Here is a 112,705-nt window from a genome sequence, read left to right on the forward strand (position 1 = left end):
TGGACGCCCAGAACAGGTAGACGGCCCACAGAGGACAGTCGGTGGGCTTATCGAGGACAGCCGGGCACTCCAGCGGGAGGTCGGGCCTCTCCAGGCGCCTGTGCACCTGCCTTCCACCTGCACGGGGCAGGTCTGGGCCACCGCCACTTGCGGGCTTCACCACCCAGAGAAGTGCTCAGACAGGGCGAGCAGCTGTGCTGCGGGGGAAGGGGCAGGTGGGAACGGGGAGAAGTAACGCTCCCGCCTCCTTCTCAAACGTTCTGGGCTGGGCTCGGCTTCCTTGGGGACAGGGGCCCAGGAGGGCTAGTGCTCGGGGTCGGCGTCCATGCAGGACTCCCAGGGGTTCTGGGGCATCCGCGGCAGGGAGAAGAGCAGGAGAGCCAGGCCGCCGAGGAAGAGGAGGCCGAAGGCCGCGCAGGCGCAGGCGAAGGACCAGGAGTAATAGTACTTGATCCAGACGGTGTCCTCGCTGTCGACCATGCGCTTCACCGACTGCCGTGTGACCTCCACCGAGACGAAGATGCAGAGACCTGGGGGCAGAGCTGGACTCAGGGCCCTGGGCGCCCCCCGCCCCGCGTCAGCTGGGGCTTCCACGTGGGCTTCAAGGTGGAGACCCCGCCGGGGGAGAGGCGGGGGCATGAAACGGCCCCGAGACCGAGGTCCCGATCGGGAAGCTGCAGAAGTGCGCCCTTTCGTTCCTTCTTTCCTTAGCACTATTTTAAAGTTAATTTAAATTTTTGTTAGTAATTAGCATCCTCCCCGCCTTGAGGATTGTCTTGGTAAGAAATGGACAGATTGCCGAGATCTGCCCCCTCCTGGCCCACCGGCCCTGGCGGAAGCCCTGGGCAAGCTTGCCCCTGGGTGGAGCCTGGGAATCTGTCCACACCCAGGCCCCAGGTAGGCATGAGAACGGGGTCGAAGCATCCCCCCAGACCCGGCACCCGGACAGGAGCCCCCGTCCTACCCGCAAAGGCGAAGAACATGGACGCTGGCCTCAGCAGGTAGTCGCGCTTCTTCCCGAAGGACAGGAGCACGCAGATGGTTCCCGCGATGGTGAAGCCCAGGCTGAAGACGGCGATGGCCGCGGCCGAGATGCTATACTCTGTGGCACACAAGGGGGCAGGGATGCTGGGACCTCAGAGGGGCCTCATCCCCTGCACCTTTCGTCACCACTGGCTGTGCCTGCAGCCAGGTAAGTGAGTACCACATTCTACTATTCCCTTTTCCCAGGTGAGGAAACTGAGATCCGAGAGATTAAATCACTCCTTCAGAGGCGCACAGTGGCTAAGGGGTGGGACCAGGATGTGCACACGACCTAATTCCTTCTCGCAGGTCAGACACCAAACTGAAGTTCCTCCCTCCAGGGGCAGAGGCCTCGGAAGGAAGCGTGAGATCTGCGGCTGGAGACCTTTCTGGAGCAGAAACCTTCCTCTGAGTGTCAGGGCAGAAGGTGGCACCCAGGCTGGCGTGGTCTGTCCTGGGACTGGCAAGCAGCCTCTGGACGGATGACGGAGTGTGGCTTGTTACAGAGCTCGGTGCCCAAGAGGATCTGCGTGTGTGTGTCAGAGTGTGTGCACCTGTGCATATGTGTGCATGCGTGTGCATGCGTGTGCATGCGTGTGTGTGCATGTGTGCGTGTGTGTGCATACCCATGCCATGTGCAGTCTTCTGTACACAAGCACATGCGGGTCTCTGCTCAGTCCAGGGGGTGCCTCCGAGCTCGGTGGTTCCCACCAGGGCACGTGTGCCTCAGGGGCTCTCACGCATCTGCCCCAGTCCCCACCCTCTGCTTCTCGGGGAGTGACTTATAGGCGAGGGAGGGACTCAGACAGACTCCCCGCACACTCTGAGCTGCCAGCCCTGCAGACCATCACAGGGATCTGGCATCCTTGTTCCATTGTCAGAGCTCCTGTGACAGTGGCGTCCCTCGGGCTCTGTGGGGAAATGGACTCCTGCCCTCTGGGAGCTACCAGGCAAGTCTCTTTTACAAACTCGCCCGAGCCCTGATGCAGGGATGCTCAGGGCGCCTGGAGGTGGGTGACGCTGTCTCGGGGGCGCAGAGGGTGGCCAGGCTGCCGCTCAGATGCATCGGGAGGGGCTGCTCGCCATCAAGATCCGAAGTCGGGGCCTTTGCACCCGTGACTTTCCGGTTCAGCAGCGCGACGGGAGCCACGTTTCCTCCCCTCCTTGCTCTCCACACGGGCTCACCTTTCTGAGTGGTAACTTCGAAGATCTCCGAGCTCTCGCCTGGGTTAAAATGCCTGAAGTAGGAACAGTTTTTCTCTGCAAAGGAGGGAGACGGCCTATGAGTTGAGAGAAAGGGCTGCAGCCGGGGCAGGAGCTCAGCCCAGAGAGGGCGGGTGCAGCCCCCAGGGGGATTCTGCCCCCCAAACCCTGACTCTGGGCTGAAACACACATCTTTCACTAACCCTTAGACCAAAACGTTGGTAGGAAAGAGGGTTGCATAAGAGGCTGGGAGATCATCAGGGAGCTGAGGCTAACTGAGTCCGGGGGCAGAGAGCACTGGGGTACTGAGCCCATTAGGCAGACAGGGAAACTGAGGCCCAGAGATCAAGTCATCTGTTAGGGGGTACAGGACCCATGGCCAAGCAAGGGCCAAACAGTGGTTCTCAGCCAGGGCTGATTCTGCCCCCAGAGGACACTGGGCAGTGTCTGGAGACACTTTTATGTCACAACTGGGCAGGGCTGCTACCGGCATCCAGTGGGTAGAGGCCCGGGATGTGCTGAGCGTCCTACCATGTACAGGACAGCCCCCTACAGCACAGAATTACAGGCCCCCAAATGTCAGTAGTGGTGAGTCAGCAGTGGTTCACATCCAGTCTAGGGCTGGGTTTCTTATCTGCATCCAGGCCCACCCTGAGGCACTGGGTGTGACCTGGGAAGCAAAGTGTTTTTCAAGAACTTTCCAGGAGATTCTGGTGTTCAGCCAGGTTTAGAAGCCTGGCTCCCGGCCCCTTGAAATGCCCTTCAAAGGGCTTTTCTGAGTGGGCCCTCTATATGGACTTGGGTGAAGGGCAGAGAACCTCTAACCGAGGGCCAAACGTGATCAAAAGCTCATTTCACTGGGCCCTCAATGCCTGTGGCCATAGAAACAGCCCAGATGAGACCTCCCCAGGTGAGCTGCTTCCCCACCCGATTAGTGTCAGAAAAGCCACAGACGATCTGTGCTGGCAGTAGGACCAAAAATATGGATTGGATAGGGGGCAGAGGAAGAACTCAGAACAAAGAAATTCACACCGATTTTCAATATAATTTCTCTTCCATTCTTCTCCTTTAATCTCTCTTACAACTAGATATACTGTAAAATCAAAGGATAGTCTTATTGCTTATTGAATACAGTTTAATATTCTATACTCTTGATTTAGGAAGTAGATGAATGGATTATTTTATACTATTTTGTTTCTTAAAAAAAAAAACTAAATTAGGTTGCTTTTTATTTCTGTGAGGCCCTTCACTGAATTCTTTTTCCTGCGGATCCTTGAACCTCAATAGAAAAACATCTCTGCTCCTAGTTTATATGGCATCTAGTTTGTGCATCCATTTCTTTACCTACATTCAAATGATCACCAGGTGTTTGATGCCTAGTTTCTTTTGGAAACAAACTTGAGGTTTGCGAAGTCATAGCTTTCATTGGGGTCCAGGCTTCCGTCTGCCTGACCTGTATAACCTTGTTCCACTGAAGCCTGTGGCCTCCATTTCCCCTCCCCCAATGTCAGGGTTACTTCTGCTCCCCTAAGTCCAGGAAGTGACCCCGGGAGATGGAGCCTGGTTTAGCAGCAGTAAATGTTCCATGAGGTAAACAGCCTTTTCTCTGAGCGTCTATATTTAAATCCCTTTCCTTTTGAGCCGAGTTGCCTGGGGTGTGTGACTGCCGCTGGTGACTCAGGAGATGCTGTGCTTTTCTCTCTCGCAGCTTCTGCTGTTACTTTAGAGCATGATGGAACCCTCTCATATGTGTTAGATTAGTAGCTATAGATTCTCTTGAATCCCTGCTTCAAAATGGCTCATGTCTCCCTCTGGACGGAGGAAAACTTCTGTTTCCTTCTTTAAGAGCCAATCTCGGTCGTCACTGAAAACCCTCTGAAAAGAACTGACTGAATTCAAGTGTGTTTCACGGTCAGTTCCCTCCCTGACGACGCACAAGCCGAGTTAAAAGCGTCCATTCAGCGCGCAAGGCCCGGAGATAGAGGCCCATCGGAAGCCCGGCCAAGGCCCAGCTGTCCGGCAGGTCCGCGTGGCCGAGGCTTCTCTTGCACAGGTAGTGCTCGGGGTGTCGGCCCCCTGCCAGACAAACGCCGGGCTCCTGGGGAAGCCACCCTGCAGACTCGGGGGTGGGGACGTGGGCCCAGGTTCAGTCTTCCCTCCCTCCCCTCCTCTCTCCAATGCTCTCTGGGGGCGCTGGGGGGCACCCATGCGGGGCACCTGGAAGCCTCAGCTTCTCTTTCATGTGGCTGGTCCTCGGGCTTGAGGATGGGCGAGCCAACCCCGTCTGCTCTCTTGGACTTAGCACACGAGGAAGGCCAGCGGCCTCTGAACCAGGAGAAGCGTCCGCTGCACGGCCCCGTGGCTGCCCGTTGGAGACCACAGCCCCTTTGCGGTCCCGTTCGGGATAAATCAGCTCGGGCACCTGCCAGTGTCACTCAAGAACTGCCCAGGGTCCTGTTGGGATGGGCAGTCCCTGCCCCCGCCCCTTAGCCTGGGTGCTGTCTGGGTGAACCGCATCAAGGGCAACTTGAAAAGGAAGGACGTTTGAGATGGGCCTGCATGGGTAGCGGGCGGGAGGGAGGGACCGCGTGCAGACTGTGAGCCTTCTCGCCTCTGCCTCTCTGACGTCCCTCTGCCCCCTGCGCCCGGTCTACATCCCACCTGCTCAGCCCCTGAAGCTGTGCCTCGTGGGCTCCAGCCCCTTCACTGGGCAGAAGGAGCAAGTGCTTTGGACCAGGTTGGCGGAGATACCAACACTGGGGTGGTGACCTGGGACCAGAATTGAGCACCGAGGCTCCTCCAGCCTCCTTGCGTCTGCAAATGGCTCACAGTGATTTTAATATTTGTATTTCTTCTTTTCTGTGTTTCAGTAATGTCTACCATGGACAGTCATAAGACTCAGTGATCTAAAATCTTTAAGTGGATTATTCCTTAAAAAAATGTCATAAATCAGTTATTGGGGTTGGACTATTCTGCTCACCAAAGATTCTGATTAAGGGAGGGACTGACTATGCAGAACCGTATCTGCCAATCTCAGAGAACTAGAACAGAAGGCACATTTAGCTCCAAGCCGAACCGGAGTTAATATAGATCTTTCTCTGATAGTTGGCACAGCTTGTATGATTAGGGGATGCCTCTGGGTATCACTGAGAATGTATCAACCCAATGCTGGTTGATGCAGATTTTGATACATTAAAAAAACCACCTCGCTGATTTGCACAAAACCAAGGGAATGAGGGCTCTGGGGGTCGGAAGAAACGTTTCACCCACTTGTTACTTGCATCAGTGCCAGGGTTGTCTTCACCCTTTTTGTAAAAGAAGTTCTTGATGCTCCCGATAGTGGTTTCTCTGTGCTCTGTGTTCCCCCGTCCCTCTGATTGAAAGGGGTTGGAGAAATCCTCAAGACCTGACCCCAGGGCCTCAGAGCATTGCTGTTGTATGGGGGAGAAGTCTAGTTATGGCCAGTCTCCAGCATGGGCTCCTGCGGATGGGAAAGGGAGCCTCCGAGATTCTTGGGGTCACAGGAGTGTCGTGTTCTTTCATTTGGGCTCCAGTCCGGCCCCACGTACTAGGAGAGAAGATGGGCCACTAGAGAAACTGGGCACTGCTGCTGCCTTGTGCTCAAGAGGCAGAGTCGGAAAAGAAAGAACATTCCACCCAGACCAAGGGCGAGGGATGACCCTTCTGAGGACTCACTGGGCTTGCAGACAGGCAGCTCTTCTGACAACTGGGAAGCCCCTGCTCTCACTCTGGAGACGCTGGAACTGACCTCAGATACGGATGCTGTGCGTGGCAGTCCTTCGAAGACTCGCGGTCGGTGGAAAACCCAAATTGGACCGTTTGTGTCCTCAGAGCCTCCAGCTCTCTGCGCTGAGCGCGACCTTGAAAAGCTTCCTCTGCTTCACCAGCGCTCGATGCCGCTTCCGCTAAATCACGTCGTGTCAAAGCTGGTCCTGATGTGTCTGCTCGGGTCAGCAGCTCCTGGGAAGGGTGTTTGTGCCTGCGGTGGAGGGTGTGGGGAGGGCCCGCAGAGCAAAGAAACTCTGGATTGGAGACCTGAGCCTCGGAGAGACGCCTCTGAGCCTCAGTTTTCTCACACGTGGAATGAGGACCGTCTGCAGAATCCAAGTCTCCTCACCGGGTGGTTGTAATAAGTAGTGTCATGTAGCAACTAAGGTGAATGTTAGGCGTGTGGGTCCTGGCTGCTCCGCCATGGTAACTGTGTGACCTCGGCCAAGTTACTCAACTTCCTCGTCCCTTGTTTTCTTTATCTGTAAGATTGGCTGATGATAATAGTATGGACCTTGTCAAGGATTTTGTGAGGATCTGATGATTCTGATTACTGTCTAACTGTCTATCTGTCTATCTGTCATCATCTGTCATCCCACTGCCCTCTGGCCTCCATGGTTTCTAGGAAAATTAAGCTGTTTAATCTTACTAAGAATGTCTTGTCTGTGATGAGTTGCTTCCTCTTGTTGCTTACAGAATTCTGTGACTTTATCTTTCAGTGGTTTGATCATGACGTGCCTAGGTATGAATTTATCCTGCTTGGAGTTCATTAAGCTTCATGAATTTGTAGGTTAATGTTTTTCATCAGATTTGGAAAACTTTCCGCCATTATTTTCCACGTAACCTTCCTGCTCCTCCCCCGCCCCATCTCTCTCCCTCTCTCTCTTCCTGAGATGCTATTATGCATATGTTAATACATTTGATACTGTTCCACAGGTCTCTTCATTTTTCTTTCCTGTCTGTTCCTTAGACTAGCTAATCTCAATGGACCTACCTTAAGGTTCACTGGGTTTTTTCTTCTATCTGCTATATAACCCCTCTAGTGAATTTTTCATTTCAGCTGTTGTACTTCAAAACTCCGGAATTTCTCTTGGGTCTTTTAAAAATCGTTTATATCTCTTTATTGATATTCTCTATTTCATGAGATATCATTCTCATCTTCATTTTAGTTCTTTAAACATGGTTTCTTTCAGTTCTTTGTATCTAAAATAGCTGATTTAAAATCTTTATCTAGTAAGTCCAATATCTGGGCCTCCTTAAGGATCTATTGGCTGCATCCCCCATCCCGACCCCCACCCCATGTGAGTGCCATGCTGTTTTAGTTCTTTGCATGCCTTGTAACTTTTTTAATTTAAAATTTAAAACTCAACATTTTAAACAATATAATGTAGCAACGCTGGAAATTAGATGTCCACCCTTCCCCAGGGTTTGCTCCTGTGGCTGTTGGTTACTGTTGCTTGTTAAATGATATTTCTGAATTAATTTTGTGAAGTCTGTATGCACCTACGGCCACTGAAATCTCTGCTCAATTAGTTTGGTGGTCAGCTCACAGAGATTTCCTAAAATGCTTGTACCCGACACATCTCCCAGTCTTTACTGAGGGGTTTTGTGCTAAGCAGAGGACCAAGCACTCAGCTAAATAGCCTACATTTCTGCCTTAGTCTTTTTTTTCTTTCCCCCCCTCCCTCCCTCCCTTCCCTTCCTTCCTTCCTTCCTTTCCTCCTTCCTTTCTCTCTCTCTCTCTTTCTCTCTTTCTTTCTTTCTTTTCTCACACAGCTGTTGGTTTTCAAGGCTGTGACAGAGTCGGGAGGGGAGAACGGGAAGAGTGCACATTAAGACACCACAAAGCTCATTGTTCCCACTGAGATTCACCAGTTTTTCTTGAATGAGCACTTGCTGGATTGCTGCAAGACTGGTTAATTTCTAGAGTTCTGAAAAAGTTGATTCTGACCATCTTGGCAAATGTTCTCATTGTTTTTATGGAGAAGAGGATTTTTGGAGGTACTTACCCTGTCATTTTTTCTGATGTCATCCAAAGTTAATATATGTAAGGCACTTAAAAAAACAATGTTTGGGGGACTTCCCTGGTGGTCCAGTGGTTGAGAATCTGCCTTCCAATGCAGACGACACAGGTTGGATCCCTGGTCAAGGAACTAAGATCCCACATGCCGTGGGGCAACTAAGCCCACGTGCTGCAATTACTGAGCCCTCACGCCTCAAGTGGAGAGCCCATGTGCCACAAACTACAGAGCCCACACGCTCTGGAGCCTGCACGCCACTAGAGAGCCTGCTTGCCACAACGAAGATCCCATGTGCTGCAACTAAGACCCAACGCTGATGAAAATAAATAAATAAAATAAGTATTTAGGGAAAAAACCAAACAATGTTTGGTAGATAGTGCTATGTTTGTGTTTGCAGTTGTTGATGTTGTTGTTAATAAATGAGAGAACACAAATGAACTCTGTTTCTCCCTCTGGAAAAGAGTGATCCAACAGAACACAGAAGGATGGGTGGGGAAGGAAAAAGATGTCCACTTGCAGAGAAAGGAGGAAAGAAGGCAGGAATACACTTCGGAAGCTTGTTGGGGGTAAGGCAGTGCTCACAAGTATGGAAGGTATGATTCTGTCCGGACCAGGATAAGACAGCCTGGAGACAGACCCTGCTCAGGCTCAAGGCCAAACCATGCTGGCTCGTCCCCTGTGGCTGGTCCACTCGCCTCCCTCCTGCCTGTCTCTCCTTGTATAGACTCGCCTCACCTCTGTCTTCTTCTGCTCTGTAAACTCACCAGGCTTTAAAAGGCTGGCGCCGAGGACCTTGCCAGTGCGTTCCCATGCACGGTCCCTGGGGACTCAGTGCGTTCCCATGCACGGTCCCTGGAGACTCTGCCCTGCCCTGCCCTGCACAGCGGGTCCCATGCACGGTCCCTGGGGACTCTGCCCTGCCCTGCCCTGCACAGCGGGCTTGGCTGGATGAGTGAGGCACCTGTTTATGGGTGTGCTCCGCAGCGGCTGAGGGGCGTGGGCATCTGGGCTATGTGATACCCTTCAAGCACATGTCCGTGCCTGTTAAAGCCCTCAGGCCTGGGACTTGGTGCTTCCAAGAGGGCTGGGTGTACGTGAGTCTTCTGGGTAGAAGCAAGCAGGGCAGGGCTTTCCTGGGGCCGGCAGGAGGGGAATGAAGAGCAAGGAGCCAAGTGGCGGAAAGGGGTTTGGGCGCCTTCCTCCCCACAGGGACCGCAAGATCTTCGGGGGCTTAGCAGTGACTTTCTTGAAGGTAAGGGCTCCAGGAACAGCCCGTCTGATAACAGGGGAATAATTCTGAAAACCAGGTGGGATGCTGCACTCACCCTGGTCCACTGTCACCTTGGAGTGACAGCTGCAAGCATCGGAAGGGACTTTATGTTGCTGAGCCCAAGATTCGTATTTTATGGGAAGAAGCAGAGGCTGTGATGGGCTTTGTCAAGCCCCCAGTCCTTTGGGGTCGTGGCCTCTGATTCCCTGCGCAAGCCTCTTTCCTCAGCACCCGCTCTATTTGCTATGACGGGGAGGGCTCCACGTCTGCAGAACAGACTAGTCGCCCTCACGCCAGGTGTTCTGGCAAAAGAGCTCCCCTTCAACGTGTGCGTCACTCACGTGGTAGGAAACCGAGGACGGCATTTAAATCACAGTGGAAGGAAACACTTTCTAATTCCGAAGGGGTCCTAGGCCAGGGAGGTGCGCAGAAGGACCCGCAGTTCTGGCAAAAAGGCAGGTGGCTGGTCCACAGCCGGGTCCTGCCTCACAAACATGCGAGCTGTGCCGTTGCTCACGGCCCGTGCCCAGGAGGGACTCCCACTTGGTTTCATGCTCTGCTCTTGCCGTCTTGAAATTCTTAATAATCATGACAAGGAGTCATGCACTTTCATTTTGCACAGGGCCCTGTAAGCTCTGTGGCCGATCCTGTCTACACTGCAGCCTGGAGGCTGGAGAATGAACTGCCCTGCCCCCCACCCCACCCCACCCCCCGCGCCGGGGGTCCCTTTCACCTGAGGACAGAGGCCTGTGTTTGCAGGGAGAGGGTGGGGCCGGGCGCAACCGGGGCCCTAGTCTGGCTTCTTTCCTGAGCCTCTGTCCGCCCATCCAGACCTCCGCCCTGGGCGCCGAGCCCCGAGCCCCAGCCGGACGCAACTACCTGCAGCTGGACGCCCTCAATGCCAGGCCGGCGCGGGCCACCGGCTGAACCGCATACCGCCCAGCTCGCGCCCCCGGGCCCACGGGCGGGCGGCCTTCCCCGGAGGGACCGGGACGGGCGGGAGGGGGGCTGGGGAGGGTACGTTACCCCCAGGCAGGGTGATGGGTCCGCAGCTCCTGTCCCTGCCGTCGCCCGGGACGATGCGCTTGGTGCAAATCCGCCAGAGGCCGAAGTGTGCCGCCTGGCAGCTGGCGTTGCGGTGCTCCACGTGGGGGCTCAGCACGGCCCAGTGGTCGGTCACCACGGCCACCAGCGCCAGCACGACCCCCGCCAGGACGCAGAGGAGGGTCAGGCGGACCTTCAGGGCCTTGGTCTGGGACATGGCGGCCACGGAGCGGCGGGCGCTGGGGCAGGCGCGGCGGCCGCGTCCTCCCGGGCAGGTGGCGGTCGCGCCGGGGCGGCGGCAGCTGTTCAGTGTGCCCGGCGGGGCCGGAGGGGGCCGGCCGTGGGCGGAGGGGCGCTGGCCGGGCTGAGCAGCTGGCCAGACGTGTCAGCGGCCTGCGGAAGCTTCTATTAATGCCCATCCCGGCGCCTCGCCGAGGACGGCTGCTCCTCGGGTTTCAGGGCCGTCTTCGCTCCTGGAGCCAGAAGCGCGCTGTGGGGGTGGGGTGGGGGGGGTTGGGGGGGCGAGGACAGCCGGCGCTGATGTGACTGCAGACGCTCTCCTCGGGGGACCTGAGCTGGGAGGGGCGAGGGGCAGGCAGCCGGGGCCGGCTGTTGCCACGGTACCCTTTACTTTTTACCTTCTATTAATGGCAGGTAATAAAGATTTTCCAGTTACATTGTCCTTTACAAAATAAGTATACTTAAGTAGGAAGAGCAGAAGTAGGTCGATTGACAGGTGACTATTAAGAGGCTAAGGGGCGTGTGGCCCAGAGGACACGTGGGGTTTGGGGACCGCCTACCCATGCCCGCTTCACCTCAGGGCCGGCACTCCAGGCTGGAGCCCCTACGTGCCTCCCGGGCTTCTGCATCTCCTTTCTCAAGTCCCCAGGGGCCTCTTTTGGGATGTGTCCAAGAAGCTGATGCATGGCCAGGAAGAAACCCCTGAGCTGGGCAGGGGTTTGGCCTCTAAAATCTGGCCTCTGGTTGACACAGCTTACAGAAAGGCTGCCTGTGTGAGGAGAAACATCCAGGGGTCCAGCCACGAGGTCGCAGACTGTTGATAACAATGGTGATCATAGTGAGAGCTCAGCCTCGGTGAGTGCTTACTACCTACCAGGCACTCCGCTAAGGCTTTCCACACACCACTGCAGTTCATCTTCACACCAGTCCAGGAGGTGAACGCAACTATCACTCCCATTTTACAGATAAGGACCCAGACGCTCAGTGACGTGAAGTAACTTGTCCAAGGTCACACAGCAGGTAAATGGTGAAGCCAGGTTTCAGAACCCAGAGTCCAAACTCTTAACCAGTGGTTGGAGCTGGGAGGAACTTTCGAGATCTATTCTGACTGCAGGGGAGGAAAAACATCCTTGTCCTCTACCCTAACGAAAGACAAATTGACAAGAGAAAAGCATGCAAATTAATGGGTTTTTAAAAATTAATTAATTTATTTTTGGCTGTGTTGGGTCTTCGTTGCTGTGCACGGGCTTTCTCTAGTTGCGGCGAGCGGGGGCTACTCTTTGTTGCGGTGCGCGGGCTTCTCATTGCGGTGGCTTCTCTTGTTGCGGAGCACGGGCTCTAGGCGCGCGGGCTTCAGTTGTTTTGGCTCGTGGGCTCAGTAGTTGTGGCTCATGGGCTCTAGAGCGCAGGCTCAGTAGTTGTGGCGCATGGGCCCAGCCGCTCTGCGGCGTGTGGGATCTTCCTGGACCAGGGCTCGAACCCCTGCATTGGCAGGCGGGTTCTTAACCCCTGCGCCCCCGGGGACGCCCTAATGTAAGTTTTATGTGGCACAGGAGTCTTCGTAAAACACGACGACCTAAAGAAACTGTTAAACTTGAACCTTTTTTTTTTTTGAGTAGTGTATTTATTGTAATAATTTAATTTTTTTTCCCTGAATGAAAACATGTTCATTATAAAAATGCAACCACATACATGTATATGGAGAAGAAAAGTGATACTTGTTGTTTTTGTATTCCTTGTCTGTAATACCCCTTTCCTCATCCAGAGAGAAACGCTGTTCACAATTTAAACCTGAGCGTTTTAATGTGTGCTGTGTGTGATGAAGAGTGGGTGCAGGGACTTCCCTGGTGGTCCAGCGGTAAAGAATCCGCCTTCCAATGGGGGTTTGATCCCTGCTTGGGGAATTAAGATCCCACATGCCGCGGGGCAGCTAAGCCCGCACCATAACTAGAGCCCACACGCCCTGGAGCCCGTGCACCACACTAGAGAGAAGCCCGCACACCGCAACTAAGACCCAACACAGCCATAAATAAATAAGTAAATAAATAAATGTTTTTTAAAAAAAGAGTGGGACATACAACAGGACAAAAGGATTGAGCGAAGGGCAGGAAACTCGTGGGGGGGAAAAGCAAGGTCTGTTCGTTCAGATGCTCCTCTGCATTTGTGGGACGTTTGTTCCTTTCTTCTGGGTGTAAGGAGAGAACCTCTCACGTGAGTGTCTCAAGACCTGCTTCAGAGGAGGGTCACAGAGGCCTTCCTGTACCTGCCGTTTCTCAACTTCCTTCAGTTTAAATGTGCAGTATGCCCAGGTACCATATCTTGGGGCGGCGTGTCCTGAACCCCGTGTGACCGATTAAGGAACCTGTGGCCTAGAGACAGGACGTCACAAACCAGGACCCCCGTGAACAAGCACAGGCCGGAGACCTCGGGGCTCCAGCCACAGACTGGCCTGAACCTCCACATCACACGCCAGCCCCTCATCCAAGTTATAATCTCCCGACAGCGTCTCTCTGAACCTTCCTCACCACTGCCCCCCCTCCCTGTCTGCATCCCCCCACTGCCCCCCCCCCCCGCTGTCTACATCCCCCCAGCCCATCACAGCCCGGTGACTTGCCGACATCTGTCATGGCTTGCTTCAGCTCAGAGGGTGCCTGTGTGTCTTCAGGCAGCTGGCCCCCCCGAGAGCACTCCTGGAAGCTGGGATGTGACACGCGGCCTCAGGCCCCTCGCACTGCCCCTGCGGGCCCGGCTTCAGGGCCTAGGCGGCCGGGGTCTCAGGGGGCGCTGGGTGGCCTGATGCGGACCCACGGTGTGTCAGGCACCCCAGCCAAGCAGCAGGTGTAGATGCCGGTGTTTCAGGACTGACCATCTGGGAAGAAGCACATTTCCTGGTGTGGTGGGGGTGGCACCCTAAGCTCACCAGCGCCGGGAGCCCCCCGAGGTCTCCGAGAGCGCCCTCAGGGGGCCTGGCCCGCGGGCGCACTCAGCCTTGGCCACAGCAGCACCGCAGGCCCCTCCGAGAAGCCGGGCTGCTCCGGGCCTCGGTGCGGGGCAGGTTTGTGCCACATGCAGGGGTCCTGACCCTCAGCCCAGCAGCACAAGCATGAAAGGTGGATGCCCTCTTCCTTTTGGAGTAGGCTGTGTGTCAGTCTAGCTCAAGGTTGGCAGCCCAAGGGTTGCAGGCACTGCCAGGCTGTCTGCCCTGCTCCCCAGGCCTCGCCGGGCCCAGGTGGGGGGAGAGCTCCGTGGAGGCCCGAGCTGGGCCACGCCAGCATCCTCCACTAAGGCCCTACCCTTTCCCGGGGACTGGCCTGTCGGTGCGGGAGCCAGCCAGCTGCACGGTCGGAGCCCTGCTCTGCCAGCCTCCAGCTGCGTGGCTTTCAGCCAGTTAACCTCTAAACGCCTTTTCCTCTAGATCTGAGATAATGCACTTCACCAGCTCAGCCCGCGGTAGATGCTGTGCACTGAATTAGGTCCCCCTTAAATGCATACGTTGAAGCCCAAACCCCAACCTGATGGTATTGGGAGGTGGGACCTTTGGGAGGTATTTAGGTTTTGATGAGGTCACGAGGGTGGGGCGCTCGTGACGGATTATAAGGACAGACGCCAAAGAACTTGCTCTTTCTTCTCCTCTGCCACAGGAGGACTTAGCGAGAAGGCAAAAAATGCCCAGAAGAGGGCGCTTACCAGAGCCCAGCCGAGCTGGCACCATGATCTAGGGCTTCCATCCTCCAGAGCTGTGAGAAAACACATTTTGTTCCTTAAGTCACCCCGTCTGTGGCGTTCTGTCACGGCAGCCTGAGCTGACTGATGTCGTAGCAATTTGTCCAGCTTGGTTATTGCTACGATCGTTGCTTGTAGACTACAGATGGACCAGCTTTGTCTGATGGGCTGTAAGCTTCTGGGGACTCTATTATGTACTCATTCTGCGTTCCCTCAGAGAACCCCCTGGATTTGAGCCCAGGGTTGGACCTTCATAAAGGTTTGTTGAATGACGGATGGATGGATGGACAGATGGGCTGAAGGAAGGGGACAGAAGCTCAGATAACTGACTCCACTAGATGAACCAAAGGACATTACATGGCCACAGCTCGGGCTAAGCCAGTACAGCTTGGACCAGAGGCTAATGTGCTTCCAGGGGCTGAGGGGCAGCCCAGGAGGGCCCCATTGCCACCTCTGTGGCCAAGCGCATGAGGAAGACCCGATATTTTCTACAGGAATCCTTCAGAGTAGAGATGCCACGCTCAGCTCATCGGGAGTTGTCTGCACTTCACTCGTCCAGATGAACCAGCTTCCGTTCGTCCCAAGAGACTGCTCTTTTCCCAAGAAGGAGCCGACATAATCGAGGGAAGGAAAACACCTCTCAGAAGTGGGCCTCATCTGGAGCCGGGACCGGGGCACGCCCGGGTCGGGGACCCTCTTCAGAAACATGTTGATCTGATTCTGAGCTCAGGCTTCGTTAGGCTGAGAAATGGCCTTGGGTGTATGTCTTAAAAGACTATGAAACAAGGCGCCACCCTGTTGTCTCAACCTCTTTTCGCAGCTTCATCTCCCTCCCTGCAAGGTTCAGCGTGGACCTTCTATTGCCTCAGGCCTGCCGTCCCCAGTTCTAACCTGTGAGCCAAGGACGGTCTCTGCCTCTGTCCAGGGGCCCAGACTTCTCCCATCTGCAAACTCAGAGATCCCATCGCTCAGCCTCTGCTTCCATCATCATATCCCCTTCTCTGACTCTCCTGCCTCCCTCTTTCCCTTAAATGGACCCTTGTCATCATGTGGGATCCACCCAGATAATCCAGGACTATCTACCTGTCTCAAGAGCTGTAATTCAGTCACATCTGCAGAGTCCCTTTTGCCACGTAAGGTGACGTCGTCGCGGGTTCCGGGGACGTGGACTCGGACATCTCTGGGGCCACTATTCTGTGCGCCACACGCACTGACGTATGATTTTCTTGATTTTTTCTGGCATCGCCCTGCAGCTCAGGTGCAGAGATGGAGAAAGTGGGAGGTGACACTGAAGGAGGGCTGGGGCTCTTCCAGCGGGGAAAAACTAGAAGGAAGAGGCCGAGGGAACTGAGGGCGAGGGTGGGTTTAAAGGATGATTTGTCAGGTCTGGTTAGGATTGGTTAGGTCATGGCTAGGGTCGCCCTGCGACCTGGAAATGTCACCGTGCTGGGAGAAAATGGAGAGGTCAAGACCCTGAAGGGCTTGATGAGGTTGCAAAGCAGGTATAGTGGGGGGATGGGAAAAGGAACTGGGTGCATTGGAAGCTGTGGTCAGAGGAGGACGGGGGCCCTGATGATCTGGCAGGGGGGACAGTCAGGGGAGATGGTGAGATCCAGGCTGGGGATGAAGGTGAGTGGACACGAGAAGGTCAGGTGGTCCCTGGAGGTGAGCAGGCCAGAGAGCTGAGAGGCCGGGGTCAGAGTGTTGGCCCCGTGGACGTTGATGTGGCGGGACTTGGGGTGTAGAGGAGGGCTTCGCGGCAGAGGTGAAGGCAGATGACGTGAGGAGGCAGCCAGGAGGGTGTTCAGGATGACAGTGGGGAGAAAGGATTCGCGGTGGTCTACCCAGGCCCTCCGATAAGGCTTTTCCCCAGGAGGGCGGAGGAGCGATGGTTTGGGGGTGTCAGCATCCCTCCACTCTCCTCTCCTGCAATTAGAAGTCCAGGGACGTGAGCTCATAACCTCCTCTGATCCTGAGGTGGCATCGGCAGTCTTGTTGGGAGCTGCAAGCTCTGAATCAGGTGTCTGAATCAGGTGTATCTGCCCCCCAGCTGCCTCTGGATCCTAAGGTCCCTTAGATCTCCCTTCTCCCTTTCCAGTTCCACACCTCTTGGGACTGAGGATGGGGCTGGGCAGCCTGAGTGTTACACTGGGACCCTGGCAGGGAAGCCCAGCAGGAGGACAGGGGAAAGGAGAGTCCTTGGGGGAGAAGAAGGGCTCATCTGTCCCGGGAGGATAGTTCCAGAGGACACAGTGGAGACGGAGGGTGGAAGGGAGGGTCGGCCGGTGGAGGAGCCGGGAGAGACTAGGGGGCCAGAGTGCAACTTCCCAAATGGCTGCAGCTGCATTCCTGCTCTCGTATGTTCCTCCAGAACCTGCCACTCCCCGTCAACAAGTGGAATCCACTTCCTCTCCCCTTGGCCTCAAGCAGGCTTCTGACTGGACGCTTCAAGTGCAGTGGGAGTGATGCTCTGTGACCTCTGACACTCCCACCTTTCCCTCTTGCTCTGGGGACACCCGCCCTTGGGCCTGGCCACTGTGCTGTGAGAAGCCTCGTGTGTAGACATTCAGGCTGAAAACTGAAGCCAAGGTCTTTGTCAGCAGCCAGCATCACCCGCCAGGCCTGTGAGCTGAGCGGCCTGAGATGATCCCAGCTCCCACCATGGGGCACCGGGTCTTCCAGCCGAGGCCCCAGGCACAGGAGCAGAGCTAAGCCAGCCTGACCCTGCCTCTGTCAAGCAGAGATAAGATTCTGTGACGGTATTTAATGGCTGCTTAAGAGCACTGAGTGTTGGTGTCATTTGTTACGTAGCCGTACTAGCTAATACACTCAGTGACTGGAAGGTTTCGTAATTGAAGGAAGCAGCCCCAGCTTTCCAGGAAGCACTCAGTGTGAAGACAGCCTCCTGGCAGGGAGTGGAGGAGGAAGGCCATGATCGCCACAGCCCAGACCCCCTGTGTGTACGCAGACAAGATCTTGACTGTGTCTGGTGGTGGACAAGGAACCCGGTCTCTTCACCAGCCGCCAGGACACAGCTGGGCCAGAAGTTCATCGTGTGAAGTCACCAGATCATTTTGCTTTGTTCTGTTTTGTTTTGGCTGCGCGACTTGCAGGATCTGAGTTCCCCCGCCAGGGGTTGAACCCTGGCCCTCGGCAGTAAAGCACGGAGTCCTGACCACTGGACTGGCAGGGAATTCCGGAGAAGCCACCCGACCTTAACCAAAGGCAGCCTGAATATGCCCGAACTTTGGTCTCATCCAGACACCGTTTAAGATCTAGAGACCCGGATCCGGCAATAGTTACATAAATGGTGGGATCTCTGTGTCATGCAGTCATTAAAGATTATGTTTTCGGGCTTCCCTGGTGGCTTAGTGGTTGAGAGTCCGCCTGCCGATGTAGGGGACACGGGTTTGTGCCCCGGTCTGGGAAGATCCCACATGCCGCGGAGCGGCTGGGCCCGTGAGCCATGGCCGCTGAGCCTGCGCGTCCGGAGCCTGTGCTCCGTAACGGGAGAGGCCACGACAGTGAGAGGCCCGCGTACCGCAAAAAAAAAAAAAAAAAGATTATGTTTTCGAGGAATAATCTAAATTAAAGACACAGGAAGATTCTCCTAATGAAAAGCAGTGAACGGGGCAGGGAATTAACCCCACGTACATCTGGGTGCTGTGAAGCCCTAACTGTGCTCACGCCTTAGGTGGTGGGATTTGGGCTGGTACTATTTTTTTCTTCTTTAACTTTTCTGTATGTTGCAGATTTTTTTAAAGGTGGAATGTAATACTCTTAGAATGAGAAAAACATGAGTATTATTTGTTTTAAAAAGCACCTCGTTATTTGCTATTTAATTTGTGGAGTCTGGAGATCTCACAGGGGTTAACGTATCTCCAAGAACGCTTATCAAGACACAAAGGTCAGGACGTAGGTCCCTCCAAGCCCCCTTTCCTGAAGCTGTGGGCACGAGGAGGAGGCTTTGTCACCCTCTTTGATCGCAGACTTCTGTTCCTGAGGTTGCACCAGCAGTTTCATTGGAAGCTGCAAGTTTAAAAATATCGGTATCAGGTGTATCTGCCCCGTCTCCCGCTCTGGATCCTAAGGTCCCCTCGGTCCCTCCCCTCGGTTCCTCCCCTCCCCCACCCAGCTCTAGGGCTGGGCGGCCAGGGGTGCTATATTAGGAGCCAGTGCAGGGAGCAGAAATCACGTGGCTGGCCCTGAGCTCCCTGCAGGGAGGCCTGGCCCCCATCTTCTTCTCCTCGCTGCCAGGCCTCTCCTCTTGCCAACTGCATGCTAGGGACCTAAACAGGACCTCTCCCCACACAGCCCGGGGACCCCTGAGGGCAGAAATGAATGGGCACCAGCCAGGGAAGCCACTGGGACAGGAGGCTCACCCGGCGGGGGTGGGGGGGCACACAGTGCCTGGATCGGCTGAATGACGGGTTTCTCCCCAAAGTGCTGCGGGCACAGACACCCTGCGGGCCCGGCTCTCAGAGCACCTCCTCCCTGGGCTGTTCTAGAATAATTCTTCTGGGGAAATTCCTTGAGTGTTGTTAGTCGACAGACGCTCCTGGAAGTTCACTCTAAGGCCAGTCCCCAAGCTGGCGTATTTATGAATGTTTGCTTAAGTTAAAGTCTAATTCATTCTCCCAGCGGCCCTGGGAGGGAGGCGCTGTCCTCCTCCTTTGACCCGGGAGGGAACTGGGGCTCTGAGGGAGCTTCGCTTAGTGGCCGGTGCTGCGCAAGTGTGGCTGGAGGGTTTGACCTGTGTCTTTCTGGCTCTTGGCGACGTCGCTGCAGCTGCCGGCAGTGGGTGGTGGGGCCCGGTGTCCAGCTGGGCCAGGATTCTGGGCTTGTTCTACCATTGCCCTTTGGTTCAATTCCATCAGCATTTTGTCCCCAAACCCTGGGACAAGGCACACCTACCCTCACCCAGGGAAAGGTGGCCGTTTTCCCATTTCCTTCTTCAATCCCCCAACTCCTGTTTTCAAAACTGTTGGCTCAGAAGCGAAGAGGAGAAAGGCAGAAATTGAAGTGTGTTGAAGGGAAAGGAAATACTGGGAATAAATACGTGAGTTTTCCCAATGTGTCCGCAGCCTAGATGCAAGTACTGAAAACTCGCTGAGTGATCGTCACCCTTTCTGTGCCTCGGTTCCCCTCACTGTAAAACCAGCCTGGGAATTATTGACAGTTTGGACCAGATTATCCTTGGGGATGGGGGAGGGCTGCCTTGTGCACTGCAGGGTGTTGGGCAGCAGCCCTGGCCTCCAGCCACGAGACGCCAGTAGCATCCCCTCCCCTGCTGTGACAACCAGAAATGTCTCCAGACATTGGCAAATGTCCCCTGGGAGTAAAATCACCCACTTGAGAACCGCTGGGCTAGTGGTGTCTCCCTTTTGAGTTTGTTATGAAGATCCTCAAAAAGTTTCCCTTCCTTCCCTTTATTTTCCCTTCCATCCCCCTCACCTCCTTCTTTGGACTTGATTCCTTTTCTATGATGAGCACACTGAATGAGATGATTCCTGAGACACCTGCCACTCCTGCTGGTCTTGATGTCCAGGGATCCTGAGATTCTTGTTCACGTCAAGGCTTGAGCGCAAGCCTGCTCCTGCAACCTAGGAAGCAGGTAGCATGGACCCATTTTACAGATGGGGCAGCCAGAGCAGAGGAGAGGCCCGACTTCAACTCTGGAGCTGGAGGAGGGGCTCTGGACACACAGAGGCTGATGCAGTCCCAGGCAAAGGGATCAGTTTCGAGTAGGCACTCCCAAAAATGATCGGGGAGGGGAGGCAAAAGAGGCAGATGCCCAAAGACCCAGACCAGGAGCTGAGACTGACCAGCTGTGCCCCAAACTGTATTCCTTCCGTCCCTGGCTAGACTGCACAGCCCGTCTCCCGGCTCTCAGGTGGGACCACGTCACTGAGCTCTGGCCAGTGGCATGTGCGCAGAAGGGGATGTCACAACTTCCTGGTCCATTAAAACCTCTCACAACACCCTCTACCCACAAGACCACCTGCCGTCCCCCTTCTCCATCTGCCCGCTGGATGTCAACGCCAAGGACAAGCTTAGACACCCATGTTGTGGATGGCAGAGGCTCCACGGCTGGTCTCTGAACCCTGAATGACAGTGTGTATTCTGTACACAATGTACCCACCCCATGGAGCGGACTCTCTGAGTGAAAAATAGACTTCCATCGCACTAAGCCATTCTGCACTCGGGGTGGTTGGCGACGTCATTAGGCTACGCGGAGTGATACAGGTAAAGGGTAAAGTGAGTGCCGGAGGGGGCTCTGCGCCCTAGACCACCCACTTCCGAGTCGGTTCCCGCGGCCCTAACTCTGCCGGTTATGGAGACAGAGTTTTCCGTTGAACTGAAATGCGTGACCGCGTGAGCCCCGCGTCGGACGGAGGCCGGAGCGTGGCGCTGAACGCAGGCTGCACGGGAGTCCGCCCAGGACCGCTGCAGAGCGTGTGCTGAGCCAGTCTCCTCAGGGCTAAAAATAACCAGTTCTGGCCCCTGGTGCCAACGCCGAGTGTCGTGGCTCTGGGCTGGCAGAGCCGTGAGCCCGGAGCTTGGCAGGGGTCCCCTGCCCCAGCACCGGGTGGCTCGGCGCCCCTGGGAACGTCAGTTTCCCCGGGTGCCTGTCTCAGGAAGGAAGAAAGGGGGTTAAAAAGCCAGGGCTGAAAGTTCAGACAAGCCGGTTCCTGCAGCCACAAGGGCCGTGATGTGGGGACACTGGGCCCTCAGCCTCGCTCCCAAAGCCCTGGAAAGGCCTCCGTGACACCAGCGTTCTCCTGAAGGAAGCTCGAGAGTCCAGTGCATCTTGGCTCCAAGAAGACCAGAGAAGGCCACGGCTCTCAGGAAGAAAACTCACCGTCTCGGTCCTGAAAGAGAGCGGAACACGTCACTCACTGCATGTGAAGGTGCCCTGGGCTGCGGCTCCCGTGGGACCAGGGAAGGATGTTGATTATCCAGCCTCAAGGGCTGTCCAAGGGGTGGGTGGACGTACGGCCAGTGCCCACCTGCCAGCGTGAGCCTGGAGGGTTGCACCATGACTGGCGGGGGTCTGTGCAGTATCTTGATCGGAGGGGTCTCTCTGGTCCCCCTCCCCATCCCTGATTTCTCTCCTCCCGGTGGCTGGGAGCGGGGGCAGCCAGCTGCCGTGCCTGGGATTGGGTGACTCCGTGCCATTTGACCTCTGGTTGGAGCCGCATTCTCCCGTCCAGTTCCTCCAGGCACAGAAGCTCACACTCTGGGACAGGAATCCTCTATCTGCTTCTCATTCATTTTGGAATTGGGAGGGGAAGGAGGCTGCTTATGGGAATTTTTAGGAACCCACCAGGCAGCTTGGCGCCCCTGAGGCTGCAGCTCTGTCCAGCCAGCGCCTGCCCTGCAAACTCTAAAGACAGGCCTGGCTTGCTCAGCTGCCCAGATGCTTCCCCCACACCGGGGGTGGCCTGTCCCTCTTCTGGCTCCTCTGTGAAAAGCCACCTCCATGGCATCACCCAGGAGCGTAAAGCCAGCTGGCGGTGCCGGGGAGGCGGCCAGTGACCCGGACAAAACCCAGAGAAGCTGGACTTGACCAGCACCGGGTCCGCTCTCCCCTCCCCTTCTCCTGGAGGGTCCCCAGCATCTCCTAGACCTGAGGACACTAAGTGCCCACGAAGACTTGCAGGGACCTCCCCCCTCCCCCTTCCCACATCGAGAAGAGAACGTTTTAAAAATGTTTTTATTTAATTAAAAAAAAGACAGAACTAACAACCCAAAACCAGTAGTTGGTATGGGATTCACAGGGGCTTAACTGGCGAGACACACAGGGGCGGGATGGAGAGGGCGTGGGGTTGGGGGAGTGTGAGGGCCACAGGCCACCCGGGGCCCCCGTGGGCGCAGGTCTCAGAGCGAGGGCAGGCGGGGAGGGGGTGACCAGAACCTGGGGCAACGGTGGGAGAAAGGCTGTGAAGACCACGGCGCTGAGGGAGCTCGCTCCCTGCTCTTCTGTCCCTCCTGTCGCTTCTTTCTACTTTCTTGGTCCCGAAAGTGGGCCCTGCGCTCTCTTCCTGGGACTGGGCAAGAGGTAGGATTCATCGGAACGCAGCTTTCTCCATGAAATGACGGAAACTTCCAGGGCAGCAGGTGGGAAGGTGGCTTACGTGGAAGAAAGGACAAGGCTGCCTGTTTTTGGAAGTGACCTTGCTGGGGGATGAGTCCCCGGATTCCGCCCCCATCCTTCTAGCCTGGTGCAATGGTGTCATGGCCTGGGGAGGGGGAGGGCGGGCAGGGGCAGGCCACGAGCCCGGACACTCCAGCACTCACTGCTGTACATGCTTGGACAAGCCACACAAAGCCAACCTCGACGGGAGGGAAGGATTTCGAGCAGCGCGGAGGGGCCCCGGCACGCGGTCACTGGGGGCGGGACGTGTGGAGGTCCCCTCTGCGGGCGGCGGAGGATGGCGACGACCATGACCCGGATCTGAACTCCTGGGGCCGAGTCCGCCCAGGGGGTCCACGAGCAGGTGGCTGAGGTAAGAATTTTCTTGTCACTTCTAAGTACGACAGCTACCGGGATCGCAGACAACTGCTTCAGAGGGGTTACCAGGTCTCAAAAAGTAAGAAAGGATCTGTCTTCAGAAAGCACGTGTTTATATAAAAGAGGCTCAGCTCCGTGTTCCAGAAAGCTGTCCCCCTGAGCCCGGACACGCTTCCACATTCTCTGCTTGCCTCCGGAGGCGAGAAACGGTTGGAAAAACGTCAAGCTTGGAACCTGCCGCCTCCGTTCCCAGGTGCTCGGCCCTTTCATCCAAACTTCCTCGCTGAGTGCTTTCGGGGGCAGGGCGAGAGCAGAAGAAGTGACAGTAACGGGGCTTGGGGCAGGGGCTGCTGCCACTTTTTAAGAGAGAATGAATGTAACTGCTCTCCTGGCGTTTCTGCAAGAAATCAGGATGAGTGACCACCCCGGAAGCGGGGGTTTGTTCTGATCTTTTGGTCTCTGCTCACCCTCGGGTCTCCCTTTCTTGCACAAGGTTCGGGCTCTTGTTGCCAAACACCTGGGGGGAAGGTCTGTCCCTATGACCCCCGAGGAGGGGCAGAGCTGCTCCTCAGGCCAGTGGGCAGAGGTGGGGGGACAAAGTAAGAGGCCACCCTTCCTCTGACCCGTGGGATCTTCCTGACTCTCAAGTACAGTCAGTGAGTTCTGCCCTTTCCATGTGAGGCAGAACATTCCAGAAGCAGAGAGGAGGAGCCTTTACCTCACGCCCAGGCCAGCAAAGACGCCCCCAAACCCCACGGATTCCTCCGCAGGCCTCGATGTCCCCAGGCTGAGGGAAGCGGCCCCGGACAGCACGAAGGCCAGAGCACCAGGTGGTCACAGGCTCTCTCCTCAGCATTGGTGTTACCTCAACAAGCAGCCACTGCCGGAGCCAGACAGACAGAGGGAAAAGGGGCAAACTTCGGCTTCCTCGCCTGCGGCTCACAGACCAGAACCTTGGGTTCAAAGCAGCTGACCAGCATCCGAAGGCCCCTGCGGGCCCGGTGAGCCGGGCAGGGATGGGAGGCCCCGAAAGCCTGTTCTTCTGGCGGAAGATGTGTTTCCAAGAGGAGATGATGGCTCGATTTTGTTTTCCCGGGTGGGGCAAGGCTGTGCAGCCTCAGGAGAGCTCTGGGGCCTCCTGGGAGATTTCGGAACCCCGGGGCATCCAAACACCCTCCTGGGGGATAAAATCAGCCTTCTTGCTTCTGATTCCCGTCTCCGGGGCTTCGCTCCAAGCCAGCCCGCGACCCATTCTGGAGACCCGGGAGGGTGGGGGTTGGCCTCAGTCTGTTGTTGGTCTGTCTTAAGGGTCAGATGCCCCCTGTGGGGTCCAAGCCGCCCATCTGGGGAGAGGCCGGTGCCGAGAGGACGGGGCAGCTCACACAGGGGTGGTCCGCCGGTTGAGCACGCTGATGTGCACGCCTCCCTTCAGGTCCTGCTGGAAGAAGTCGTGCACCTGCAGGAAGCCGGCCTCCTGGTCGGGGCTGTAGCTGGCAGCCGTGGTCACCTTGAGGGGCTCCCTGGACAGCGTGTACATGGACAGCTCGCCCATGGGAATGGCCCCGGCGATCTTCAGCCCCACTGGAGATGTGTCCCTGGACGGAGAGGCCTCGGTGGACCTGGAGCTGGACCGTGAGCGCCGCCGCCGGTACCGGTAGCTCGGCATCCTGGCGTAGGGTGATGAGGAGGGAGCCTTAAGGAACTCCCGTTTGGTCTTAAATCTCAACTCTTTGTTTTTCTCAATGTAAATGTTTACGGCCAGGACGCCCACGGTCTCAGCCACAATGAAAGACAGGGCTCCGAAGTAAAAAGACCAGCCGTAGTTGTAATGGTTTTTTTTGTCTTCGTCGCGCTTGTCGCTGGGGTCTCCCGTGTTGCTGGAAATGTAGACGATGATGCCGATGATGTTACTGAGGCCTGAAAGGGAAGCGGGGGTGGGGGGGGGTGGGGGGCGGGGCGAACAAAGGCAGAGAGAGGTTAGACCCACAGCTGGGCAAGGGCAGGTGGGCGGGGCAGGGGCAGGTGGGCGGGGAAGGAGCTGGTGGGCGGGGCAGGGGCTGCTGGGCGGGGCAGGGGCTACTGGGTCGGGCAGAGGACAGGTGGGTGGAGCAGGGGCTGCTGGGCGGGGGGGGGGGGGCAGATGGGTGGAGTAGAAGGCAGTTGGTGGAGTAGGGGGCAGATGGGTGGGGCAGGGGATGGTGGCCACTCCCCTTTTTGGTGGGTATGTCTTTGTTCCGGTTGCTAATTTTAAGTAAAAGTAGTTGATTTTGAATGGGTAATGAAGTACAGGGTTTGGGTGAGTATATCATAAGACACAGGCTCTTACTACCCAGTTCCCCTCCTCAGGCAGCTACTGTTATCTTCTCTCGTATATCCTTCTCAGATCCATATCCAGTCTCTCTCCCTCCCTCCATCTCTCTCTCTCTCTTCCATTTTTTTCTTTGCACAATACTCTTTGGCCCCTTGCCTTTTCACTCAGCTGTCTCCACCCGAGAGACAGTTCCCTATCAGGACGGGAGGAGCTGTCTCTGTCTCTCTAACTGCTCATGGGACCAACGCCGCCGCAGGGGCATCTACCCAGGCCTCTGCTCTGGACACGCAGGTGGCTTCCAGCCCTCGGCTATGAGACAGCCTTATGTCTACATCATTCCACACACACGTGAGTAAAAATGTGATGAATTCCTTGAAGTGAAACTTCTGCCTCACTGGGTGTGTGCATTTAAAAACAAACTTTTATTTGGGGGTAATTTTAGATTTATTGAAAAGGTGTGAAGTCAGTACAGAGAGAGCCCCTTTCCAACTCCCCGTTCCGTTTTCCCCCATTAACGTCCTATGTTACCATGTACATGTGTTACAACCAGGAAGCCCACCTGGTGTGCTACTATCCATTTACCTTCCAGACTTTCCTCGGATCTCACTGGGGTCTCCACTAATGTCCTTTTTCTGTCCCACGATCTCGAGTTGTGTGTAGTTGTGTTGAATCCAGAGTCCCAGCTCAAGCACCCTCCATGGAGGCACAAAATGCCTCATCAGCCTATAATGCACTTGCCAGTCTGGGAGGTGAAACCCACTCGTGTGTTTATGTGATTTTCTCTCGCTATAAGTGAGGCTGAGCAGAGCCGAGCTGCCTGGGTTTGAATCCTGGTTCTACCAACTCTCATCTCTGGAACTTTATGCAAATTACTTACCTCTCGGGGTCCTCACGTGCAAAGTGGGAATGCCAGTGGCACGCACTACACTGGGTGGGTGTGTGGATTCAACGAGCTAATGCATACAAAGCACTGCGCCCAGCACACCGAGAGCATGCTTTGAGTTCTAGTACAGTCTATTGTGTTTTATCGTAATGTGTTGTATCATCTGTGCCCTGCCCGGGTCCTCTGTCCATCTTCCTACTGCACCAGTCCCAGCGTGGATGGGTTAGCGTATTTCCTGCTAAGGGCTCAGCGATCCAGCTGTAGGTCTGGACTCCTCACCCCTTCCGCTGTGCTCCAGAAGAGCCCCCACTGACACGGGTTTTCACAATCACGGTTTGCTTCCTTCCGCCCCTCCTCCCCTGCCTGCTGGCTTTGTCTCTCCTTCCCCTATTCTGCACAAGCCATAAGAATGTATATCACATCCCAGCTGATTCCACGTGCCCAAAGAAGTTACCGGCGTCCTCTTCTGACTCTCCCAGCTTTTAGACCATACTTCTGAGGCTCCAATCATTTTGCACCTAGAATTATTCACGGCCTGTCTCACCTCACTGCCGGGCCCTGCGCGTGACTCTGGGTCTGTGCTGCCTTGGCCCACGATCAGGGCTCCTTGATCCAGGGAATAAACGGGGACCAGCGAACAGCCCCTTGCTTGCCTGCATGGCCATTGTGTTTCCTCGCTGCCACATCCTCTCCTCTGTGGCTAGACCTGTGCTTTCAGCTGAGTGTCTCTGCGCCCCGGGCTCCACAGCCCCTCTGGAGACCCAGGGCATCTGGAGATGCCTTTGAGAAGGTTCCTCCGGGGGGAGCAGGCAGTGCAGGGGGCAGCGTGCTTTAGAGGCTGACAGCCCTGGGCTCAGCCTGTCGTTGCCGCTGGGTGACTTCAGGGAAACCGCCTGGGCCACGTGACCACCTCCTCAGGAGCTGGGGTGATGGGGGTGCACTCGTGCGGCATTGGCACTGGTGTTAGTGGAAGTCTTCTTTCCTTCCTCGGGAAAGGAAAGGGGACAGGATTCAAACGCCACAGCAGGATTCAAGTCCACACCCTGAGCAATTTGCCTGCTTGGAGGAGGAGAGAGAATGGCGTGTGTCCCTGTCTTCCTGCCTTGCCCCCGTTCTGGGCTAAGGTGAGGACAAGGGACAGGACAGGGACCTGGCCAGGAAGGAGCGTCCTGCTTCTTCCTAAGGAGATCCTCCTTTCCAGCACACGCTCACACGCTCACACACACACGCTCACACACACACACACACTCACACTCGCACGCACACACACTCACATGCTCACACTCACACACACACTCCTCACTCACTACATCCCCCGCAGATGCACACACACATATATTTACTGCACTGGAAGGAGACAAAGACTGAAGTGGGGCGGGAGAACAGGCGCAAGAATGGCGGCCAGGGGCCCTGAGGTTCTGAGCCCGTCCCTGGGTAGCTGTGGCCCGCAGTTCCGCGATGCACACGGCAGTCACCTTCCTTCTCCAAGAGGAGCCGTGAGAAGAGATGGGGATGAGATGGCCTCTGGGGACTTACGTGGGCCGCGCACCTCGCAGGCCCCTTCCTGGGCCAGTGAAGGAAGCCCGGCCCGGTGACTGGGAGCCTCACTGTCACCCTCACGGTGCCACTGGGCTGATTCAGGGTTCAGAGCCCAGGCGCAGGGACCCTCGCTCCGCTCAGCCTCACAGGTCCGGTGTGAGAAAAGGGCTCTTTGAAAGCGAGAACGCCGTTAGGACGGTGCAAGGAGCTCTGATGACAATTCAGGAAAGGGCTGCGGGCGGAGCTCTGTGACATTTCTCACGCGGATTTACTGGAACGAGGCCTGGGAAGTCAGCTGCTCCGGCCCTGCTGCACCGTCATCTCCATCCCGCCGGGCTGCCCGGAGTCTTGAGGACGCCACTGGCCGAGCTTTGCCCCTCAGATGCCCCGCCAAGCCCCCAGCCCCAGCGACTCAGGCCACTGGATTCTCCCCTGGACCAGGCGTGAGCACTGACCCCCCCTCCAGCCTGCAGCGCGCCGTCTGCGGCTAGGCTCAGAGGAGCGACCACGTTAGGCCATTTCGGACCCACTGGGCAGGGAGTGGGTTGCTCTCACCCACAGCTCTGGGGGCGCAGAGGTGCTGTTGCCCGTCTCGGAGCCGGGAGACTCGGACAGTCAGGGTGGGCGGGTGGGGCTCCGCCCCGCGCCCCCCTCGCTCACCCCGCCCCCGGCACGCTGGGCTCCTGCCCCCTTGCCAGCCCTGTGCGCCTCCCCTTGTCTTCCCGGCTCAACCCCTTCAGGCCTTGGCTTCTGAGCGCCTCTGAGGCCCGCCCCGCCCCCCAACTCCGCCAGGCTCCCCAGGAGGGGCTTGTAGGGCACCAGCGCTGCCCCTGTGGCCTTCTGCATACCTGGACTAGTTATTCTTATTTTTAATTGAGGTGAAATTCCCGTAACGTAAAATTAACCCTTTAAAGTGCACAGTTTAGTGGCGTTCAGTTCATTCAGTGTTGTGCAACCACCCCCTCTGCTCGTTCCAGAACATTCTCATCGCCCAGAAGGAGACCCCACACCTGTTAAGCAGCTGCTCCCCACTCCCTGCCGGGCGCCCCACACTTTGGACCTGCGTCACCCACGGCGATGTTATGACCTGCCCCCCGTCCTCCCCACCGCACGCCGCAGACGAGCGCTCTGTGCAGCGGGGACCAGAGCGGACGGCTCACCTGCAGCCACAAAGAGGATGCCGGCGCTGAGGACGATGTTGTTCTTGCGGCTGTGGAGTCTCCCGGCGCCAAGGCAGAGCCCGCCGAGCAGCAGGAGGGCGGCGCTGAGGATGGGGAAGGCGCTGGAGGCGCGCACGAGGCCTGGCCGGCGGGAGACACAGAGAGGGCCGTGGGGCTGGCCATCCTCCCGGCCCGGCCACGGGCGTCGGCCCCGAGGCTCTCAAGGCCCTTCCGCTGACTTTGAAGATTCCCATCCCGCCCTGGAGACCCCAGGTGGGTAGGGAGCTGGGTGGGTGGGGGCAGGGTGGAGGCCACCAAGTGATGGCGCCGGCCTGCTGGTCACTCCCCCTGGACGCCACGTGGCCTGGAATCACATCTGCCCCCGTCTCAGGCTCTCCCTGGATGTGGGTCCCACTTCTGCCAGCGGGGATCCCCTCCGCGCCACCAGGGAGGCCACAGCAACAGGCACGAGAACACTGTCAGAGAGCCCGTCACAGCTCATGGACATCGTCTCCGTGAAGCCTCCGGGATGCTGGAGAGTGGATCCGGATGGGTGGCCGAGGGCATGGGCTTTGCCTTCGGCGGGCCCGGGTACCCTGCTTTGTGGCACGCTGGCTGTGTGGCCTTGGCCAAGGTGGGGCCTCCCTGACACTGGGTTACCCTAGTGTGGGATGCAGTTCGTAACAGGCCTACGTGCAGGTGGGCTCTGCACATCTAATGGCTTATTTAGCAAAGGCCCTGCCCATAGCACACACTCCTCAAGTGACAGCCTTGATCTCCCATCTCCGTCAACAGCAGCGTCATCACCCCGGGAAGCTCCGGACCTCGTGAGGTCACCGAGGAGGGGGTGGCTGGACAGGGGAGCATGTCCATGGCCTGCGGGGCCCCACGGAGCTAGATCTGCAGCTGTGCACTGCCCAGCGGGGCGACCAGGGCAGCTAGCTTCAGACCACTTCACTCCCCTCTTTTACAACCTGGGGAGAGTAGTAATACCTACCTGTAGGGGTTGAATTGTGGCCTCCCAAAATCTATGTCCACATTCTAACTGCTGGTACCTATGAGTGTGACCAGGTTTGGAGAAAAGTCTTTGCAGCTGTGAGTAAGTTAAGGCTCTTGAGATGACACCGTCCTAGATCACGCTGGGCCCCAAGTCTAGTGACAGGCGCCCTAACATGAACAGGAAGCGACACAGCAGAAGAGCCCATGGGGAGAAGCCATGTGAGGACGGAGGCGGAGGAAAGGATGACACAGCTCAAGACAAGGATGCCGGGGCTGCCAGAGCTGGAAAAGGCGGGAAGGATTCTCTGCTAGAGGCTTTGGAGGAGCACAGCCCTGGCAACGCCTGAGTGAAGACGTCTGGCCTCCACTCCGTGTGAGGGTGCCTTTCTGCTGTTCTAAGCCCCCCAGTTTGTGGTAATTTATTACAGTGGCCTTAGGAAAGGGACACACCACCTGCAAGTGCTGTGATGAGACTCTGATGGAATAAGGTACATCAGGCGCGTAGTAGGGCCCTGGGGGAGGCGGGTCCCCCTCCCTGAGCATCTGGCTGGGAGAGGAGGCGGGAGGAAGGGAAGGGGTACGTGAGCAGAACCCCGAGCTCGGCCTCCCAGCCCAGGAGAAATCCCGGCTCCGTGGACCTGGGGGCCGCCAGGGGACAGTGAGCTGGGGGCACCGGCAGGCCCCCCTCCTGAGCCAGCTGAGCTCGTTTGCGGCCTTTCAGCCTCTGAAGGCAGCGTTTGTCTCCCTGCTTGTAAGCCCGCCAGTGTGTGCCCTGCTGCACAGAGAGCGGCTTGTCTGGGGCAGTAAATGAAGCTCTTCTCTCCGCCTCCCCCTCCTTCCTCTGCCTTCTCACAGCCGCAGGTTTCGGGAGGAGGTTTCCTGTGGGCTTTTGAAATGCGCCTGTGATCCGTGCGGGGCCGGCAAAGGAGGACCGGGTCCCCCTCGATACCCTCGTTCTGCAGGTGGGTCAGAGGGGTTGCATGCAGCGAGGGAAGCCTGGAGCCTCTAACATCTCCGAGTTCGGGCCTGGCCAGAGCCGTCCACCCCGCCCGCGTAAGTCATGTGAGCACCGTCCTTTGCCACGTGGGCTCACCCGGAGCTCTAGACGTGCGGGCACCAACCGCGGTGCAGGCTGGGTCTTGCACAGAGCAGGCCCGATGTCCAGCCCACGGCCCTGTGGCTACCTCGAGCTCCGGCAAGGATCTGTGTTTTTGCCCAGAGGGCGGGCATCTCCTCCTCACTCGCCCTCAGGCTCGCCGTGGGCTCTCAGCAGCCCTGACACCAGCACTCTGGGGTTAGCACAGAAACCACGCGCCCAACCCGAAATGCGGAGCCTGGAGAAGGGGCACCAGGCCCAGGGCAAGAGGGACGGGAAGCCCTGAGGCCAGCGGGCTCAACAGAGAGAAACGGCAGGGAATCAGGGAAACTCAGGCCGGATGGCCGTGGCGACCGCGGCCTTGTTCTGTCCTGGAATGTTGCCCACTCCCTCTGGCTCCCAGCTCACAGGCACCTGCACTCTGGGGCTCGAGTTCAGGGCCAATTCTCGCTGTTTCTGCAGCCCCTGAGTGGAAAACCACTTCCCTGATGGGGAGTCAGCTCTGCCCTCCCCCCCAGCAGCCGAGATCACAGGCCCCAAAGCCATCACCCCTTCTCTTCCTTGGGCTCTGAATGAACCCCCTGGCTCCCCACGGTGCCCCAATGAGGAGACATTTCCTTCCCAAATGAGCTTTGATGGCTGATGTACAGTTGCCATCATGTTATTTGGGAAAATCGCTGCTGGGCCTCCCAGCCCTCACGCCCTGCCCCGGGGCACCGCTGGTGGGGTTTGAGGACAGCAGGAGCCTGAAGCTGGATTGGTGAGTGTGCCCCTCCCGGCCCTCGGACCACCTCTCTCAGTCCTGCTCTGGGCCCTGGGAGGCTGACGCCAGGGACCGGGTCATCGGGGTCCCTCGACTCCGGCTTTGGGAGGAGAGTGCAGGGGAGACGGTTATTCCCCTGGCTTCCTTCCTGCAAATGAGGACGAGGATAAGGTGGCTGCGCTCTGTCATAAAGGCCACAGCCCCTGCCAGGAGGCCTGTCCTTGCAGCTCCCCTGGTGCAAGCGTCCATACCTGCCTCTCCCACCTGTTCAGGCCGAGGGCTGTAAGGGGTCCTTCTGTTGCTAGCCGCGGTGTGTTCACTGCCCGTTGTAAGCTTCCCTTAGCCCCGCCCACAGCTCTGTAATTAGTCCTTCACTAAATGCCCTTCCTTCATCCCATCGGAGCGAGCGTCCCCTCTGCTTCCTGCTGGGACCCCAGGAAGCCGCATCGTCTGACCTCTGGGCTGATGTGCCACGAGGCCCATCCAGAAGGAGATCCCAGCACCCTGGGGACCATGAGGGGAAGGGCAGGGGAGTAAAGAGGCAGAGCCCGCACCGATTAACCTCAGGCAAGTTCATGTGGGAAGTGGGGAGGGAATGGCGTGTTTCTCCAGGAGCTGCTTCCGCACAGTCCCAAGGTGGCCAGGTTAGTAAATCTGCCCTCAGAGCCTCAGGGACCATCTGACTGCCCCGGGCCGGCAAACAGGGGAGGTCCTGTGTCAGGGCTGGCTTTCACCAGCAGCCGCCCCAGATGGCTGTGCAGGCCACGCACCATGCAACTCACAGAGTGTAATGTATACGCTAGTCTATGCAAATGACATCCCTTGAGTTGTGCAGTGTGCAACCTGCACAACCGTCTGTGGCGGCCCTATGGACTATCATTTGCTGGGTTCAGGGGTGGCCCGCAGAAAGCAGAGAGTACAGGCGTGAGGAAGGGGAGAAGGTGAGGGAGGAGGGATGGGAGGCAGATCTGGCTACATTATTCCAGGTTCCGGGCCTGAGGCTGCCCCAGGCTGCAGGGGAACCGCACGCTGTTCTATTTCACTAGATGACTCAGAACCAAAATCCTTTCTCTTAGAAAAGAACGGTCCATAAGCAGGTGCAGAGTGAAGCGTGCTCCCTCTGAGTACACTTGTATCGATTCTCCATAAATGAAGCTGGCCTGAGCCCCTAGGGGAGCCGCTGGGAGCAGCTCTGCTTGCGTCTTGGCTAATGCAAAAGGGGAAAATGACTTCAAAACGGTGCTGTTTTTTCCATTTCCAGGTTCCTCCCCAGGCTGAGGCTCCATCCTTTCTCCCAGGGAGGTGCCCACGGACGAGATCTGGATTTAGGGTGTGGGACGGGGTTTGTCCTTTGAGTTCCGGGTTCCAGTCCGGGGGCCAGCCCCACTGCAGGACCCGGGCAGGGGCAGCTCATGGGCTCTACCAGTCTGTGCCAGAGACACTCAGGGCCACATACCCGAGGCTGGTCCCACCACCGTCCGCACGTTCTCCCACAGGCTGCCTGGCACCCAATGGCTGTTTCAGCGCGTGACTTAATCTGATTTTTCAAGACTAGAATGCTGGGTGGGGGAGGGGAGGGGTGGGCAGGTCCAGGGCTGGCCGGGCCGTGTGCCTGGCACAGCCCCCAGGATGCCGGGCCCGGGCAAGCCTACGTCCTGACCTCTGGACCGGACACAGCAATCAGTTCCTCTGAAGACAGTGGCCCTGGGGAGCAGGGATTCCCCCACCCTGCTCCATCTTCCCGGGCCGCACCCGGGCATGGTCCTATCAGCCAGGCAACTCTGCCGGGACACCCAGCACGTCATGGCAACCTTGAACGACACTCCATCCTCCGAACTAACGATTCAGAATCAGAAAGGGAGTGAGGGCAGCACCCAGGGACCAGCCCCCTCCGCCCCCACGGGGCCCACCTTCCTCCCCCGCCGCCGGCTGCCCACCACCGGCCCCCGCTCCACCCACAGAGGAAGCGAAGGACCCTCGGCACTCACGCAGGAGGTACTCGGAGCTGTCGTGGTCGTAACCGTTGTCCTCTGGGAAGTGGTTGATGCGGAAGCAGTGCCCTTTATAGACCCCTGCAGGGAGCGAGGGGAAGAGCGGTGTAAATGTTCCGTGGGCTCCACGTCCTTTCTCCCCAGACTCGCTGGCCGGGTGTGCCTGGCTCTGGGCGTGGAGGGCGCAGAAGGGCCGCTCCGATGGGCGTGGGGCACAGAGAAGGACCGCCCAGCGGGGGACGCGCCCCAGGCTGACCGCGTCATTACGGTCCACGTCAGGACACCCGCGAGAGGGAGGGGCACCAGGACACAGGGACAAGAGGCCTCAAGCAGAGCATCCTGGGCCAGCAGGGCCCAAGGGGACTGCGGAGCCAAGGCTTGAAAGGTGACAAAGACCTTCCCAGTGGGATGGGGGAGGGGCCAGCCAGGCAGAGGCGGGGCTGTGAAGAGCCAGGGCTGGGGCCGGCGGTGTGTCTGGGGAGGGTGGGAAGTCCAGTGCGGCCAGAGGTGAGAAGGACCCGTGCAGGGAGAGGGGCTGTGGGCCGGGATGAGATCTGCCGCCCACCTCCCTGCAGCAGTGTCTGTCTGTCTGTCTGTCTTCCCCTCTCCCCTCGAGCACACAGTTACAGTGAATCCCTCCTACGTTACAGGCCGAATCTGCGCACGGTCGGCAACGTGACTGTAATCCCCTCACTCGGTGTGATAGAAGGAAGAGAGACTCCCGGAAAGGCCCAGACCCTCTCCTGCCTGGTCTCCCTCCCCACTCGGAGAAGTAGCCTTCGCAGGACACCCTGAGTAGTTTAGTGACGGCAGGAGGACCGCCCAGCCCTCCCTTCTGGAATCTTCCGCCAGCTCTCCCAGCGCCTGCTCCCCTGCAGTGTGGGCGTGCACAGTGCAGAAGCGGACGCAGGTCGGGGGACACAGGGTGCCGGGCTCTGTCCTGCCAGCCCCCCGCACGCCCAGGCCGGGCCGCTGGCCCTACAAGGAGCTCGTCCTGGCCCCCACACGGGCCGCCTGCTTTCAGCTGGAGGCGGTTCTCGTTTTGCAGCTGCTGCTGAGCGGCTCGCTGACCCTCCCATGTCCCGGCCAGACCTCCTGGTCGGGCGCACGGTGCAGGCAGCAGGGCCCGCGCCAGGCCGGCCTCCGTCCCCGTCCTTTCCATGGAGAAGGGCCTCGACGAGCTTGGGGGCACCTTCAGCGCCTCCCATTTACCAGTCAGCTGCCCCCCAGCCTCCCCTCAGCTGGGCCCATGAGCTGCTGCCTTCAGAGAGCTCAGGGGCTGGTGTCCAGGCCACTGCTGGGCAGGCTGGGTTTCGTCAGGGACAGTGGGGGACAGTCTGAGGGTGCCAGAGGCGGCGCCTTGAGTGGGGTACGCTTCCACAGTGTCGTCTGAGCCGGGTCAAGCGTGAGCGTTTTAGCTACCTGCCTCAGTCTCCTGCTCTGGAGAATGGGGACAGCCACAGGCCTCGTCTAGGGACCTCAGGAGCATCACGGGAGGCGACCCTGAAAGGCACTTCAACGATTCTCGGCCTGCGCTGACGGCTCAGGGGACATTTGCTGCTTTGGGACCCAGACATCACCCACCCTTTGCTCCGTGGCTCTTACTCTGTGGTGGAGCAAGAGGAAGGAGCCCCAGGGCAGGCTGGTGTCAGGACGGCCAGCGCGGGCCGCACCCCAGCTTCAGGAGGCGCGTGGGAGGCCGAGCAAGCGTCTTCCGGGCGTGGGTGGGCGAGGTAGTGCCCTCTGCCCTCCTTCCCTCTCCCCCTGCACACTGTTGGGGCTACTTTATGGGCCTAAACAAAGTCACCAAGTCCCCCACGCTTGTGGGAACAGTCAGACATTAAGAGGCTGAACAAGAAGTAAATAATCTCTCTGCAGAGTTGGTCTCCAGGGGTCAACGGTCGGCTGTGCGTCTTCCCACGTGTGCACGTGTTTTTTAAAAATTAATCTTTTTACTTGGAGGTAACTGTAGACTCACATGCAGTTGTGAGAAGCACTGCAGGGAGACCCCAGGTACCTTTCACCCGGTTTCCCCAGTGAGAACATCCCAACCAGGATCCTGACATTGCTACAGTCGGGAACATTCTGCCACCTGGAGGACCCCTCGTGTTGCCCTTTTATAGCCACACCCACCTCGTCCCGGTCCCCAGGCTCTGACCCCGACGCAGGGCAACCACTAAGATGATCTCCTTTTGCACAGCTTTGTCATTTCCAGAAGGTTCTATAAATGGAATCTTACGGCGTGTGACCTGTCGGGCCTGGCTCTCTCACTCAGCGTAATTCTCTCGAGATTCACCGAGTTGTGGTATCGATAGTTTGCTCCTTTTGGCTGCTGAGCGATGTTCCACGGCACGGATGTACTGCAGCTCATGACAGGGGGATTTGCGCCCAGCGATTGCACCTGTGGTTTCCAGCTATTTCCAATAACGCTGCTATGAACAGGTTTGGGGATGAACCTAACTCTTCATTTCTCTGGGCTAAATGCCCAGGAGAGTAATTGCTGGGTGACGTGACAGCTGCGTGTTTGTTATAAGGGACAGCCAAGCTGGTTTCCAGGATGGTTACATCCCTTATTTTGCAAAAGGAATAATACAATACACTTTACTCTGCAAACTGCTTTTTTCATGTAATAATGTATACACACTTCTCTAGGCCAACACCTATAGATTTTAAAAACTTGTTTGTTTTTAATAACAAAAATAATACGTTGATACTACTCCAAAAGTTGCTGACAGTCTTCGAAGGCAATAGCACAGGGACTAGGGCAGTAAAGCTTTTGCTGCACCACTGATGATGCTAAAACTATGCTTCGCCAGGAAACCACATGTTTACATATTCGATTGGAAAAGAAAGCAGGTTTTGAAACTAGCTTGCATGTAGACATGTTAGTTCCAAATGCCCTTCCAATGTATTTTGCGAACCTCCACTCTGCATTTAGGGTGATAGTTTCTATTTGATAGAAACTGTAAATAGGGATCACACTGCCCAACATATTAACAGATTTTCTGACACATTCTTTTCAGTGGCTGCGTGACGATGCGCAGTTATGGTTCATCAGTCCAACTATACGATAGGAAGAGACATTTCCCTTTCTTGGGGCCGTGTGTACACACGACGGATCCCACCGCAGGGCGTTCTGCTCCGAGCGTGCTGACAGCGCGCTCTCCCGCGTCCCCCCCGCCCCTCCTCTCCTCTCCTAACTTCTCTCCACCCTTCTCCACACCAAGCTCCTGTGCACAGACTGAAGGAACAAGCATTGCCTTGGGTTAAACTGTGTCCCCCCTGCACACACCCCCTGCAACCCCCCGCCCCCAGAAAGCTCATGTTGGAGTCCTGACCCCTGGTCCCTGTGAACGGGACCTCATTTGGAGACAGGATCTTGAAGATGGACTCCAGTTAAGATGAGGCCACGCTAACTTAGGGTGGCCCTAAATCCAACGACTGGTGTCCCTATAGGAAGAGGGAAACCTGGACCCAAGGGAAAAGGCGTGGGAAGACAGAGGCAGAGGTTGGAGTGTTGCGTCTACACGCCGGGGGGTGGCAGGGATCGCGGGCAACCAGCCAGAGCTAGGAAGAGGCAAGGAAGGAACAACGTACCCAGAGTCTCAGAGAGGGCAGGGCCCTGCCGACACCCTGATTTCGGACTTCGGGCCTCCAGAACTGTGCAACAACTGTGTTCCAAACCTCCTGGTTCGTGATGGTCTGTTCCAGCAGCCCCAGGACGCTGACACAGGAGCGCTGCTGTGTGAGAGGAAACGCAACACGCCTCGTCCGCTCACTGGGCGCCAGCCTTGCAGGAAGGCAGACGTGTTGGCCCTTCCTGCTCCTCTGTCAGCGGCAGGGGCCCACACGCAACGTGTGGGAAGCTGCATGCACTGCATCCGCAGAAGCATCCTCCTGTTGCAACGAGACTCGTGCAGTCGCTCAGGCTCACGCTTCCAAAGCCCCTGGAGCAGGTTCCCCACCAGGGACTCGCATCCTCTCCCTGTACCCTCCAGCTAGCGACAGGGACCTCGCCACCTCCCGAGGCATATTCTGTTTCCAAACAGCTTTAACTTCAAGTTCCTGAGAGGTTGTCCGCCTCCACAAAACCCTATCCACGGGTATTACTTATAATCCCTGGGAATAAAAGAACCCATCCTCTGTCGTGCGTCAAGCCACTGAAGAGAGGAACTGTATCCAACAGGATGAAGGACAAGCTAGTTTTCCAGCCATCCAGGGTTTGCACAAAAAGGGAGGCCCAAGGTCGAGGACGAGAGGAGGCTGGCAAGCTGCCAACGGTCGGGACCAGACGCGTCCCCCGGCCCCAGTCTGAACAAGTGGGGTCTGCGGAGGAGTGGGGCGCCTCGAGTAGAGAACGTGGGTATGTCCCCTAAACGAGCATCCTCTCTAGGTCAACTATCCCCATTTACTTTATTTATTTATTTAGTTATTGCAGTACGCGGGCCTCTCACTGTTGTGGCCTCTCCCGTTGCGGAGCACAGACTCCGGACGCGCAGGCTCAGCGGCCACGGCTCACGGGCCCAGCGGCACGTGGGATCTTCCCGGACCGGGGCACGAACCCGTGTCCCCTGCATCGGCAGGCGGACTCCCAACCACTGCACCACCAGGGAAGGCCTCCCCATTTACTTCAGCCGTTTCTTTATTGATGCTTCCAAGACCCTTGTCCAGCCCCGCCCCCTGCCCTGGGTCCGCCTAGGAGCACAGCCCTGCCTCTCCTCTTCTCGGGATCCTGTGCTTCTGTTCTGGGACCTGCTCTTGCTGGACTCAGCCGCCCAGGATTTTTTCACGAGAGCGGCCTCACCTCCCCCAACCTGTTTTTGTCGAGTGGAGTGTTTAGTCCGAAGGACTTCACATCTATCCCTGTCAAATTTAATTTTGTGAGTGTTGGCCTCAAGGCATTTAATAGGGGAGAAAATTAATGGCTGATGTGAGCAGTGAGAGAGCGCCATTTCCAATCCATTGCACACGTGCGCTCTCGGTAATTGGGCCACTTGCTGCGTTATCTGCTAAGTGATGAGCTTCGCTGGCTAATTGCGAGATCCCAGATGGACCACACCGCGGGAATACCACAGCGCTCCCGGGGTCGTGGCCTGCGCTCCCGGGGACACGGCGGTCCTCTCCCTTTGCGGGTCAGGGAACCACCGTGTGAAGAGACTTCTCGAGACACATGGCCCCAGACGCGTTACTTCTTCATCTGTTAAAGCTCGGGAACTGGGTCCAAAGGAGTCCCTCCTGCTCTAAGATTCTAGGACCATTTTGTGCGCAGATGTTAACATATCCATTCATCTACATACATCATACTAGAGGTATTTCTCTAAGCCTAGGAAACATCTGGAAAGAAACATCCTAAAAGGTGTCCACTGTTTCATTTCTCGGTGAATTCAGATTTTCCTCTTTACATTTTCTCTGTAATTTCTAAATTTTCTACAGTGTCTGAAAATGAACCCATGAGGTTTATCGAAAGAAAGAAAAGAAACCGGATCTTTGACTCCAGGGAAAACGTGGCGCTGTGTCTGAAGTGACCGCAGGGCCGCCCAGATGTGGAGGCTGGTGAGTGGCGGGTGACCTGTCGGGGGGACATGTGTGTGGGTGACCTTTGGCCCCCGTGGGTGAATCACCCCCCCGCGAGGGTGACCGACCCCCAGGACTCAGGCGGTGACGGGCATGTAGGACTTTCAGTGCTGAACCCAGGAGAGTCGCAGGCAAACCGGGACGAGTTGGTTACCCTGCGAGTCATGTCAGGGTGTGACATAAGCCTCCCTAACAGGCCATCTCAGAGGTCGGTCGCCACTAGGGGAGCGCTGGAGCAAAGGATGTTAGACGGTGACTTGCTAATAATGGTGTCTCTGTGTAGTCCCTTACGGCGGCTGGCAGAGCGCTTCCACAGGCACGACCTCACCTGTTCCTCACAGACGCTGAAGCAGCGCTGGCACCGGCTGAGCGTGCACGGGCCCCCTGGGGCCCACCCCTCACGTCTCTGCCCGCCTTTACGCCAGCCCCTCAGGGCAGCAACCAGCTCCCTGGGGTGTCGCCTGCCGGAACCTCGATTCAGCCGCTCCAGCTGCTGCTTCCTTTTTGGCCCGCGGCACTGGGTAGGTCGCCCGGGGGCAACTGCACACACACTCACTCGCTTGTGGGGCTGGGGGTTTGGGGGGCCCCCCGGCCCCGGGGTGACCTTGGCGCAGGAGGATGGCGGCCGGTGGATAGGTGTTCCCGTTCTACCTGCTTCTGGGGGTGGGTCCCAGCAGGACCAAACCAGTGATGGTCAGCTCAGGGCTGCCCCTTGCACTGCCTTTCCCTCTACCTGGGTTCCCTCTCCCACCCTCCCACAGGCCCGCTCCCCAGGATGGCCACCCGGGACACCCTGCCTGCACACCGGCCCTGGCTTGGGCTTCGATGAAAGCTGGCCCATCGGCCCATCTCATCTTTGTGAAAACACAGCTTTGACGATGCAAGAAAGAGGTGTAGAGACGTCACAAGCCCTGCTTTCCCAAGCCCCGGGGCAGAGGCCCAGCTCTGAGCACTAGGCCCTACCTTAGGCCGTAAAGGAGACGTCTCTGCCTCGTCTTAGAGAAGAGGCGGCTCGGGGCGCCCAGGGCAGAGCAGCCGCTGGAATCCGGCTCCTGGCGCCTCACCACGTGTTCTTCCCAAGCGCCCGATGCCCACGCCCTTCGGGAATCCTCGCGAGTGCCAGAAGGGGCTCTGATGCAGTGTGGGTCCTCCCCAGACACATCAGGGAGTGAAGCCAGGTAACAACCGCGAGTGCTGGGTTAGCTTTAAGGCAACCGCTTCCCCGACGGTGAAGCAGGAGGCAACTGGCGTCCCCAGACTTTGGAAGAGGCAGCTCTGGGCGGCAGGGCGGCAGAGGCCTGGTCTGCAAGGCCCCTTTGGGCTCCAGGACGGGTGAACGTGAGTCGAGTTGGCCCCCTGTGTGGCTTTCCAGCTGTGCCGTTTCAGGGGGAGATACGGTCGGACAGCAGGGGAGGGTTGTGAGGCATTTTCCATCCTGGGCTCTTGTCCCGGAGTTGAGGCCGAGCTCAAAGCCGAGGTCGGGGCTCCGGTGTGAGGCCCGCGTCCGGGAACAGATGCTTCTGCAGCATGGGGTGTGGGGAGTGCTCAACTCGTGACCTCAGAACATCCCTGTCATCCCCGGTCAACAGAGCAATGGGAAAGCCCAGACGAGGCCCGGCTGCTGGTGAAGGCCACCCAGACCGGAGAAGGAGGTGAGGGTGAGAACCCCGTGTGGACCAAGCGTTCCAGCAGCCTTGTTCGAATCATCTTATGTGTGGGAAAATAATCAGGCTACATTGTGTTCTAAATAGCTATCAATTGGACTTTATAATAATTCGAGGTGGCCGTGCCCTAACTGGTCCAGATCAGGGAGGTCTCCCTGGACCCGAGTCAGACTGTTCGTACCAGCCGCAGCCCTGGTCCAAGGCCAGACGGACCAAGTCCGTGTCTCAGGTGGGCCGTGGGAGGAGCTCAGAGCCCGCCTGGGCCTGCACTCCTCCCATGTTTCCCCAAAGCTGCCCGGCCCCTGACCCTAAGCCCCCACGGGGACAGCCCGGCAGGCCTGGAGGCCTGTGTGTCTCCAGGAGGGCACAGGCCTTCCAGGAAGGACCCAGGGCTCTGTGGAGGAGGTGAGGGGCTGAGGGGTACAGGGCTGGGCTGACGGGAGAGGAGGGGAAGGGACAGTGTTATCCTCAGGGTAAGAATAACATCAAGAGTTCACTTAGCACCTGTATGGCCAGGCACTGTTTAAGCACCTGACATCTGTTAACTCACTTCGTCTTCATACTAACCCTGCGACGCAGAGACGATTACTGACACCATTTGCTACCAAGTGCCCGAGCCAGGATTCGAACCGGGGCCGCCCGCCCAGCTCCAGAGTCCGGGCCCTGACCCTCCCACACTCGGGAGGCAGAAGGGCATGGCGTGGCCTCAGGGCTACGGGTAGTTCTGATTGGCTGCAGCGTGACTGGGAAACGTGGGTCCTCGACACTCTTCATTGGTGGGAAACCTGTTCTTCCAGAGCCTTGGGCTAAGGGCACTTGCTCAGGTTCGAGGCTGGGCTACCCTGCACTGGAAGTGGCGGTTCTCCAGGGCGGGCCCCCTCCGGTCGGGGCAGAGGTCAGGAAGAGGCGGAGGAGGGTGCGAGGGCTCAGCGTGGCTATGGTGGCAGCTCAGGGCTTTCCAGAGGAGCTGATGTGTACAGAGGGGCGCTACTGGGCTCCGTATATGCAAAAGGGCAGAAGTGGGCAGGCAGGCCGGCCTCGTGTTCTGGAGCCCTGGGTGGCCTGGCCTGGGGGGACAGCGGCCAAGGGGATGCAGCAGCAGAAGAGGCCGGGGTGAGGTGGAGGTCCCGCAGGGAGGCCGTGGAGATGGGACCTAACTGCACAGCCGCCACGAGGGCGACGGGGTGGGAAGGCTTGAGGGGCAGCCTTGAAGGGAGCTGCCTGGGTTAGGGCGGCAGGCAGGCGCGAGAGGAAAGGGCAGCCCGGGACACCGGCGAGCCGTGCGCTGTCTGGGGGAGACCCTGGCTCCTGGTCTTAGATGTGTCCGCAGACGAGGGACCGGAGCCCGGGATGGAAGTGACCTCGACCGTTCCAGCACAGACAGGCAGGGTGCCTCGCGGTTCTGGAGGCCAGAAGTCCTAGGAGGAGGCGCGGGCAGAGGCGGTGCCTTCCCAGGGCTCTCTGGGGCATCCTCTGCACCCCTGCCCGTCCTGAGCTCCTAGGGGCTCGCTGTCTACCGCTGGCACCCCTGGGCTTGTAGAAGCACCACCTCGATCTCTGCCTTCACCTGCACACAGTGTTCTCCCTGCACGCCTGTCTGTCTCCACATTCCCCCTTTTCACAAGGACACCACTCATATATGACCAGGACCCATGCTCATGACCTCATTTTAACTTGATTAGCCTCTGTAAAGACCCTACTTCCCAACACAGTCACACCCCGAGGTACTGGGGTTAGGACTGCCACATATGAATTTGGAGGGGCGCAACTCGGCCCGTGACACCGGCTCCGAGCAGACGCGACTGGCCAGGCGTCCGTGCCCCCGGCTGCCACCACAAAGCCAGGCCCCGTGCCTCCCCGGCCCCGCCCCACCTCCAGCTCCCTGTAATTCCCCCTCTGAACACCCCCTCATCATCTCTCCACTTCCATGCTTATCTCCAAAGAACCTCCTAATAACTGTGATTTCCCGCTGGCACACGCTGGTGTTCTCCAGAGGGCTGGCCTCTCTCCAGCTGTAAGGCGGCAGGCTGTGGGAAGCCTCTCCCCCGGGCTCCTGCAGAGAACTGCCAGGCTTGGAGTGGCAGCCAGGGCTGGGCTGGACTTTCCTGGGGGAGCCTTAGCTCCCTGGCTTGCAAGTGACCCTGTGAGACCCTGTTAAGCATTATGACCTTGTGCATTTTGAAGTTCCTCCGTCCAGCTTACATTCCTCCGTCCAGCACCTCCTGCGCTAGATGCTGGGGACCCAGATGTGGCAGAGGACCTGCTCACCCCTCTTCTTCCTGGACTCAGGGCTACACTGGATCTCTCAGCCTCCTTTTCAGGTAGATGGGCCATGGGACCCAGCTGGCCAATGGGAAGTGGGCGGAAGTGATAGGCGTCCTTCCTGGACAGGTGGGTGCACCTCTCCCTCTCCACGGCCTCCCCCGCCAGCTCAGGGGGTGGTGGAGCCACAAGACGGGCACAGCCTGGGTCCCTGAATCCTTTGTGGAGGAGAGCCATCCCCAAAGGATGACCCACCTTGCATCAAGGGCAGTAATCCACTTCGATTTCGTCTCAGACATTCTGCATTTTGGCGTGTTTCTGTTTCATCGATAATCAAGGAGAAGAGACAAGACAGGCATGGTCTCTGCCGTCCTGGAGCTTTCCAGGTACACAGTCATCCAGTGACGCCTGAGGACGGGGTCTGAAGGAGGAGGCCAGAGTTTCAGAGAGCACGCCATCCGAGGCCGCAGAGGAGAGGTCAGGAGAGCTTCTCCTCGTCGGGAGGATGGGAAATGTCTTTACCACCTTTGAGAGCGGAAGCGGGGCCTAACCCTAACCCTAGCCCATGCTGGTCAGAGCACTTTGAGAAGATCAATTGTGGTGATGCGAAGGGTAAGTCTATACTTTTAAACTTCTCATTTCTCGGAGCTGCCTTCGGACCAGACTGTGGAGTTTGGGGAGGAGGCCCCGTGTCCCCTACACGGCCAAGGGCTTGGGGTTCACAGCCTGCGCAGCTGCTTTGAGCCCCAGTGCCTGGGACAGGTTTCCCTCGTGCTCTTTTCTCCTTTCTAAAGTGAGCTCATAGGTCACTGAAGGGCCTCGCTGCCCCTCTAGCATCTGTTTGGGGTCTTTGTTTGGCCATAGACCTCGGTTTTTTTTTCAATAAATTTATTTATTTTTGGCTGCGTTGGGTCTTCATTGCTGCACAGGGACTTTCTCTAGTTGCGGTGAGCAGGGGCTATTCGTCGTTGCGGTGCGCAGGCTTCTCACTGCAGTGGCTTCTCTTGCTGTGGAGCACGAGCTCTAGGTGCGCAGGCTTCAGTAGTTGTGGCACGTGGGCTCAGTAGTTGTGGCTCGTGGGCTCTAGAGCGCAGGCTCAGTAGTTGTGACGCATGGGCTTAGTTGCTCCGCAGCATGTGGGATCTTCCTGGACCAGGGCTAGAACCCGGGTCCCCTGCATCGGCAGGCGGATTCTTAACCACTGCACCACCAGGGAAGCCCCTGTAGACCTCGTTTATCCGTTCAACCCTTTGCCCACTCTTTCATTTAATTCAGTATCCATCTACTGATGCCAGGCCCTGTGGGGGCCCAGAGGCACGGGTCCGGCCAGCAAGAACGCATCGCCCGGTTGGGGAGGTGAAGTGTCCACATCACCTCAGAACAGGGAGCTAGTGACACATGCTACAGGGGAAGCCGCAGGTTCAGGGGCCTTCAGGAACGAGGGTTGGTGCTGGACGGGTGTCTGGGGCAGCTCGGGGGACAGAGCTGAGGACGGAACGTGGCAGCTGGGGGTGGCAGAGAGGGGGGGCGCAGAGGCATGTTTGGGGAGTGAGCTTCCGGAAGAGAGCGTAGGCGCAGGGTGGGTGGGCTGAGGCTGCAGGAGCAGGCGGGCAGCCATCACGGCGTGGCCTGGATCACCCTGCGAGGGTCCTGGATTCAACGCCGTAGGCTCCGAGGTGCCGCCGTGCCTTTCCCGAAGCTGGAAAAGTGTCCCCATGACTAACGCAGGGACCCCTTGGCCCTCACAGCCTGGCATGTCTCTAATTCTATTCCCAGCCCGACTTGGTGGAAATGCGACCTGTTACATTGGAGGGCCCCAGCCTGGGGCCTCTTGGGTGTCTTATTTTAGTCCCAGAGGAGCCAGGCTGCCTGGGAGACGCAGGCTCAGCTCCCCCCGGGATTAACAAGCGCTCCCTTCATCGCCCCCCTCGCGTTGCCGTGCCTGGGAGGAGGGACACATGTAGACTTTGGCTCAGAGCCGGCAGCTTCCTGCAGCTGCCAGACCGACCGTGGCAGCCTCAGGACCCGCGCAGGCAGGAGCGTGGGCCGGGGGACCTCGGGTCAGCCCGCCTCACCCCTCACTCACCGTCAGTCACGAGGAGAGAACGTCTCAACTTGCACTGTGTCAGCCCCAGCAGGGGAGAACGGATTCCGCAGACGCCCGGGCCCACCCTCAGCTCCCGTCTGTAAGCAGGTGGCACACAGGGGCTCCCTCTCCAAGATCCTTCCTAGCTTCCCCAACAGTCTAGGAGAGCCACTAGGTCCAAAGGGCGTTTCCCCCAACGGGACAGTCGGAGTGGGGCTGGCGGAGGGTTTGGGAGAGACGCCAGCCTTGTCATCGGCAACACGACCGACATGGCGCCCGTTTCAGCGGGGCTGGACCCCGGCTTAGTGTCCACCAGGGGACTGGGCTCTGTGGTGCAAGCTCGCGCCCCAGGCGGTGGGGTTCACACAGAGACGATTTCCGCCCCCAAATTCCGCCTCTTTAAACCTGGAACCTAGAGATCACAGTCTGGTAAACAGAGGCATCTCCCGAGGTCCTAGGCTCTACGGATCTTGTGCTGAGACAGGTGGGCTGGGGCAGGAGATGGGGAGAGAAGGGCGGGCCATGGCCTGGCGCTCAGCCCATCCTGGGGTATGCCCGTGGAGCCCCTTGCTCTGGGAATGGGTCTCTCACAGAGTGCCCCCCGCGCCTACCAGAGGCTGCATCGCATGGCCCTGCCCCAGGGATCCTGGGCACACACCCAGCCCGAGCTGGACCAGTCAGATGTACTCTCGGGGGTTTGGATTTTGGGTCAGAAGCAGAGAGACCCAAGGGCAAAGAGACTTTGGGGTGCTCACGAATGGGGAGTTCTTGGTGGTGCACGAGGCCAGCTACGGAAGATTCTCCCCTTTTCAGTCTGGCTGTTAATCTCGTTTAATCCCTTGGGACCCTCCACACACTCCCAGTAAAGTCTTCCTTTGGGATTAAGTCAGAAGAAGTTGGTTTTTTGCCGGAAGGAGAGCTTGACCCACAACAAGCCACACCGTCATCAGAGATTCCAGCCCAGTGCTCGCGGGCCCAGGTCATACTTCATCCCTCAGGGCAGGTCTGTGATATTTTTACGAGACGTGAAAATGACTGCAGGTCTCTGGGCGACCACGCAACCCCGGGGAGGGAGGGTAGAGGATGCCGGGGGACAGCAATGCCGCGTCAGCCCTCAGGTTCCCACGTGGAAGCACGTGGCCTGTGAACTTCAGCCTGTTGAGATCACCGTCGCCTGGGAAAACGCTCGCTGGGCCGGTCAGTTGGTCGTTTCCTTCCTCCTCGTCTGTGAAGTGGGATCCCCACAGACCTGGCGCCATTGCCTTGAGGAATAAGGGGAGAATGTGTGACCAGCACGGACAACGTTCCCATTCGTGGTGGCTTCCCCTCCATCTCTATAAAACAGAGCCTTCCTACCTGCTGGTGGTCCACGAACCAAGCCCTCGACCCAAGTCTCCTCCCACATACGTTCTGCTTTTTCAAGGAACGCCTGCTGTGAGGACCCCAGAGCCCCACCTCACAGCCCAGCTCCCTGGCGCTCGGCCGCAGGCGGGACCCCGGCCTCCCTCCCTCACCATCCGTGTCCCTTGTCTCACTCTCCAGCCTCATACCTCCTTCAACCCTTCGCTCCGGGGCTGCCAGGATTTTCCAGGCTTCCTGCCGAGATTCCTAATTGAATGGAGCCGGGGAGATTTCCCCGAGAGGTCGGTCTCTCTCCTAACACAGGGAAATGGGTGTGCGCCTATTGTCTCTGGGATTTTTCTACTTGAGTCTGCTTGGATGACATCTCAGTACCAAGGTTCAGGGTTTTTTCTTCTTGTTTCTTCCCTTTAATGAGCAAATATGAAGCTCCGAGGGGCAAAGCAGCTCGCTGCAGGTTGCAGGCTTTTCTGCGGGTTTGGCTCTGTGGAGCTCTGGAAAGTTACGTTCCAATAACCTGAGAGTTTTAACTGAAGGGCTTGGGTGAGGGAAGGAGAATCACAGTGTGGAATTATAAACTTCTGGAAGGAACCCTTGGGACCATCTACTTCACCTTGTTCACTTTACACATAAAGAACCTGATGCCTGCAGAGACGAAGGGCCGCTTCTATGGCGACAGGCTGGTTGGTGCCAGTCAAGCCTAGAGCCCTGGTCTCTGGACTCCAAGTTCAATGCCCATAGCCCCCACTGCCTGCTCTGGTGCAAGGGTTCACAACCAGGGAAGACTTTGCCTTTCAGGAGACAATGTCTAGAGACAGTTTTGATTGTCAGAACTTAGCGGGGAGGGAGGACTGGTGCTACTGGCCACTAGTGGGTGGAGGCCAGGGGCGCTGCTCAACACCCCACAGTGCACACAGGACGGCCGCCCCAGCCAACAAGGGACGATGCCGCCCAGAACGTCGGTAGTGCTGTGGTTCATGATGTGCGGGTGGCCGGCACAGGGCTGAATCCTCCCTTCCCAAGCCCACGGCAGGCACTGCTGATCCATAACGGTAGTTTTCTCCTTAATCACGGTCTCAAGTCTTCTCAATGCAGGGTTCCATGCAGGGGCCACGAGTCGAGACGATACCTTTCGATCATCCCAAGGCTAGATACCATGGAGACGGTAGGTTCTGAAGTTATTCCGCTGGGCTGAGTCCTGGCTCTGACGTCACCTGCTAGCTGTGTAATCTTGGGTCCTAATTAATCTCTCCGTGCCTCGTTTTCCCCATCTGTGAAATGGGGATCATCGACGGGAAAAACTTCAGAGGGCTGTTTGGCAGATTAAACAAGTTAATGCAGTCTGTAAATGTCACCGCGCCTGGGACAACATGTAAGCTGTTATTATGATAATCAGCCCTGCTCTAGGGACAAAGAGGCAGCTGGTCCTATCACAGGGGAGCAGGCCAGTTCTCTTCTTTGTCCTCACATGCCCCTGACGTTGCAGCTCAGAATGTGCAAAGCCCCCCGACCCTTAGAAGGCCCAGCAAGATGACTGCTGCCCCCTAGGCCCGTGGCCAATGGACCGACAGACAAGGGCTGGCTTCCCCTGGGCACCGACTCCCTGCTAAGCACCGTGCTAAGCTCTTTCCATTTTCTCATTTACGCCTCAAAATAACCCATGAAATAGGAGCTGCTAGGAACCTATTTTACACACAAGGAAGCTGAGGCTCTGAGAGAGCAGGTAACTTCCCCGAGGTAGCACAGCCCCAAGCAGCTGAGCCGGATTCTCACCTGCCCTGGGCTGACTCCGGAACCGGGGCCCCAGCGCCATGTCCTGAAGGCGCACACCTGCCGACCACCAGCATTTTCTGACAGGCTGGGCGGGGCTGGGGGCTGCAGGGGGTGCATATCCGCTTCCTGAGTCTCCCCAGGTTGCGAAGAGCTCCTCCTGGGCAGCCAGAGACTGGGTTCAAACCCAGTTTTCAAGACCGGCACATGCAGTCCAGAGTGCCAGGTTCAAATCTTCCCTCACCTGCTGGAATGGGGCTGCCGGGGCACTTGGTCAGGAGACACCGAGTCATGGGCTTAGACCGGACCCGCAGTACCTGGGCTGATGAGCCACACCCAGCGCCCGTCCCTTTGTCGCCAACCCCCAGAGCGCCCACCGTCCGGCCTGTGCCCGGTCCACTGTCGGCGGCTTCCCAGGGAAGGCGTCATGATTTTGGACCCTGTTCCTTCCGTTCTCTTTGGAGCCAGAGGGAGCATGTCCATCCCATTCCCGCCCCCCCACGAGGACCCCCGATGCGGGCAGAGCAGCTGTGGATGCCCAGCCCCCCAGCCCCCCTCAATTCAACTCTGCACCCCCGCTCTGGGGCCTGCACGTGCCAGGCCCCCGGCGGAGCTGGGCTACGGCGGGGCGTCGGCCAGATTCCCTGACTTGGCACCAGTGTGCTGGGAAGCCTGTAACGGGGTCAGGAAAGCTGCCCAAGGAGCTGGCACTCGAGCTGAGCCCTGAAGGGTGAGCGGGAGTTGACACCGCGAAGGCAGCGTGGACGCTCCAGGCAGAGGGAACGGCACTGCCAAGGCCCAGAGGCGAGAGGTCAGGAGGTCGGGGTGCGTCTGAGGAGGTAAGAGGAGGCCAAGTGGTGCCTGGAGGCGGAGGCCGGGGAAGAGATGGGAGGCGGCGGGTCCTTGGGGTCAGAGGGAGACTTGGGGAGTGTTAGACCAGCCATCAGGTGGGATCCTCAGAAGGTCTGTCCCTCCCCAGGAAGGGGGACAGGGAGGCAGCTGGAATCCAGGCTCTGGGACAAAGTCTCACTCGAGGTTACCCGCTGGTCTGGGGCAGAGAGGGGGGATGCCCCGCCCATCTTCAGAGTCACACCCCCCCCCGCCCCCCGGGGAAAGCAGCCTTGGCTCAGGGACACTGGCGCCCTCTCGCAGTGGCCTTCCCAGGCTGCTGTGCCCCCTTCCCCCCGGGCTGTGCCCAGACTCAGGGCCTGGAGGACTTGGCCACCAGCCCTCACTTGTCCTGTGCCCCTCCCAGCGGGTCCCAGAGGCCACGCCCACACCCTGTCTCTGTTGCAGGCTCGGTTTCCAGAGCAGGTGCCCCGCCCCGGCCCCAGGCCCTTTCATTCCCAGGCACCGCTCACCTTCCCTCCCATTCCTCCAGGAGGCTTGGAGCTGAGGCCTGGGGCTTTTGCTTGCATGAAAGTAAACTAACTGTAAAAGCCAGCTTCCCTCCCTCCAGGGCCCAGCAGGGCTGGCGTGGGGCGCTGGTGGGCCAGGACACAGCAGGTACAGGCCGGCTGGGAGCGGCAGGATGACACAGAAAGCCCCAGAAACAGAGCGGAACAATTGTGTGAGTCAAGCAGTCCATTGATGCGGAGGATACAAGTTAACAGGAAGCCGTAGTGCAGCAAGAGAAATGCTGTCGAGAGACCCGAAGAAAAGGAGGAGAGGCTGGGAATGCAGCGGGATTCTGCTCAGAGGGAGCCCGGGGTCAGGCTGGGGAGCAGTCCCAGCCGTCGCCTCATTAGGAAGCAGTCAGTGTTTGGACATAACTCAATTCTATCTCATCTCCAGGGGCTTCTCAATCTATTACTCACCACTCCGTCCCAGGCCCACTGAAAGTCGGGGGGCGGGGGCGGCCCTCTCCCTACATCATCTACGGAAAGCCCTGCTCCCCAGAGGGCGCCCTGTCAGACAGCCTGAACCTGGAGCCTCCCCCAGCCTAACAGTTTGCAGGTGCTCTGGTTTTGACACGGGACAGAAGTCTGCAGAGGGGACCCTCGGGGGTCAAGCAGCTGCTCCCATTGCTAACTACCCCCGTTACCAGGACAACTACCACCAGCCCCAGTAGCTTAGTCCTCGCTACAACCCTCTGCTGTGGGGGCTGCGATTATCATCGACTCCATTTTACAGATGAAAAAACTGAGGCCCCAAGAGGTTAAGTGACTTGCCCAGTGCTGCCCAGAGCTGGCATTAGGACGCAGGCAGCCATCCCTCAAGTCCTGAAACCACTCAGCCCTACCGCCATCCACACACACTTTATATCAGGGGTCCCCAACCCCCCAGTACCGGTCCGCGGCCTGTTAGGACCCGGGCCGCACAGCAGGAGGTGAGCGGCGGGCGAGTGAGCGAAGCTTCATCTCCATTCACAGCCGCTCCCCTTCGCTCGCGTTACCGCCTGAGCTCCGCCTCCTGTGAGATCAGCGGCGGCATTAGATTCTCACAGGAGCGCGAACCCTACTGTGAACCGCGCACGCGAGGGATCTAGGTTGCGCGCTCCTTGTGAGAATCTGATGCCGGGTGCTCCGAGGTGGAGCTGAGGCAGTGATGCTAGCGCTGGGGAGGGATTCTCATTAGCAGAGAGAGAGGTTTGACTGCACAGAGACCATATACCAATTGCTTGCAGACTCATATCAAAACCATCCCCCGCCCCAGTCCGTGGAAAAACTGTCTTCCATGCAACCGGTCCCTGGTGCCAAAAAAGGTTGGGGACCGCGGTGCTAGAGAATACTTACACACAGGCACCAGCTGGGCCGGCAGGGGCTGAGGGAGGCGCGGCCGGCCCCGGGCCATCGCAGGAGGGCTGCCTCTCACTGGCTTCCGTTTCAGGCAGGCACCGAGTGGACCGAGGTGATGGGTGTGTCTCTTGGGAATGTGTGCAGGAGGGTCCTGGGGGAAGCAAAGCCCCAGGGGGAAAAGGATGCAAACGAAAGGGATCTCGAGACTTGGAGCAGGACGCACAGAGGGGACCGGGTGGGTCCCCAGGCCGGGCCCCAGGTGAGCCCAGCCCATGCTGCTGCTGGAAAGGAGCTGCCTGCCTGGGGGGACCCTCAGGAGGCACAGACCGGAAGGACCAGAACCCATCGGGGCTCAGGAAAGCACGGAAACGTGCCTCTGAGACCTGACCCTGGGGACGCCCAACGCAGGGGCCTCGGGATGGACGAGCCCCCCGCCCCCCGGGACACTCTGTCCAGAGGAGCCCTCGAGTGTCCTGGGCCCTGACCAGTCAGGGGTGGGGCTCAACACCCCTGACCCTGGCGGCTCCTCCCGGATGCGGCTCCCTTCCTGGCCTCCGTGGCCCCCCTCTCCCGCGCTCTCTTGACTTCCTCCAGATGGTCCTTCTCGGGCTCTTTCTCGGGCTCCTCCCTTGGGGGTGGCGGCTGGAGTTTCTCTGCTGCCCTCACTTCCCATGCTCACAGGCCCCAGGCGACCTTCCACCGCTCTGGGGGCTCTGGTCCCCCATCCATCCACAGCTTCTCGAACTTCAGACCCAGCCTGCAGCAGCAGGTGGACACTGCCACCCAGACGTCCAACAGGGACCAGACCCGGCCTGGCTCGTGCCAGACCATCGCCCTGCCCTGGGCGACCCTCGTCCTCCCCGTCTTCCTGCCCCCGCCCGCTGGGGGGCCCCTCCTTCTTCCTGCCTGCGTTTCATCCGTCAGCCAGTCTTACAGCAGTTTCACCTCCGAAGATGCCTCCCCGCCTGCACCCCCACGCCCCCCCTAACAGGCACCCTTGTACAGCTTCCCTCGAAACTTCCTGCCACGGGGACTCTGGCCCCAGCGCTGTCGGCGACTTTCGGCGCCCCTGGGATGGGGTTCGGGCACGGCCGCCACCTTGGGCAGCTGCCTCTGGGCCCTGCGTCCCCTGCTGGCCGCACCCTCCGGCAACTGCACAGGGGTCCTCGTTCCCGTCACGCTCCGTCGAGCCCTGCTCCGCTTCCGGCTCTCCCTGGCCTGGAGTCTCCCCCCATCCCCCCTTCCACCTTGTACACTCCCCAGGTCATCAGAGCCAGCACCGCCCCCTCCCAGAAGCCCTCCTGGACCTGCTTCCCTTCCCTTTTGTGCAGCCATAATGCTCTGCGCGCTCCCCTATCACTGCGGTTTTCTGCATTGTATTGAAATTGTGTCTCCCCCGAGCCAGAAGGCCAGAAGGTCTGAGACTTATCTGTCTTTGAACCTCCAGCTCCTGGTGCCTGAATCAGCTCCCAGGTGCCTGATTCATGTCTGCGAAATGGCACTGAACTTCTGCCGCCAAAAGGGTCTTCCATGGGGCTGGAGAACTCGGGGAGCACTGCTCTCTCCTGCCCGCCTGGTTCCAGGTCAACGTGGGAAGGTGGAGAGAGCACCCATGCTGCACTGCCTTCTGTCTTCCCCTCCAGCGAAGCCCCCAGAATGCCCCATAACAAGTCCTGAGAAGCAGTGGGGGCACGTGTGCAGTGTCTGCTCATGAGACACCAGTGAAAGCGCTGCTGTCATCGACCCTCCTGGGCCGAGACTTCACCGCAGGAAGCGCGAGCCCAGGGTAACATGATGGATACGACTGTTCTAGAGGAGGATCCCTGGAGATCCGTCCTCTGAGAACCACAGCTGGGATCCAGCATGACCGGCTGTCAGACAAGCTCCATTTTAATCCACTCCAAAACCAAAGGTTGAAGTGAGAGCTGCAGGAAAAAGGAAAAACTCCGAGGTCTATCTGGATCCCATTTTCAACACAACACACACTGTCCTAAATCCTAGAGTCTTGATGTTTCAGAAGAAACACTGGCCCCCACGGAGAGGCGTGGACTCAAATCCCGACCCTGGCAGGTCTGGAAGGGTCTGGTCCTCCCACCCTGCCGTCCCCATGCCTCCCCTTCCTCAGCCGGCACCGTGAGAAGCCGCCCCGGGACGGCAGGGCGCGGGTCACTCAGGGAGCCGTTTACCGCCCCCGCCCCCCGTCCCGTTGAGACCCGGATCCAGAAGCAGGAACAGCACATCCCTCGGCGCCTGGCAGGACCGCTCCTGTCTGTGGACAGAAGCCCGCGACACCCACTCCCAGGCTTCAAGTAACAGCCGGAAAATGAAGCTCATTCAGGTGCCTCGACCCAGGGCAGCACAGCCGTGGAGGCCTGAATATTTTAGATCTAATGCCTCTGAGTTGCGGGCTTTATACCTTTAGATACCAGAATAAACTTGATTTGAAATCGGCCTCAGGGGAAATTTGTTAAAGAGAAATAAAGATGTTAGATGGAGCCTAAGGTACTTTGCAAAGTCGCTCTTGCCACCGGCGCTCACGAGGCCATGAATCTCCGGATAATCTGGCGGGGGCGGTGGGGGGGGACTATTCCCGCCCCCCTCGTATCGATGCCCCGACTCCCCCATTCCTCACCACCCCCCATCCTGGAAATACCACTTCTTCACTCACCCTCCGCCCCCTGTCGGCCTCTGAGAAGGAAGGGAAGCCGAGAGCTGGGCGTGCGGCCCTGGACACGCTGCTGTTCTACTTACTGTCCCCATTTTACAGAGGAGGAGACTGAGGCGCCAGGAAGTGCTATGAAGAGCAAGTGGAGAGAGCCAGGACTTCAGGTCAAATCTGGTTCCAAGGTGCATGCTTTCTACTGACATGACGCCCGGCTCAGGGCTCACCAGGCCCGGGCCGCTGGGGAGCCAATTTGGCAGTCCCCTGAGTCTATTACTGTTCGTACTCAGCAAGTGGCTTAACTCCTCTGTGCCTTGTTTTCCTGCCCCAAACGGCCTGGATAACCCCAGGCCCCGCCTCCGTGGGTGAGGATGAGGTGAGGCACGGGAGGACATCCGCACAGGGCCTGATCTGGCTTCTCCACGTGCGCCTGCCCCGAGAGGGAAAGCACTTTGTAACGTTAGCCCCAACCTTAAAAGGCTTTTGTCCTCGACGGACCGGACGTGCCCAGCTGCCTGTGTGTGGACAGGTGTATGGGTGAGTGGGTGCCCGGAAACTCCAGCTGGACGACCATCGTGGGGGTGGTGGACGGACAGGCGTGCACCGCCCAGGGCCCAGACCAGCCCCAGCGGGAGAGAGAAGCTGCCTTCTTCTCCACGTGCATGCGCTTTGCTCTGCGTGGACAGGTACTTCGGGCGTGACCTGCAGGCAGGAGCAGACGGGGCAGATGACAAGGCCCCGGGAGCAGGCGGCCTGGCCTGCCCAGCCTGTCAGAGCCACGAATGCCACGAGCCCTAACTCACAGGCTGCTGCCAACGCTCATTAATAAATGATGGAAAACCACTCAGCAAAGGCCGAGCCCGGAAGCGGTGCAGTGCGGCCCCCATGAACCCAGCCAGGCAGCCTCTGGGCTGTGAGGCCGGCGCGAGATCTCTCCTGACCAGGCCACACCCGGGCCGGCGACCCCAGGCCAGCTGCTGACACGTGGGGCTGCTGGACGCGGGGGTGGGCATCCCCTCGGGGGTCTCCCTGCGGAAGTTAGAGGCAGCCAGGTTCCGAGGGCTCCATTTGCTGATGGGGTCAGGACTGCGGCTGCGGCCGGAAAGGTCAGCCAGCATGCTTTCCAGATGTCTGGGGAGCCAGAGAACAGAGAAAGGAGAGGGAAGACCCACAGTCCTTGCTGGGAGACCCTACCTGGCCTGGGGTCTGGGGGCAGTGAGGTTACAGGGCCAGCAGGCTGGCTTCGGCCAGGAGCACCCCCGATTCCATCCAGAGAGCCCGGCCTTGTTTCAGTGCCACAAGCCCCCATCCCTGTCCCCGTGTAACTGGATTTAGGAAGACCTCCTGGGGGACAGCGGGCTCTGCCCAGCGGGGCGCATGTAACTTTCCGGACCCCTGAACCTTCTTTCATAAAAGGCCTCCTGGTGTCTCCACAGACAAGGACCCCGTCTTCCGGAGGGTCCTGCGTGGGTCACGTTTCCACTATGGCCCAACTGAGACAGAACCAGATTTCGTTGGGACCTGAAGTTTGTGTAATCAGACAGGCGCTCTTAAAGAAAAAGAACACACAATTCCAAATACACAGAATCCGGGACTGGGGGGCGCCCTGCAAGGGAGGACCGGACACACAATTCCAAATACACAGAATCCGGGACTGGGGGGGCCTGCAAGGGAGGACCGAAGCTTTGGCTTCTGAAGCCTCAGGGTAAGCCCACTTCGCGCTGATCTTGTCGAGAGAAAGCAATGCAAACACCACTGCCCCCTCCCAGCTGTCACCTGTTCAGGAAGCCCCCACTAGACCGGTGGTCTCTACGTCAGGCAAATGCACAACGAGTGATCACGCAGGAGGAAAGACACCTGCCACCACCTCCCCGCTGCCACTGCCTGGCTCGGCGCCTGGAGGGGACAGCGCCCGTCCCCCTGTGGGGTCAGGCCTCTGGGAAGAGGGGAACCAGGCTGCACACTGCACAGGGAGGAAAGCCTTTCCAATGTGTCTGTTCTGTTCCGGGATCTCATTTCAGCCTCACTTTTCCAGACAAAGCTGCAGTGAGTCTTACTGTCTGGGAGCAGGGGAAGGGGCAGCAGAAACTCAGAGACACTCAGGCCTGAGATCAGGCTGGAGCCCAGCCAGGCCTTCTGGCTCTGGGGCCAGGTGCCTTCCACGTGCTCTGCCCGGCCCATGTTTTCCTTTGTGAAGGAGACACCCTTGCAAAGGGAGGGGAGGGAGCTGCCGAGCTCCTAGCAACTTCCAGTGCTTGATGGTTTCACTGATCTCATCCTCATGACACCCCCTGGAGTCTAGTATTGTCATCCCGCTGTTGTAAACAAGGAGAGTCAGACTTAAAGGGTGTGGGGAAAATTCTCCAAGGTCACACCCCAAGTCAGGGACAGAGCCAGGGCTCAAGTTCGTCTTGGTCTCCAAGTCAAGTTCATCTGAGCTTGGTAGGCAGAATCCTAACATAGTTCCCAGAACCCCACCCCTTGGTGTGCTCCCCTCAAGTGTGGGCGGCCTCTGTGAACAGGGTGATTGGGTTGTGTTACGTAAGGCTCCACTCGGGCAGGCTGGAGGGGAGGGGAAGTCAGGGGGACACTCCTGGTGGCCTGGAAGGAAGCAGACGCTCAGCTTGTGAGCTGCCAGGGGGCCGTGTGACAACGAGCTCTGGGCACCCCTAGGAGGCAAGAGGCCCCTAGTTGATGGCTAGCAAGAGAACGGGGCCTCTGTCATGCAGCCACAAGAAACGAATTCTGCCAGCAACCAGTGAGCTGGGGAGAGGAGCCCGGCCCAGGAAGGGACGCAGCCCGCAGACACCCTGACGACAACCTTGCGGCACCGGAGCAGAGGCTCCAGCCAAGCCGGTGCACACTCCCGGCCCGGGGCCACTGTGAGACAATCCACCTGTTGCTTTAAGTCACTAAGCTCGCGGTAACTTGTTAAGAGGCACAGGAAACAAACATCTCTCTCAAGCAAACAAGTCCACTTTGCCCAGTCCAGCCTTCAAGATAGCCACAGAGCCAGGAAGGAATAAAAATATTCCTGTCGCCTTGGGAGAAGTATTTCGTCTCTCTGAGACTCAGTTTCCTCAACTGTCAACGGGATAATACTGGTACCTACATCGCAGGGCTGGTGGGAAGGTTCAACGAGACGACCCATATCCCTTCTCAGCCCGCAGCGCGAGTTCTCAACACGCCATTGCTCACGAGACTGCGTTCCTTTTGTTCAAGGTTCCCACTCCTGGAGAGTGACCTGGGCAACACTCTGGGAGGCTGCTTAATCGGGTAGCCATTTGCACGGTTGAACTAACTTCCCTGTATTCGCTTCCTAGGGCTGCGTAACAAAGCACCACAAACCGGAATTAAAACAACAGAAACGTCTTCTCTTCCCTTACCAGGCTACAAATCCAAGATCAGAGTGTTGGCGGGGGCCCTGCCCTCTCTGAAAAACCCGGGAAGAATCTGCGCCACGCCCTTCCCCAGCTTCCGGCGTTTGCTAGCCGTCTTCGGTGCCCCATGGCTTGAGGTGCATCACTCCCAGCTCTGCCTCCGTCTCCTCGGGCCTTCTCCCTCTGTGCGTCCCTCCTCTTCCTCTAAGGATCCAGTCTGTGGCACTCTAGCCTATCCTGGTTATGACCTCATCTTAACCTGAGCACATCCGAAAGGACCCTGTTTCCAAATAAGGCCTCATTTACAGCTACCAGGGTTAGGACTTCAATCTCTCTTTCTGGGGACACAATTCAACTCATACCGCACCCCAGTGCTAAAGATGCTGGGAGTGTACGTCCCTCGGCATCCTCCTGTTCTCTTTCCTCTCCTGCCTCTTCAGTGCCTTTCACGTGATAGACCCAGAAGTGGGGAGCTTCCACCCAGGCCTTTGTAGGACACTCTGTCCTGGAGCCGTGAGGCGTCCCATGAGGTCCCGTGTCGCTGGGGACCCTCTGAAGAGCAGTGGAGACCGTGAGCTGTCTGCCGCTGCCCGACAGCTGCAGGGGCCAAACGAATCACGGAGGCGACGGGAGACGAGGGCCCCGGTGCCGTGCCGGGTGGCAGGCCCCGCGGGAGGCCCGGCCCGAGCTGCAAAGTCGACAGGCAGAGGGGGCAAAGCCTCCAGGGGTGGAGCTGGATCTCTGAGGGCAACAGGGAAGCTGCTTCCTCTCTTCAGAGGAGAGCGAGCGCCGCCGATTCTGGCGGCCTGCCCCTCTCTCGCGCGCGCGGGGGTTACAGCGGGAAGACGCGCCCGTCCGTCCAGTGGCTCAGCTGAGCAGCCCGGCGAGGTCGCGGGGCCCGGGGGACAGAGGAAGCCCTGAGCCCGGGCGCTCGCGCCCCAGCCGGCTCCTCCCGACGGCGCGGGTGGGCTGCAGGCGGGCGCCGTCCTCACGCCGGCCCGCGGCACTCGTGCGGTCAGGCTGCGCGCCGGCGGGCTGCGGCTGGGACGCGCCGGCGGCCGCGTCCCAGATGCAGAGCCTACCCGCAGCAGGCCCGCGCCTCTGGGAACCGCGCGCCCAGGCCCCTCGCCCTGTGACTCTGCCCGGGGTGGGGGGCCGGGGGGGGCCTGGGACGTGAGGGAAGGAAGTGAGGGGTCGGCGCGCCCCTCCCCGCTGCCTCGGACAGGGTCTGCGGCAGCCGCTGCACCACTTCTGGGGATCCAGCCCCGGCCGGGAAGTCCCTCCCTCCCTGGGCCCTGCTTCCCAAGACCCAGACGCTTGCTGAATGGCCTGGCCTCTGGCGAAGACACCTCCTCCTGCCGTCTCTCCACTGAAAGAGGAATGAAAACGGCGAAGCACTTAGGCGGTACCAGCGGCTCTTACGTGCACTGTCTCCTTGCGTTGGCACGTGGGTAGAGGCGGGGTTGATATATGGATTCCATTTTGCAGACGAGGAAGATGAGGCTCGGATGAGTCAAACAGCTTGCCCCAGAGAAATGTCCGCTTGAACCCAGTTGTAGTGGAAAGAACACGAGGCACGGGGCAAATCTCATCTTACTCACTTAGCAGCTGTCTGCAGGCGAGCTGCCTAATCTCTCCAAGCCCCTGTTCCTAGTTCCAGACGTGTCCATCACCCCAAATAGAAACCCCGCACCCATTAAACAGTTACCGCCACTCCCTTCTCCTCCCAGCCCCTGGCAACCACTAATCTGCTTCCTGTTTCTACGAATACGTCGGACATTTTGTATAAAAGGAATAACACGGTATGTGAGTGTTGAGGGTTGGATTGTGTCCCTTTCCTTCCAAATTCCTGTTGTAGTCCTAACTCCCAGGACCTCAGAATGCGGCCTTATCTGGACATAGGGTCATTGCCAAGACAGTTAAGACGCCCATTCGGATGGGCCCTAATCCACATGACTGATGTCTTTATAAAAAGGAAGCGTTTATACACAGACACACGCACACAGGGCGAATGTCCTGTGAAGATGAAGGCGGAGGTCAAAAAGCCAGGGGACACCTACGATCGCCGGCGGCCCCTGCAGCTCAGGCAGAGACACGGAGAGACGCTCCCTCCGCGCCTCAGAAGGAACCAAGCCTGCCGACACCTTGATCTTGGGCTCGCGGCCTCCAGGACCGAGACGATACATTTCTGCTGTTCAAGCCACGAGTGCGTATCTTCGTTACCGCAGCCCCAGCTTCGCGCCTGGCTTCTTGCACTCGGGATGCTGTTTACGCGCCCATGCGTGCTGCAGCGTTTCTTGTCACTGGGTTCCAGGTCCTCTGGGGTTTCGTTCTCGAGTGTTGAGCGCCACAGTCCGTCCCAGCGAGCACTGCGGGACAGAGGCGTGACCAGTGTCGGGAGGCAGGCTGGAGACCTCCGTGAGAAGCCACGCCTACGGGGGCCTCGGGGCAGAGCTACCCCTGTCCTGCTGAGACACAGCTCCCAGCCCGCACGCACGGCTCCTCTCACTGCCCCAGAGAAGCTTCCAGCTCTCACCCTCCATCCCGGGGGCGGGGGCCTCCCCAGGCTTGCCTCACAGTGTGATTGGTGGTCAGGAGCTTGGGCTCAAAGCCCAGGGCCAGCCCTGCCGTTTACATGCTCTGCCACTTGGGAGAGTTACTGTCAGCCGCTGTGCCTCAGTTTCCCCATCTGTGAAATGGGGATAGTTAAAGAGTGGAGAAATTAGTTAAGACACGAGAGCCTTGTACGGTCTCGTATGGACCAGCTGCCGTAAGGGGCCCCGCTGTTCCCCTCGTGTGCCCTGTGCTTTCACCCTGGAGCTGGACTTTTCATAAGGTCCAGCTCATTAGGTCCTCTTTCCTCCCAGGTGTCCCGTCTTGCTTGGTGACACACCGTCCACGGTCACCCGTGATGGGCTCTCCCCCCGCTCACCCGTCCATCTCCAAGACGGAACTCACATGCATCCTCTTCGCCATCCCGTTGTCCTCCTTTAGGGCTCATCACCCCTGGGCTGGACTCTCCCCGCATTTTCCTAACAGGTCTCCCTGCCTCCAGCCTGGGTCCCTCCTCCCCGTCTTCTGTCGTAGAGCCACAGGATCTGGGTGCCCGAGGGCCGAATGCAGGCCCCTGACACGCGCGAAGGACTCCAGCTTCGGGCCCCGCCTTCCTCCTAACGCTGGTTCCTGGGCCTCTTCCCATATTGGCCTTTGGTTTCAGCAGACCCAAAGTTCTCTGGCTTTCTAGAACACACTGTGTCCCGCGCCTCTGCAGTGCCCACTTGGGACCTGGGACGTGGGAGGCCTGTGCCCATGCTGGTGCTCTGCCTGGAAATTCTCCTCCTTCCTGTTTCTCAGTGGATTCGTGCTCATCTTTCAAAACTGGCTCAGGTGACCCGTGGTCCAGAAAGACTCCTATGACCGCACCCCGTGCCACGGAGGCTGCCCCCCGTCCACTCTGTGCGGCTGCAGCTCCCTGCCACGTTTCCTCGTGGGTGTGTTACGGATCTGGCTGTCCCTCTGTCTTCCCACTCCTTACTGGACACTGACTTCTTCGAGGAACAGGGCTGGATTCTACTTTTTACCCAGGTGCTCAATAAAATGTCCTCTGAATGAATAAAGGACGAATAGATGAGTGAATGAACTTGTGAACGAACGAAGACGCATGACTCTGTATGTTCAGCTCCCCCTGCCTGCAGACTTGTGCATGTTCTGCAAGACACAGACCAAATGTCACCGCCTCTGGGAAGCCTTCCCTGACTTCTCTGTGGAATCGAGAGGCCCATGACAAGTTTCTCTTAATTAAGGATCCCAGAAGAGCCCCACCCACTTAAGAGACACCCAAGGGCAGGCCCCACCCTATTCAACATGATAGCCAGAGGGATCCTTTTGGAATCCGGGTGGAAGCCCCTCAGGCCTCAGCTCCAGCCCTCCATGGCTCCTCCCTCAGAGTAAATGGCCAAGTGCTCGCCAGCCAGCGGCCACTGTCCCCTCTCTGACCCACGTCTCCTGCTCCCTGCTCAGCCCTCAGGCCTGGGACAGGCTCTGGAAGGGCCGTGACACCTGCTGTCCCTCTGCCTGACACGATGGTCCCCGAGGGCTCTCCGAGGCCCCCCCAGCCACTCTGTCGTCACGACCTTCACCCTGACGCTCCTGGTTTTTCTCGATTACTGTGTCTCCCCTGCGACAATGCAATCATTCCGCGTATTGTTGTCTGTTTTATTTATTTACTGCTGTGAAAGAAAATGTCCCCCACCTGGAAGGCTGCCTGGTAAGTAGCAGCCACTCAATAAATGTTTGTTGAATGAATAAATGAATGAATCTTTGGGTGCCCATGACTCAGTCTGGGGTCTGGTTTTTAAATTCCCAATGAATATTTGCTGGATTTGAATAGAAACTTAAAACATATACTGGCGGAGCTCCGGGGGCCGATGGGGCAGGACGAGGGCTGGTGGCCGAGTCCCCCAGGACAGGGTACCAAACAGTCTCTCAAAATCACAGCGGCTGGGCCAGGAGAGAAGGTCTCCCTAGGGGTCTTGAAGGTTCCCAGAGAGGCTATAGATCATGACAGGTCCAAGTGGCAGGTTCTTGTCATTCCGAGCAGCTCTGAACCACGGAACTCGCTGAAACAGGAAGACTTTTTCCTTTAGCAGGTCAAGCAGCATTTCCAAGAGGCCAGGCACCAAAATAATAGCGGAATGAATGAATGAATGAATCCTTGAGTCCTCAGAACTTAGCACGGGTAAGCACACACATTCCCAACGAGTATTTGCTGCGTTGACAAGAATTGAAGGAAACACAGGCCAGTAGGTGAGGAGCCCTGGGGGCAGGTGAGGGCTGGTGGAAGGCCACCTGAGGGGTCTTTGTCACCCCAGACCTGTATTTGTCTGTTTTCAATTTTTACTGAGGCTAAACACACAGGGAGAGATACTAAGGGTGCGGCTTGATGGCGGTGTGTCCACATCCGTGTAACTACCACCCAGACCAAGGTGCAGACACCGTGCTCGCCCTCCTGGAGGTTCCCCCTCGCCCCACGCCCCGGCAGCCACCCCTCACACAGGGAGCCACGCGGCTGACCTCCGTCATCCTAGATCAGTTCTGCCTGCATTTGAACTTGGTATGAATGGAGGCATACAGTAGGATCAGACTCCGCTTTTCTATCTGCCTTTTGTGAGCCGGGAGTCACCACGTGAACGCCAACAATCGCAGTCTGGGTGTGAAAGCCTGCTGACAGGTGGCATCCCCTGCAAGACGTGGGTTCCGGGGGCTTGAAGTGCACACTTACTGCCTCCGTAAAGGAGCTGTCTTGAGCAGAACAATTTTCACCTTCTTTGCTGAGAGCACCCGGTCTTAAGAGCCGCCCTCGGTCTGACAGCTGAATCTTTCCTTTCCAGGCTGCATGAGTCAGCCCCAGGGCCCAGCAGCGTGCTCTGTTCTGGTCACGATGCTGTGCCCACCTCTTCCCAGAAGCCTGCCGTGCCAGCCCGGCCCACAGCCAGCGTCTGGCAACCCCTGGGCTGCGCCTGTGGGGTGGGTATTGCTCTGTCTTCACACCCAGCCCTCCGCCCCGTCACCCCCGCCCCCAGCGTCCGTGTGGCCCCTGGGCTCCGGACCCTGCGCTACCCCACAGCCTCTCCTCAGGGAGCCCGAGGCTGCCTCTCTCCCCAGCGTGCAGCGGGCACGGGAGGTGTCAGCAGCGGGCTGCAGAAAAAGCTGGGGGCGGGTTTTGGAGTCAGAGACTGGGGCTCAGCTGCTGGCTGTGTCCCAGGCGGGTAAGCCTGCCCCAGTCTCCCCACTGCCCACACAGGAAGTGTTACCCTCGCTACGGCGCACGGATGAAACAAACTGTGCAAAGCGCCTGCATGTAAGAGGTATTCAGATGCAGCAGCTGCAGCGGCTGCAGCCCAGGCACGAGGAGGGTGGGCCTGGAGCTGGACGGCGTGGGTCTGAACCCTGATCTCAACACGTGCGGGCTCTGGGGCCTCGGGCAGGTTGCTTAACCTCTCCGTGCCTCAGTTCCCCGTGTACACAACGGAAGTAGTGACAGCACCTCACTCCTGGGGGGCTGAGGATTAACTAAGTCAGTCCCTCTAGCTGTCTAGCCGTCTATCTAGCTACCTGGTGCCTGGGACAGTTCCTGGCACATAGTAAAGGCCATGCAGGTAACAGCTCAAACTATAACGAATAGGTCAACAAATAATTAAATAGTATTAAATCATGGCTGTTATTAGCGTGACATGACATGTGGAAAGCTCCTGAGATAATACATGTCATGCTTGGTACACGATGAGTGCTCACCAGGTGACCCTTCGTGCTTCGGTCCTACATGGAACAGTGGGCGGGAGGGTGTGGGATGGACGGACAGGTAACCGGGTCGGGGGAACAGGGCGCCGTGAGGGCTGAGCAGGGCTGGCCCGGCCACCTTCTGCTCGTGGGCAACTCGACGCCCCACCTCTGGTAAGGAGAGGGTCTCCTCCGGGTCTCTGGACCCCAGCCCCTCCCAGAGCCCTTTGCACCGGCAGGCACGCCCCAAAGGCTTGTTGACTGAAAGCCAGAAATGAGCTAGAGAAAGCACCCAGGTTTAAAAGCAAAAAGCAAGAAAACCAGGTAGATTTCCTTCCCGATCCTCCGGAGAAGGGGAGACCAAAGGTGGGCATAAACACCACTTCCGAGAAGATGAAGGGCTTTCAAGGCTGAAGATGAGTGCTTTGTTTTCAGAAGGAAAGATTGAACAAGAAGGAACAGACATCACCATTAGAGGCACAGAGATTCTGATGAGATTCGAGAAACAACTTTCTGGTTCAAGTATTGGCCATCTCAGCCACAGACGCCAGATGCGGACCTCGCTGGCGCTTTTATCTTAACCACAACTGCCGCTAATGGCTAAAAGCAGCATTAATGAGCAACAAGGACCATTAACCTGGCAATGAGGACTCCGGGAAGCTGATAGCCCAGCGCCCACTGGCATGTGACCTGTCACCTGACTCACTGGCACAAAGAGCAGGGTGTGGTTACAGCAGCAGTACAGGTACAGGTCACAGTGGAAACTGCCTTTCCTCCAATATCCACCAGGCACAGATCTTTTCTAAAGAATTTACACAAACGGAATTGGCAATGGAAAAATTCTGAGACGGAAAAATTCTGAGACGGGAGAATCCTTTATTTTAAAGCATTTGAGGATTTTTTGGTGCAACGGAGCGTGCTTAAACTTGCCACAGGGTGATTTTTCAGGGGGAAAAAAAAAGCAAGCATCTTCTGTTCAAACTTCATTGGATTCATATTTTAAGAAACCTTGGCCAGTCTGGCTCAGGCAGAAAAATTCCCCCAAAGGAAGATTTCACGGCCAAGCTTTTATATTAAGTACTTGGTTTTACATATGTGATAAAAGTTTGTGAGAGCATATATCTGGGTTTTATTTGCTTTTCACTTACTGTTGCAGTCACTTCGGGCACTTTTATTACGTGAGATGGACGTCTAAGAACGGAAACCCAATGTGTAAATTGTGCTTACGGGAAATAAAGATTGGATGGTGGATGGCTCGAAAAGGCTTTCATCCAGCAACCAATTTGGTTATAAGTCAGGGGCGACCCGAAATAAAACACTGACAAAAGGTGACTGGGCGTGATGCCTGGGGCATGTTCCTGGATGCAGTTAAGGAGACAGAGAGCAGACACCGCGGATGCTGAACGAACATACTGAGACATTCACCTGTCTGCGGGCTGGAGACTGGCCCTGGGGCTTTTTAAAATTAAATATCAGGTTCAGGTATTCCCCCCCCCCCCCCCCCCCCGGCCAAACTAGAAAATTAGAAAAAGAAACAAGGAGATAAGATAAAGCACTCAGACTTCCCATGACCATCATTAAGAAAACCATTTTGGTGAATTTTTTCCCAATATTTTTTTCAGGCCTCGAGAACAACCATAGTCACATCTATTTGTACCAGATAACCTTCAGAGGTTTCACATCTGTGGGTTTCTGACTCACTCAATTTGCTATTTAATAGAATTCTCCTCATGTTTAATAACCCTCCTAATAATCGCAGAGTTAAAAGAATACATTTTTATCTAGTAAATGTCACAAGAACTTTCAAAAATCTGCCTTGAACAGGAAGGAGGAGAAGGCTTCTGTGCTTTAAATACGGCAGACTAGAAAGGAAAAGGGAAGAAATCATCAGAAAGGCAAGTTCGAAAGAAAGAAACAGAAGGGGGGGCGGGGAGAACTGGGGGATGGGCGGGAACAAAGGACCTGGGTTTCGGAGGAGGGGGTGATGGTGCGGACAGTGGGGAAGGATGCAACCCAAACAAGGACCCTGGGGACACATCACAAACAGCCACTGCGTGGGAAGAGGGGCTGACCAGCGTGAAGCGGGGTGGGGGGAACAGGCCAGGGGCCCGCAGGCAACGCCCCGAGAGCCGGATCGCCAGGGCCGCGGCCACGGGCCACAGGGGCGGCCAAGGGGGGAGAAGGAAGCCCCTCCCAATGGTTAGCCGGTGCAGCCTCTCCACCCCCAGGCGTCTGGCCTTGACTCGCGCACGCAGGAATCCGTGGGCAGAAAGATAACAAAAGCTATTTTTCATGCAAGAGGAGTTGGACATCAGGGGAAATCAGAGCCCCTTTGTATGATATGCCAAACTGCTGAAGCGAGCAAATGTCTCGGGCGAGGGCTCAGATGCGAGCCGGGAACAGCACGCTGGCCCCCGGGAGCCGGCGTCAATGTGCGCTTGTTATCAGCGGCGGAAGCAAGCCTGGGGCACCCTCCCCACACTGCACGGCCAGACGAGCTGGTGACACGGCCTTGGCTGGACTGTCCGGCCCCTGGAAGGAAGCCTGGGTGTCCTGAGATGTCCTCGGGGAGTCCCGTTCCCCTCTCAGCTCGCGGTGTGGTCTGGGGGCTGCGGATAAGCCTAATACGCCCCTCGAGACCCACCCTCACGGCGGGCCCTCCCGTAGCCCCAGGCGCAGGGCAGCCTCTGGGGCATCGGGCACGTGTTCCAGCCCCAGGCCAAGCACCAACAGCTCACCTCGCGCCCCCCCCCCCCCCCCCCCCGCCCCTGCCAGCAAATCTGCACAAGACGTGTTACTAACGTACCCATTTTGCTGAGAAAGCAACTGAGGCTCAGAGACGGTGCAACGGCCGGTCGGAGGCCATTGGGAGGTAGAGCCTGGACTCAAAGCCCGACGCACCCGGGCACCGGGCCCTCCGCCCCACGCCCACCAGACGTCCTCCGAGACGCCACTCATGAGCACTGCTGTGTATTCCGCACCCACGGCGAAGCAGGCGTCCGCAGAGCGCCGTGTTTTCCACTTGATCCTCCGGACGACCCTAAGAGACAGGCCTTAGCGGAACCCCTGGGAGCAGGCCCTGACATCCGGATGTGTTCTGAGGCTCTGTCCTCACTTTGCCGCCTCTTCTCCCTTGGCTTCCCCAGCACACGACAGTAAGCTCCCCAAGGCCTTTCTGTACCCACAGTGTCCAGCACGAAGCCAGGCACTCGGCAGGTGGCCCATAAACGCTAACAAGGTGCTCGCCCATCTCCGAGGCAGCCCCGGCCCTGCGTACTGTCTGAGGGGGCCCTTGGAGGAAACAAGAGAGAGGTGGTTCCAGTAACACCCCCCTGCCCCCCACCCCAGCCGCCAACTTCTGTGCAAACTCAGGACCCTCCAGCATCACCCCCCTCCAGTCCCAGCTTCCCCGGCCCACCCTTCCTCCAATCAAAGTCTTCTCTCGGGACAGAACAGGACACCCAGGCCTGGCTACAGAATTTTGGGGGGGTCCAGTGCAAAATGAAAATGGGGGTCCTCTCGTTCAAAAATCATTAACAATTTCAAGATGGCGACAGCAGAGCGTGAAGTGACGCAGAGGTGCATGAATACAGCCCTGGTGACACCAGTCATTCTATATCCTTTGCACGTGACCCATTATTAGGGTCTGGGTTTTTTTGTTTGTTTTTTAACATCTTTATTGGAGTATTTGCTTTACAGTGGTGTGTTAGTTTCTGCTTTATAACAAAGTGAATCAGCTATTCGTATACGTATATCCCCATATCTCCTCCCTCTTGCGTCTCCCTCCCTCCCGCCCTCCCCATCCCACCCCTCTAGGTGGTCACAAAGCACTGAGCTGATCTCCCTGTGCTACGCACCTGCTTCCCACTAGCTATCTATCTTAGACTTGGTAGTGTATGTATGTCCATGCCACTCTCTCGCTTCATCCCAGCTTACCCTTCCCCCTCCCTGTGTCCTCAAGTCCATTCTCTACGTCTGTGTCTTTATTCCTGTGCTAGGGTCTGGGTTTCTCTAGGACAGTCTTGATTTAAAATGTTCTGGATCGTTCTCCCTTCTACTCCACCATCTCCCCACCAAATCTAAGAATGCCAACATTTCAGGATCTCAGTAACACTTCCTACGTCATATACAACAACATGAGAGAATCTGTCCTCTGCTCTTTTGTCTAGAACTTTGGTTCAGACAATACAAATGCCCCAGTGCCATTGGTCCCATCAGGGAACCGAGACACTGGGGTCAACAGGCACAGCCTGACATCTCATCACAAGGGGAGCTGTTTCCATCCATCAAGCAGGTGACCGCCACGTCCCTGTGTCCAGGCCAGCCCCGCCTCCACCCTGCAGAGGGGAGGGCCTCAGCCTCTCCTGTTCCCCCACCTCAGGACACTCCTCTTTGGTTGTGTCTTGGGGAGTGGCTCCATCGGCTGGGGGTGTCTACCGCTGTATCTCCGTTTTACAGATGAGAAAACAGAGGCTCAGAGAAGCCAAGGACTCTGCCCAAGGTCACAGAGCTAACACAGGGCAGAGCAGTGTTCAAACGCGGGTCTCGTTGACTCCGCTGCCACACACCCAGCCCCTGTCCCGTTAACCAACACGCAGACTTGGTTCAGAGATCACCTGACCTGACTCTTCTGTACAGTGAAGCCCCTGGTGGGAGGTGTCAGAGGTGTGTGGGGCTAGACCTGTGGAGCTTCGCAGATCAGGGAAGGAGCCTGACTTTATCTCAAGTGGGATGTGGCCCCGTTGACGGCCATCGAGCTAGGGAATGATGTGATCTGATTTCCATTTTTCCAAGCTCTTTCTGGCCGTGTGTGAAGAAGGGCTAGCATGGGGTCGGGCGGGAGGGAGGGGCGGGAAGAAGGGTCAGGACACTCCTTGCGGCATCCAGGCAAGACATGACAGCGGCTGGGAGCCAGGTGGAGGGAAAGCTGTGGGTGGGTCTGGGCGGTCTGTAAGGAATCCCAAGGGGATGTCGCAGGAAAGGTGTTTTTTCTCATCTCTGCGGTGGCCAGCTCTGGGATGAGCGCAAAGCAGGTCATCAGTGTGTCCTGAGCACGAACGATCAAGTGGGTGGGAGAGGGGACCGGCTGATTCTCTGGAGGTGAGAACAAGCCAGCAGCAGTGCATCCGACAGGTGAGGCTGCCACCAGCATGCGGGTCCTCGCTGAGGCGTCAGCGTGAAAAGAGGCAAAGCCAAGTGTTTCCAAGAAAATGAGCCCGAAATCCTGTACCCTCTGCAGCGCCTCTGTGCAGCACAGCCACCGTGCTTTCCACAGCGCTTTTCCAAGTACCCTCTCATTGGGTATTCGCACAGCCCTGGCAGGGCACAGGAGGATGGAGGGAAGAGGGGGAAGAACAGATGCAAGGAGACAGGAGGACGGAGGGAAGAGGGGGAAAGAGGGAGACAGAGGTAGAGAGGAGGGAGGTTGGAGGGAGGGATGAGAGACGGATGAAGGGAAAGACAGGTGTCGTTTGCCCATTTGACAGCCAAGCAAGCAAAGGCTCTAGGAGGTTAAGGGATACCCAGAAGACTGTCCGGATGTTAGTCACAGAACCAGAACCAGGCACAGGTCTCCTGACTCCTGCCGCAGTGTTTCCACACCCGGCACCCTCTCCTCCTTTATCACAGCCCTGATCCCACAACACTGGAGGTCACAGCTGTAGCCCCGGTGCCTGCCAGGAAGTGGGAGGGGGGAAGCGCTCTGGGCGCTGCCTTGTTGCTAGACCCTGTTTCGACTCTTAATTGAGAGCCTCTGGTTCTGATTTTATGGCTCACAGAGGCCATTCAGCGTGGTTTTGCCTCTGAGAGGTGATGAAAGAACACCATGTTCTACAGTGGCCTGAACATCCCCGGGGACACTCAGCTTCCTCCATTCCCAGACCCTGGAGGCCAGTGAGCTGACCTGGGGCCCCACTCAGCTCAGCTGCAAAGGTTGGGTGACTTATTTTTTCTGGGAAAACTTCCAAGTTTCAGGAAATATGGAAGTAAGGGGAAGGCCATCACACCTTGAAAATCTACAAGATGCCAGGCGCCATGAGGGTTATTTTACATGCATTTTCTCATAAAACCTTTACAACAATCCCAGGGGTTGATTCAGTGATGGCTCTATTTTACAGTGAAGGAACCGCAGTTCAGAGAGGTTAGCTAACTTATCTGAAGACACACAGCTGACTAATGGCAGAGCCTGGACTCAAACCCAGGTCCATGTGACTTCAGTGCTAGCCACCTGACACTGCCACTTCCATGTGGAGTAACAGAGGTTGGAAGAAGTGAGCTGAGACAAGCGCGCGGCCCCTGTCTGTCTCCCCAGGGCCAGGAGGTGACAGGCTGATGGCAGGTGAGCTAGGGAGGCGAACAATTTTGAATAATTTGTTTTCCTTCCAGGCTCTGGAGCTGGGCTTGAGTCCAGAAACTCCCCTGGGCCTCTGCACACTCTCTTTTGTAAATGGGGCAATGGTGGGGCAGGGGGTTGTAGCGGGGTGGGGGGAGGACACGTAAACGGCACCTGCTGGGCACCTCTGCCTCCGTGGGCTTGGTGAGGTACGAGGCACAGAGGGTTGGATGCTGTGACAGTGGGGACCTTGCTTTAGGTCTGCAATCGCGGAGGTGGGGGAGGGGAGTGACGAGCGGGGGAGGGGCGAGAGCAGCTCCAGTTAGAAGCCCTTTCAGGCCCGTGGGCAGTGAGGCCCTTTGCAGCTGGGGGACAGAATGCGCAAGGAGCCCGAAGAAGGAGCTGGGGTTAACTTTTCGGAGGACGCTGACTTGAAGGGCAGATAGAAGTTTGGGGTGGGTAGGCGTGGGGGTGATGGAGAGGTCCTGATGTTTTGGGAAGCAGAAGCAGTCAGAGGGTTCTTCTGACCCAAGCACATCTCCGGTTCCAGCATCCCAACAGGGCGGCTCCCCTGCCTCCGTCCTGGCTCCGGGGAAGGGGGAGGGGCAGAGGAGGCCCGATGCCAAGGCCAGGCATGGCTAAGTGTGAGGTCACACCCCACATCCTCGGGCCAGCTGGGAGCAGTGGGCCTCTGAGGGGAGGCACCATCTGCTTTGCAAAGACCCTGGAGAAAGGCCCAGGGGGAGGGAGTCCCTTCGTCCTTCTGTATTTCTTGCTGCTCACCTTGTGCTACAGTGGTTGCTAGATGCCTGGTCTTCACCCAGGTGCCGGCCCACAGGGAGGCTGGGCGGGCAGAGAGCCCTAACCAGGCAGCCCCAGACCTCCTTCTGCTCCCGGCTCTGCCACTAACCAGCTGTGTGACCTTGAGTAAGTCCCTCTGCCTCTCCAGCCTTGGTTTCCTCTGCTTGCAGAGTGGAAGGATCCAGCCACATCTGCAGTGCCCACCCGTGTGGACACCTGCTGGGGCGTCACAGGCAGGGCGAGCTGGGTCACCTGCAATTCACGACTCTTAAGAAAGGAATGGAGCCGGGTACCAGTTACATCTGCGGTCACCTGAAGCAGATGCCAGGTCATCCCCTTAATAGAGATGCTCCCCGACACCCCCTTCCCCCGAGGTTCCGTGTGTTTTCTCGAAGGAAAGAGAAATAAGTGAAGTTCCTTTCAGTTGCCGGGAATCAGGTCAGCCCTTGCCCTCGACCGAAATGGCAGTTCCCTGAGAGCAGCTGTTCTCGATGGGGGGCACTCCTGCCTGGCCCCTCCACCATCCAGGAGACCTTTGGCAAAGTCTGGAGACGTCTGCGGTTGTCACAGCTTGGTGAGGCGGGGCTGTAGCTGACTTCTAGTGGGTAGAGGCCAGAGACGCTGCTAACCTTCTACAACACACAGGGCAGCCCCACAGAAAAGAGGATCCCGTTCAAAATTTCCAAGGTACCGAGGGTGAGAAATCCCGCCCTGTCGTGAGGGCAGCAGTGGTGAACCCACAACACCTGGACGGGTACGAGCTACCGTGGTTCCCCTAAGCTGTGCTCTACGGAACTTTCCGGCACACTTTTGGCTGTGGGGGGCTGGGCAGTAGTGTGAAAACCTGGGACCCCTACGGGCTCACACTTGACTTCCTCTCCCAACCCCGCTCCTTCTTCCATCTTCCCCATGTGGACAGAGCACCGCTGTCTTGCCAGCTACCGAGCTCCCGGTCCAGGCAGTTATGCTCGATCTACCCCCCCCCCAGCCTCCCCCCCTACCACGTCCCCACATCTCTGCTGCTGCCACTTGGCCCCAGGCTTCCAGTCCGGGCACCTGCAGCAACTACCACACTGGCCTCCTGGCGGCCTCCCTGCCTCCTAGAATCTCCGTTCTCCACAGGTAGCCAGCGGACTTCCTGAAAACGTAAATCAGACCCCAATGCCATCCCCTCCCCTCCCCAAGCACAGATCCCTTGTCATAAAAAGCAGATAAAGCAGGGTGCTGACCCTGACCTCGAAGCCTCTCCCAGCCCCTCCGCAGGGATGGAGCCCCCCCGCCCCCGCGCTCCGCCACCTCCACCAGGTTCTTTCCTGCCTCGCGGCCTCGTCTGCCTCTTCCTCTTCCTGGAAGCGCTCCCTCCGGTCCTTCTCTGACACCTCCTTCATGGCCCTCTGACCAGTGGCCACCCTCCCCGGCCTCTCCCAGCGCCCCCCGACCTGGCTCTGTTTCCGTCAAAACACTCATCAGTACCTGGAAGCGTCAGCTACCCCATTAGAACTTCGGCTCCAAGAGAGCAGGGGCCACGTCCGTCCTGCCCACCCCTGTGACTCAGAGCCCCACACGTCCGACACAGAGCAGTGCTCCGTGAGCAGGAATAAATGAAGGGACGGATGGACGGATGAGGCGTGCCCAGCAGGCAGGTGACATAGCCTTTACACGTGTGTCTTAGCAGAAATAAGGTTGAGGCCACTGAACTAATCTCAAAGGCTCTTCCAGCTGGAGAACCCGGCTTCCTGTGGGCCACATCAAGGCCACACTGAACCTGCTTCTACCTGGAGGCTGCGGGCAGGGCCCTCTGGGGCTTGTGTGGCTGAAAGACAAAGGTGGGAGGAATGTTCCAGATCAGCCAGGCCCCTTTCAGAGGAGGAGACAGAGGCCCACCAGGCTCCCTGACACCCTGGATCTGATGACCGGAGGCCCCTTCCTACTCTGCATCTGTTACTACGTCCTAGGTATCCCCAGAGTCTTGGTCATCTGAGCAGACTGACACCAGGAGATTTACTTTAAAGAGCTGCTGGTTTCCTACTGAGCCTTCCTGAAGCCCCTGACATGGGGCTCCTCCAAAGCCGGCTCTGCTGCAAGACCATTAAGTCAGGCTGGGGTCCACCAAGATCCCCAGCTTCTCTTCACTAAGTCAGCTGGCTCCAGCTCGGTTTTTCTTGTCGAAAGAAAAGAGTGAAGAACAGAGGAGGGTGAAGAGACAGAGCAGGACATTAAGGGAAGGTAGACATGAGAAGGGACTGCCAGGGCCCCTTCCTGAACAATGAGAGACTGGGCACCAGCTACAGAGCAGGGACAGAAGGAAGAGCAGCCCTGTCACTGACTGAATGTTTGCGTCCCCCCCAGATCCATATGTTGAAGCTCTAACCCCCGACGTATTCAGAGATGGGGCTTTGGGAGGTGACTAGAGAGATGAGGTCATGAGGGTGGGGTCCTCATGATGGGATTAGTGCCCTTACAAGGAGAGAACAGAGAGCTCTCTCCGTCACATGAGGACACAGGGATAAGGTGGCCGTTTGCCAGGAAGCAGCTCTCACCAGGAACCGAATTGCCCAGCACCTTGATCTTGGACTTCCAGCCTCCAGAACTGTAAGAAATAATGTCTGTGGTTTAAGCCATTGAGTCTACCACATTTTGTTATGGCAGCCGAGCTGACTAAGGCAGCCCCCTTACCTGTCCCTACCCAAATCTGTGTGGTTCAAACAAAGGGCATCCCCTGGCTGGGGGACAGCTGGGCTCATGTGCTTAGCCTCAACCGCTATCCAGACAGTGGCAGGCATCCCTGACACCCAGAAGCCGTGGCTATCTTAAGCCTCATTTTCTCCACCTATAAAAGGCAGATAATTAAGATTTACCTTGCAGAGTTGCTGGCAATTATACGAACTCATGTGAAGTCCTGCATGGAGGTTGATGTGATGGCTGTTATGAGCAACCCTGGAGGGCAAAGGAAGGCCTGCGGACGAGGGGACCAGCTGAGGGGCCGGGTGCTGCGGGAAGGGAGCCTGCTCTCTGCTCGCACCCCCCTGGGCCTGACTGGACAGGCGGCCTGTGAGTTACTGCAAGAGAAAATGAAAGACAGGAAGAGCGCCCAGCCCAGTGCCTGGCCTGGGGCAGGAGGGGAAAGGACGGAATTCAGACCCAAACCTCCCTGAACGGGCCTGTGTCCGGAGCGTGGGGTAAGGCAGAGCTTCCCAGCTGGCCAGTCGTGAGAGGGTTCCAGATGTGCCAGAGAAGCGTGCCCCCCAGGAGCTGGGCAGGGCCTGGGGTGCCTGGTGCCCCGGGGGAGTCACCAATGGCTGTCCTCTCCTCCCCGGCCCCCGGGGTGCAGTGCAAATACCTTCTCTTCCTCTGGGGGCCGTAGTGTGAATGAAGCTTGGGTACACTCATTGGTGAGAGATGCTGCCCGCGGCGGGGCGGGGGTGGGAGTGAGCATGATGGAGCAAAGGAGCCTCTCACTCGCAGGGGCCAGGGTCTCCCTACCCGCTCCCCAGTAGGTGCCCAGGACAGAGCTGACACAAAGCAGCAGGCCCGGGGCCACCCCTGGCACCGGAACTGCCATCTCAGGGCTCTGACCGAGTTGCGAGTGTGCTGACGGCAGCTCCGTCTATGGGGGACCTGGGCGGTGGTACTGCTGAGGCTGAACTCTGCCAGGACCCTGTATCCTGGGCCCAGAGCACAGTGACTGGCTCGCCTGGGGACCCTGGTGTCTGGCAGCCCCTGTGAGCATCTCGAGCTCCCAGCGGGCACGGGGGCTTTGCCGCATAAGCTGCTGCCCTCGGGGCCCAGAGTCTCCCCTTCCCTTCCCGTGTCTACACGAGGTCTCCGGTCCCTGGCACACAGTGCATGCTCCGAATGTCTGTTTACCTTCTACACCTTGCCTGATTCCAGAATGCGTTAGAGACTGAACAAAGGTTGGTGGGCGGTAGCTTTGGTGGAGAAGTCCACAAAGATGTGTTACTCCTTTCCTGTGTCCCCAGCCTTGGGCTGAATGTCACCAAAGATGCAAAGAAAGAAGGAGGTGGGGGTCTAGGAGACGGAGGAAGCAGATGGCTCTTTGTGGTGGGAACAGGCTAGTCCAGAACGTGGTAGGAAAAGAGAGAGAGACAGACACACAGAGACAAAGACAGAAACAGAGAGAAGCGAGAAGAGAGTGTGTTATGCAATTTGTGTAGCAGTTGTACATTCTCACTTCCAAATGCCTTCACGCTGCCGCGAGCCAGCCTCAGAGCTGGGCTCCTCCACTGGCTAGGCAAGTACTTGGTTCTATTTTTAATGGTAACCCAGAAGATGTTTGGGGAAGGGCAGGACAACACGGTGGGGAGAGCTTTGCAGTGAGACAAAGGCTCGATGCTGGCCCTGCAGCCTCCTACCTGGGTGCCTCTGGGCAAGTGCCTTGCCCTCTCTGAGCCTCTATTCCCCACGCTGCAGGTGGAGGTGAACAGGGCACCCTCTCAGGGCTGTTGTGAGCGCGCCGTGCGGAACGTGCACAAGGCTCTGTGCGCTGGAGGACTGTGACACTTGTAGAGGGGCAGCGGGGAGACCCGGCTTTGGGGGTGGAAAAGGGTGATGTCGGCCGTGGTGAGTCTGGGAGCAGCAGGCTTCTGCACGCAGCCCTGCCAGCCTGCACAGACACCTTAAGTACACAGAGGGCTGGGCTCTCCCGACCTCACAACGTCATTCCTGTGAAACAGCCAGGGAACTGAATCTGCAGTTTGTGAGATGCCAGCAAGCCCTTCAGAGTCCCACTGTCACAACTGGTGTTTTATTAGCTGCCTGCTGCAGTATGTCTTCAGTTTCAGCTTAGAGGTTTGAGCTTTTCATTTTTTCCCATGAAATGCTTTGGGGTACTTTGCTAGAGAGCAGGTGGAAATAATGCATTCTACACACAGAAGCCAATACTGAGGTGACCATGTCCCCACAGAGCGTCCGGGTCTCGGCCTGGACGCTCGCTGGCAGGTGGAGACGTCATAGATGGCAGACAGCCGTCGGACTCTGCGATGTGCTTTTGTGAGATAAGCTCGCAGTTTCCGCCCCAGCTGAAGGACTGCCAGGATGATTCCAGAGATCCCGAGGGATCCTGAGCCAGCTCTCTCAGCCCTGGCTTGGTCCAAGGATGTCCTGGCCCTTGGAAGTGGCCTGGTTTGGCCCCCAGAACCCCTGAGCTCCTGGGGGATGACAGAGGCAGCCCAGTTCTTGGGGTGAAGTCCCCAGATGGCGGCTCCCCACCCTCCCTCCGCCAGCAGAGCCTGCTGCCCAGATCAGCTTGGGGCTCTCCTGATGAACATCGAGTGCAAACGGCTCAAGGCAGCTGGCAAGATGCTAAGTGCGGCATCAATCCTAATTAGGATGAGAAATTAATAAAGGAGGCATTCGAGCCACTCTGCAGAGGCCAGGCTCGCCGGCATGGAGGAGTGGGTTCCAATTTCGACCAGGAACCTGGAAGGCCTGGGGCCCAGATGCGCGGGCTTGGGTGATGACAGGGGCTCGACTTACTGGACCACATACACAGCACCCAGTGGGGCCTGCGAGGTAGAACACGGGGGCCCAGCCGCCCTTGTTCTGTGTCTAACGCAGGTGCCGTGGCAGGCGGTGACGTGGGCACGTCCTCCAGATGAGAGGAGTAGGTGTTCGTGATCTGAGCATCCGCACACCATTTTCCTTTTGAAAAATGATGTTTTTCAAAAGAAAAGAGGAGGCTGTGATGGTGGGCCCGCCAGTCCTTTGCGTGGCTGTTTCCCAAACTACCGATCGCACATTCCTGCTCCTGGAAGACTCCACTCAGTCCGGGCAATAAGCTCCAAGTTCAAAGGTCAAAGCAGCTTCGTTTGGGAGAGAAAGTGGGGGGCAGAGGTGGGCAGGATTCCAGATGAGAACAGGCATCATGGGGGTGAGGGAGAAATGGAGCGACCCTGCTTTACAGAGCCTCCTTTTCCCGACCCCAAATACGGCCAGAAGAAGGACCATCTCTTCTAGAGCTGCCTACCAACCTCCAGGAAGACGCCACCCTGCCCAGCTCTTCGCAGGGGCTGGAACTGCAGGAAGGCTGGGGGTGCGGGAGAACCCCGACCACGGAAGGCGGAGTTGACACGCGCGGAAAGGTTACAGAAAAAGGAGGAGGAAACTCTGTCCAAGGATTTTTGAGAGGAACCCTCCACCAACGTCCCCCACCCCTTTTCCAGTCTGAAAGCCAAGACCAGGCGGCGAACCCGTGCACAACCTGGAGGGGAACAGACCGCCCGGACAAAGCCACCTGTTAGTCCAAGTTCCGCAGCGGGGCGGGCGGGAGGCGCTCAAGTCTGGCGCACGTCGCCACTGGAGGAGTCCGGGTCCCTCCCCCGGAGGGAGGGGTCCCCGCAGTCCGGGGACACCCAGTCCCGGCCCCCAGAGGCATTCCAACCGTACAACACCTACTGCAGGGCCCGGCCGCGCACCTGGAGGGCTCAGCGCCGCGTCCCTCCTGCCGGGATCCGGCGGCCACGCCCCTCCCAGGCAGTTCGCGGTCCGCGGGTCGCCCCTGCGCGCCCCAGTTCTACTGAAGATTCCCGGCCTTGGGACGACGGCGGCGGGCTCGCTGCCCTAGTCGGGGGGGCGGGGAGACTTGGTGACGCTCCCCTCCCCACCCCACCGAGCGGGGAGGAGTGGGCCGGTGGCCCCTGGAGGAGCACGTGGCGGAGCAAGGTCTCGGCAGGCTTCAGGCTCGGGCGACCCGGGTCCCCAGTCCCGCTTGGAGCCCAGCCCCCCTCCCACCCCTCGGCCAGGCCTCGAGCGAGCGCAGAGCGGCCCCGGCGCTCCCCGCCCCCGGCCGGCCCCGCCCCAGGATGGCCAGTTCCCATAGCAATCGCGCAGACACCGGTTGCCAAGCAACCTCTCCCCCAGCTCCCTCCCTCCTCGGCCGTCCGCTCCCCCCAACCCTAGCTTCCTCCCGCCCCCTCGCCAGCCTCCGCCTCCCCCGGGGGCGCTGGCGCGGCCCCTCGGGATCGCTCCGGTCTCGGGCTGCGCGCGCGCGCGTGAGTTTCGGTGTGTTTCATTGTGTCTGTGTGCGAGGGGGTGTGCGTGTGCCAGCGGAGAGTTTGTAGGGCCGGGGTGTTGGGGGCGGGGGGGCGTCCCCAGTCGGGAGGGACCGCCAGGTGCTGCACAGCTGGCCGCGAGGAGACCCGCCCGCTCGCTCCGGCTCCTTTGTGTCTCGCGCGGAGCCAGGGCCGCGCCCACCCCTTCCCGGCCGGCGCCCCAAGCAGGGTGTGTGCGTGTGCGTGTGTGTGTGTGTGTGTGCGTGCGCCTGGGCGCGCGCGCGCGTGGCGAGGGGGTTGCCGAGGCCGGCCGTACCTTCGATGCAGCACACCCGCCACAGCCCCGAGTGGGTGAGGTCGCCGCGGGTGCGGCGGGGCGGGGGCCCGTCGTCCATGGTCAGGTTGGTGCCGTTGCAGATGTACGCGCTGGAGTAGAGCCAGTAGTCGGTGCCGATGGCGATGGCCATGAGCGAGAAGGCGGCGAAGGCTCCGGCCGTGGTCAGCAGCATCTGCAGCCCGCGGTCGCATCGCACCATGGTGGGCGCCTCATACTCCGCCGCCCGCCGGCCCGCCCGCCCGCCCTCCTCCCTCCGCGCGCCGCTCCGGGGGCGCCGGGGCCGGGGGGGGCCGAGGGCCGGGGGGCGGCGCCGCGCCGGGGCTCAAACTCCGAGGCGCGGCGGCGAGTGCGGGCTGCGCGGGCCGCCGGGCGGGCGGGCGGCGGCGACCGGGGCTCCTCCCTCTCGGCCCGCCCTCCCCGCTCGGCCCGCGCCTCCGCCCCGCGCCCTCCGCGTCGCCGCCGCCGCCGCCGCCGCCGCCGCCGCGCCCCGCGCCTCTCGGCGCCGCCCCTCGAGCCTCGGCCCCTGCCGGGTGTGCGCTCTCCGCTCTTCCCTCTCGCCCGGCCCGGATTTTCTCTCCCTCCGCGCCTCTCCGCTGTCCGCGCTCGCGCGCGCTCCTCTCTCCTCTCCGGTTCGTTCACATTATCAGAGCGACGGAGCCGGGGCACGGGTTCCCCAGGAGGATCGAGGGGAGACGGCGTGGCCAGCCTCCCCGCTTTCCCAGCCCAGGACACCCCGCCTTCCTTACATGGCCCTGGGGGCTCTTTAATATGTGGTGTGCTTGTGTGTGTCCCTGCTCCCCCGTGCCCTATCCGCGCCTTTACCTGGTGACGAATGTGTAGGCGTGAGTGTGGGAGTGGGAGTGTTCAGGTCAGATTTCCAGAAGCCCCAGATGGGGGTCACAGCTGGGAGACAGGCCAGGCCCCGGCCACTTCCCTCCCCCAACCTAGGTGGCTCCGGGCCACCAGCTCCTGCAGATCCGCCGGCAGGGGCTGCAGGACCCAGACTTTACAGTCGAGGCAGAAGGGAGGTGTCAGCCAGCGGCGCTTTGGGAAGAACACCTGATCCCTGTTGTATGGACGGACGGGGAAACTGTGCTGGAAGCTGCGACGCTCCTCCCCCAGTACATTTCTGATGGTACATGTCTGCCAGTCCAGGAACACCCCACTTGTACTGGATTCAAGCGTCTCCGCCCCCAGCTGCTTCCCTCTCTCTCCCAGCTCCCTCTTCAATGCCTTTACTTCTTCCCTCTCGCTCTACTCGAGCTTAACTGGCTTTCCCTCACCTCCTCCCTTTATTGCCAGGCTCTGCCTCAGGCCCTGCTGGCTTCACTTAGTTGCCTCTGCTGCTGGCACGATCCCAGCCTGGACACGCTCCCTTCTCCAGAGCCAACCCGGGCTCCTCCTAAACTCTCCCCTCTAGGAGGCTCTCAGAGACCGGCACCTGGATGTCCAACGTGCCCTTACTTCATCCCCTCCCAAGGCTCACATCGTCGGCGTCACCGACGGGTGGCGCGGGGTGCAGCCCTGGACCCCAGGAAAGGAGGTCTATGCCCTTACTTCATCCCCTCCCAAGGCTCACATCGTCGGCGTCACCGACGGGTGGCGCGGGGTGCAGCCCTGGACCCCAGGAAAGGAGGTCTACGGAGAGCGGCTTTCTTCTTGCCAGATGCAAATTCCACGTCCTTTTGGCACTTTCCGTGGCCCCTGCTACCCAAGGAAAGTTACTTACCCCATGCTGGAATTACTGGTCTCTCTTCCATGAGACTGTGAGCCTTTCCCATACCTGACATATACGGGAAGTGTTTAAGAAACGTTTGCTGAGCGAGCAGTGTTTCTTGGCCCCCTGGAAAATGGTAGTCTGATTGGGGAAAATAGAGCCTGTAAATAAGAGGGGGGAAATTCCAAGATAATATAGCGGCATTAATTAGCACTTGGCCCCTTCTCCTGCCTTTGGGGTGCTTGTTCTGCTTCTTCCAAGTCTCAAAGGACAAGAGCCATCGTGTGTATTTCACTGTCACCCACCCACCACCTGATCCCGGGTTCTGCACGCAGCAGGTACCCAGCGTGTGTCTGAAGGTGTGCACCAGGTGTGAGACCACTTGCTCTGGCCCAGAACAGGGCTGCCTACCTCTGCCCCTAATCTCCGTGAGGATAAATTCTGGGTTCTGTTCTCAGAAGCTCCCAGAAAGGTAGATCTCAAGCTTCTCTTTTCTTCTTCTTCTTTCTCTTCTTTTTTTAAAAAAAGCAGCAAATCTTTGCTTCACATTAAATCTTAAACAGAGGCCCACTGTAAACAAGCCAGGTCTCCCACCAGTTAGCCCTGTAGGCGATAGCTGGCATTGCTCTGGTTGAATGGGGGACCCAAGGTACCTGTACCCACCCCCCACACCATCCCCTGCAGCCCCCAAAACACCCCTGTGGACCTAGGCTTCCATGAAACATGGTGTGAAAACTGACACCCTAAGTCAGCCCCTGAGTCACTCAAGGACAAGCCCTCCCTTCTGTTCTGCTTGCAGCCTTCCTCTGGGACTTCGAGAACAACTGATCTGATCTGTGGGAGTGGGTGAGTGCGGCGACTAGCTTCCCTCGATCTCCTCTGAGGTCGGAGAGGTGACATCTGGATGACGGGGTCCGCCTCCAAACAAGCGACCTTTGGGTTAGTCCCACGGAGGCAGAACTCTGTTCATCGGAGCACTGTTAGACCAGCTCCCACCCCGCCGTTCTCAGAGGAGGGTGCGGGAGAGTTGAAAAAGTGCCCGACTAGGAGCCAAGACAGTCGCCATGTCGTGCTGGTTCCACCACTCCTAGCAAGGTGATCTTGGACAAGCCAGCACCACTGGGGAGAACGACAGGTCTCCAGCCCCCCTTCCAGAATTGTTTTAGGGTCAAATAAAGTAGCCTTGCCCACCGCATCCACTTAGCAACCCCAACCCTTCATGGAATGAGCAGTAGACGTTCCCTTTTCTACCTTTCTTTGGAGACCACCAAGCAAATTACTTCTCTGTGCCTTGGATTCCTGAGGTGTTGTAAGGGGGGTAATAGTGAGAATAAAAGGAAGTGTAAAATGCATCCCCTAGAGGGTAACTTCCTCAAGGTCTCACACCTTGCAAGATCCCAGCTCAGACCCCGATGACCTCAAGGCCAGAGTTTTCCAAGACACTGAACAGCTTCTTTGTGCTTGTTGAGTGTTGCTTGACCGTGTTATTTTGACCTGTTAATTCACTAGAGGGGAGGGGACTCCAGCGGGAGCTTGGTGGTTTGCTTTTCTCTCTGTGGACCCCCAGCTGGCAAGCATGCCTCGTCCTGAGATAGCAAGGGTGTGGAGTCACGGAAGGACTTGGCCGCCAGCGAGGGGACTTCGAACAAACTCAAGACCGTCTGCGACCATTCATCATGCCTGGGCGAGCACAATTTAAATCTGGGATTTCTGCTCAGCCGGGTTAGAGGGCTCTAAACGGCAGTATGTAAATCTCACCTGAGGTCCCTGCAGTTTCTCCCGGGCGACATTTCCAGAGCTGAGGGGGGATGTGTCCTTCGCTCTCTCTGGAGGCGGCTCTGGACCGCTCCTGTTCTGGAGAGGCTGGACGCTCGGCATCTTCCCCCAGGGGGCCACTCGGGATACGTTTTCCTCTTGGGGGGAGGGGACAAAGCATCATACACATCATTACCTCTCTGGACAGCTGAGAAGGTGGAGGTATTGAGACCGGCCCTCCAAAGCTGTCTTTTTCAAAACAAAGTGGCTTCCTTCCCCCTCAGCAGATCACTTGGGTAGTTCCCACAATTCCTGGCTTTTTACTTTGGCGGTGGAGACAAAGCCTCAATGAGCTCAGAACCGTCCGACGATCCCAACTGCAGGGTGACTCGGCCGGCCAGCTGCTGTGGGAGAGGATACAGTGTCAGCCGCTGCCACCCCGTAAGATGCATATCAAAGCCGTGAGGCGGCTGCCTCTGCGGTCACAGGCAGAGGAAGGCGAGCGCGAAGGGAGACGCCCTTGGCTGGTTCGGGGCACTCGAAAAGCCTTTATCAAAATCTTGGTTGTCCCCCTTTGTCCTCCAGAAATAATGACCTTGTGTGGCAACGTTTTGTCGTATCTCATTTCCATGCCCCAAGCGGGCGGTTTGGCTGATTTCACAAGGCTTCACAGGGGGACTTGGGGAGCCTGGGAGGTATGTCAGGTGAACAGACATAAAGAGTGATTTTGAGTTTTTATAGCAAAGGGCTGGGGATGCGTCTTAGAAGGTTCCGGGGCCTGGCTCAGTGTGGAGGCTTATCTGCAACCCATCCAATCTGCTCGGATCCGAGAAGAACGCCCCCAGACCCTGGCCCTGACAGCCTCTCCCCATCAGGTTAGGTGCACCACGAGGACGACCTTTTTCCTTTTCTTCGGTATTTCAGCAGGACCCCTTGAGGGACAGCGCAGATCGGGAAATGGTACCCGGCTTCATATTCGAGTTTATTCCATTTCGTTTAGCGTATCACTTCTGTCTCAGGCAAGGTGATTGGAGCTGGATACGTTCTCTTCCAGCTCTGCCGCAGTGAGGCAGTGGCGGGCTCAGTCTCCACGCCGGGCCAGCCCCTAAAAGTGCAGAGGGAGGGGAAGCCGCCTTTCGTGAGTGCCCTCTGTGTGCCAGCGCCTGTGTGCACATTAAGTTATTTATCACGACAGCAGCTGTGGCAGGTGGTTGCTTTCCGCCGCCAGTTTGTAGAAGAAGAACCTGCAGCTAAACAGAGAGTAACCCACTGAGCCCGGGCACCGCCAGGCTCTGTCAGCTACACACTGCACCCCCCACCCCGAGGGTGGCAGAAACTCAGGGTCTTTGAAGTCCCTCTGCCCACATCTGCTTCCCCCCCCCACAACTCCTTGTATTTATCCAGATGAAATCGAGTTCAAAGTCACATGGAGCTGGAGAGGTTAGGAAAGGCCTGCACCTTGCAACCCAGGTGGGACGAAGCAGACTCCCAATTTCCCTGGGAAGGCGGAGGTGAGCCGGGCTGATGGCAGGTGATGGAGCCCCCCACCCCCCCAGCTGCTACCCCATCGCCCGGCCTTGTTGGCCAGAGTGGAGGACAGGGGCCACCCCCCGTTCAGGAGCGGCGGCTTCTTCGTGACAACTCTGGCCTTGGACTGCTACCCTCCTTGACCTGTGGGCTTATTCAAACCCGTGTGTTTTCAAGGCAGATCCCGTTAGGCCTGCACGCACTCGGGTCACCATACTGGGTGGTCTCCCCCTCTAGAATTTGTTCGGGAACCAGCCCCGCTCGCTGATGAGTGTATTGGTATTAACGACCTGACTTGGCCGAAGCTTCCGCCCCGCACGCTGACAGTTAGCCGGTTATTCTGAGAACATTCCTTTCAAACAGTTGACATGACAAACAGGCTGAGAGGTCCCTTTGTCCACAGCCAGCCTCTGAAACGGAGCCGATGCTCACAGGGCTGGAAGGTGTCGGCAGTGCAGGAGGTGGAAACGCTTGAGAACGGGGCTGGGGAAGATGGTCAGTGACCGCTTGTTCTGCCGCGAACGGGGATCATTTATTTGTGCTCTTACCAAAGCGGAGCTTTTCATTCCTAAAATATAACCGCCCTGCGCAGGAGCTCGAAGAAAAGGCAGCCTCTCCGGCAGAACTTTGCTGCCAAGCACCCTGCGGCGGAATGAAAGCTTTGGCTCAGGGTAGGGCTGGCGACTTCCGACACCACCTTTCTTTTCATCTCCGGCTTCCTGTGGCTCCGGGCTGCCCACTGGGGCAGGGGCTGAGGCTGCTCTTGGCCCCCTTGGGGCTGCGCTTGCCACTGGGTGGGAGAGCTTGCTTTATTCTGCAGACACCTTTCTGGATCATGGAAATCGACCGAATATTGGCGCTCTGCTTCCTCTCTCCCACTCTCTTCGTTATGAAGGAGCTGCTGGGCCTTTGCTGCTTTCCTCTCCGAGGCCATTTCTCATGAAGAGGAAAGGGCAGGTCATTGGAGTCGGGGCACTGAAGCTTTCCACTCCTGCTCTGCCACCGGCAGCTGTGTGGCCTTGGGCTACCGGCCACACCTCTCTGGGCCCTGGTGAAAGGGGGAACGAAGCACCTGCCTCATCGTGGGGCTGCTGCACAGATTCAGGAAGCCCAGGCAAGGCACTGACATGAGGTTTCCAAGAGCTGAGGTTTCCTCAGCGCTTCGCGAGCATCAGATTCCGTCCTGAATGTCCACCGCATACTAACGCGCCTGATTTTCTCCAGAACCCTTTGAGATGGTTACTGTGATTGGTCTCATTTAACCGAGGAGGTAATGAAGGCTCAGAGAAGGTGAGTCCTTCTCCCAGGGTTGTGCAGGAGGGAGGCCGATTCTGCGCTCGGCAGTCAGCTTCCAGAAGCCACACTTAGAATTTTGACTTTACTAAATGAGTGGTATCATTCTGTCCCCATAGGAACCTATGACTGTGGAGCTTCTGGGTGACAACGACATTACTAAAATCGTTGCCGTCCTTTGCCAAAACCCTCTTCGAGATCTTGTTGTGGCCAGAGAGCTGGGCCGGTGGCAAACAGTGGGGGAGGGAACAGCTCTGGGGCATGTCACTCAGTGCTCCCCCATTCCCAGAGCTGCTGTCAGACTGGAAGGAGATGATCCTGAGAAGTGTGGTCCCAGCTGACCCCGACCACACCCCTCACCCATCGTCAAATCTGATGTCACTGCGAGATGTGCGTCACATGAACTGAGAAGTCACGTTTATTGTGCAGATGAACAAGGCAGCCGGGACTCGGGGGCCCTCTGGAAGCAGTCCGAAGAATCACTGGTGTCTTCCTGCGCGTGTCTGCCCACAGCACCTGTTTCCCGGCACAAGGGCTGTGCGCTTCTCAGGCTTCCTCCACCACCCTGGCGCAAGGCAGCACCAGGCAGATGCTTGCCTCTGGCTCCATACTCGCTGGATCTGGTAACAGACCATTTCCACGTAAACAGAGGACAGATGATGAATTGACTCCCTAGAGGGGCTATTTCAAATGCTCTAGGTCTTTTAAAAATTCAAGGAGAAGGCTTCTCTGGGCTGGTGCGGTACCTGTAGAGAGTGCTGTCACCTGTGGGATGGCACTGCCAGGGGGCTGAATTGCCTGAATTGCCTCCACCCGGAGACAGTTCTGCAGGGAATGGTCCTGTGCGTCTCAGTTCCCTGACCCGCGTCCTTGCTGGGCTCCTCTGCGTGTCCAGCTTCAACAATCTCTGTCCCACAAGATGGGTTCATGATGGGATGTGATTAACAGAAGCTCTAATTTACTGAGCAGTTAATATGCCAGGCCCTTTATAACAAGAAAGATGTTGTCACCCCCATTTTATAGATCATAAAACTGAGGCTCCAAGAAACTTATTCAAGGTCAAAGATAGTCGATAGAAGAGCTCGCGTTCCAGCCTAGAACTGGCTGTCTCTGTGGAACATATGCTTCCCGCAGTGCAATAGTTTTCAACCCTGAATACCCTTGACAATGGCCAACCCTAGAAATGTACGCCCCACTCCCAGAGAGTCTGACCACTCTGGACACACTCAGGGCATCAGTATTTTTTAAAGCTACCGAGGAATTCCTAATGCACAGCCTGGGAAGGGATCAGGGCACAGGGCCAGCCTGGCTTTGGACCCAAGTTCTCCTGGAAAGTGATTCTCAGCTGAATTCCACGCTGGCACCCGCAGCCTGGCTCCGTCTCTGTGGTAACTAACAGGGAATGGCGGGAGGGTGTGTGTGTGGTGGTCCTGGCATCAGCTGGGCTGGCTATGCCCTCGGATCACTGGGGAAGGCAGCTGTTAATCGGGTGTGATCTGGGAGATTCTGTGAGGCTCTCCCTCCGCCCTGGGGTGGGTCACGCTGTCTGGCCCTTTGTCTGCCTTTCCGCCCAGCAGGTGGGAAATGCTCCTTGGTGAGGACACAGGGGGGCTGTGGCTCTACCTCCAGGCCACCTCCTGGGATGGGAGCGCCTGGGGACCTGGGGTCCGAGCCAGCCCTTCCCTTCCAGCACCCTGCCCCACAGGTAACGAGGGAGCCGGTTCCCGCCCGCGCGGTTTACCTGGGACAGTGGAGGAACTCTGGCATCAGATCAGAGGGCTTGAAGGATGAGAGGCAGGTGGGGGTGCTCTGAGGGTCCCGTGCCTGGGCTCCCACAGGGGCTCGGGGCTGTGGGACATCAAACGGTGGATGCACCCTGCTCTCTCGCGATGCCCGGACCCCACGTGCTTCCCAGAGCTGGGGGCCCGGGCTGGGGGCCGCGTGGCTGCCCACCCTGGGTCCCTCCTCCCTCTGCCTCGGCCGATCCCCAGCAAGCTGCCCGCTGCACTTGCCAATGGAGCCAGATGCTGCTTTGGGGAAAACACCTTCTGGAGTTTGTTGTCTGAGCCCTCCCAGCTGACACCCACGGTGGAGAAGATGTGTCAGGATAAATGGAAAATCTCTTCATAAATATTTGGAAAAAAGCAAAAAGGAAGAGAAAAAAGAACTAACCTTTTGGGAAGCGTTTGGGAGCATCTTAGTGACGGCCCTAGCAGATGGGGGAAGCAGGTCGTTAACATTCGTCACTTTGCAGGAGGGTCACCGCGAGAGCAGCCAGGGGCCATGTCTGGTTCAGGCTCTGCCAGCACCGAGGGGCCCGTGGCTCGCCCGCGGCTCCAGGGGGAGGACGGGCCTGCCTGGGTCACCAAGAGAAGCCGTGCGGCACACTCAGATGCCGCTGCCCTTTATTCATAATGCGTAATTGTGTCTTTAAACCCAGCTGCCTTGGGACTTTATTACAAGTGGAGCACAGACTGAAGAGGCTTTTAGGGGAGCCCCTGGAGAAGAGTAGAGAGGCCCTGGGGGCTGAGGCGCTAACAGGGTAGAGCTGGCACCCGTGCCAGGAGGAGAGAAACGCACACCTGAGCTGGGAGGCCCCTGAGACGGGGCCTCCACCTCCCAGGGGACTCGGCTGAGGAGAGACGGGGCGTTTTAAGGCCGGTCAGTGTGGTCAGCCGTCCCAGGCCCTCCCAGGTCTGGAGACCTGAGAGGGGGTCCCTCCCAGGTCTGGAGACCACCTTCGCCTCACCCCACCACTACCAGTTCCGGACACACCAGCCTGTGCGTCCCTGGAAAGAGAAGCCGCAGCTCCGAGCTCCACGAGGACTTCGGCTCCTAGCGTGCTCTCCTGCCTGCCCTCCTGCAGGGTCACCTGCCCGACTCAGGGGCCCGACTCCCGTCTGTCCTGGAAAGAGAACCAGGAAAGCTGGTTTGGACCAGTCTGAGTCCAAAGGCACAAGAGCCAGGAGCTCTGATGTCTGAGGGCAGGAGAAGACTGATGGCCCAGCTCAGCAAGAGAAAGAGAATTCGCCCTTCCTCCACCTTTTTGCTCTTTTCGGACCCTCACAGATTGGATGACGCCCCCCTGCGTTGATGAGGGTGGCTCTTCTTGGTCTCCTGACAAGTGTTCTTTTTTTTTTTTTTTAAATTAATTTATTTTTGGCTGCGTTGGGTCTTCATTGCTGCACGCAGGCTCTCTCTAGTTGCGGCGAGCGGGTGCTACTCTTCATTGTGGTGCGCGGGCTTCTTATTGCAGTGGCTTCTCTTGTTGTGGAGCACAGGCTCTAGGCGCTTGGGCTTCAGTAGTTGTGGCACGTGGGCTCAGTAGTTGTGGCACTCAAGCTCAGTAGTTGTGGCTCGAGGGCTCTAGAGCTCAGGCTCAGTAGTTGTAGCGCACGGGCTTAGTTGCTCCGCGGCATGTGGGATCTTCCCAGACTAGGGCTTGAACCCGTGTCCCCTGCATTGGCAGGCGGATTCTTAACCACTGTGCCACCGGGGAAGTCCCGACAAGTGCTTTTCTCTTCGGGAAACACCCTCACAGGCACACCCAGGAAGCATCGTTAACCAGCTGACTGGGCATCCCTCAGCCCAGCTAAGATGGTGCAGAGAATTAGCCATCACAGCCTGTCTCTTCCTCAAATGCAGATGTTGGAACTATTAACTGCTTCCGGAAGGGTTCGAGCTGGCACTCGTTTCTCTGTCAGTCTCGGCAGGAAGAGGGCTTCAACCACAGGCTGGGTCCGTTTCCACTGGTCGGACGTGAAGTCTGTCTTTCTGTGTCAAGTTCTGTCTGTATATTGACAGTGAGTCAGTTCTACCAGTCAGAAATGCTGGGTTCTGGACAAAATTCTAAAAGGTCGACTTAGGGAAACTGATGATGAATTAAAAACACCCTGAAAATAGGGCTGGTTCAGAAGCAAAGGATTTTCTTTCTTTCTTTCTTTTTCTTTGTAGTAATACATCATTTATATATATATATATATATATATATTATTGAAATATAGTTGATTTACAATGTTGTGTGAATTTCTGCTGTACAGCAAAGTGATTCAGTTATATATATATAATATATAATTATATAAGTAATAAGTAATATAAGTAATATATATATACATTCTTTTTTTAAAAATATTCTTTCCATGACGGTTTATCACAGGATATTGAACACAGCTCTCTGTGCTACACAGTAGACCCAGTTGTTTATCAGGACTGGCTCTCGGAGGGAGCGCCTGACCTACACTTGGTTCTTCATTCAGCCGACCTCGTCCCACAGGGGCCTCCTGGCATCTGGCCCTGGGCTGGTCGCATTCTCTTTGGCGAGTGATTAAGCGGAGCGAACGTGATGCACTTATTTACTGACCCAGGTGACACATGTTGTGGGTTGCACGGTGGCACCCCCGAAAGACACGCCCGTGTCCTCACCCCCAGGACCTGTGAAGGTGACCTTGCAGGCGTCATCAAGGACCTTGCGACGAGACCGTCCCAGATGCGGGGCAGGCCCTAGGCCCAGGGACAAGAGTTCCTACAAGAGATCGGGGGAGACAGAGGGACAGAGGACGGCAGGGGCCGCTGCGAGGCCAGGACGGCCAAGGTTTCCAGCAGCTACAAAAGCTGGAGGGGAGGCACGGGACGGGCTCCCCCTCCGAGCGTCCAGAAGGAGCCCGCCCCGCCGACACCCTGACTTTGGACTTCTAGCCTCCAGAGTGCAAGAAAATACACGCGTGACGTTTAAGCCACCCAGCTGGCGGCAGCTTGCGGCCCAGGAAACTAACGTGGCACATCTGTGAGGCCCACAGGCAGGGGGCACTGGGCTGCCCAGTCGGAACCGCAGGGCCCGGCCCTCGCGGACCTTCTGCTCTGGAGCAGACACAGGCCCGCAGGGGACACTGTGCCCAGGGCGCTGGCGCCACGGAGCCTGTCTTCTTCCAGAGCTGCTTCTCACCTGAGCGGCATCGCCCGCTCTGGCTGACTCACCTCCGCCAGGCGGCCTCGACCCGCGTCCTCTGCAGTCACTCACCTCGGCAGCCAGAGGGCTCCGGACAAATGCTAGTGACCTCACTGCTGCTGACGCCAAGTCCCAGATCTCCCAGCCCGGAGAGGCAAACACTAAGGCCCGACCGGGCCCTCCCGCCCCTGCTGCCCTCTCCCTGCACGGCTGGTTGAAGCTCACCTTCCCTTCTAGCCTGGAAGCTCTTTCCCAGCTCAAGGCTGTCACACACCTGGCTTGCTGTCTATCTAGCAAGTTCTCTCTTCTCCTTGCGGGTCTGGACTCTTGGTGTCAACTTCAGTGTCACCTTCTCAGAGAGGCCTTTCCAGACCGTCCGGCCGGGGTTGAGCACCTCTTTCTTCTTCCTCATGTACTTTTCTTCTCGGCTGTGATCGCCACCGTCACTTAGTGATTGAGGGGGAGACGTTTCATGCCTGTCTTTCCCACACACGGCAAAGCCCAGGAGGGCAGCGGCCGTCTCTGTTTTATTCAATTCTGATTCTCCACCACCGAGCGTAGGACCTGGCAGAGAGAAAAGCCCCATAAATATTTGCTGAGTGAAAAGGTAAATGAATAGCTTCCTTGAGCCCTATGGGGGAGGGGAGGAGAAAAAGGAGCCCGCACTCAGGTGGCAAACTTCTCCAGAGATCCTACAAGCTTATTGTCTCATGACAGCAGACTTGGAAATGTAATTACTTTGTTTTTCTCTCTCCTCCAAAAACCTTTTATTTAAAGTTTGTTTTTTCCCCTGGGGAGTAAATATGTGCATTAACTCTTAAGGCAGCAGCAGAAGGGTTTGCGGGTTTAGAGCCAGCGTGCGGAAGACTGCGGAAGTCAGTCCCCCAGAAGGAGAAACTTCCTGTCCAACAGAACATTGGATGAAAGTTAAATGCACTTGCAGAAATAAATTGGTTGCTATAGCAACTGGTCCTGGTTCTTTCTCACAAGGAAAACATAGAAAGACGAAAGGAAAAAAAAAAAGAGCCAACTTTGGTCTGGGCTTGAGAGAAGGAGCTGTCCAAATAGAATCAGCGATAATATTGTGAAATGTTTCACGTCACCAGCATAAAATGACGTGTGCGTGCTTGCATCGGTCTGGCTGCTGGGCTACCTTCCCCAGCCTGATCTGTCGTTTCCATTGCTTCCCTGGCTCCTACGGGTGGCAGAATGTTTGGTGCCCGCCTGACAAGTCTTCCCGACCCTCTCAAAGTGGTACAGTTTAATACAGCTCCTGTATTAAAACACTCCTCTGTGCCAGGTCCTTTGGTAATGAGTAATCAACTTCTAGAAGACTCTCCTGGTAAATTCAGATTTTTATCGATATGTGGTTTCCCAGGGTGGCATCCACCCACCTGCGCTGGGAGAGTTCACCAAAAGTATCAGACGGGGGAGTGAAGTCTCAGAGGTGATTCTCAACGGTGCGTTTGGGATTCGTGGGGAGCGGTGACCTGCTTACGGGAGGAGGGCCGCGATGGAGGAGGATGGGGTCAGGCACCCTGACCTGGCCACGTTGTTGGTGGAACGCAGGGGTCCTCGTGAGGGGACAGCCCAGCCTCGGCTGGTTTTCTCCGAGCAGATGATCTGTAGAGCGTGTGGTTCTACAGAAGCACTTTTAAGTGACTAAGAGGCACAAAGAATGTTCGTGAGGCAGGCAGTTGGGGGCGGTGGTCCATGACGTTTTTAGGTTCATTTCACCCTTCGTCTTTGTTCAGTGTGCATTTATCGAACCCCCTCTGTGGGAAGCAGAATTACGGCTCCACAAAGAAGCCCACGTCCTAACCTCTGGAACCTGTGAACATATGTATATGTTACGAGATAAGGGGGTCAAGGCTGCAGCTGGAATTAAGGTTGCCAACCAGATGACCTGCACATGGGGTGATCCTGGGTTAGCAGGGTGAGCCCAGTGTAATCACACGGGCCCTTGAAAGCAGAAGAGGGTCAGAGTGACGTGATGTTGAAAGAGCTGAACCCGTTGTTGACTCTTAAGATGAAGGAAGGGCTGAGCCACGGAAGGCAGGTGGCCCCTGGAAGCTGGAACGGATGGAAACGGTGCTCCCCCAGAGCCTCAGGAAAGGAGCACGGCCCTGCCGGCACATTGACCTTGGCCCAGGGAGACCCACACAGCTGTAAGATAATAAGCCCGTGCTGTTTTAAGCCGTTAAATGTGTGGTGATCTGTTACATCAGCCCCAGGACACTCCAAGTGCCCGGGAGGCGTGCTACCCACATCCCCACCCCGGGGCTGCAGTCCAGAGAAGGGGCAGCCGGGCCTCTTGGGGGCGGACGGAAGGACTGGCCAGTGGGAGAGGGGCAGGGGGAGGACAGCCCGGACCAGGGAGCCAGCAGGGGGCGGGGGCTGGGAAGGCCGCAGAGGCACGGAGCGCTGAGCCCGCAGCAGGCCTGTTGAACTCACCTAAGCTGCTTGAATTTTCTCTGAGAGCTGCAGGGGGCCTCAAAAGGTTTTGAGCAGGAAACTGACATGTTTTGATGAGCCCGACCAGAGGAATCAGGCAGAAGCGAAGCAAGTCGGAAACAGAGAAACCAAAGCTCGTCGGGGCCCTGGGCAGAGCTGGGCCGCCCTCCCCTCCGCTCATCCCGGCTGAGTCTGGACACCTAGAGTTGCCTGACCCGCTTCAAATAAGCCCTAGAGCTCCCGGGACCGGCCTGCACCCCAACACACGCTTTCCTCTCCTCAAGGGGCCCCGAGGAAAAAAGGCAGTGGACGAGGAGCCGTGGTCACAGTCCGAGTGCCGGGCCTGCTGTCCCTTCAAAAGTCCAACGAGAACTGTAAAAATTGAGTATTGAAGGCATAATTGCCATTATTTTCTAATATAAAAAAGCAGGAAATGGATCACCAGCCAGAATGAAGACAGGCATTTAATGCATTTCTCGAGCCTGCGGACAAAGCAATCCCCGGGGAGGGGGCTGCAGCTGGCCCTCCCAGGCGGACGGACACCCCCAGGCCTGGGGGCTGCTCGGGCGAGCCTGTCCTTGGCGGGCTGAGGCCTGGGTGGCCCGAGCCGCGGAAGGAACAGCGGGTTGCTGCCCTGGTGATGCTCCGGCCCTGGGCTGGGCTTGGGCTCTGGCTTCGTGTAGCAACCAGAAGGGCTCTGGGCAGGTGGGAGGTGGGTGGAGAGACCCGCAGTCCGGGCTCTGGAAGGTTGAGGTCAAGTGCAGACGCTCAGCTGAGCCGAAGCCACGGGGCCCGAAGGTGGGCCTTGAGGGGGAGCCTGAATTCCCTCCTCCTGTGACTGAGCTCAGGGACCCTCAGTCCTTTGGAGCAGGTCCCCACCGTCCTCTGCGGCTCTACTAGTTGGGTCCTGCCTTGTCACTCCTCCTCCAGTGGGCCCTTCTGAGAGCCGTCCGGGGGGCTCGCTCTACCGAGAGGGGAGGGCCCTTCTGAGAGCCGTCCGGGGGGCTCGCTCTACCGAGAGGGGAGGGCCCTTCTGAGAGCCGTCCCGGGGGGCTCGCTCTACTGAGAGGGGAGGGCCCTGGGCTTTGGGGCGGCCACTTTCGGAAGCGGCGTTTTGCGGCCGCCTTCAGAGCTGGGTTGTCTCCCAGCCAGACCTGCTTCCCGAGTCATTGCGTGCTTGCCAGACTGAACAGCAAAATGCAGGTGAGAGGCCTGGCCTTGCTCCTGGTTTGGGGGGGCCCTCTCTTGCCCTGTTTTCCTCTCCTGTTTCCATCTGGCTCACACCGTCTCTCACCGGCGCCCTCCAGCACCAGGACCAGAAGATACACATTTTCCTTCGCCAGAAGCCCCATCCCTTCACAGACAGCGATTAAACTGAGCTACAGGTACCAGCCAAAGGCTGGAGTCTGCCTTCAGACAGCTCCCAGCCAGGAGGGGAGGCAGACAGGTGACAACAGATTCTACATCCAAGTGCTGTGACGGGCAAGGCAGGGGCTGAGGGAGTCCAGTCTGGGTGGAGGTGTGGGGAGGGGGGAGACAGTTACGCAACGCCCCAGCGGTGAGCAGAGCACAGGGCTGACTTCCAGGTCAGGAGCTCAGCACAGATCTGCTCGAGGGAGGCAGGAGCGTTTGGGGAATCGGGGGTGGTGGGGACAGGCTGCAGGAGGGGAGGGGGCTGAGGTGGGCACGGACTCAAGAGTTGGGTCGCAAAGGATTTTGCATCTTTTCTTGAAAGGGTGGGATGTCATCGAAGGAATTTAGAAGCAAGAAACTGAGCGACATGGGCAAACCTTTCGGAGAGCTGAAACTAGCATCAGCATGGAGCAGAGAGCAGAGGATTCTAGAAGGAGACCCTGAGCTGGGAGGCTGTGGGCATCTGGGCAGGAGAAGGTGCTGGCTTGGGCTGGGCAGGGGCAGTGGGATGGAGAGGGGGAGACATTTGGGCTTGGACGGGGTAGGGGGCGGCACTGGGTGTTTGTCTCGGACAGAGATTTCCATAAAACCGAACCGAGAAAGAACCAGCAGAGGGACAGCAGCCACTTACATCCCAGACCGTTTCCCAACCCCTTCTGGTCCCGGGACACACGCCGTGTTTATTATCGTGCCCAGCTCCAGCTCTCAGGACACGTCACTCGGAATTGAGTGAATAACGCCACCCTGACACTGTGTGATTCATGGTCCCTGTGACGGGCGCTTGGGAAGCTGGTGTGGCCTCCATGGCCACTGGCGTCTAACTGATTGAATACATCAGCTAAGGAACTGCCGTTTCCTCAATGAAACCTAAAATCGCATTGACACTGCAGCTGCAGCTGAGAAGGGCTTCGACCGTCCAAATGCTTCAACAGAGGTGGGCTTGCTGGGACTGTAGCTGGAGTTTATCACCATGCCCTTGAGCTGGTGTCACCTGCAATTCCCCAAGGGGAGGAACAGACACAGGGGAAGCAGTGAGCTGTGTGGGAGACTCTTTAGAGGGTGACGATGGCCACTTTTCAGAAAACAGGCCCCCCTGCTCCCAAAACACACACGCACACACACACGCATGCACACAGGCACGCGCACACACACACACACACACACACACACACACACACACACGTGCGTGGCGGGGCTAAGACAACGAACGTTCTATGAGCAGCTCTCATCTGAAGGGAACTCGCTGATCCCACTTTTCGTTTTGCCAGTCCCATAATTCTTTATTAAGCCTTCTTTTACGACTTGGGAGGTTTTGGGGCCATGTGGCTGCATCACATGTGTAATCCACGTGATAATCATTTATTCACCAGCAGGACAAAGGGCGCTTTGTATGTTAAGAGGATCCCCAGCTCTCACCCCATCACTCCTCTCTCATGGGAGACAGGTGTGTGAATCTCAGAGCTCCCTGAGCCATCTTCCCCTCTGAGAAGAAGGAAAGGGAACAGGACGCCTCAAAGGAATCTCAGAGATGAATCCCAACTCGCCATCACCTCCCCTCAAGCATTCCAAGACAAATGGTAACGTTTCTGGGAAAATCACGCTTCAAGATGGTTCACTGATGACAGGTGGCTTGAGACAGAATTTATTTCAGGAGAACGGACTCAGCTCTGTCTGCAAGTGGGCAGGGTGTTCTCCTCCCCAAAGCTGCTGCTGGGCAAAGTTCCAGGGAAGCTGGGTTATTAAGCAGGTTTTCAAAGGCTGAGGTCATTGCCATTCTCTCCTCTCTACAAAAACACAAAACGTCAGCTCCTCCCAGCAGCTGACTTCCCAGGCTCCTGCATGCACGGCCCCATTCATTCACTCACTCATTCACTCCCTACTCCACATAATTTATCAAGTCCCTGAAGTGTGTCAGGCACTGGGGTACAGAGATGAATAACACACGCGGTCCTGTTGTCAAGGAGCTGGCTTTCTGGTAAAGGAGGAAGGAAAAAGCAGGCCAGTAAAAGAGCGATAGAGCGTGGCGTGAACAGCGAAAGAAGCGGGTCCAGATCCCACCTGGATCTGGGCCGGCCTCTGCACCAGGGCTGGGGGGACAGACTATGCCAAGGCTTGGGGTGCGTGGCCAGATGGCGACTTCAGGGAACCGTTAGCAGAAGTTCAAGGAGAGGAATGGCTGAGGTTCACGAGCCAGGTCTTGAGGGCTGTGTCCGCTTTGCTAAGCATTTAAGTTTTATCCTGGAGGCAGTGGGGAGCCTATACAAGTTTTGAAGCCAAAAAGGGACACTCCTCAATGTGCAATGTATGCATTTTAGAACGATCCCTCTGGCTGCAGTGGGGTGAGGCTTAGGAGAGGGAGAGGGGCAGCATGAGAACCTGACCTTTGACATGAGCTGTGAGCGTAGCCAGGAGAGAGGAGGTAAGACACCAAGGAGGTGAGATCTCCAGGGGACTTATGAGACATGGAGGGTGAGGAAGGAGGGGGTGGATTTTATTCCTGGGATCCCGGCTTGTGGAGCTGTATAGGTAAGATTGCCCCTATCTGTTTCAGGAATGCTCTTGGTAGCAAGACATAGAAACCTAACAGTGACTTAAGCAATAAAAGCATTTAATTATCCCGTACACCAAGAAGTCTGGTGGTGAGCCATCTAGGGCTGGTTTAACATCTTGATAGTGTCATTAAAGATCTAGGGTCTTTCTTTCTGCTCCCCCATCCTCAACGTATGGGCTCTTTAACCTCATGGTTGCAAGATGGCTGCTGTTGCTCCAGACGTTTTCATGGCACTCAAGACCAGAAGAAGGGGAAAGAGGTGGTCGCAGCCATGTCTGTTTCCTTTAATCAAGAAAAACAAAGTTTCCAGAAGATTCTGCCTATAGGTCAATGGCCATCCTTAGCTGCAAGAAGGCTGGGAAAGTGAGTTTTTAAATTTCCATCACCAATAGTGGAGGCAAGTAAGGAAGAAAGGGATTGGGAATGGGTATTGAGTCAGCAGTGTCATCAAGCAAGATGGAAAGGTTCAGAGGAAAAAGCGGCAGAGGCCCATGCCCTGGGGTGAGTGGGCTGCAGAGAAGAAGCAGCCTCCACCCAAGAAGGTTATGGGGACGTGGGTGCTGGATGGGGGTGTGCTGATTTCCGACCTCAGTGCCTTCTACCCGCAGCTTGCCTTTCCCCCGTCTCTGAGGCTGTGTTTCCTAGCTCACTCCGCCAGTGGGACGCACCAGAGGGGCCTGGAGGGCAGGGGGGAGGGAGAAGTAGGGGTCTCCCTCCGCCTTCTTCTCTGTCTCCAGGGCCTGCATCTCCTTGCTCCGGCCCCAGGTTTCCCCGCTTGACCCCAGGCCCCGTTCTCCATCCCTTCTGCCCAGCGGAGAGGGCGGCTCCCTGCTCTGCTGGCCTCGGCTCCCTGACTATCACAGTTCACTTCCCAGTGACTCTACCTCCTATGGAACCAATTCCCTGGATTCAATTCTCTCTATTTTAGCTATTCAGAGTGTTTACGTTTTCCAGATTGGACCCTATCTGAGCCGCCTGTCTTTGAACAGGGAGGGGATCAGAGGTGGTGGGAGGAGGGTTGTGTGTAGGAGTTTCTTTTCTGAAATAATGGCCCCAGTAAATAGAGATAGAAAGACAGCAGCAGATAGGGCTGGGTCAGAGGAGAGGGGAAGAGGGAAGATGTCCTGGGGTGATGGGATGAGAGGTCTCGGGAGGGACCCACGGTTGGAGACATGGCTGGGCTGGGGGCAGGGGGTGCAGGTCCAGCCGCTTCCAGGCTGTGCTGGAATCTGCAGTCTCTTGACCCTCCTGGAGCCAGTGCCCGTGGAGCTGCAGCCACTGTTTACACACAGAGTGAATCTGAGACTTGGCGGCTGTCCAGCCTGCCTGGATGGATAGAGCAAGTGAGGAAAGCAGGATTTCTGTGTTGGCGTTCTCTGCCTGGGGACCGACCTTCTTAAGTTTCTGCTTCCTGTGGACCTGCTAAGACGCAGCTACAGAAAGGAGACTGTGGGAATCTCTGCAATGCCCCGGCGGGTGTGGGGGGGGGGCGTTTATCCATCAGTGCAGCTCGTCCAACACTGCCATCGTAGGCAACCCTCAAGTCCCAGATTAAATCAGTGGTTTAATGCCACAGAAAACCTATGTCTCTCTCACGCTACCAGCCCACTTGAAAGGCCGACAGGGAGGGCAGTTGAGAAGTCCCCACAGGGGTGCTGTCACCAGGGACCTGCCTGGTCACAGCATCCACGAGACCCAGCACTGTGCACTGGTTCATAAAGCTTCCACCCAGGACCCCATCACTTCTTCTTCCTTTTTTTTAAAATTTTAAAAAATATTTATTTATTTATGGCTATGTTGGGTTTAATATTTATTTTTTTATGTATGTATTAAGACCCTGTTACTTCTGCTTCTGTTGCTTTGGTCAAAGCAAGTCCTGTGTGCCCAGAAAAAGAGGTGGAATCTTTGTGATCAGTCGTGATGAATGCACACCAACAGAGGTGCCCTGGAGCTGCCAGCCAACCGTGCTGAAAGTCACTCACACTTTAGTAAGAAGCAGAGCACCTACCTGGTGGTCATGGCTCTGTTTGTATCCACTAAAATGTAAGCTGTGTGAGCGCAGGTGTCTCTGTGTATTTTGATCACTGATGTATCTCAAGCACCGGAACTGTGACCAACACATATGAGATGCTCAACAAATATTTGGAATGAACGATTAACTCGTCAAACCTCACAACAGCCCCGATGAAGTTTTCCAGGTGAAGAAGCGGAGGGTCAGAAAAGCGAGTCAGTCACCGGAGCTGAACACCCGGGCTCAGAAATCAGCACAGAAATCAGCAGGGAAGTGAGCCCCCGTCGGTCTGGAGACCCCACCACCCGGCCCTCACGGACGCTGCGCTCCTCTGAGGCAGGATGCTGCTGCCCCCCTTTGTCAGTCTGGAAATTTCATCTGCGCGGGGATTACTTGACCGTCTCCATCGGTTGGCTTCTATCAAGGACCTGTGTGTGCTGGACACTGTGTCAGAGCTGACCGCCAGGAATTCCCAGCAAGCGGGATCCTCCAAGACAGAGCTTTCTGGCGCTGAGGGAAAACCCACCCCCGGAAAGTGGCCATGGGGAGACACAGCGTCTCAAAGCCTCAACGGCAACCCGCCTGGTTTTCCCAGGTTGTTCATCACCTTGGGTAGAGCCAGAAGTCAGAGCTTCCAGACCCTCAGTCTCACCACCCAGGGGTTCTGTCCCCAGGGCTCTCGTTCCCCTCTCTGTGGGCCACAGCACCCCACCGCCCCTGGAGGACCTGGTCTCCCCTGAGCGCAGCCTTGGGGTGTGGTTGATCTGGGTACCCTGCTCTCTGCTGGCCAAGGAGTTCCCTGGAGAGGGTGTCAGTGGGGTCCACCACCCTGATTTCAGACCCTCTCTGGTTCTTGCCCCCCAGTTCTGTGAGCACCCCCTTCCCCCATCCCCTTCTGCAGAGCTCAGCCAGAGTTGCAAGTCCACTGCATGTAACCAGAATAACCTAACTGATGTACACACGGTTACTGGAGGGCGGCTCAGAGAGCATCTGACCCAACCTTTTATCCTCCAGCTGAACAAGCTGATGGACGTAAGGGCCAGCAGCCTGAGTGCTCTCTCTGAGTCAGCGCTTTTCCTAAGCATCCCGACAGCCCAATAACCCAGTACGGGGCGAGCCTTTGTATTCTAGGGACAGGAGCCGTAGCACAAAGGTGCCAGCAGCTCTCCCCACGCTGTGAAGTGGCAGAGCCAGCGTCTGCATCTGGGGTCTCTGCTGTCTTCCTGTCGTGGCTTCCCAGGGCTCCTGGGTCCTGCACAGGGTCTCATCACAGGTCTTCATGGAATCCGTGGTCAACAGGCTGGTGTCAGACGTGTCTGTTCCTTCCCTCCCTGCTCCTCTGGGTCCCATGCGGTCCCCACTTTTCTGTTTTGAAGGCCGTTTCTTGAAAGCCTGCTGAGCAGTCAGGGAACACAGCTGTCCACTGGCCCCCACGCGGGTCCCCCTGCCACCAGGGTTGAGAGATCATGCCCGTTCCCTGAGGGGCCAGGCCCCCCAGGCCCCAAAAGATGACCGGGGAGCAGCCGTGACCTTGCCTCGGGGGCCCCTGCATCACGCCCGGCTCTGTAGAGTGTGCCATTGGGTAGGACGCACAGGGCGGTTCCCAGGAGGAGGCTCACTGAGCACGTGGCCCCAACCGCATCCCGCGAGAGGAGGGCTCAGCCCCCATGGAGCCTTTCCGGGCGCTTGCTGAGCCCCTCCTGTCTGCCCCAAGAAGCACGCGCCCCTCCCCAGCAGCTGAGGTCTTCCTCAGGGGCGGCTGGTGCCACCTTGCTCGGGGAGGGGCTGTCCCTCTGTTAGCAGGGCTTCGATGGTGCCCCTTGTGAAGGAAGCGTGGACCCCAGGACTTTGCAACAGGGGACAGTGCATTGTCTAGATGCCTATCTACGTAGCTCTTTCGGTCTTTCCAAGAGAGGGGAGCAGAGCCAAGGGGGTTATGTTCTGTTCTCTGGAGGGTGGGTGGCTTTCTGTTACCTCTGCACATCACCATTCACTTCTCGGGTCCTCAGGGAGAGATGACGGGGTGTGCGACAATCCATGAGGCAGGTCTCAGCGCTGTTAGCACCGAGCAGGGCAGACAGGCAGAAAACACACAGTGACAGGTAGGGGCCACGAGCATCGTGTGACACACCGCAGGCAGCTGGGCCGACCGAGCAGCTGGGAAGCCTCCCTGGGGAGGGCACATTTAAAGTGACATCTGGGGAGATCAGGGCGGTTTAGCAGGACCTGATAGGCGGGGTGGGGAGAGAACAGTCCAGGCAGAGAATGGGTCCCCTGATGAATCGAGCAAAAAAAAAAAAAAAAAACGGAGTTCAAGAAGAAGGGTGAGGACATTTAATTCAACAATTAACTGGACACCTACTGTGTTCTAGGTGGCGGAAGAGAAGGACAGGGAAGGCTGCCAGATGGAGAGGGGCTTGTAGATCAGGCTGAGAGCAGGGCATTCATTTACATATTTAAGCAAAGGAGGAGGGAGGGTGCATTCCCACCTCAGGGGGGTCGTTCTGGGTAACACGTGGAGCCGGGAGCAACCCAAGTGTCCATCGGTGAGTGAGAGGATACACAAGATGTGGTTGACCCATAGGACGGAATGTGACCCAGCTCTGAAAAGGAAGGAGATTCTGACACCTGGATGAACCTTGAGGACATCCTGCCCAGTTAGATAAGGCGGTCACAACAGGACAAGCCGTGTATGACCCCATATACATATCAAATCCACAGAGACAGAACGTGTTACGGTGGTTGCCAGGGGCCGGGGGAGTTAGCGCCTCATGTGGAGCAGAGTCTGTGTTACAGGATGCAAAGCATTCTGTGGGTGATGGTCATGGTCGCACAGCAATGGGAATGTCCTTAATGCCACAGAACAGTGCACTTAACAATGGCTAAGATGGCAAACTTTACATTATGTGTATTTTACAGCAATTTTTTAAAATCTCTTTTTTTTTTTAAAGGAGATGGTCAGAGGGGAAAAAAGTGCAGTCTCCTGGTTTTGCTAAAGTAGGACCGATATGTGAGATGTTATCCTTAGAGGAATCTGGATGAAGGGTACACGGGACCTCTCTGCACTATTGCTACACCTTCTTGTGAGTCTATAATTATTCCAAAATAAAAAGTTAAGAAAAGGGGGAAACATCTCTAGAGGAAGGGTAAAAGATGAAATCTCCCTCTGCCACCCCGGCCTCCCCAGGAGACCACTTTAGTTTTTTATTCGTCCTTCCAGGATTTATTTTTGCATGTGCAAATGCAAATAGAGATGATGGGTTTTCCCTAATTTTTTATACAAAAATAGTACATTAACATACCCTTCTGCCCTTTGCTTTTTTTCACATAACACTAAATCCTAGAAATCCTTCTATTTCAACACACAGAGAGCTTCCTGGTTATTTTCAAACATGCATATCATTCCATGGTATGAGTGCACCGTAACTGACTTAACTAGTCCCCTTTAGATGGACATCTAGACTGTTTTGCTGTTTCAAACAGCACTGCAATGAATAGTCTTGTACAGACGCCATTTCTCACTTCTGACTTCCCAGAATGTTAATAGTTATGTCCTTTGCTCTCTTATCTCATGATGGAGGAGTAACCGAGGGGCAGTAATTGGGAAGGCTGCCTGCTGCCCTCTGCCGCCCGATGCCATAGGCAGGATCTGAGACCCAGGGCTGTTTCAGAGGACATCCTGCGTCTCTGTAAACCTGGAGGGTGGCTCAGTGCGAGATCAGGAGGATTGCACTAGGCAGACCTAGAGACCCACCCCAGCTCCCCGACAGTGTGACCTTGGGCAGTTCACTTCACCCCGAAAGCTTCGGGGTCTTTTACCATGAGACGGAGGTCACACTACCTGGCACCCTGGGGCTTCCCGTGCATCACCTCACTGAATCCTCACCACAACCCCATTTTGCAGAGGAGAACACCGAGTCTAAGGAAGTCCCCTGACTAGTGAATAGCAGGTGCCGAAATCCAACCAGGCCTGTCTGACTCCAGAATGTGGATCCGTCCCATCACAGTCTTTTCCACCAGCTGAAGCTTTTATTCATCGTGAAGGCAGAGTCCGCTTGGCCAGTAGGTGGATGGCTGGCCAGAGGCTGCAGAGGAGTCTGGTGCCGGTGGGCTGGAGTGCCTGCCGTTTCTGACGGCGCCGCCTCCAAACAGCCCAAGCCCCTCGGCAACCTCGGGCAGCTGGTGGTGAGCTGGGGAGAGATACAGTTGGCAAAACACGTTAGCATCTTCCTCTCTGCTAATTAGTTTTGTGAAAAATTATTTGTCTATTAATTTTCACCAGAGAGCAACTGGGGCTGCGGAAATGTGGTGACACGTTTTACATGAAAAGGAAGGGAAGATGCCACTCCCCAGAACTCGAAATCAACTCCCACGTGGGTGACAAGCAGGGGTCTGGGAGGCCCACGTGCAGGGGAGTGTGGAGGAAACGGAACCATCCCCAGGCGTGAATAAGAGGGGCGCCCACACCGCAGGGGCTGGAAAAACAGGCCCACAGCCCTGGACAACGTCTGCCCAAGGGTCACACGACAGGTGTGGAGTTGAAGGCCGTCCCCCACCCGCTGCCCTGTGAGTGCTGTCCCCTCTGCCTGGACCACTTTTCCTCACCTGTCTGCCTAGAAAACGCCTCTCCATCTCTCAGTGCCAACTCAAGCAGCCTCTCCTCCGGGGAAAGATTTCGGACCCTCAGGAGTAGAATACATTCTTCCCTCCATGTCCTTTTCCAAGTGCCTCTGGGCCGTCCTGGCACCTGTAAACACGATAAGCATCTCAGTGGTTTCCGGGGTTGTCTCATGACGCAGCAGGCGTGGTGCTCGGTAAACGCTGGTTGGAGAAGGGGCAACTGGGATGAGGCCGTGCCTGCAGGCTGAGCGGGTGAAGGAGGGCTTCCCAGAGTAGGAGGCTGGGAGCTGTGTGTTCCGGGATCGAGGGACGAGGCCAGGTGGCTGGCACACGGCACCGGCTGGCTCACGAACCCAGGGGCCCTCCCCACGGCACGTCGGCTTCCTGAGGGCAGCAGCGAGGTTTGACCCTGGGCCCTGCCTCAGCACTGGCCTTGCTAGCGGAGCCGTGTGTTTGAGAGGCCCCACTACCGTGGGCGTTCACTCAGCACTTGCTGAAAGAATGAACGGAGACACTGATGGAGCCAGAAGACACTGCCCAGGAGTCAGCGCGGGGGAAGATGCTGGTCGTGACCTCACCCTCCGTGTGATGCTGGACCAGTCCTTTCCCCACTCTGGCTCTCAGGTTCCTCGCCTGCTGATTGAAGGTATCAGGCTCCGTGCAGTCTCTAGGGTTCTGTCTGTCTTGGTGAGGACCGCCCTTCCCATGTTTGCAGAGCTTCTCGCACTATGAGTTCTCCTCCCCCGCCCCAGGTAGAAACCGGAACTCACTTTCCCAGCCTGCCTTGCAGCTCCAGTGCTGTCACGTGACCTGGACCCCGCGATCAGACGCCCCTGCGCGGCTCTTCCACTGGTGAGCAGCGTCAGGCAGCAGAGAGGCGCTGCTTGCAGCTGCCGTTCGCCGGAGAGAGGTGGAGCTCTCGGAGCAGAGCAGTGGCGCAGGTCCTGGAGCTCTCGGAGCAGAGCAGTGGCGCAGGGGGCACCCACGCAGGGAGGGCGCGCTTGTGGTGTGAGCCAAGGTGCCTGTGTTGGCGGCAAGAGCATCTCTACCCGGAGCCTCTGAAGGAACGTGGCGCGTCCTCCGAGTCTGATTCCCTGGCTCCTGCAGAATTTGTGATTTGCATAATAGTCCTTAATAAATTCCTCTTCAGCTGAAAGCAGCTAGACTGGGTCCTGGTGCAAGCACCTGAGAACTGTGGTGGATGCACCGTCCGACTTGCCTCCCAACAGGACCTGGCGGTCTAAGACGAGGGCTTGCAAGAGAGACCCAGAGTAGCTGCTCCACGGCATTGATTTACAGCAGGCCTGCAATCCAGCTCTCATTACCCGCTAGCACAGACTTCCTGGCCATCTTCAAACGTTTTGGTAGCTGTGTTTCTGAGAGACCACACCACCACTTCAAGAAGTCAGCAGTTTTGAGAAAATGTCTGAGGGCATGATTTTGACCTTTACATCTCACAGAGGGCCAAGGCCAGTGCCATGTAGTTTTCTGACAAATGCATTCAGTTTCACACAAGACCAGAGAAGGACATGCATACCCTCTCTTGGAAACCTCCTTTCTTTACACATACAGGCGTCAAAGCTGTGGGTGCTGAGCAGTGGGCCTGAAACAAAAGCCTTTGGAATTTGACAGCCCTGAGTCCAAATCCCAGCTCGACCACACAAGCTGTGTGACCCTGGCCACGCAACTTAAACTCTCTGAACCTCAATTTCCCTATTTACAGATCAGAACAGTAATCCCTACATCAGTGGTTGTTATGAGGAGGCTGAGTGCTGCATGCATCCTTCAGAGCTAGTCTCTAAAAACAAGCAAATATATTGTTCTCTTCCTTCTTTTAAAGAAAAATAACAACACACTATAAATGACATTCTGTATCTTACTTTTAAAAACCTTATCAATGTATCTTGTAAATGATCTGATTTCTGTATATGAGACCTTTCTTATTCCATTTTAATGGCTGCATATTATTCCATTGTGTAGATGTATCATCACTTATTTAAGTCCCTGTTGATTCAATGCTCCTAATCTTTAGCCAACACAAATAATGCCATAAAATCCTGTACATATGTCGTTTCACACTGTGCGATTCTGTAGCGCTGATGGTGGGCAAGTGCATTTATAATCTTGATCAATGTTGCCACGTTGATTTAGACAAGGTTGCACCATTTTACATCAATGTACAAGAGCATCTCCAAAAGTGTAATAACACTTTTACTTCTTTGCCCATGCTCTAGGTAAAACATGGTGTATCAGGATAAATTTTCTCGTATTATGAGAGCAGGTTCATAAGAACTTTCAGTGCCTTTTCCAGTGAATGCTCTGATCAAAGCCTTTGCCTAGTTTTCTACTGGCCTGTAGGCTATTTTCTTCTTGATATGAAAGAGTTATGCCTTCAGTGGGGAGTTTGCAGCCCTGCCTGTTGATCGTCTCTGATTTCCTGGTATGGAGTCTGGAATCACAGTGTTTTGAGTCTTCATTGCCAGTGTTGTCCTCACTGATCTTTATTTTCTTGGAATCTCTCTGTGTTGTGATGTGCGATCGGTGTTTATGTATGTAGACCACCACTAGACGGACGCCTTAAGGCGGGAGCAGGTGGGGGGCGTGGGGGAATGTGAACCCACACTTAGTCTCTGTTTCCCTCGGTCTAACACGGAGCCTTGTGTGAAGTGGATACTCCACAAACGTTTCTGAAATAAATAAATGAGAGAACGGATAGACGGTGTTCTTGAGACGTTTCACATTTGTACATCTCACCCACTTTTGTGAGCAGAGATGATGTCATCTAATTCTTCTGTGTCCCCGACAGCACCCCTGCAATGGACAGTAATAATTTCTTAAAATCTACAGGGACCGGAACTGAACCAACAAAACCTCCTTCACAGGTTGGTTACTGAGCGATCTGAATGAGCTGGAGAATAATAAATGCTTGTAGCAGGAACTCAATAAATAGTTGACTGTTACAAATAGTGACAATAACAATAACAGTGCCACTTACTGATTTAGTTGTCTTGACTGTACAGAAGCTATTTATTTCATGTATTATTCAGTGCTTTTATTTCACTGTCAATATTAATACATAATTTATACCAGTTAGCTTTGGCTGTGTAACAGACAGCCCTGGAATTTAGTGGTTTAAAACAATAATGATTTATAGACTTCAAATGGGTACTTTATATTATGTAATGTATATCTCAATAAAGGTTAAGAAACAGCAATAAAGAGATCCTACTTTTTGCTTAACAAATTAGGTTTTTTCTTTCTTTAAAGATAATGTTCCATGGACTGCCCCCACCCCCCACCCCAGGGCTCCCTGAGGCCCTTTCCAAGAATCTAGGAGCTTAAAACTATTTTCACAGTAATATTAAGATGTTGTGTGATATCTTCACCCTCATTTTCTCACTAGTGTACTATGGAGTTTTCCAGAGGCTTCTTGATCTGTGATATTGCAACATAAAATGCAGATATGAGAATTCAGCATCTTTTATTAAGTCACATGTTAATGAGATTTGCAAAAATGTAAAACAATGCCTCTCTTTTCAGTAATTTTGTTTTGTTTTGTAAAATGTTTATTTTTCATTAGATATAGTTTTATGTTAACATTTAATGAGTTTATTGTCATTATTTTAAGCGAATAGCTATTTTAAAAATCTCTATACTTTGATTTCTAAGATAGTATTGATAGAAATAACACACATACACAAAACCTCTTTGGGAACCTCAATAATTCTTAAGAGTATTAAAAGGCCTCAAAATCAGAAGTTTTGAGAAATGCTTCCGTAGAGCAAGGAGACAATATGGTCCAAAGCCTAGAAAACGGAGTTTTCCTTTAATTCAGCATTTCCATTAAAAAAAAAATTGTCCTAAGGAAATAGAAATAGAAATCTCAAATTATTTCTGCAAGTATACTGATCACAGTGCTAGTTCAGACAGCAAAATGTGAAAACAATACAAATGTCCAGCATAGGGAACTGTTGCAGGAGATTACAGCAATGTAATAGAGTATATGCAGTTAATTACAAGGAAAATTACAAAATAGTATTTTCTTACGTCAAAAAATGTTCGTAATTCATTAAGTTAAAAAATATGATACAACTCAGTGTATAGACTGTGATCCCCTCTTGAAAAGGTGATATATCCACATATGCATGAAGCTAAGAATACAACATGTTAACAGTAGTGTTATGTATTTTCAAAGTATTCTATAGAAACATGTATTGCTTTTTTAGTTGAGAAGCCGGGGAAAATCTTTATTAAAGATTAAAAAACAATCATGATTTCTTTAGGCCACAGTTCTGTGAGTTGGCCTTTTGGACGAGGCTCTCTCAGCAGCTGCAGATCAGCCGGGTCGGACTCAGCTGATCTTGGCTGGCTCTGGGCAGAAGGGCAGGTCGTGGCTGGGCCGACGTGGGTGTTTGTACTGAGCCAAGTAGTGCTGCCTCCGGAAGCCAGCTGGCATTTGGACGGGGCAACGCGGTAACCTGGGTCTCTCGTCAGCCAGGGGGCTAGTCAGGACCCCATCACATGATGGCTCAGGGCGCCAAGAGCAGCAAGAGTGGAAGGGTTGGCAGGCGCCTGTGGCCTCTCGAAGTTTAAGCCGGGAAATCACATGTCACTTTCACTGTATTCCATTGGTCACAGCAAGACAAGGCCAGCCCAGCTTCAAGGGGGCAGTGAAGCTGATGACTTCCCCTCTTGATGAATGAGCTGCAGAGCATTGTGGTACTTTATGCAGTCGCCATGGAGTGATGCTGAACCCACTCATTTGACAAATGCTTACTCTCTGTCATGCGCTGTGCTAGGTACATGGCCTTTCCTTTCCGTGGGGGAGAGACACACATCTCACCTGAATACAGGAGAGACTCTCCCACCTGGAGTGCCAAGCACACAGTAGCTGCTCAGGAAACCTTTCTGGAAGGAGGGATGGAGCTGCACAGCCTCCGCTCCTCCTAGCCGCCACTCTACTAAGCTTCGCTATTATGCCCCTGGCGTGATATGCCACATGACGTAGGCGAATCATTCAGACACAAGTTCACAGGAAAGCAAAGAAGGGTTTCTTCTGAGATGAACAAACGTGACGCTGAGCTGTCATGGGGTGCAGTCCAACCCAGTGCAAGGAAGGTGCTGCCTGCTCCACTTCACGAGAGACAAAGGCGAAGATTATTCATTTAGGAGAAAATCGTTCTTCTGGTTTGAGACACAGGCAGACAAGCATATGAAAAGAATACATGTCTTTGGTGGTGTCACTGGTACCAAGCCTAGACACCCCAGAAGACAGCCTTGCTAGGCGGGGCGTCACAAACAAGCTTCAGAGAGAGGGGGAGGCCGGGGAACATGTGTGTGAGAGAGAAAGAGAGAGGAGGGAAGTGGGAAGCTTCAAACCGTTTCACTTCTGAGAACAGCACACAGAATGTCTCTGAAGATGTTGGTTTACTTTGGGTTTTCTATTTTTAAAAATTGATGACTTCCTCTTCTCCAGGGAGAAGGTGCTCGGCGCAGCTGCTCCCGAGTCTGCCGTCTGCGTCTACCTCTCTGCCTGCGCCTTCCGAGTCTGTACCCCAGAAAGCAGACTCTCCCTCCGTCGGAACAGCCCACGGTGTCTCCTGGAATACAGAGACGCTCAGCTATGAGCCGTCCTGTCCTGGTCCTCTTGTAGCCCATGAACGCAGAACACACCACGCTTCTTGCAAGGCAGAGAAGTGGAGGCTGGCTGGGAGGAGTGGAGGGGTCTCAGGCTGACGACATACCCAGGCAGGACCGCGGGTCGTGGTCAAGAGTATGGACTCGGGACCCTGGCAGCTCTGCCCCTTACTGACTGGGAAAACTTCGGGCAAGTTACTACACCTGGCCAGCCTCCGTTTCCTCACCCATCAAAGGAAGCAGTACTTGTACCTATTGAGCATATAGTAATGTCTATCTAGCATATAATAATTATTAGACTGTTAGCACGCACTACGTGCTCAGTAAACAGCCGTGCTATGCTCTGCATCTTTGTGTCCCCTCAAAACTCGTGTGTTGAAGCCTTAACCCCCAGTGGATGGTACGTGGAGGCAAGGCCTCTGGGAGGTGATTTGATTCGGGTGACGGGTGCGGTGAGCTGCTGTGGCGGGACTGATGCCCTTAAAAGGGCACGCAGAGGAACCGAGCCCTCTCCCTCCACCGCGCACGGAATCCAGGAAGAGCGACCCCAGGACCGACCAGGCTGGCGTCATGCACTCAGACTCCCCAGAGAGTGAAAAGTGAATGGTCGATGTCTGTCCCCCAGTCTAAGGTATTCCTGTTATAGCAGCTCAAACTGAGACAAGTAGTCACAATGCCATTGGACACAGCATGCGGTAGGGTGCAGAGAGGGACCCCAACATTCAGGTCTTTAAGAACCACCTTGGCTTTGGGTTCTCCACCCTAGACGTGCATCCTCCCCACTTTTCCCCCATCCCCAGGGGCCGGCAGGTTCCAACTCCAAGGGCAGAATGAGATTAGGAAACTTGGTACATATGTTTATGTTACCTTTCAGCCATGCGGGGCTCTCCAGAGCAGAAAGGTATTCCCCTGTGTGGTAGTGAGTCTCCTGTCCCTGGGGATATTCAAGCAGAAGTTGAATGACCAGTCAGCAAGAATGTGTAAGGGCGATTCGAGATGGTGGGTGGAGAGCCACTGCCTCTCCCTCTCTAGATCCCTAGCTAGGTGAGCAATGCCCAGTGTTTCACCGATTCATGAGTTTACCTTGTGTTCCCTCTGCTCCATCTGAGTCCCCACTTCTCTCTCCATAAGTTCCCCAAGCCTGTCCCTCCCATGTGAGCTGGCGCTGAGGTCCTGGAGATGTCTGCGTTCTTGATGGTCTTGGAGAAGCAACACCCCTTGTTTCTTTGTTTGTTTGGTTTTTAAATCACAACTAGCACTGTATTTTCCTTTGTGGGAAATAATATGTTAAAGTGAAGTTAGGATCTCGAGTCCTATTAGTTCCACGTCCAGACACACTGGAAGTTCACGCTGGTCTTGGGGACTGGACACAACCCACAATTTCGGGGAACCTAAGAATCTTGCACAGGGCCATTTCTACTGGAAAGTGTCTTCTAAGCTCTGAACCTGCCTCGGAGGCAAGAACTGTCTGTAGACAGAGGTAGGTACGGACTTCAGGTCAAGGTCATGGGTTCAGCACTTGAATGGCCCAGTTAACTTTTGTCTTCCCTCACACCACAGGAAGCTCCTCCAATCTAGACCAGCGTCTTCCCCTCCTTGGACACTTGGTCCCAAAAGGACCCGGAGCATGAGTCCTGGTGGCTTATCCCATCTCGTGTGCACCATCCTGTGCCACGCCAGCCCAGCACATCCAACCTCGCCTCATCCTTCTCCTGGAGAACTAATTTTGAGCACCTGCCCTCTTGAGAGACACCTAGTCCCACTGACGACCAGGTATCACCTGGGCTCACGCTGCCCCTTAAAATTAAGATGAGACCTGCTTAAATCCCCGTCTCACTTCCCTGAGCCTTTTGCAGGTCGCATCCGGCTCCTGGTCTGCGCCTGTTGTCTGGAAGGATGGCCTCTAGCTCCACCCTGAGCTTGACTCCACAGTAGAGAATCACCTTTTTACCTGGAGTCCTTCTCAAACTTCCACTGATACAGACTTTTGCGGGGTATTGAGGGTGTGGCAAAAGGAAGGCGCATCTCAGCACCACCAGAAAGATCACTGCGAGTTGAATTTGCTATTTGTTTTGTTTTGTTTTTTTGCGGTATGCGGGCCTCTCACACAGGCTCCGGACGCGCAGGCTCAGCGGCCATGGCTCATGGGCCCAGCCGCTCCACGGCACGTGGGATCTTCCCGGACCGGGGCACGAACCTGCGTCCCCTGCATCGGCAGGCGGACTCTCAACCTGCACCACCAGGGAAGGCCTGACTTTGCTATATTAAATGGTCCCTTGGTTGTTTCCGCTAACCGGGGCTACATTGTCCTGCCTCTGTCCTGCGTGCGGTCCTCCGCAGCCCGTTCTCCACGCATACCCACCACTACACTTCTGTTCCTCTTTGGCTTTTGTTCTCTCTCTCTAATCATCCTCCGGTCTTCCCCTTCCCCCCCCCAAAGTGGTCGATCCTGGGGTTTTCCTAATCAAAGGCTGCCCCTCCTTCCCTCAGAGCAGCTCTGGTGCAAACTAGTGGAAAAGGTTTCTTCCGTCTCTACACTACCATCTTTACCTGTAAATAACAGTACTTATTAATCAGATATTTATTGGCTCCACCGTGGCTTCTGGAACAGTAAGTAAAATTGGATCTCTGCCCCAGACAGACTGGTCAAGTAGCCTTTGGAAACACGGTTCACATTCTGTGCCGGCGACCACCAAGAAACCAAAGGATGACCCGTGGCCCACGCGGCACGTTCATCAGGCGGCCAAGAACCAACAGCCTGAATGAGGGATGAGAGCAGAAGATCCATTCCCTTGGGGTCATGCCTGCAGTTTCGTAAGTATTCATTCCAGACACACACACAGCCCATTACGAGGCCAGAGTAAAGGCTGTGGGGACTGAACGGGTCACGTGATTTCCTTTCTTAGCACTCTAACAAGCTATTAGCTTCACCCCAGTTAAGGAGCCCAAGTATGCAGGTCCCAGCCGACTCCCCAGTGATGGGCTGGGTTCTCTCTCCACTATATCACCTATCAGGACCAAGGTTCCGTGGGTCACCCATGTGGCTTCCCTTTCTCCCCAATCACACCGGCACTCATCTTACATCTTCATTCCCCCTGACCAGCCCCCAGGCTCAGTGCCCAGCACTGCCATCTTCACCAATATCTCTTTTAAATGTCATAGCAGGGCATCAGGCAAGGAGGAGGAATTAAACTGGTTTTCTCCAAGCCAAGACCACGAGTGGTCAAGCAGTTTATTTCGTATCCTATGGGCAAAGGGGAGCCATTGGAAGTCATCAGATTTGTGTTGTGAAGGGGTCACACTGATGGAGACAGGAAGGAGGGACTGAATGGAAACACAACTAGAGACAGAAAGGCCCAGAGGCACCCATGGATATACCATAGGGTCAGATTTGGCTGCAAGGAGCAAAGAAAAAAAACCAAAATAATAGTTTAACAAGGTAGAATTATACTTCTCTTTCATAGGCAAGAAATCTGGAGGTATGGCTAGCGTGTTTTTCTTGGTGTCAGGGCCCCAGACTCCTTCTATCTTGTTGTTCCTCCATAAATGGTTTCCACGCACATAGTCATCTTGTGATCCAAGATGGCTGCTTGAGCGCCAGGCTTCACATCTACATTCCAGTTAGGAGGAAGAAGGGAAGGCGAAAAGGAAACAGATGCCATTGCTGCAAAGAGAGGCTAAGAAATGTCATCTTTATTCATGGCAGCCACGTGTCCAGCCGAACATCAGGGGCTCTGTGCCTAGGGAAGAAGGAAAGAGCAACAGACTGGCTTTAGCTGGGAGCGGCGTCCATGACCTTGGCCACGTGCACGTACTCTCCTCCCTCCCTCTCCACACAAATCAGGCTGTGGACCCCACCTGACTCCTCGCACTGGTCATTTCAAGGGATGGAGAAAGACAGACGGCATCTGGCGTCTCATCTTGTTCACAGCTGCATGTCCTATGGACAGGGAGTAGTCGGTGGGCAAGAGATGTTTTGTTTTTAAAGACTTTATTTTTTTTAGAGAGAGTTTTAAGTTCACAGTTGAAAGGAAGATACTTCGAGGGGCGAAGACAACAAAAATCACTCTGGCCCGCTTGACTGAAGAAAACCTGTTGGAAGGATACAAGGAACACAGGATATTCGGGCGAGGGCTGGGAACTGGGCTCCAGCACAAGCCGCCCCCGCCCCCCGCCACCTGGGTCTCTGTCCTTCCTCTGCCCCCTGGATGTCTTAGCCTCTTTGCCTGCCTGGCCAAGGGGCTGCCCATTGTCTTCGGTCCAGCCCAAGCATCCTCTCCTCTGTGACCCGCCCAGGTACCTCTGACAGCCCACTTTTGGGCGCCCATGGTGCCCAGTAACCGTGTTAGAGCCTCTACCCCCCGGGGCTGCTCCCCCCCCCCCCCCCCGCCCCGTCCCCACTGGACGCTGAGCCCTTGAGGGCAGGGCCTGCAGCTCCCTACTTCTGGCCGCCCTGGGTGCAGCACAGCGCCTGGCACACCGCAAGTGCCGCTGCCTGCTGGTGAGACACCGATTCTCGAGCACCAGCAGAAATGATTCCGATTAATCCTAGAAGGCCACCTGCTCAGGAACCATGTCCTGAAGGCTGGTCTTTGTTCTCCGTGTTGGGCCCGAGGGCCTTAGGACTGGGCGCGGGCGGAGTGCAGGGCTTCTGGGAGTGAGGAAGTTTGCTTGTGACCTGTGTCTCCAAGAGGTCAGAGCAAGTCGGGGGTGACAACTCCTAGAGAGGACGGGGAGAGGTGTGCGCGGTGCAGGTGCATGTTTCTAGACAGGGAGGAGTCTCAGGGTCTGTGGGGTGAAGGGGTTGGAAGAGACCCTTCCTGTTCTGTGCGGACACACACATGTGCACACATGTGTGTGCTGGTGGGGAAGGATCAAGGGTGTGAGACGCCAGGGTTTGTGCTTGTGCATTTACTTCTGTGCGGAGGGAGGAGGGGTGTGTGCCCTTTGTGTGTGCGA

At 56.8% G+C, this 112,705-nt stretch overlaps 2 protein-coding genes across 2 annotated transcripts; both read right to left on the reverse strand.

Moving 5' to 3' along the window:
* Positions 1 to 303: 303 nt before the first annotated feature.
* Positions 304 to 10,567, reverse strand: CACNG1 (calcium voltage-gated channel auxiliary subunit gamma 1). The gene is made up of 4 exons (XM_059997630.1): positions 10,333 to 10,567; positions 2,209 to 2,283; positions 965 to 1,102; positions 304 to 530 (listed from the first exon to the last, which is right to left on the reverse strand). Exons 1-4 carry the CDS (start codon positions 10,565 to 10,567, stop codon positions 304 to 306), a joined length of 675 nt encoding a protein of 224 aa, XP_059853613.1.
* Positions 10,568 to 23,092: 12,525 nt separating this feature from the next.
* CACNG4 (calcium voltage-gated channel auxiliary subunit gamma 4) lies at positions 23,093 to 78,102 on the reverse strand. The gene is made up of 4 exons (XM_059998300.1): positions 77,803 to 78,102; positions 33,568 to 33,651; positions 28,722 to 28,862; positions 23,093 to 24,745 (listed from the first exon to the last, which is right to left on the reverse strand). Exons 1-4 carry the CDS (start codon positions 78,020 to 78,022, stop codon positions 24,207 to 24,209), a joined length of 984 nt encoding a protein of 327 aa, XP_059854283.1. The 5' UTR covers positions 78,023 to 78,102; the 3' UTR covers positions 23,093 to 24,206.
* Between the last annotated feature and the right edge of the window lie 34,603 nt (positions 78,103 to 112,705).

The sequence above is a fragment of the Delphinus delphis genome, chromosome 19 (assembly GCF_949987515.2).
Source record: "Delphinus delphis chromosome 19, mDelDel1.2, whole genome shotgun sequence".
In the NCBI taxonomy this organism is placed as follows: domain Eukaryota; kingdom Metazoa; phylum Chordata; class Mammalia; order Artiodactyla; family Delphinidae; genus Delphinus; species Delphinus delphis.

Bases quoted from the DNA above. Each gene is read 5' to 3' on its own strand.
- CACNG1 (XM_059997630.1), bottom strand. From the start codon at position 10,567: ATGTCCCAGACCAAGGCCCTGAAGGTCCGCCTGACCCTCCTCTGCGTC. The intron at 1,103-2,208 runs GTGAGCCCGTGT...TGTGTGCCACAG, and splicing joins CGAAGTTACCACTCAGAAAG to AGTATAGCATCTCGGCCGCG. The intron at 531-964 runs GTAGGACGGGGG...CTCTGCCCCCAG, and splicing joins CATGTTCTTCGCCTTTGCGG to GTCTCTGCATCTTCGTCTCG.
- CACNG4 (XM_059998300.1), bottom strand. From the start codon at position 78,022: ATGGTGCGATGCGACCGCGGGCTGCAGATGCTGCTGACCACGGCCGGA. The intron at 33,652-77,802 runs GTACGGCCGGCC...CGCTCCCTGCAG, and splicing joins GCGGGTGTGCTGCATCGAAG to GGGTCTATAAAGGGCACTGC. The intron at 24,746-28,721 runs GTGAGCCGTCCG...CTTCCCTTTCAG, and splicing joins CATCCTCTTTGTGGCTGCAG to GCCTCAGTAACATCATCGGC.